General features: G+C 44.4%; 5 protein-coding genes, 1 long non-coding RNA gene and 16 other non-coding genes across 25 annotated transcripts; all 22 read left to right on the top strand.

Annotated features, from left to right (window-relative positions):
• The first annotated feature begins 29,625 nt into the window (after positions 1–29,625).
• LOC139394652 (transmembrane protein 19-like) lies at positions 29,626–70,668 on the top strand. 4 transcript variants are annotated; one of them, XR_011629840.1, is made up of 9 exons: positions 29,626–29,999; positions 30,390–30,540; positions 31,659–31,772; positions 39,698–39,835; positions 40,178–40,254; positions 40,401–40,578; positions 66,655–66,864; positions 69,142–70,161; positions 70,442–70,668. XR_011629840.1 is itself a non-coding variant. In XM_071142756.1 (8 exons), the coding sequence occupies exons 2-8, from the start codon at positions 30,411–30,413 to the stop codon at positions 69,300–69,302; spliced, it is 1,008 nt and encodes a 335-aa protein (XP_070998857.1). In that variant the 5' UTR covers positions 29,626–29,999; positions 30,390–30,410; the 3' UTR covers positions 69,303–70,668. The 4 variants fall into 4 exon arrangements, 1 of the variants encoding a protein (XP_070998857.1); XR_011629839.1 differs by having other exon boundaries at positions 69,142–69,774; positions 70,413–70,668; XR_011629838.1 differs by having other exon boundaries at positions 69,142–69,696; positions 70,234–70,668.
• On the top strand, positions 32,420–33,809 carry LOC139394656 (12-(S)-hydroxy-5,8,10,14-eicosatetraenoic acid receptor-like). The gene has a single exon (XM_071142759.1). It carries the CDS (start codon positions 32,750–32,752, stop codon positions 33,707–33,709), a length of 960 nt encoding a protein of 319 aa, XP_070998860.1. The 5' UTR covers positions 32,420–32,749; the 3' UTR covers positions 33,710–33,809.
• Positions 43,495–43,567, top strand: trnak-cuu (transfer RNA lysine (anticodon CUU)). Its single transcript has one exon. It is a non-coding gene; the product is annotated as a tRNA-Lys (tRNA).
• trnak-cuu (transfer RNA lysine (anticodon CUU)) lies at positions 44,025–44,097 on the top strand. The gene has a single exon. It is a non-coding gene; the product is annotated as a tRNA-Lys (tRNA).
• On the top strand, positions 47,319–47,391 carry trnak-cuu (transfer RNA lysine (anticodon CUU)). Its single transcript has one exon. It is a non-coding gene; the product is annotated as a tRNA-Lys (tRNA).
• Positions 49,013–49,085, top strand: trnak-cuu (transfer RNA lysine (anticodon CUU)). Its single transcript has one exon. It is a non-coding gene; the product is annotated as a tRNA-Lys (tRNA).
• Positions 49,855–49,927, top strand: trnak-cuu (transfer RNA lysine (anticodon CUU)). Its single transcript has one exon. It is a non-coding gene; the product is annotated as a tRNA-Lys (tRNA).
• trnak-cuu (transfer RNA lysine (anticodon CUU)) lies at positions 50,560–50,632 on the top strand. Its single transcript has one exon. It is a non-coding gene; the product is annotated as a tRNA-Lys (tRNA).
• On the top strand, positions 52,903–52,975 carry trnak-cuu (transfer RNA lysine (anticodon CUU)). Its single transcript has one exon. It is a non-coding gene; the product is annotated as a tRNA-Lys (tRNA).
• Positions 53,608–53,680, top strand: trnak-cuu (transfer RNA lysine (anticodon CUU)). Its single transcript has one exon. It is a non-coding gene; the product is annotated as a tRNA-Lys (tRNA).
• On the top strand, positions 58,344–58,416 carry trnak-cuu (transfer RNA lysine (anticodon CUU)). The gene has a single exon. It is a non-coding gene; the product is annotated as a tRNA-Lys (tRNA).
• trnak-cuu (transfer RNA lysine (anticodon CUU)) lies at positions 58,975–59,047 on the top strand. Its single transcript has one exon. It is a non-coding gene; the product is annotated as a tRNA-Lys (tRNA).
• Positions 61,763–61,835, top strand: trnak-cuu (transfer RNA lysine (anticodon CUU)). Its single transcript has one exon. It is a non-coding gene; the product is annotated as a tRNA-Lys (tRNA).
• Positions 63,888–63,960, top strand: trnak-cuu (transfer RNA lysine (anticodon CUU)). Its single transcript has one exon. It is a non-coding gene; the product is annotated as a tRNA-Lys (tRNA).
• trnak-cuu (transfer RNA lysine (anticodon CUU)) lies at positions 64,911–64,983 on the top strand. Its single transcript has one exon. It is a non-coding gene; the product is annotated as a tRNA-Lys (tRNA).
• On the top strand, positions 65,786–65,858 carry trnak-cuu (transfer RNA lysine (anticodon CUU)). The gene has a single exon. It is a non-coding gene; the product is annotated as a tRNA-Lys (tRNA).
• On the top strand, positions 66,412–66,484 carry trnak-cuu (transfer RNA lysine (anticodon CUU)). The gene has a single exon. It is a non-coding gene; the product is annotated as a tRNA-Lys (tRNA).
• A 380-nt stretch (positions 70,669–71,048) lies between the features above and the next one.
• On the top strand, positions 71,049–71,121 carry trnak-cuu (transfer RNA lysine (anticodon CUU)). The gene has a single exon. It is a non-coding gene; the product is annotated as a tRNA-Lys (tRNA).
• A 735-nt stretch (positions 71,122–71,856) lies between these two features.
• On the top strand, positions 71,857–75,802 carry LOC139394657 (uncharacterized). Its single transcript, XR_011629841.1, has 3 exons — positions 71,857–71,990; positions 75,336–75,413; positions 75,589–75,802. It is a non-coding gene; the product is annotated as an uncharacterized lncRNA (long non-coding RNA).
• A 1,356-nt stretch (positions 75,803–77,158) lies between these two features.
• Positions 77,159–107,880, top strand: LOC139394654 (ras-related protein Rab-21). Its single transcript, XM_071142758.1, has 7 exons — positions 77,159–77,530; positions 96,532–96,591; positions 98,689–98,796; positions 99,109–99,172; positions 103,353–103,407; positions 103,706–103,794; positions 104,599–107,880. Exons 1-7 carry the CDS (start codon positions 77,390–77,392, stop codon positions 104,739–104,741), a joined length of 660 nt encoding a protein of 219 aa, XP_070998859.1. The 5' UTR covers positions 77,159–77,389; the 3' UTR covers positions 104,742–107,880.
• Positions 107,881–111,829: 3,949 nt separating this feature from the next.
• Positions 111,830–113,075, top strand: LOC139394653 (complement C1q-like protein 2). Its single transcript, XM_071142757.1, has one exon. The coding sequence runs from the start codon at positions 112,000–112,002 to the stop codon at positions 112,636–112,638; it is 639 nt and encodes a 212-aa protein (XP_070998858.1). The 5' UTR covers positions 111,830–111,999; the 3' UTR covers positions 112,639–113,075.
• Positions 113,076–123,725: 10,650 nt separating this feature from the next.
• LOC139394658 (TBC1 domain family member 15-like) lies at positions 123,726–131,121 on the top strand (the record flags this gene model as incomplete). Its single annotated transcript, XM_071142760.1, has 5 exons — positions 123,726–123,749; positions 124,425–124,523; positions 124,618–124,689; positions 128,987–129,146; positions 130,896–131,121. Coding segments are annotated over exons 1-5 (581 nt in total), but the record flags the coding sequence as incomplete, so codon positions are not given.
• Between the last annotated feature and the right edge of the window lie 12,612 nt (positions 131,122–143,733).

Consider the following 143,733-nt stretch of genomic DNA (forward strand, 5'->3'; position numbering starts at 1 on the left):
GTCCCAGTAAACAAGGACACTTTTACTTTTCACTAACGGGATTAAGCAAATAATGCCTTCACACGCACACTTCACACTTCACACGCACACTTCACACTTCACACTTCACACTTCACACGCACACTTCACACTTCACACTTCACACGCACACTTCACACTTCACACGCACACTTCACACTTCACTCTTCACATGCACACTTCGCACTTCACACTTCACACTTCACACTTCACACTTCACACTTCACACCTCACACTTCACACTTCACACGCACACTTCACACTTCACACTTCACACTTCACACTTCACACTTCACATTGCACACCTCACACTTCACACTTCACACGCACACTTCACACTTCACACTTCACACCTCACACTTCACACTTCACACTTCACACTTCACACTTCACACCTCACACCTCACACTTCACACTTCACACTTCACACTTCACACTTCACACTTCACACCTCACACCTCACACCTCACACCTCACACCTCACACTTCACACTTCACACTTCACACGCACAACGACGATGTTCAGAGAAAGTCGGGATGCTGCCAACGCGTCCAACCGACGGCGCTGAGTGTTTGAACCGCCTGCTCGCTAGCTCTGCCGATATCCGCAGGATCATTTGAGGGCATTTCAAGAGCGCTCTTAATTGTTTAGTTTTTCACAGCTCTGAGTTTTTCCATCAGAGTAGAGCCTGGATGTGCGGAGGGAGGCAATAGGAAGCACGGCAGTCCAAGACCTATAAAAGCACTGATAGCATCACACCACTGATAGCATCACACCACTGATAGCATCACACCACTGATAGCATCACACCACTGTCACATTACATCGGTCCATGTAGCTGCTTATAATAACTTGCTGTGCTGCCTGGGTTAGCTAGACACGGACTAAATTAGCCTGGGTTAGCTAGACACGGACTAAATTAGCCTGGGTTAGCTAGACACGGACTGAATTAGCCTGCAAAGATCTGTCCGCCAAGTCCGTAGGGATCTGTTGTACTGCCACTCCTTGTTTGAGTCATAATGGTTTATTTGAGCGTACCATTCACATGAACGGTCACAGAGGAAGTGTGCTTCAGAGATGAGTTCCCTTAACAAAGTGACACGGTCCTCCCATGCAGGCAGTTATCTGCCCCCCATCTCTTTTTGTACCGCCTATCGACTAGACACGAAGAGAAAACTAGAATGGCACAAGCTAGTCAACATATCCATAGACATATTTAGTTCAGATTCAACTGATATGTTACATTAATTAAGATTATAGATTGAGCGCATTGAAATATCACACATGCACAGACACTCATGGAGAGAGAGAGAGAGAGACAGAGAGGGGGGTAGAGAGAGAGACAGAGAGAGAGGGGGTAGAGAGAGAGAGAGAGAGAGAGAGAGAGAGGGGTAGAGAGAGAGAGAGGGGGGTAGAGAGAGAGAGAGAGAGAGGGGGGTAGAGAGAGAGAGAGAGAGAGAGAGAGAGAGAGAGGTGTAGAGAGAGACAGAGAGAGAGAGAGAGAGAAAAGAGAGAAAAGAGAGAGAAGAGAGAGAGAGAGAGAGAGAGAGAGAGAGAGAGAGGTAGAGAGAGAGGTAGAGAGAGAGAGAGAGAGCTCACGAAGAACAATGTTAGAAGTCTGATTTGGAAGTGTTTCCATCTGAAGTCCAGTGGTTGTGTCCGTCTGGGAGGTCTGGCAGCTCGCCAAGCCTGACTCTCATAACACAATTTAGGCTGATCATTATTTGTGTATATTTTGAGAGAGATTACATCGCATTTGTCTCGACCGGAGGGCTTCAGGGGAGGGAGGAGGAGATGAGAGGGGGCTGACTATACGAACAGGGGAGGGGAGAGGAGGGAAGAGGAGAGGAGAGGAGAGGAGAGGAGAGGAGAGGAGAGGAGAGGAGAGGAGAGGAGAGGGCTGACTATACCAACAGGGGAGGGAGGAGAAGAGGAGGAGGGGAGAGGAGAGGAGGAGAGGGGGCTGACTATATCAACAGGCGAAGGAGGAGGAGAGGAGGAGAGGAGAGGAGGCGGATAGAGGAGAGAGGAGAGGAGGAGAGGGGGCTGACTATACCAACAGGGGAGGGAGGAGGAGAGGGGGCTGACTATACCAACAGGGGAGGTAGGAGGAGAGGAGGAGAGGAGGAGGAGAGAGGAGAGGAGGAGAGGGGACTGACAATACCAACAGGGGAGGGAGGAGGAGATGAGGAGATGAGAGGAGGAGGGGAGAGGAGAGGGGGCTGACTATACCAACAGGGGAGGGAGGAGGAGAGGAGGAGAGGAGGATATGGGGTTGACTATACCAACAGGGCATAGTTCCCGCACTTTTCCCTCTCTCCTCTCTCTCCTCTCTCCTCTCTCCTCTCTCCTCTCTGCTCGGGCAATAATCAGTCCAACTATCTTGAATCTCAGTATGCCAGTTTTACATCCTCTGCTGTGAAAGAGGAAAACATTCAAAAGCATCACTTTTTAACTACACGTGCAGGTTTTTGTTCCACCCCAGCACCACAGCTGAGCAGGGACTAATTCAATTCCCAAAGGACTCCTTGATCTATCCTTGTGATTTGATTTGATACCTAGCCGGGAGTTGTATAAGAATACATCTAAGACCATCGTCCTCTCCCTCCATGACCAACCAGCTAGTATAGAGGTAGTATATAGTAGTAAACCTAGTAAAGCAGCAGTATATAGTAGTATAGCCAGTATAGTGGCAGTATATACTGTAGCAGCAAAGTGTTCTAGCTAGTATAGTGGTACTATCTAGTAGTATAGTGGTAGTATCTAGTAGTATTGTGGTATAGCTAGTATGGTGAGAGCATATAGCGGTGGATTATTATATCAGTATAGTGGTAGTATCTAGTAGTATAGTGGTATAGCTAGTATGGTGAGAGCATATAGCGGTGGATTATTATAGCAGTATAGTGGTAGTATCTAGTAGTATTGTGGTAGTATCTAGTAGTATTGTGGTATAGCTAGTATGGTGAGAGCATATAGCAGGGGAGTATTATAGCAGTATAGTGGTAGTATATAGCAGTACAGTATTACAGCTGGTATAGCAGTAGTATATAGTGGTATAGTTAGTATAGGTGTAGTATACAGCAGTATAGTAGTATAGATAGTATAGTGGCAGTATATAGTAGAATAGTATTACAGCTAGTACAGTTGTAGTATATAATAGTATAGCTAGTATAGTGGTAGTATATAGTAGGATAGTATTACAGCTAGTACAGTGGTAGTATATAGTAGTATAGTACTATAGCTAGTATAGCAGTAGTACATAGCAGTATAGTAGTATAGCTAGTATAGTGGTAGTGCATAGTAGTATAGTAGTATAGCTAGTATAGTGGTAGTACATAGTAGAAAGTAGTATAGCTAGTATAGTGGTAGTATACAGCAGAAAGTTGTATAGCTAGTATAGTGGTAGCATATAGTAGTATAGCTAGTATAGCGGCAGTGCATAGCAGTATAGTAGTATAGGTAGTATCGTGGTAGTATATAGTAGTATAGTAGTATAGCTAGTATAGTGGTAGTATATAGTAGAATAGTAGTATAGCTAGTATAGTGGTAGTACATAGTAGAACGTAGTATAGCTAGTATAGTGGTAGTATACAGTAGAAAGTAGTATAGCTAGTATAGTGGCAGTATATAGTATTATGGCTAGTATAGCGGTAGTACATAGCAGTATAGTAGTATAGCTAGTATAGTGGTAGTATATAGTAGTATAGCAGTAGTATATAGTGGTATAGTAGTATAGCTAGTATAGTGGTAGTATACAGTAGAAAGTAGTATAGCTAGTATAGTGGTAGTACATAGCAGTATAGTAGTATAGCTAGTATAGTGGTAGTATATAGCAGTATAGTAGTATAGCTGATATACCGGTAGTATATAGTGGTAAAGTAGTATAGCTAGTATAGTGGTAGTATACAGTAGGAAGTAGTATAGCTAGTATAGTGGTAGTACATAGCAGTATAGTAGTATAGCTGGTATAGTGGTAGTATATAGTAGTATAGCTAATATAGCAGTAGTATATAGTAGTATAGTAGTATAGCTAGTATAGTGTTAGTACATAGCAGAATAGTATTACAGCTAGTACAGCGGTAGTAGTATAGTAGTATAGCTAATTTAGCAGTAGTATATAGTAGTATAGTAGTATAGCTAGTATTGTGGTAGTACATAGCAGAATAGTATTACAGCTAGTACAGTGGTAGTAGTATAGTAGTATAGCTAATATAGTAGTAGTATATAGGAGTATAGTAGTATAGCTAGTATAGTGGTAGTGTATAGTAGTATAGTAGTATAGCTAGTATAGTGGTAGTACATAGTAGAAAGTAGTATAGCTAGTATAGTGGCAGTATACAGCAGAAAGTTGTATAGCTAGTATAGTGGCAGCATATAGTAGTATAGCTAGTATAGTGGTAGTACATAGTAGAAAGTAGTATAGCTAGTATAATGGCAGTATACAGCAGAAAGTTGTATAGCTAGTATAGTGGTAGCATATAGTAGTATAGCTAGTATAGCGGCAGTACATAGCAGTATAGTAGTATAGTTAGTATAGTGGTAGTATATAGGAGTATAGTAGTATAGCTAGTATAGTGGTAGTACATAGCAGTAAAGTAGTATAGCTAGTATAGTGGTAGTATATAGTAGAAAGTAGTATAGCTAGTATAGTGGTAGTATACAGTCGTGGCCAACATTTTTGTTAATGACACAAATATGAACATATGAGTTTGCTCAGGAATGGCAGCAGGCAGGTGTGAGTGCATCTGCACGCACAGTGAGGCGAAGACTTTCGGAGGATGGCCTCGTGTCAAGAAGGGCAGTGAAGAAGCCACTTCTCTCCAGGAAAAACATCAGGGACAGACTGATATTCTGCAAAAGGTACAGGGATTGGACTGCTGAGGACTGGGGTAAAGTCATTTTCTCTGATGAATCCCCTTTCCGATTGTTTGGGGCATCCGGAAAAAAGCTTGTCCGGAGAAGACAAGGTGAGCGCTACCATCAGTCCTGTGTCATGCCAACAGTAAAGCATCCTGAGTGTCACGTTCTGACCATAGTTCTGTTATTTATTATTTGTTTTAGTATGGTCAGGGCGTGCGTTGGGGTGGGCAGTCTATATTTGTTTTTCTATGTTGGTTTTTGTGTTCGGCCTAGTATGGTTCTCAATCAGAGGCTGGTGTCGTTAGTTGTCTCTGATTGAGAATCATACTTAGGTAGCCTGGGTTTCACTGTTGGTTTGTGGGTGTTTGTTTCCGTGTGAGTGTTTGGGACACACGGTACTGTTTCGGTTTTCGTTTTCATCACATCGTTTATTGTTTTGTATTTCAGTGTTCAGTTCGTTTTTAATAAATCGTCATGAACACTTTCCCACACTGCATCTTGGTCCGATCTTTACTCCTCCTCAGACGAAGAGGAGATCTAACGTTACACTGAGACCATTCATGTGTGGGGTTACTTCTCAGCCAAGGGAGTGGGCTCACTCACAATTTTGCCTAAGAACACAGCCATGAATAAAGAATGGTACCAACACATCCTCTGAGAGCAACTTCTCCCAACCATCCAGGAACAGTTTGGTGATGAACAATGCCTTTTTCAGCATGATGGAGCACCTTGCCATAAGGCAAAAGTGATAACTAAGTGGCTCGGGGAACAAAACATAGATATTTTGGTTCCGTGGCCAGGAAACTCCCCAGACTTTAATCCCATTAAGAACTTGTGGTCAATCCTCAAGAGGTGGGTGGACAAAAAAAAACCCACAAATTCTGACAGTACAGTAGTACAGCTAGTATAGTTAGTATAGTGGTAGTATATAGGAGTACAGTAGTACAGCTAGTATAGTGGCAGTATATAGTAGCATAGTATTATAGTTAGTATAGTGCTCGTACATAGTAGTATAGTATTACAGCTAGTATGGTGGTAATGTATAGCAGTGTAGCTAGTATAGTGGTAGTACACAGTGGTATAGTAATATAGCTAGTATAGTGGTAGTATATAGTAATATAATATTATAGTATTATAGCTAGTATAGCAGTAGTATATAGTAAAATAGTATTATAGCTAGTATAGTGGTAGTATATAGTAGTATAGCTAGAATAGTGGTAGTATATAGTAGTATAGCTAGAATAGTGGTAGTATATAGTAGTATAGCTAGAATAGTGGTAGTATATAGTAGTGTGTAGCATAGTTAGTATAGTGGTAGTATATAGTAGTATAGCTAGTATAGTGGTAGTATATAGTGGTGTGTAGCATAGTTAGTATAGTGGTAGTGTATAGTAGTATAGTATTATAGTTGTAGTGGTAGTATATATAGTAGTACAGTACTATAGATAGTATAGTGGTAGTATATATAGTAGAGCAGTACTATAGATAGTATAGTGGTAGTATATAGTAGTATAGTATTATAGCTAGTATAGTGGTAGTATATATAGTAGTATAGTACTATAGATAGTATAGTGGTAGTATATATAGTAGTGCAGTACTATAGATAGTATAGTGGTAGTGTATATAGTAGTACAGTACTATAGATAGTATAGTGGTAGTATATATAGTAGTGCAGAACTATAGATAGTATAGTGGTAGTATATAGTAGTATAGTATTATAGCTAGTATAGTGGTAGTATATATAGTAGTATAGTACTATGGATAGTATAGTGGTAGTATATATAGTAGTGCAGTACTATAGATAGTATAGTGGTAGTATATATAGTAGTGCAGTACTATAGATAGTATAGTGATAGTATATAGTAGTATAGTATTATAGCTAGACAAAGAAAGCCTACGTATCTCTCAAAACATATTGTAATATTGGCACCTGTGAGTGGCGTGTCAGAACGCTGAGACAGAGTCCAGATTTCATTCCTCACATTCTTGGGGATGACCCCGAAGCAACACTTTCCACAATATTTGACAGCACACACACACACACACACACACACACACACACACACACACACACACACACACACACACACACAATAAAGATGGAGTGACAAGTCGAAAAGGTCATTGAGGGTGGAGAGCTGAGGTCCAGAGGTTTGAGGGTGGAGGCTGGAGAGCTGAGGTCCATAGGTTTGAGGGCTGAGGGCTGAGGTTCAGAGGTTTGAGGGTGGAGGGCTGAGGTCCAGAGGTTTGAGGGTGGAGGGCTGAGGTCCAGAGGTTTGAGGGTGGAGGGCTGAGGTCCAGAGGTTTGAGGGTGGAGGGCTGAGGTCCAGATGTTTGAGGGTGGAGGGCTGAGGTCCAGAGGTTTGAGGTTGGAGGGCTGAGGTCCAGAGGTTTGAGGGTGGAGGGCTGCGGTCCAGATGTTTGAGGGTAGAGGGCTGAGGTCCTGAGGTTTGAGGGTGGAGGGCTGAGGTCCAGAGGTTTCATTTTTCCTGGAGGCTGGACAAAAAGATAAATGTTGATAGGAAAACAAATCCATCAAAACTACAGTCCATCTGTTAGCTTCATCACCCATAGTCTACCTCTCGTGCAACCTTTCTGGCAAACACAGGTCATAGCCTTTCATAATACCAGACACGCTGAGTTGAAATGGCTGAAAGGTCAAGGAATGTCTGTCTTCTAAAGAGAGGGCTGCAAGTTCATCTACTGTACTGACTAGGCCCTCTGTCACACACACACACACACACAAACACACAGACACACAGACACACAAACAAGCCATCTCCTCGGCTCCATCTCTGCACAGTGGAAAATAAACACAATGCAAACAGGATGTCACTTGTCAACATAGCCCTGGTTGAATTGGCCAGAACGAATGAATGTCAAACATCATGCTCCAAAACAAGTCCTACTAAACTGGCTGATTACCATTTAGCGTTTTAAGGTGTCAATATTCAATAGCATGATTGCACTGATAGCTTCCTCTGTATGTAAAATGGATGTCTACCCCAGAATCCATCTAACCTGTTTTGTTGGAAATTCTTCCTTGTTTTCTTTGTGATGCATCCAATTAAAACATTTTGAAAACAAACGGTAACTTATTAAATATTGCAAAAAAATACTCCACTACTTTTCTCCAATAACCAACATGAGTACATGACCATGTTCTGGTTGTCTGGATCAAAGATGGTAGAGACAGCTGACAACAGACAATAAACAGACACAAGCCTACAACTCAAACCCCAACGTCTGTACCATTAACAAATATGGGGTCCCATTCGAGTTTCCCTGATCTAGGATTTGCGCTTTCACCGAAGGACAGACTCCTGATCTTCAGACAGGAAGCCTTCATCACTTTAATAGTCTTCAATATAACGTGGACAGAGCAGGACAGCATGAAAGTGAAAAAAAAAAAAAAAATGAACTACGGCCGTGAGTAGAAGCTGGGATGCTCAAGGTTCAAAAAGGGTGTACGTTACATTTGGTAATCAATGTCTATCTTTAATACTCGCTGTGGCGAAACAGTGGTGTGGTTCTCCTGTCTCAGTTGAGAAGAGTGTGTTGAGGTCAGAAGGGGTTCAAATCCCAAGAAGGATCACAGACACTACAAAACATATTCAGTCTCTGAACTGGAAGTCATGTTGGATTAAGTAGCACACGTTATGGTATTATCTTCCATACTCGCTAGCGGAAAACATTACGGGGACAGTCACTACTCTTTACAAAGATAATGGGACTTATCTTTACGGCCCCAGTGATTAGCTTTCCTTTTGTTCACATGGGTTCTCAGAGAGCTGGGCGGCAGTGTCAGAGATGGAAGAGAGCCGGGACCTCTCCGTGTGTACAATGCATAGGGTTTATCATGCTGCACATCTGGAGAGCAGATGAGAAGAGGGAAAAGGAGAGAGAGAGAGGGGGAGGGAGGGAGGGGAGAAAAGAAGAAGGAGAGAGAGAGAGAGAGAGAGAGAGAGAGAGAGAGAGAGAGAGAGAGAGAGAGAGAGTGAGAGAGGCGGGGGAGAAAAGAAGGGGAGAGAGAGAGAGAGAGAGAGAGAGAGAGAGAGAGAGAGAGAGAGAGAAAGGGGGAGAAAAGGAGAGGAGAGAAAGGAGGTAAAGAAAGAGAGTGAGAATAAGAGAGAGAGAGAGAGATGACAGTCAAAGGGGGATCCATAGTGTTTAATTTGGTTCAGCCTGTGAAGCTGAGGAGGGCACATCAAACTTGGTTGACTGTCAACATTACAAAGTAGCCTGACCGCCCAAGGAGACAGGGACATCAATATTGTGTGAGAAGTTAACCGAGTAACACTTGAGCAAATCTGTGCGGTGAGCATGTGGGTAATCAGTGTGTGTGTGTGTAAAACCAGCCTTCTATCAACAATGAATCCTCTCCAAGGTCTTGTCAGATGGAACGTGAGCACTTTTCTATACAGAGAGACAGAGCTATCTGAAGAGACAAGAAACAAACAACAGACGGATTTGATTGGATTCAACAATTATATTTTTAAAATCGGATTACACAATTTCGAAGAAGGGACTGAAAAAGGCTCTTAATTAAAAAAATGCTGTGCTATCTTTTTCATTCTCCCCACTAGAACTGAGACGTAAATGTTTCAAGTCCTTGATTGTGCTTAGAGGTTAAACCCGTTTGTTAATACAGAGAGATAAATGTTGAGACATAGAAACCATAGATATGACTGAACTTGTCACGCCTGCTCCTGCTCTCCCTCTCTGGCGCTCGAGGGCCCTTCATTACGCACACCTGTCACCATCATTACACGCATCAGCGCTCATTGGACTCACCTGGACTCTTTCACATTTTCATTGCCTTCCCTATATCTGTCTGTTTCATCCCCGTCAGCAGGGTTGTCGTTTACGTTTCTCCTGTATTCTGTTCCTGTCTGTTTCTCCTGTCCAGACGCTGTCTGTATTCTGTTCCTGTCTGTTTCTCCTGTCCAGACGCTGTCTGTATTCTGTTCCTGTCTGTTTTTCCTGTTCAGACGCTGTCTGTATTCTGTTCCTGTCTGTTTCTCCTGTCCAGACGCTGTCTGTATTCTGTTCCTGTCTGTTCCTGTCCAGACGCTGTCTGTATTCTGTTCCTGTCTGTTTCTCCTGTCCAGACGCTGTCTGTATTCTGTTCCTGTCTGTTCCTGTCCAGACGCTGTCTGTATTCTGTTCCTGTCTGTTTCTCCTGTCCAGACGCTGTCTGTATTCTGTTCCTGTCTGTTTCTCCTGTCCAGACGCTGTCTGTATTCTGTTCCTGTCCGTTTCTCCTGTCCAGACGCTGTCTGCATTCTGTTCCTGTCCGTTTCTCCTGTCCAGACGTTGTCTGTATTCTGTTCCTGTCCGTTTCTCCTGTCCAGACGCTGTCTGTATTCTGTTCCTGTCTGTTTCTCCTGTCCAGACGCTGTCTGTATTCTGTTCCTGTCCGTTTCTCCTGTCCAGACGCTGTCCGTATTCTGTTCCTGTCCAGACGCTGTCTGTATTCTGTTCCTGTCCGTTTCTCCTGTCCAGACGCTGTCTGTATTCTGTTCCTGTCTGTATTCTGTCCCTGTCCAGACGCTGTCTGTATTCTGTTCCTGTCTGTTTCTCCTGTCCAGACGCTGTCTGTATTCTGTTCCTGTCTGTTTCTCCTGTCCAGACGCTGTCTGTATTCTGTTCCTGTCTGTTTCTCCTGTCCAGACGCTGTCTGTATTCTGTTCCTGTCCGTTTCTCCTGTCCAGACGCTGTCTGTATTCTGTTCCTGTCCGTTTCTCCTGTCCAGACGCTGTCTGTATTCTGTTCCTGTCCGTTTCTCCTGTCCAGACGCTGTCTGTATTCTGTTCCTGTCCGTTTCTCCTGTCCAGACGCTGTCTGTATTCTGTTCCTGTCCGTTTCTCCTGTCCAGACACTGTCTGTATTCTGTTCCTGTCTGTGTCCTCTGTCCAGACGCTGTCTGTATTCTGTTCCTGTCCGTTTCTCCTGTCCAGACGCTGTCTGTATTCTGTTCCTGTCCGTTTCTCCTGTCCAGACGCTGTCTGTATTCTGTTCCTGTCTGTATTCTGTCCCTGTCCAGACGCTGTCTGTATTCTGTTCCTGTCCGTTTCTCCTGTCCAGACGCTGTCTGTATTCTGTTCCTGTCTGTATTCTGTCCCTGTCCAGACGCTGTCTGTATTCTGTTCCTGTCCGTTTCTCCTGTCCAGACGCTGTCTGTATTCTGTTCCTGTCTGTTTCTCCTGTCCAGACGCTGTCTGTATTCTGTCCCTGTCTGTTTCTCCTGTCCAGACGCTGTCTGTATTCTGTCCCTGTCCATGTTTATTAAATGTTCCCTCCCTGTACCTGCTTCTCGTCTCCAGCGTCGATCCTTACAGAACTAAAGAAGTACTCCACCTAGACACCTCCATGTTTCCCTGCCCTAGGACAGAGATATGACTGAAGTAAAGACATACTCCTCCTTGACACCATGTTTCACTGCCCTAGGACAGAGATATGACTGAAGTAAAGAGATGCTCCTCCTAGCCACCTCCATGCTTCACTGCCCTAAGACAGAGATATGACTGAACTAAAGAGGAACAACAGCTCCTAGCCACCTCCACGCTTCACTGCCCTAAGACAGAGATATGACTGAACTAAAGAGGAACAACAGCTCCTAGCCACCTCCACGCTTCACTGCCCTAAGACAGAGAGCTATGATAGAACTAAAGAGGAACACCAGCTCCTAGCCACCTCCACGCTTCACTGCCCTAAGACAGAGAGCTATGACAGAACTAAAGAGGAACACCAGCTCCTAGCCACCTCCACGCATCACTGCCCTAAGACAGAGAGCTATGATAGAACTAAAGAGGAACACCCGCTCCTAGCCACCTCCACGCTTCACTGCCCTAAGACAGAGATATGACTGAACTAAGGAGGAACAACAGCTCCTAGCCACCTCCACGCTTCACTGCCCTAAGACAGAGAGCTATGACAGAACTAAAGAGGAACACCAGCTCCTAGCCATCTCCACGCTTCACTGCCCTAAGACAGAGAGCTATGACAGAACTAAAGAGGAACACCAGCTCCTAGCCACCTCCATGCTTCACTGCCCTAAGACAGAGATGGTGCTAGAGCTGAGTTAGAGGTATCAGGTGTAGGGCTTAGTGTGGTGGACACAGCGGCTGCCTCCTTCAGTGTCAGTCTAAAGCAGTATCTGAGGCATCTGGGAGCAATGTTCCCCCCAACATTTTGGGTCTTGTGAGCGGAAACTTGAACATTGTGAGAATGTTCTGCATACTCCGGCGCGTTTACAGTGAACACTGAGGCTGTACGCTTACAGTTGTAGACAGTAGCCAATAGGCTATTGCGGCTATTTGAGCATAATGTTGGCCTACCAACAAAAGCAGTGGAGCAAATCCCATAAAATGCTCACATTGAAATAGCTTTTGATTTCTATGATATAGCCCACAGTAGTCTGTGTGTGGTGTTCAATGCAGGTCTACATTACATGAGACTTTAAAAAACGTTTTTACATTATGAAGAGCTTGACGGTTCATTTGTGTTGTTTTACTTGGTCTGTAACACCATGGGCCAAATAGGTGACTGTACATCATTGCATTGTGTTGTATGATGCAAGAAACTACTTTACAAAATACTATGTATTATTATTACCATACAGAGACTTAGACAATGTAGGCTACCCCTCTGCATACTGGCTTATTTGCATATTCAAGACTGTCTCAAAATTCAACACTGCCCCTTTAATTAAGACATTTTTTTTTACCTGACGGGGTTTTCAATGACAGCTTGAAATGTAACCTAACAGGTCTTGTATGAAGCGGTAACCTCCCATTGCTGAGCTATACTTATCTATAACTGCGCTAATAACTTTCTAACTGGCAAAGAATATCACCCAATGTGCACACGTGCGGCACTGCGCATTGATCTGAAAAGCGCACTCACTCGCCAGTGATTGAAAGACCGCTCGTGGGCCCGAATTCTACTCGGTTGCGCTCTGGCTCTGACTACAACAAAATCACAGACTCAGTCTTGCAAAGTTAGATTTGTTTTGATATGTTGCATTGAAAAGGAGCTGATATAATTTTGATTCGATCACAGAAAAAACGTTGATCTAGATAGTGGAAACTAATTGGCGAACTCAGTGACGTTCAATCACTTGCATTTCTACTGCGTGGTAGTCCTGGAGGGAACATTGTCTGGGAGTGTCTCCTCCCTCCTGAGACATTATCACTCAGTGTGACCTCCCCTCATCTTCTCCCTCCTCAGACTATATAACTCAGTGTGGCTTCCTCTCATCTCCTCCCTGCTCAGACGTTATCACTCATCAGCTCCTCTTGCCACAGGGCACCATCTATCAGACTGTTCAGCCATCATTTATCTTCCTTCAGAGAGCTTACACCGCCTCATTGCTCCGCTACTCACCGCTGTGTGTGTGTGTGTGTGTGTGTGTGTGTGTGTGTGTGTGTGTGTGTGTGTGTGTGTGTGTATAGAAAACAGCATCAAGCTCTGAATGATCTGTTCAGACCCCAGTCCTCTGAATGATCTGTTCAGACCCCAGTCCTCTGAATGATCTGTTCAGACCCCAGTCCTATCTCCCTACAGGTTATAGAAAACAGCATCAGGCTCTGAATGATCTGTTCAGACCCCAGTCCTCTGAATGATCTGTTCAGACCCCAGTCCTATCTCCCTACAGGTTATAGAAAACAGCATCAGGCTCTGAATGATCTGTTCAGACCCCAGTCCTCTGAATGATCTGTTCAGACCCCAGTCCTCTGAATGATCTGTTCAGACCCCAGTCCTCTGAATGATCAGTTCAGACCCCAGTCCTCTGAATGATCTGTTCAGACCCCAGTCCTCTGAATGATCTGTTCAGACCCCAGTCCTCTGAATGATCTGTTCAGACCAGTGCTACAGTGCTACCATGCTACAGTTTTTTTTTACTACAGTACTTATACTATAAACTGGAAATACTGCAGTATAATATAGTAAATACTACAGTGTAATATAGTAAATACTACAGTAAAAACTACAGTATAATACGGTATAATACAGTAAATACTACAATAAATACTATAGTATTCACTGTAGTGTTTTTACAGACTTTAGTCATTAAAGTCAGCAAAAACACTACAATGAATACTATAGTATTTATACCATAGTACTCAATAGTATGTTTTCATGTGGGTATTCAGCCCCACTCACATAAATCCCCTGTGGACGCCTCATGAAGGACCTTAGACACATTATCATTAGTCTGTTTACGCTGACAACTGTTGGAGCTGCGTTCAAGTGGCCCGTCTGATCCATCACTAGAAAAGTCAGCTCGTTTGATAAATGCTCTTTGTTTCCAAAGCTAGACGGTCTTGTCTCTACGTCTCTGCGTTTCTGCGTTATTTAAAAATCTAATTGATTCCAAGGATTCCTTCCTGGCGAACAACAGAGTTTATTTAAGGAGGTGGACGCTAACGTGATTCACTCTGTAAGTGTCATCTAACGGTCGGAATAACATTTTAACAACCCTGTTTTCCCCAAGCATTCATTCCTCCACGTTTTCCCCTCAACTGATTCAGCCTGACTTCACCTGACGAGTCAACGCCATGACTAACGCTATAATGAGCCATACATACAGCCATGACTAATGGTTTTCTTTCATCTTTCATTCCTCTAATCTAGGTAATGTTCCGTTGCCAGAGAAGGGGCTGTCTCCTCGGCAGCCATCACTGATGGAACTCTCAACGATCTCTCAACACTCCGTGAGGAGGGCGAGCGTAAAGTTAGGAACGAGAAAACAGTCATTTAATAGGATCTCTATGAGAGAAGAGAACATTCTAGAACACAATAATGCCATTCTTCTTCATTATTGCTCAACTGCTTTTAACATTAGATGATGTCTTGATTGAGCGAGAAAATAAAAAAACTATTTCCAGAAAAGTAACAAACATCCTGGTCCTGTAGCCTTGTTGTCTAATGTGCTCTGGGTTATATATCCTGTGTGTGTGTGTGTGTGTGTGTGTGCGCGTGTGTGCGTGTGTGTGTGTGTGTGTATGTGTGTACGTGTGAATGGAGTCATAGATTAGATACTAGGTTCAAGTGGTCAGAGGGCATCCGGGGTTTGAGTTGGTCACTACTCTGAGGTAATGGCTCAGTTTCGTGCCGGGGAAGTAGAAACCTGACCACAGTAACACACACAACAGAAACAGTTTTTATCCCTCCCATGAAATCAACAGTCAACGTCATCGGTGAGATTTATTCACTCAATACCTTCTTTGTTCAAATCCAAAAGTCAAATTCGGAGGTAGGAACAATTTCTCGTAAAAAAAATTGAATGACTTAATATAGGTCGATAAAATATATTTCTAGGTCGATATGTTATAATACCTTTGGGTGGTCATAAAAGAGGGGGATGGTTAGGGGGGATGACCTGAGGTTTGTCTCTCTGATTCCTCCAGTCTAGACATTCTACGGTGACTGCTGAGGATTGAAGAGCTTAGCATCAGAAACATACAGTACCTATAGAATCCAGGACGTCTGTGGAGATGAGGTGATCCCCATGTTCATAACCAGCTGTTATAGCGTAGCCACTGACTGATCACTGCACAGTGGAAACCAAGCAGGCATGATGCCTTGACGGTGTGTTCACCATGCTGTGGCAGAGGGTGTGGCTTAACGCCATGTCACATCATTAATAACTCACAGATCTGACTAAGTAAATAACATTAGGGGAGAGTGGGGTAAATTGAGCCAAAGGGGTAAATTGAGCCAAAGGGGTAAATTGAGCCAAAGGGGTAAATTGAGCCAAAGGGGTAAATTGAGCCAAAGGGGTAAATTGAGCCAAAGGGGTAAGTTGAGCCACCCTTGTTTCTAGGAAACCATGCACACAATGTATCATTTGACCAAATATTTAAGAAGAGGTCATCATTTCATGGAGTCTGGGGAAAGAAGAAACCACATTGGAAAAAGTGGCAAGTAAGATAGGTCCAGAAAACAGATTTTTCAAATAAATGTATTGTAGAGGTTTCATGATGCTGGTATCTAAAACAAAGTAGATCATTTTAGGATTGTTCTATACATCAGTTGGGGTCTCTATAAGCTTCAACATGAGGTCCTGAACCTGACATGAAAGGTCATCATTGTAGCTGTGTGGGCTAATATAGTCAAAATGTTTGCCTTGAGGTAAGTTGAGCCAATGGCCTTGAGGTAAGTTGAGCCAATGGCCTTGAGGTAAGTTGAGCCAATGGCCTTGAGGTAAGTTGAGCCAATGGCCTTGAGGTAAGTTGAGCCAATGGCCTTGAGGTAAGTTGAGCCAATGGCCTTGAGGTAAGTTGAGCCAAAGGCCTTGGGGTAAGTTGAGCCAATGGCCATGGGGTAAGTTGAGCCAATGGCCTTGAGGTAAGTTGAGCCAATGGCCTTGAGGTAAGTTGAGCCAAAGGCCTTGGGGTAAGTTGAGCCAATGGCCATGGGGTAAGTTGAGCCAATGGCCATGGGGTAAGTTGAGCCAATGGCCTTGAGGTAAGTTGAGCCAATGGCCATGGGGTAAGTTGAGCCAATGGCCTTGAGGTAAGTTGAGCCAATGGCCATGGGGTAAGTTGAGCCAATGGCCATGGGGTAAGTTGAGCCAATGGCCATGGGGTACATTGAGCCAATGGCCTTGAGGTAAGTTGAGCCAATGGTCATGGGGTAAATTGAGCCAATGGTCATGGGGTAAGTTGAGCCAATGGCCATGGGGTAAGTTGAGCCAATGGCCATGGGGTAAGTTGAGCCAATGGCCATGGGGTAAGTTGAGCCAATGGCCATGGGGTAAGTTGAGCCAATGGCCATGGGGTAAGTTGAGCCAATGGCCATGGGGTACATTGAGCCAATGGCCTTGAGGTAAGTTGAGCCAATGGTCATGGGGTAAATTGAGCCAATGGTCATGGGGTAAGTTGAGCCAATGGCCATGGGGTAAGTTGAGCCAATGGCCATGGGGTAAGTTGAGCCAATGGCCATGGGGTAAATTGAGCCAATGGTCATGGGGTAAGTTGAGCCAATGGCCATGGGGTAAGTTGAGCCAATGGCCATGGGGTAAGTTGAGCCAATGGCCATGGGGTAAATTGAGCCAATGGCCTTGAGGTAAGTTGAGCCAATGGTCATGGGGTAAATTGAGCCAATGGTCATGGGGTAAGTTGAGCCAATGGCCATGGGGTAAGTTGAGCAAATGGCCATGGGGTAAGTTGAGCCAATGGCCATGGGGTAAATTGAGCCAATGGTCATGGGGTAAGTTGAGCCAATGGCCATGGGGTAAGTTGAGCCAATGGCCATGGGGTAAGTTGAGCCAATGGCCATGGGGTAAGTTGAGCCAATGGCCATGGGGTAAGTTGAGCCAATGGCCATGGGGTAAATTGAGCCAATGGCCATGGGGTAAGTTGAGCCAATGGCCATGGGGTAAGTTGAGCCAATGGCCATGGGGTAAATTGAGCCAATGGCCATGGGGTAAGTTGAGCCAATGGTCATGGGGTAAATTGAGCCAATGGTCATGGGGTAAATTGAGCCAATGGCCATGGGGTAAATTGAGCCAATGGTCATGGGGTAAATTGAGCCAATGGCCATGGGGTAAATTGAGCCAATGGTCATGGGGTAAGTTGAGCCAATGGTCATGGGGTAAATTGAGCCAATGGTCATGGGGTAAATTGAGCCAATGGCCATAGGGTAAGTTGAGCCAATGGTCATGGGGTAAATTGAGCCAATGGCCATGGGGTAAATTGAACCAATGGCCATGGGGTAAGTTGAGCCAATGGCCATGGGTTAAATTGAGCCAATGGCCATGGGGTAAATTGAACCAATGGCCATGGGGTAAGTTGAGCCAATGGCCATGGGGTAAATTGAGCCAATGGCCATGGGGTAAATTGAACCAATGGCCATGGGGTAAGTTGAGCCAATGGCCATGGGGTAAATTGAGCCAATGGCCATGGGGTAAATTGAACCAATGGCCATGGGGTAAGTTGAGCCAATGGCCATGGGGTAAATTGAGCCAATGGCCATGGGGTAAATTGAGCCAATGGCCATGGGGTAAATTGAGCCAATGGCCGTCGTTCAAGTTGAGCAAATTGAAGGGTTTTCTTCCCAGGCGTAATGCAAGGCATTATCACCGGTTTATGAGGTAACAACAGGGCCTGTGTTAAAATCACAAAGGGTTTGTTAGGTGTTAAAAGATGCTTAAAAATACAAAAAAAAGTGATTGTGATGAATTGTGTTTGAGAAATAAAAATAGACATGATTTTAAAGTCGTAGTGGTAATATTTCATTCAGTACAGACATTTGTAGGCGGCTAAACTTACCCTGTCCTGCAGACAAGCTACGTTTTCAAAGCTGTTGTGTTTACATGAATTCAGATTATTTCCAGGGATATAGAACATCTTGGAATATATGTAGAGATCTTTGTTAAAAATAATATTATATTCCCCTTTGACAGCGTGATGCTGATTGTAAAAAAAAGAGCTCAACTTACCCCACTCTCCCCTACCTCAACAAAGGGGGGAGATTCTAAAGATAGCCCAGTGACTGAATATATCCACGATCAGTTCTTTGTCCCCGTGGTAGGTCATAAAGACAGACATTGTTGTTTCTGCTTTGAGGTTGAATGGGCATATATGATATATCCTTATCCGCTCTCCTATTGGCCTACATTCACTCATTCATTCTGCAGAAGAAAAACAAACTGTGGTAATCGCATCCTCGGGAAGGCCATTGTTAACCTGATGACCTCATCCTGTGACCTCATAGCTCAGCTCAGAGTTCTAAAGGTTCTCTGAAGTCCTTGAATCCCAGGCATCACATCCCAAATGGCACCCTGTTCCCTAAATAGTGGACTACTTTTGAACAGAGCCCTATGGGATTATGTATGGGCCATGGTCAAAAGTAGTGCACTATGTAGGGAATAGGGTGCCTTTTGGGATGTACCCTGGATTTCCTTTCCTTTCCGACAGTAATGTGGCTCATTGTTGTTACGTTTGATAAATCACCCAGAGATCAGAGGACAGCTAATTGGGAGGTTTTCTGTGCCTGAAGGGCCGATTCTCTTAGGCCAGTTTTGAAGGAACGTTCCCTAGTTCTTCCATGTTGTTATATTGCTCATCTGTGTGTGTGTGTGTGTGTGTGTGTGCGTGCGTGCGTGCGTGTGTGTGTGCTTGCATGCGTGCGTGCGTGTGTTTGTGTGTGTGAGTGTGTGTGACCTCCGAGAGAGAGCAGCGCACCACCCTGCACCTCCACCCTTTGAACCTCTGCTCTGCCCTGGGTTGGGTTGCCTCTAAGTCCGGGCTCTGCTTCCGGGCCCCAGGGTGAAACTGAGGGATAGAGGGATAGATTGGGTTAACAAGGCCAGGCAATGTTTGTGTTTCTGTGCTCTATTCACCCATTGTGATTTCTGACTGAATGGACCAGAAGACCTGGACTTAAGTGGTGTGGTTGGGTAGTCTATCTCTTTCTCCTGCAGGGGTAGAGTTACCTCACTGAAATTGGAGGCCATTCAGAGTGTGAGACAGGAAGTGGTAGTGATATGCTTGTGTCATTCCTGCACACTGACAAACCTGTTCAAATGTCCCGGTGACCTTCTACCCTTCCAGTTGTGGAGAAGAGAGCTGGGAACTGTAGCCTTCAGTCCTCCTACTGGACACAGGAAGTACTGTAGCCTTCAGTCCTCCTACTGGACACATGAAGTACTGTAGCCTTCAGTCCTCCTCCTGGACACATGAAGTACTGTAACCTTCAGTCCTCCTCCTGGACACATGAAGTACTGTAACCTTCAGTCCTCCTCCTGGACACATGAAGTACTGTAACCTTTAGTCCTCCTACTAGACACATGAAGTACTGTAGCCTTCAGTCCTCCTGTCTATAGTAGTGCACTATGTAGGGAATAGGGTGGACTCTGGTCTATAGTAGTGCACTATGTAGGGAATAGGGTGGACTCTGGTCTATAGTAGTGCACTATGTAGGGAATAGGGTGGACTCTGGTCTATAGTAGTGCACTATGTAGGGAATAGGGTGGACTCTGGTCTATAGTAGTGCACTATGTAGGGAATAGGGTGGACTCTGGTCTATAGTAGTGCACTATGTAGGGAATAGGGTGGACTCTGGTCTATAGTAGTGCACTATGTAGGGAATAGGGTGGACTCTGGTCTATAGTAGTGCACTATGTAGGGAATAGGGTGGACTCTGGTCTATAGTAGTGCACTATGTAGGGAATAGGGTGGACTCTGGTCTATAGTAGTGCACTATGTAGGGAATAGGGTGGACTCTGGTCTATAGTAGTGCACTATGTAGGGAATAGGGTGGACTCTGGTCTATAGTAGTGCACTATGTAGGGAATAGGGTGGACTCTGGTCTATAGTAGTGCACTATGTAGGGAATAGGGTGGACTCTGGTCTATAGTAGTGCACTATGTAGGGAATAGGGTGGACTCTGGTCTATAGTAGTGCACTATGTAGGGAATAGGGTGGACTCTGGTCTATAGTAGTGCACTATGTAGGGAATAGGGTGGACTCTGGTCTATAGTAGTGCACTATGTAGGGAATAGGGTGTCATTTGGGGAGCAGACAGACAGTGAACACACAACCATTGTCTTTAACTATCTGGCACAGAGACAACAGATCGCTTCGGCAAAATATAAATCAATAAAAGAAGGAGAGAGAAACCTTTAAGTTAATCAGTTCATCCTGGATTCAGACACAGAGTCTCTCTGTCTCTCTGTTTGCTGGAAGAAACGGAGGACAAGCTAAAACACGTAGCGTCTGAATGATCTTAACTATCCTCCTCCTGCAAGAACAGGAGTCACTGATCTGATCTGTCCTCCTCCTGCAAGAACAGGAGTCACTGATCTTAACTGTCCTCCTCCTGCAAGAACAGGAGTCACTGATCTTAACTGTCCTCCTCCTGCAAGAACAGGAGTCCCTGATCTGATCTGTCCTCCTCCTGTAAGAACAGGAGTCACTGATCTGATCTGTCCTCTTCCTGCAAGAACAGGAGTCACTGATCTGATCTGTCCTCCTCCTGTAAGAACAGGAGTCACTGGTCTGATCTGTCCTCCTCCTGCAAGAACAGGAGTCACTGATCTGATCTGTCCTCCTCCTGCAAGAACAGGAGTCACTGATCTGATCTGTCCTCCTCCTGCAAGAACAGGAGTCCCTGATCTGATCTGTCCTCCTCCTGCAAGAACAGGAGTCACTGATCTGATCTGTCCTCTTCCTGCAAGAACAGGAGTCACTGATCTGATATGTCCTCCTCCTGCAAGAACAGGAGTCACTGGTCTGATCTGTCCTCCTCCTGTAAGAACACGAGTCACTGATCTGATCTACCCTCCTCCTGAACGAGCAGGGGTCACTGAGCAGATACACACACACACACACACACACACACACCACTGGAGAAAAGCCTTTAGATGATCCAATCACAGTCTCACAGGAGAACTGTTGAAGAAATATGTCTGTGAGTGAACACCGTTTGAAACAGGTATTTCTCTGGAGTGTAACAGTAAGCCGTGAGGCCACGCTACAGTATATGAAGTGTCAGTAAACATCCAATACCCACCTCCCTGGACCCCCTCCCCTTACTCAAGTCTCTCAGCACAATGTCAGGTAAAGGTTTTGATAGAAAAAGGTCAAAGTGGACTGTTTCCTGTATACTGTAATTCTATATAAAGGAGGGCTGTCAGACTTAACCAGGTTCACTTTTTGTCATTTCAGTGCACAATAAAAACGTTGTTAATCGCATTGTTTGAAATTTTCATGTAGGAGTGATTGTGGGCCAGGCAGTGTCAACAGCACGGACAGACGGACGGACGGACGGACAGACGGACAGACGGACGGCCAGACAGACAGACAGACAGACAGACAGACAGACAGGGAAACATTGTGGTCTGTACACCACAAGAGCTTCTGCCACATTTGGTTTCTGAAAAGTAGTGTTAGAAATGCCAGCCTTGCTGGTGAAGAGCTGACAGACAGACGAGCCACGTGTCAGACCACAGGGAGACCAGTCTTTTTCTCTCTCTCTCCCTCTCTCTCTCTCTCTCTCTCTCTCCCTCTCTCTCTCTCTCTCTCTCCCTCTCTCTCCCCCCTCCCTCTCTCTCCCCCTATCTTCTAACTCCCTCTCTTTCTTTTTTATTGTTGTTTATTTTGTTGAATTTTTCCCCTTTTTCTCCCCAATTTCGTGGTATCCAATTGTTTTTAGTAGCTACTATCTTCTCATCGCTACAACTCCCGTACGGGCTCGGGAGAGACGAAGGTTGAAAGTCATGCGTCCTCCGATACACAACCCAACCAAGCCGCACTGCTTCTTAACACAGCGTGCATCCAACCCGGAAGCCAGCCGCACCATTGTGTCGGAGGAAACACCGTGCACCTGGCAACCTTGGCTAGCGTGCACTGCGCCCGGCCCGCCACAGGAGTCGCTGGTGCGCGATGAGACAAGGTTATCCCTACTCTCTCTCCCTGTCTTCTACCTACCTCCCTCTCTGTCTGACTCTCCTTCTCTCTACCCCCCTCTCTCTCTTTACCCCCCGCTCTCTCTCTCTCTACACCCCCCGCTCTCTCTCTCTCTACACCCCTCCCCCCCTCTCTCTCGCTCTACCCCCCCCTCTCTGTCTCTTTCTCTCTCTCTACACCCCCCCTCTCTCTCTCTCTACCCCCCCTCTCTCTCTCTCTCTCTACCCCCCCCCCCCTCTCTCTCTCTCTCTACACCCCCCCCCTCTCTCTCTCTACACCCCCATCTCTCTCTCTCTCTCTCTCTCCCTCTCTCTACACCCCCCCCTTCTCTCTCTCTACCCCCCCCCCCTCTCTCTCTCTACACCCCCCCCCCCTCTCTCTTTCTCTCTACCTTCCCCCCTGTCTCTCTCTCTCTCTCTCTCTACACCCCCCATCTCTCTGAGACACGACCACATGATACAGCATCCAAGCTGGCAGCACTGCCAGGCCATCATCTCTCACATTGGGCACAGGGGGAAACAGAAAACTGGAGAGTTGGAGTTTCCATGCTTCCAATGTCTTTCCATGACTAACGTTCCAAATGGCACCCTATTCCCTATATAGAGCCCTATGAACCATGGTCGAAAGTAGTGCACTAAATAGTGAGTAGGGTGCAATTTGGGACAAAAGCCCATGTTTTCGTTAAATTACTACAGTATCAGTCAACTGACCACTGTGAGGACGATCAGCTGTCCGTCCTGTCTCCCTGTAGCGCTGTCTTCGGCGTCTCACAGTACGGACATTGCAATTCATTGCCCTGGCCACATCTTCAGTCCTCATGCCTCCTTGCAGCATGCCTAAGGCACGTTCAGGCAGATGAGCAGGGACCCTGGGCATCTTTCTTTTGGTGTTTTTCAGAGTCAGTGGAAAGGCCTAAGTTTTCATAACTGTGATTTTGCCTACCGCCCGAAAGCTGTTGGTTTCTTAACGACCGTTCCACAGGTGCATGTTCATTCATTGTTTATGGTTCATTGAACAAGCAGGGAAACATTGTTTAAACCCTTTACAATAAAGATATGTGAAGTTATTTGGATTTTTACAAATTATCTTTAAAAGACAGGGTCCTGATTAAGGGACGTTTCTATTTTGCTGAGTTTATGTGGCTCTTCTGAGTGGTTCTGTTCTCTTCTGGGTATTGGAAACACACCAATACCCATTGGGTTGATTGGTTGACTGGTTTATTCTGTTAATGTTCCAAGAACTGCCATAGGCTAAGCACAGGACCAAATATTTATTGACCATGGAATCCAAAAGATCCATCTCATGGTTGGTAAATTATGTCCTAGTTTTTCTGTGTATTTCATCTCTCTCTTCTTCTCTCCGTCTATCTTTGAAGTATGCATGCACACACAAACACACACACACACACACACACACACACACACACACACACCAACACACACACATACACCACACATGCACACACCAACACACACACACACACACACACACACACACACACACACACACACACACACACACACACACACACACACACACACACACACACACACACACATGCACACACCAACACACACACATACACCACACATACACACACCAACACACACACATACACCACACATACACACACCAACACACACACACACACACACATGCACACACCAACACACACACATACACCACACATACACACACCAACACACACACACACACATGCACACACCAACACACACACATACACCACACATACACACACCAACACACACACATACACTACACATACACACACACACATACACTACACATACACTACACATACACACACCAACACACACACATACACTACACATACACACACATAAACAAGCACTGCCGCCCCACCGTCCACACACAACTACTGGGAAGCAACAACAAAAAACTTGCTCCCCAAGAGAAGTGCATTATGGGCATGATGATCTGGGACAGTAAAGGGAATTACAGGCCATTCTTTCCCCAAGCAGGCTGAACATCATGACATCACCTAGTTCTGGGAACAGAGGTCTATGTATCCACCCATAGAGATGCAACTGTGTTCTATGTTATACAATCTAACTAGTGTTCTGTGTTCATTATGAATGACATGTCTTCATCCCTCCGTCCCCCACTATACCATGAGACAGACATGTCTTCATACCCCACTATACCATGAGACAGACATGTCTTCATACCCCACCATACCATGAGACAGACATGTCTTCATCACCTCATACCCCACTATACCGTGAGACAGACATGTCTTCATCTCTGGAAAAGAGAAACAGTTGAGTTTGATATCATTCAACCTCTCCAGGGTATGTGGGACGCTAGCGTCCCATCTGGCCAACATCCAGTCAGAATGGAGTCCTAAGTCAATGGATACTGTAATGGCATTGAATAGAAAACTACAAAACCTACAACAACAAAAAAGACTTCCTGAATGGATTTTTCTCCGGTTTGCGCCTGCCAAATCAGTTCTGTTATACTCACAGACGCTATTTTAACAGTTTTGGGAACTTTAGAGTGTTTTCTATCTAAAATCTACCAGTTATATGCATATCATATCTTCTGGGCCCGAGTAGCAGGCGGTTTAATTTGGGCATGCTTTTCATCCAAAATTCTGATTGCTGCCCCCCTACCCTAGAGAGAATAAAAGCTTACAAACAGGGTTGTCAAAGTTTTTTAAATCATTTGTTAAGATATATTTTTTTATACATTAAACATCAATTATCTAAAACGTGTAAACTCAAAAAAAATATCAGAATCAGATATGTTGTAGCTTAGTCACTATTTTACATCATCTGAGGTTTTTGTGTTGGGCCCACCATCAGTTGAGACACAACATGCTCTTTGAATACAGGGTGGGTGTCATGTTTTGGCTGATAAATGTACTAAAATAGGAATCAAATTGAAATGTCAACTTTCAAATGGTACCACAAAGATGGTTGGAGGTCCCCACATAAGAGAATGGTACCACAAAGATGGTTGGAGGTCCACACATCAGAGAATGGTACCACAAAGATGGTTGGAGGTCCACACATCAGAGAATGGTACCACAAAGATGGTTGGAAGTCCACACATCAGAGAATGGTACCACAAAGATGGTTGGAGGTCCACACATCCGAGAATGGTACCACAAAGATGGTTGGAGATCCCCACATAAGACAATGGTACCACAAAGATGGTTGGAGGTCCACACATCAGAGAATGGTACCACAAAGATGGTTGGAGGTCCACACATCAGAGAATGTTGACTCGGTGTCCACATCACTAAGGAATTATCATGGTCCACACACACCAACACAGTCGTGAAGAAGGAACGACAATATCTCTTATATCTCTTCTCTCAGCTACCTCACAGCAAGCGGTACCGATGCACCAAGCCTGGAACCAACAGGACCCTGAACAGCTTCTACCCCCCAAGCCATAAGGCTGATAAATAGCTAATTAAATAGTTAACCAAATAGCTACCTGGATGATCTGCATTGACCTCTTTTCACAGACACTGCTGTAACCATTTATTATCTTATTAAATGATTATTTTTTATTTTATGTATTTATTACATTGTGTATTTATTCCTTGTGTTATAATGTTTCTATTATTTTTCCTCTGCATTGTTGAGAAAGGGCCTGTTAGTAAGCTCATCTGTCTACACCTGTTGTTTACGAAGCATGTGACCAATGACATTTGAGTTGACTTGGCAATGGACAAATGTATTCAAATGTATTGACCCTCCTGCAGTCCCTTCGCTGTGGATCAGGCATGTTCCCTCCTCTGCTTCCTGAAGTCAACAATCAACTATTTTGTTTTGCTGACATTGAGGGAGAGGTTGTTGTCCGGACACCACAATGCCAGTTCACTTACCTCCTCCGACGCTGACTCGTCGTTGTTGGTTCAGGCCTACATCAGGCCTACAACCGCGGTGTCGGCAGAAAACTTAATGATGGAATTGGTGTGGTGCAAAGCCACACAGTCGTGGGTGAACAGGGAGTACAGCAGAGGACTGAGGACACACCCCTGGGGTGTGGAGGATGACTTGTTGCCAATCCTCACAGCCTGTGGTCTGCCCGTCAGGAAGTCCAGGATCCAGTTGCAGAGGGTAGTGTCCTGTCCCAGGGCTCTGAGCTTGGTGCCGAGCTTGGAGGAACAACAGTGTTGAGCGCTGAACTGTAGTCAATGAACAGCATTCTCACATAGGTGTTCCATCACAACACGTTATTTGGTTATTATACAACGGTTGGGTCTAAATCCTGAATGCTGATTGGTTAAAACCGCATTCCAGACGGTGTCTATTCCTCAAGTTACCACCGGCTAAATCTAGGATGTTAAAATGCCTATTTAATCTGTTCCATCTGACTGCTCGATCCACTGTCTCATCGGCCCAGCCAGGCCATTTATAAACTTGATCTCCACAGTAAAAAGCATCTACACATTATTTCACATGTCTGTTAGACTAACATGTCGTTTTTAACAGCGTCGATTTGAATAAATCTCTCTGACATTTGTAACAAAAAGAAAATCTATATTCAAATTCGATCTCCACCAGTCCCATTGTAATGAACGTGTCGGGGACGAGAGACAGGCAGCGTTTCTCAGCCAGTCAAAATCATGAATCAGTTGGCATCATTTTGATGGATGTATGCTAAAAAAAAATGTACATTGAAAAAAGGTCAAACAAAACGAAGTGCCGCTAGTTTGCAGACTTTCCTCGACGAACTACCACCCCGGTGTCAATATATCCTCCAAACACCAGCTTCTCGGGCATTATCACCTAAATGCCAACTGCTTGAGAGTGCTTAGTCATTATGAGTATAATGTGTGTTAGACCGAATACATGGGTTAAAATCTGGTTTGAGTGGATTCATGGATCATGGATTGATGTGATTTAAAGTGGGGTGAGGTCCCCCTCTACTGGCCGGATATTGTAACTACAGGTCTACTCCTGAAATAGTCCTCTACTGTCTGGGCCCTGCCTGTGGTTTTGTTGGGTGTTTTGTAACTCTGATAGGCCTATTCATTAATCATTATCGGTCCAGCCTTGGGGTTTATCGAGGGTTTTTGAAACTTTGATAGACCTATTACTTAATTAGTATGTCCAGCCTGGGGCTTTATCAGGGGGATTTGCAAACCTGATAGGCCTAATTCCTTAATTCATGCTTCTGAATGTTGCATGAATTTCCCCCACATATGTCCCATAGATCAGACGTGGTTATTACTCTGACGTAGATACGATCTAAACGACCCTGGGTTTATAAGCGCGGAAATCGATCCCGCTGCACGGGCATGCTTTTGCGGCACAGTCGATAGCGCGCCGGACCTCGGGCTCGATGGTCGAGGGTTCGAGACCTGCTCCCTGCCTGTTTCATTACAGTATATAAGTATAACGTATGTCTTTCAGTTCGTCTTTCTAGAAGGCATTGAAAATAATAATTGGAACGAATAAATCTTTTTAACTACATACTTCTGAGATAATGTGCGTGTGGTTGAACTGTTGGAACCAACACACCACTGTGAAGCCGTGTTTCCTGGTATTACAGGAAAACAGCTATTAAGTTTCCTGGTATTATAGGGCTCAATCAAAGAGTCCTCAGTCAGTGGCTGGGGCTTCTTGATATCACGTCATACTACAAATTATTTGACATGCTTTTTGATTCAGGGTGAATCCAAGTCCGCTTTAAAAAGTCACTATGACTGTTTGATGTCAGAAGGTAGTGATAGAGGATTTTCGACCGGCAGACAATTTCGTTATATTTGGGTAGGTAACAAGGGCTTTTAATCATAATGCTTTATAGTGTACTTTGATGGTAAACTATTGGTGGTGAGTTTGTTTGTAAAGAGTGTTATGTTTAGCTAATATTTTAACAGAAAACCACTCTGCTCCTCAGAACTTGATCGTTTTATGAAATTGCAGTGATAGCCAATGCCTGCTAATGACTACTCTTATATTGACACACAGGTGAATTAATTGTACATAAGTATATTAAACATGTAAATTAGCTAGTAGCTTAGCTAATACCACTTCCTCGGATTCGATCCACATCTGGCGCGAACTCGGGACCTCAGCCTTGTTCCATTAAAAGACGGTCATGTTACCTTGGGACAGCTAGCTAATGAGGCGATGCAGTGACACCTCGGCTAAGGAGTAAGTTTCACACATCTCCATGTGCTACGCTAGCCACTATAATAAAACACGCCAAGGCTTACACTCTTTATAAAATGTCAGGGGCCTCATTTATCAATATTGATAGAAACTATTCTAAAATACTACGTATGAACGGAATGTAGAATGTTCCTACGCATAGAAAAATGTGATTTGTTACACTTTTTCTATTTAAAATAAATAAACAAATCACACTTTTTCTATGCGTAGGAACATTCTACATTCCGTTCATAAATAGTATTTTAGAATAGTTTCTAGCAATATTGATAAATGAGGCCTCCTATATATATATATAATATATTAATAAATTATTAATTATGTATTAATTAACCTTTATTTAACTAGGCAAGTCAGTTAAGAATAAATTATTTGGGGAACGATATCTGATAAACCAATCTGTACTTTCTGTAAAAAGTACCACCGGTCTCTAAAAACGCGCTCTGCGAAATGCAGTGTGTGCCAGATAATGTAACAGCCCATGATCAGCCATCTCTCATGTGATTTCCATTATCTCAGTCTTTTATAGTATTTCTACAATGGTTTAACTTTAACACTTGCCTCTAATTTAACAAATGACTGTACATTATATGGATTAGTATCAAAACAAATGCACTGATGTGGTCAAATTATATATAGCCTGTCAATATGTGTTGCATGAATTCACAATTGAAATACAATTCAATCGAAAAATGATTTAATTATTACTCGGAACAGTTTCACACATTTTCAACATATATTTTCCACACGCTTGACAAACAGTTCCCTTATTCCAACACTTGACACTGTGCCTACGCATGTTTATGGCTGTGCGTAAATTTACTCAGTCACGCTCAAGCAAACGTTCATATTGATTAATCTCACAATTTGCGTGGAATTTATCCCACGCGTGGTTTATGCACAGATTTGGTTGATACACGAGGCCCCTGAAATTCATGATGTTTAAATGTATGTAAGTAATACATGGATATCCTAATAGTGAAAAAAAATCACATAAACGCTGAATAATATATTTGCTTTTGTATTTATTACTCAAACGTATTGATGGATTTGTGTTTGGTGAAATATTTATTTTTGTGAAATATGAAGTTTTAATCTGACAGATTAGCGGAAGTACGCATGTATTTCTTTAAATCCACATCCGGTTCTCAGTCAACAATGAAAGTGAACTGCTGGGGAAATCATACGGGAATGTGGTATTTCATTATGTATTACGTTTTCTTAGGGAGTTGAGAAAATTGGTTAGGATTTCGACTTTCCCTGTCTTTGGTCCACACTCCAGTCCAGTTGGTGGCGGTAATGCACCTTAAAGTTGGTTTCCAACCGCCATATAAACTCCACAGAAGATGAACAACGAGTCCTGTGTTTTGAAATCTGACTCCGCTACAGGACTGTGACAGCTGTGAATCGGTTCATCTCGCTAAGTTATCTTATAGGGAGGGACAAGTTACATTAGCTAGTTGTATTGGCACTTCCCCACAATGGAAGAAGCAGGATACAAAGCCATGGCTTCGGCTACTTCAGGTGCAACCTTTACCCTATTTTCTTTAGCCCACTTTCCGACTTATTAGCTTGCTAGCTAGCTGCTAGTTCCACACCAGTAGACAGCTAACGTTAGCTAGCTAGTTGACTAGCGACTTATGACGCTGTCCGGTCAGTCTTACGTTTTTAGGAGTAATGGCCTGGTCCTACCTAGCCTGGGCAGCTGTTAGTGGGTTTATGATAGAGATCCATAAAGCCCACCAGCCGCTGCCCAGACTAGCCTGGTCCGAGGTCTGCCTGGTGTGTCAATGTGCCCACAGGAGTTGGCAAGACAGTACAGACAGACCTTGGACCAGGCTACTAACTGTCCCCTGTAAGCCATCTGTCATATAACTAAACAAGTGCTCAAGGTAACGTCGATGACTTCCACAGGTTCTATTCACTTCTTCCACAATGATTTTTGAGGATGAGATACAAATGAAAGAATACCTCAAGATGATGACTGATATGATCGTGTTGTGTGCCACCCTGGCCATCTCCCTCTTCTTCTGGATCATTTCCATCACAGCCAGCACATATTTTGGTAAGAGACACTTGCGTGCGTGGACATGCTCACACACACACACCTTGTCAGTTATGTCCAGTGTTTTCCCTACCGTTGTGGGTTATAAAAAGCTTGTTAACCCTTTAAAATAATAATAAATGTTCTGCATAAATGTAATCAGATCTTCATCTACGTCCTACTCCTATTAATAGATCAAGTTCATCTGATTTAAACGAATAACACAAAAACAACTGTACTTTTGAATTTCTTTATTGAGAAAATAAATAAATACATTTATTTGTGGGGAAAAAAGTATGTGAATCTCTAGATGAATGAGCTCAAAGTGGATTAAAGTAGTCAAAAGTTTAGTATTTGGTCCCATATAGAAGATGTTTCAGAACACTTCTAAATTAATCTTGATAGTGCCATGATTAAGAAAAAAATACGAATTAATCATGAATACGGATGAGTGAGAGGTGTAGAGGCTGCAAAACATGCTCACATGCTCTCACCGTTACCCATAAGAGGGGAGAACATGTTTTGTTGCAGAAATAGAGACAATGCTAAAGGGTGCAAACTTTCTCTCAACACTCTATAAGCAAGATAGGCCCCCCTTCCTAGCTCTGTTGCTCCCCCCCTTCCTAGCTCTGTTGCTCCCCCCCTTCCTAGCTCTGTTGCCCCCCCCCTTCCTAGCTCTGTTCCCCCCCCCCTTCCTAGCTCTGTTTCCCCCCCCTTCCTAGCTCTGTTGCCCCCCCCCTTCCTAGCTCTGTTGCCCCCCCCCCTTCCTAGCTCTGTTGCCCCCCCCCCTTCCTAGCTCTGTTGCCCCCCCCTTCCTAGCTCTGTTGCCCCCCCCTTCCTAGCTCTGTTGCTCCCCCCTTCCTAGCTCTGTTGCCCCCCCCTTCCTAGCTCTGTTGCCCCCCCTTCCTAGCTCTGTTGCTCCCCCCTTCCTAGCTCTGTTGCTCCCCCCCCTCGCCGCCGCCGCCTAGTTCTGTTGCCCCCCCGCCTAAAAAAAGAGAGGTTTATATTCACCTCATTCCAGAATATAGACAAGGAGAGATGGTTTCAGTAGTAGATGTTTGTTAAAGAGGATGAAGCACGACTTGATGAAACACTGATTATTAGCTAGAGCTATAACCTAATTCAATGCGTCATTCCAGGCACTCTCCAGCCGGTGTCTCCATGGCGATGGTTGTTCTCCATCCTGGTTCCTCTGACTCTCACCACACGGGCCCTGAAGAAGAGGAGTCTGGACCACAGCGGAGCCCTGGGAGGTAAACAAACAATAGAACATAAATCAATGAATCAAAATAAAACCTTCCTGATCATGAGGTATGCTATGACTTTCAGCGGAAGAATTGCCTGTGTCTTCACCTTGTAGTTCTGTGTGTTTTAATCAATCAAAACGTGTTATGACAGCCTCACCTACATGTTAATTCCCACGGATGTGTTGTGCAACCAGAGGCACGCCCCTGCACTTACTTAGGCCTACTTCATGTAGGAATTCAGCAGGGAGAATATGTAGCAAATGAAAAATATAACTTTTATAAACAGATATTTAACTTAACCAGACAAGTCAGTTAAGAAAAACATCTTATTTACAATGACGGCCTAGAAACAGTGGGTTAACTGCCTTGTTCAGGGGAACAGTGGGTTAACTGCCTTGTTCAGGGGAACAGTGGGTTAACTGCCTTGTTCAGGGGAACAGTGGGTTAACTGCCTTGTTCAGGGGAACAGTGGGTTAACTGCCTTGTTCAGGGGAACAGTGGGTTAACTGCCTTGTTCAGGGACAGAACAACAGATTTTTACCTTGTCAGCTCGGGGATTCGATCCAGCAACCTTTCGGTTACTGGCCCAACGCTCTAACCACTAGGCTCCCTGCCGCCCCAATATGACAAATATGGGGGAAAAAATAGTTGTTGTGTGTTGATGCAATGTCTTCCACTATATTCTCAATCCCTCGTGGGACCAAATGCTTATCTATTGGTCCTGTGGTGACTCGCCTACTCAGGAATGGAAGGTGCTCAACCAACAAGTCTGAACGGTTTACAACGGCTGCCTGGGGGGGGAATTACTTCCAGACTGAAGTACAGTCCTTCAGTGTAACCAGGTCTGCACACGGAATAGGAGCTTCCCTTAAACAGACTCACTTGGCGTTGAGGACTCTGGAGGACTGCTTTTCCTTCTTAAGGATTCGGACAGGATCAGGCTTTGACTGTAAAAAGGGGGACAGGTTTTGCCAGTTCATATTATGGAAGAGGATCTTCTGAATGATAACTGCACAGCAGACAATCTGCCCTTGTATACATTCTACGCCTCTGTGATGATTGTGGAGTTCACCCTGGCTCTGCCTCTTAACCTCTCCGTGCTTTACCTCTTCATCTTCAAGCTGGAGTTCTGGAAACTGAACTCCAACAACCTTTTCCTGTTCAATCTGGTGTTGGCTGACCTTCTTCTGCTGGGCTGTTTGCCAGTGAACGCCTACAATTTTCTTCGCGGAGAGCGGCAGAGTGTGGACGGAAAGATCTGCAAAGCCATGCTCTTTATGCTGTTTCTGAACCGAGGCGCCAGTATCGGCTTCCTGGCTGTGATTTCACTCGATCGCTACTTCAACGTGGTTCATCCTGGGAACAAGGACTTTGTCCTGAAAAAGTCCCCTCATATATCTGTCGTCATCTGGCTAGTACTGCTCCCTTTGACTATCCCCACCATGCTGAAGTCCGGCTGCTGTGGCAGTCATGGGGACGTCACTGACACTCTGAGAGAGGTTGTGTTTTTCACCCAGATTCTCATCCCTTTCTTTGTGTTGGTCTACTGCACGGTCCGCATTGTCAACAGACTCAACAAGAAGACAGTAGGTGACAGGACCAAGCTGCGTCGAGCAGTGTTTCTGGTCACCTCTGTCATACTGCTCTTTTCTTTCTGTTTCCTGCCTTGTACCATCGCTAGAATTGTTCTGTTGATTGTCAGAGCCATGGATTTAGAGAACGCTGAGAATATAGCTGTTCAGGTCTACGATGGTTTCATAGTTTTTTCCCACATGGACTGTCTAGTGGACCCAATTGTGTACTGTTTAAGCAGCACTAAGTTCAAACACCTCTACCTGACAACGTATTGCCCCTGTCTACTGAGAAACAACGCAGAAACGGTTGAAAGAACAAACCCGACACGAACCAACTTAAATCTAAAACGCAACAACAACACACTGTAGCTAGTAGGTAATGATACTTCTGGGTGTGGTCGTGGTTGTGGGTGTGGTCGTGGGCGTGGCCACAGTTTTTAAAGAGTTTCTTGCAGTTATACACTTTCATGGGGCTGAGAATGTTTTTTTTTTTTTTTTTAAAGATAATTTCCTGCAATTCTACACATTTTACCATGGCTTATGTCGTATAACTAAAACTTTGTTAAAACAAGTCTATGAGGCCCCATGCCAGGACATTTTTTAAAAACATTTTAGATTCTCTCTGACTGTGTAGTTTTTTTATTTTGGTGATGGTTAGTTCTCAAAGATGATCTTATTTAGAAAGATATCGCTCCATTTATCTTTTCTACATACTTTCTATCTGGTTTTAGTCGTTTTAAGTTCACACTGAAAACGTTTTCACCATGTTGATCTGTTTTGATGTGGCGGCCCGCCGCTGCTAAATGAATATAGGGGAAGCACTGGCATGTCCAGCTTTTGTTTGCCAAATCAGACTGTGATTCAATACTGGTTTCTGTTATGATCAGTCATCGGTTTCGTTCACCTGTGATATCGTCATGTTAAACAGATCATCATGATGCTGTTACTAATTGTCTGTGTCAAATAAATATTCTCCTCAAATGATGCTCCCATAAAAATGATTGTTATTACTACTACTACTACTACTACTACTACTACTACTACTACTACTACTACTACTACTACTACTACCACTACTACTACTACCACTACTACCACTACTACCACTACTACCACTACGACAACAACAGCTGATAGGAGCTACCCCCTCCTCCCTTGGCGAGGTAAGACCACATTATATACTACTACTACCAAGACAACAACAGCTGATAGGAGCTACCCCCTCCTCCCTTGGAGAGGTAAGATCACACTACTACTAGTACTACAACAGCTGATAGGAGCTACCCCCTCCTGCCTTGGAGAGGTAAGACCACATTACAGTTGAAGTCAGAAGTTTACATACACTTAGGTTGGAGTCATTAAAACTAGTTTTTCAACCACTCCACACATTTCTTGTTAACATACTATAGTTTTGGCAAGTTGGTTAGGACATCTACTTTGTGTATGACACAAGTAATTTTTCCAGCAATTGTTTACAGACAGATTATTTCACTTATAATTCACTGTATCACAATTCCAGTGGGTCAGAAGTTTACATACACTAAGTTGACTGTGCCTTTAAACAGCTTGGAAAATTCCAGAAAATGATGTCATGGCTTTAGAAGCTTCTGATAGGCTAATTGACGTCATTTGAGTCAATTGGAGGTATACATGTGGATGTATTTCAAGGTCTACCTTCAAGCTCAGTGCCTCTTTGCTTGACATCATGGGAACATCAAAAGAAATCAGCCAAGACTCCAGAAAACAAAATGTAGACATCCACAAGTCTGGTTCATCCTTGGGAGCAATTTCCAAACGCCTGAAGGTACCACGTTCATCTGTACAAACAACAGTACACAAGTATAAACACCATGGGACCACGCAGCCGTCATACCGTTTAGGAAGGAGACACATTCTGTCTCCTAGAGATGAGCGTACTTTGTTGCGAAAAGTGCAAATCAATCCCTGAACAACAGCAAAGGACCTTGTGAAGCTGCTGGAGGAAACGGGTACAAATGTATCTATATCCACAGTATATCCACAGTAAAACAAGTCCTATATCAACATAACATGAAAGGATGCTCAGCAAGGAAGAAGACACTGCTCCAAAACCGCCATAAAAAAGCCAGACTACGGTTTGCAACTCCACATGGGGACAAAGATCATACTTTTTGGAGAAATGTCTTCTGGTCTGATGAAACGAAAATACAACTGTTTGGCCATAATGACTATTGTTATGTTATGAGGGAAAATGGGGATGCTTGCAAACCGAAGAACACCATCCCAACTGTGAAGCACGAGGGTGGCAGCATCATGTTGTGGGGGTGCTTTGTTGCAGGAGGGACTGGTGCACCTCACAAAATAGATGGCATCTTGAGGGAGGAAAATCATGTGGATATATTGAAGCAAAATCTCAAGATATCAGTCAGGAAGTTAAAGCTTGGTTGCAAATGGGTCTTCCAAATAGACAATGACCCCAAGCAAACTTCAAAATTATTGTCAGGATTAAATGTCAGGAATTGTGAAAAACTGAGTTTAAATGTATTTGGCTAAGGTGTATGTAAACTTCTGACTTCAACTGTATTTACTACTAGCACTACAACTACTACTAGTACTACCACTACTACTAGTACTACTACTAATACTATAACTACTACTAGTACCACCACTACCACTACTAGTACTACCACTACCACTACTACTACAACTACTACTAGTACTACAACTACTACTAGTACTACCACTACTACTACAACTACTACTAGTACTACCACTACCACTACTACTACAACTACTACTAGTACTACCACTAATACTATAACTACAACAGCTGATAGGAGCTACCCCCTCCTCCATTGGAGAGGTACGACCACATTATATACTACTACTACTACTACTACTACTACTACTACTACTACTACTACTACTCTTGATGAGTTCAATTAATGAATACTTTTTATATGGTGTGAGAGTATTTGTATTAAATTCAAATTATACATACTGTACATCTCATTTTATGATATCTATATGTACTGTCTGATAATATACAGTATCTATATATCTACTGTATAATACTATTCAGTATCTACAGTGCATTCAGAAAGTATTCAGACCCCTTGATTTTTCCACATTTTTGTTACTTTACAGCCTTATTCTAAAATTGGTTATATAGTTTTTTTCCTCAATCTACAAACACAATACCCCATAATGACATCACAATACCCCATAATGACATCACAATACCACAGAACCTTTACTGAGTACTAAAGCTTTGGCAGCAATAACAGCCTGAAGATTTCTTGGGTATGATGCTCCAAGCTTGTTACAGCTTTGGCAGCGATAACAGCTTAAAGACTTCTTGGGTATGCTGCTCCAAGCTTGGCACGCCTGTATTTGAGGAGTTTCTCCCATTCTTCTTCTCTGCAAGTGTGCCTTGAATTCTAAATAAATCCCCAACAGTGTCACCAGCAACGCACCATCACACCAACACCTCCATGCATCACGTGGGAACGACACATGCAGAGATCATCTGTTCACCTCCTCCATGCATCACGTGGGAACCACACATGCAGAGATCATCTGTTCACCTCCTACTCCATGCATCACGTGGGAACGACACATGCAGAGATCATCTGTTCACCTCCTCCATGCATCACGTGCGAACCACACATGCAGAGATCATCTGTTCACCTCCTCCTCCATGCATCACGTGGGAACCACACATGCAGAGATCATCCGTTCACCTACTCTGCGTCTCATAAAGACACGGCGGTTGGAACCAAAAATCTCAAATTTGGACTCTTCAGACCAAAGGACCAATTTCCACCGGTCTAATGTCCATTGCTCGTGTTTCTTGGCCCAAGCAAGTCTCTTCTTATTATTGGTGTCCTTTAGTATTGGTTTCTTTGCAGCAATTCGACCATGAAGGCCTGATTCACACTGTTGATGTGTTTTTTACTTAAACTCTGAAGCATTTATTTGGGATGCAATTTCTGAGGCTGGTAACTCTAATGAACTTATCCTCTGCAGCAGAGGTAACTCTGGGTCTTCCTTTCCTGTGGCGGTCCTCATGAGAGCCAGTTTCATCATAGCGCTTGATGGTTTTTCGACTGCGCTTGAAAAAAAACTTTCAAAGTTCTTGACATTTTCCAGATTGACTGACCTTCATGTCTTAAAGTAATGATGGACTGTCATTTGATTGGCTCAAAGGCATTAACAAGAAAATGAATTCCAAACATTCACTTTTTTAACAAGGTACACCTGTTAATTGAAATGGATTCCAGGTGACTACCTCATGAAGCTGGTTGAGAGAATGCCAAGAGTGTGCAAAGCTGTCATCAAAGCAAAGTGTGGCTACTTTGAAGAATCTCAAATATAAAATATATTTTGATTTAACACTTTTTTTGGTTACTACATGATTCCATATGTATTATTTCGTAGTCTTTCGACTGGTACTGCATAATACTGTTTTGTACATGCTTTGTTTGTTGATGAAACAAACAGGAGATTGAACAATGTCCTATGTTTCCACATTTAATTAGTTATTTTGAATATGAAATGCCAACCAAATAAAGATTGCCATTTCAAAAGCAAAGACTGATTTGATAAAGTGAATGATTTTGCTGCAATGGAAACAAAGAAACATCAAGCAGAAACTGAGCATAAATGTTTTAAAACATCCTTAAAAAATATCATTAAAGTTTTATCTTTGTATGTGTGTATATATATATATATATTTGATCCATCAAATCTCAAACTCACCCAACAAATTATTAGGGGAAAAAACTATTAAAGAGGTACTTTGGGATTTTGGTAATGAGGCTCTTTGATGCACTTCCCCAGAGTCAGATGACCTCCTACCATTTTTATGTCTCCGTGTCCAGTATGAGGGAAGTTACATGTAGTTTCATGAGCCAAAGCTAACTAGCATCACCCATATACTTCAAAGCAATGTGCTATCTACATCTTAACTTCCTTTATACTGGACATAATGTTATCCGAGAGTTCATCGGACTCTGGGGAAGTACATAAAGGGCTTCATTGCCAAAATCCCAAGTATCAGTTTAACCTTAGGAGTCTCTGTTGGGTGTTTCAATGCTATTATTAATTCTAAGATGCATTCCACACAGTTCCAGCAGCCCCAGGCGTATGCGTGTGAGAAGAGGGGTTGCTCCTGAAGTCAGTCGCACGTTAGCCAGGCCATCAACAGTCCTCGTGATCTGGATCTGAGAGGAATTAATTAGTCACCATTCTTTTAATCAGGGTCTGTGCTGAATCACATTATTCAACTGACTAAAGCAGTTTATTCATGTACTAATTGGTACATTCCACAGCAGAATAGCCCATAAATATTTTTGGTATAACGGATTGTTCTGGCAATTCTCACATAGAAACTGTGAGGAATGTTCTTTTGACATTTTGTTTCCCAAACTATTTTTAAGAAAATCATGAGGGAGGTGTTAATTTTAGGCTCTTTTTAAACCTATCCATGCCTCCTGTAAGACCCTATGACCCTTGAACCGTACATGATACAGACAACATCTTGGAGTCAATATACTCCGGGTCCTCTCAAATATGGAATACATCTAGATTCAGAAATAAATGTTATCACATTTACTTTACCCAACATAACAAAAATATGAATATTAATTCAACAATATACTCCTCAAAGTGGGTTCTCTGGTACTTTTGAAGATATAAACCATTTTATACATAGAAAATGTGCATTCTAGGTAATTGACCAATGACATGATTGCACATTCAGCAAATCACCAGCAGGGGGAGTTTAAAGAAAACAACCGTTTTCCCTCCATTCACTGTGTTGGTGTTCATAAACTGTATCATAACTTAAATCAGCAAAGAGCCCACTCTGGTAATGTGATGTATTTGTAGAGTATATTGTCCCAAACAATGTCTTTTAAAATGAACTAAATCAAAAAAAGTTACTTTTCAGATATTCATATGAATATTTAATGTTGAATAATAAATGAATGCAAAAAAAATAATAAAAAATAAAAAATCGAGACATAGCCATATGGCACACTATAAGGAGTATATTGACAACAAGATGTCTGTATCGTGTACAGTTCACAGATCATAGGGTCTTACAGGAGGCATATATACAGTAGGTCTAAAAAGGGCATAAAATGGCCACTTTCATCATGATTTTCTCAAACATACCGAGAGAGTAGAGGTTCTGTAGTGCCTTTCTGATAAGGTAGTTAGACCTAGTTTGTAACCTGGTCCCAGATCTGTTAGAGCCGCCCCCCCGTGGTCATAACAACGGCCCAAAGAGTTGGCTATGAACAAGTACAAACAGATCTGGGATCAGTGTTTGCGTTGTATTGTTTTCATGCTTTTGTTCCCTGTCCCCTACAGCCCTGCTGGTCGGCTTCATCCTCACCATGGCCAACATGAGTTTCTTCTCTGCCCTGCTGGCTTTCTTCATCACTTCCTCCAAGCTGACACGCTGGAAAGAAGACGTCAAGAAGAAACTAGACTCTGACTATAAAGAAGGTAACGAGTTACAGCGGCTAGGCCAGCGGCTAGGCCAGGAGCTAGGCCAAATGACTCTCTAGAGATAGTCAGGCCACACCCGTCAGGCCACACCCGTCAGGCCACACTCCAGTAAGCAACAGCCTGCTACTGGATTGCATAGTCTACCTCAGTCAGTAATATCTGGTTTAAAAAAATCAAAAATTAAACACCTGCTTATGTCATTTGTCCTTAAAGGGACAGTTCACCTGTTTTGAAGTGTATCTCATTCAACAAGGAAACCCACCCCCAGGGAAGTCAAAAGGAAGTGAAACATTTTGGAGGTGAACTATCATTTTAATGTGTGTCCCCTTTGCCCTCCAGGTGGTCAGAGGAACTGGGTGCAGGTGTTCTGTAACGGTGGTGTCCCCACAGAGCTGGCGCTGCTATATATGATCGAGGTCAATCGGTCAATCAATCAATCAATCAATCAGTCAATGAATTATATATTTGAATACATATAACAACTGCCTCAGCCAAGTGAGCCGACCACACATCTATCACTCATCTGAGGTTATTTCCTTTGTGTGGTCCTGGTTCTAATCAGGTGGGTCCAGGGGAGATGCCGGTGGACTTTGGGAAGCAGTACTCAGCCTCCTGGATGTGTCTGTCTCTGCTGGGGGCCTTGGCCTGCTCTACGGGGGACACCTGGGCTTCAGAGGTGGGGCCCGTCCTCAGTCAGACCAAACCCCGCCTCATCACCTCCTGGAGAGAGGTCCCTACAGGTACACACACACACACACCTGGGCATCAGAGGTGAGGCCCTCCCTCAGTCAGACCAAACCCAGGCTCATCACCTACGTAAAGGGGGGTGTGTGTGTGTGTGTGTGTGTGTGTGTGTGTGTGTGTGTGTGTGTGTGTGTGTGTGTGTGTGTGTGTGTGTGTGTGTGTGTGTGTGTGTGTGTGTGTGTGTGTGTGTGTGTGTGTGTGTGTGTGTGTGTGTGTGTGTGTGTGTGAACTACCGTTCAAAAGTTTGGGGTCACTTAGAAATGTCCTTGTTTTTTGATTTTTTTGTTGTTCCATTTAATATAACATCAAACTGATCAGAAATACAGTGTAGACATTGTTAATGTTGTAAATGACTATAGTAGCTGGAATATCTACATAGGCATTCAGAGGCCCCATATCAGCAACCATCACTCCTGTGTTCTAATGGCACGTTGTGTTAGCTAATCCAAGTTTATCATTTTAAAAGGCTAATTGATAATTAAAACTATTTTGCAATTATGTTAGCACAGCTGAAAACTGTTGTGCTGATTTTAAAGAAGCAATTACAACTGGCCTTCTTTGAACTAGTTGAGTATCTGGAGCATCAGCATTTGTGGATTTGATTACAGACTCAAAATGGCCAGAAACAAAGACCTTTCTTCTGAAACTCTTCAGTCTATTCTTGTTCTGAGAAATGAAGGCTATTCCATGAGAGAAATTGCCAAGAAACTGAAGATCTCGTACAACGCTGTGTACTACTCCCTTCACAGAACAGCGCAAACTGTCTCTAACCAGAATAGAAAGAGGAGTTGGAGGCCCCGGTGTACAACTGAGCAGGAGGACAAATACATTAGTGTATAGTTTGAGAAACAGACGCCTCACAAGTCCTCAACTGGCAGCTCCATTAAATAGTACCCGCAAAACACCAGTCTCAACGTCAACAGTGAAGAGGTGACTCCAGGATGCTGGCCTTCTAGGCAGAGTTGCAAAGAAAAAGCCATATCTCAGAATGGCCAAAGAAATAAAAGATTAAGATTGTGTTCTTTTGCCAATCTTAATCTTTTATTTATTTGGCCAGTCTGAGATATGCCTATGTAGATATTCAATTTAAAAAACCAGCCGTTCCCAGCTACTATAATCATTTACAACATTAACAATGTCTACACTGTATTTCTGATCAATTTTATGTTATTTTAATGGACAATTGTTTTTGCTTTTCTTTCAAAAACAAGGACCTTTTCTAAGTGACCCCAAACTTTTGAAAGGTAGTGTATTTATGTCATGTATGTCAGTATGAATGCCAGTCAAAAATGTGGACACCTACTCATTCCAAGATTTTCTTTATTTTCACTTATTCTACAATGTAGAAAACAGTAAAGACAAACTATGAAACATGGAATCATGTAGTGTTAAACAAATTAAAATATATTTGAGGTTCTTCAAAGTAGCCACACTTTGCTTTGATGACAGCTTTGCACACGCTTGGTATTCTCTCAACCAGCTTCATGAGGTAGTCACCTGGAATGCATTTCAATTAACAGGTGTGCCTTGTTAATTTGTGGAATTTCTTTCCTTCTTAATACGTTTGAGCCAATCGGTTGTGTTGTGAAAAGGAAGATAGCCCTAGTATACAGAAGATAGCCCTAGTATACAGAAGATAGCCCTATTTGGTATAAGACTTAAGTCCATATTATGGCAGGAACAGCTCAAACAAGCAAAGAGGAACGACAGTCCATCATTACTTTAAGACAGGAAGGTCAGTCAATCTGGAAAATATCATCAACTTTGAAAGTTTCTTCCTGTGCGGTCACAAAAACCACCAAGCGCTGAACGATGAAACTGGCTCTCATGAGGACCACCACAGGAAAGGAAGACCCAGAGGTACCTCTGCAGCAGAGGATAAGTTCATTAGAGTTAACTGCACTTCAGATTGCAGCCCAAATAAACGCTTCATGGAGTTCAAATAACAGACACATCTCAGCATCAACTGTTCAGAGGAGACTGTGAATCAGGCCTTCGTGGTCGAATTGCTGCAAAGAAACCACTACTAAAGGACACCAATAATAAGAAGAGGCTTGCATGGGCCAAGAAATACGATCAATGGACATTAGACCGATGGAAATGTGTTCTTTGGTCTGAAGGGTCTAAATTTGAGATGTTTGGTTCCAACTTCTGTGTCTTTGTGAGACGCAGAGGAGGTGAACGGATGATCTCTGCATCTGTGGTTCCCCACGTGAAGCATGGAGGAGGCGATGTGATGGTGCTTTGCTGGTGACACTGTCAATGATTATTTCGAATTCAAGGCACACTTAACCAGCATGGCAACCACAGCATTCTGCAGCGATACGCCATCCCATCTGGTTTGCGCTTAGTGGGACTAACATTTTGTTTTTCAACAGGACAATGACCCAAAACACCTCCAGGCTGTGTAAGAGCTATTTGACCAAAGAGAGTGATGGAGTGCTGCATCAGATGACCTGGCCTCCACAATCATTTGACCTCAAGCCAAATGAGATGGTTTGGGATGAGTTGGACCGCAGAGTGGAAAAGAAAGAGTGGAAAAGCAGCCAACAAGCGCTCAGCATATGTGGGAACTCCTTCAAGACTGTTGGAAAATCATTCCTCATGCAGCTGGTTGAGAGAATGCCAAGAGTGTGCAAAGCTATCAAGGCAAATGGTAGCTGCTTTGAAGAATATACAATATATACTATATATATACTACATGATTCCATATGTGTTATTTGATCATTTGTCTTAACTATTGTTTTACAATGTAGAACATTAAGAAAACCCCTGGAATGAGTATGTGTCAACTTTAGACTGTTATTGATATAGAGAGAGAGAGAGTTCAGACCCTGTTAGGTCTGTCAGTGGGCAGGGTTGGGTCACGCCCTGTGAGGTCTGTATGTGGGTGGTGTTATATAGTGAGGCAAGCCCGGCTAGCTCAGTCGGTAGAGCATGAGACTCTTAATCTCAGGGTCGTGGGTTCGAGCCCCACGTTGGGCGCTAAGCTTTTGATTCGAAAGCCTTTCTTCTGATAAATGCGAGCAAATCAGATGTGTTATTTACCAACCTGGTCTGACAGTTATTACATGTTGGGCTGGTGTGTTATTTACCAACCTGGTCTGACAGTTATTACATGTTGGTGTGTTATTTACCAACCTGGTCTGACAGTTATTACATGTTGGTGTGTTATTTACCAACCTGGTCTGACAGTTATTACATGTTGGTGTGTTATTTACCAACCTGGTCTGACAGTTATTACATGTTGGTGTGTTATTTACCAACCTGGTCTGACAGTTATTACATGTTGGTGTGTTATTTACCAACCTGGTCTGACAGTTATTACATGTTGGTGTGTTATTTACCAACCTGGTCTGACAGTTATTACATGTTGGTGTGTTATTTACCAACCTGGTCTGACAGTTGTGTTATTTTAGGATGTTGTGGTTTGTATCTCCAAGCCCGGCTAGCTCAGTCGGTAGAGCATGAGACTCTTAATCTCAGGGTCGTGGGTTCGAGCCCCACGTTGGGCGCTGACCTTTTGATTTGGATACCATTGATCCTCAGAGGCTTGGGGCTCGTTTCCTGGACACAGATTATAGTCCTCCACTGAAAAGCACGACCTCTGAACAATATCAAATGGACATGTTTTTAGACTAGGACTTCATGGGTGTCTGGGAAACCAGCCTTAGAGGTATAGTGGTTAATACACATGCAACATAGATGACCAGTATTGGTTGACTGTGTTGCTTCATCACCCTAGGGATAAGTACTAGGGTGATGAAATAGAGGACTGCTGAAATCCAAGAGGCAGGGTTGGTTCACACCCTGAGATCTGTCACTGAGATCTGTCACTGAGCAGGGTTGGTACAGACCCTGTGAGGTCTGTCACTGAGCAGGGTTGGTTCAGACCCTGTGAGGTCTGTCAATGGGCAGGGTTGGTTCAGACCCTGTGAGGTCTGTCAGTGGGCATGGTTGGTTCAGACCCTGTGAGGTCTGTCACTGAGCAGGGTTGGTTCAGACCCTGTGAGGTCTGTCAAGGTGCAGGGTTTGTTCAGACCCAACGAGGTCTGTCAAGGTGCAGGGTTTGTTCAGACCCAACGAGGTCTGTCAATGGGCAGGGTTGGTTCAGACCCTGTGAGGTCTGTCAGTGGGCATGGTTGGTTCAGACCCTGTGAGGTCTGTCACTGAGCAGGGTTGGTTCAGATCCTGTGAGGTCTGTCAATGGGCAGGGTTGGTTCAGACCCTGTGAGGTCTGTCAATGGGCAGGGTTAGTTCAGACCCTGTGAGGTCTGTCACTGAGCAGGATTGGTTCAGACCCTGTGAGGTCTGTCAATGGGCAGGGTTAGTTCAGACCCTGTGAGGTCTGTCAATGGGCAGGGTTAGTTCAGACCCTGTGAGGTCTGTCAATGGGCAGGGTTGGTACTGTCACTAGACTAGTTATTTACCAACCTGGTCTGACAGTTATTACATGTTGGTGTGTTATTTACCAACCTGGTCTGACAGTTATTACATGTTGGTGTGTTATTTACCAACCTGGTCTGACAGTTATTACATGTTGGTGTGTTATTTACCAACCTGGTCTGACAGTTATTACATGTTGGTGTGTTATTTACCAACCTGGTCTGACAGTTATTACATGTTGGTGTGTTATTTACCAACCTGGTCTGACAGTTATTACATGTTGGTGTGTTATTTACCAACCTGGTCTGACAGTTATTACATGTTGGTGTGTTACTTACCAACCTGGTCTGATAGTTATTACATGTTGGGCTGGTGTGTTATTTACCAACCTGGTCTGACAGTTATTACATGTTTGTGTGTTATTTACCAACCTGGTCTGACAGTTATTACATGTTGGTGTGTTATTTACCAACCTGGTCTGACAGTTATTACATGTTGGTGTGTTATTTACCAATGTTGGTGTGTTATTTTTATTACATGTTGGTGTGTTATTTACCAACCTGGTCTAACAGTTATTACATGTTGGTGTGTTATTTACCAACCTGGTCTGAGTTATTACATGTTGGTGTGTTATTTACCAACCTGGTCTGACAGTTATTACATGTTGGTGTGTTATTTACCAACCTGGTCTGTCAGTTATTACATGTTGGTGTGTTATTTACCAACCTGGTCTGACAGTTATTACATGTTGGTGTGTTATTTACCAACCTGGTCTGACAGTTATTACATGTTGGTGTGTTATTTACCAACCTGGTCTGACAGTTATTACATGTTGGTGTGTTATTTACCAACCTGGTCTGACAGTTATTACATGTTGGTGTGTTATTTACCAACCTGGTCTGACAGTTATTACATGTTGGGCTGGTGTGTTATTTACCAACCTGGTCTGACAGTTATTACATGTTGGTGTGTTATTTACCAACCTGGTCTTACAGTTATTACATGTTGGTGTGTTATTTACCAACCTGGTCTGACAGTTATTACATGTTGGTGTGTTACTTACCAACCTGGTCTGATAGTTATTACATGTTGGGCTGGTGTGTTATTTACCAACCTGGTCTGACAGTTATTACATGTTGGGCTGGTGTGTTATTTACCAACCTGGTCTGACAGTTATTACATGTTGGTGTGTTATTTACCAACCTGGTCTGACAGTTATTACATGTTGGTGTGTTATTTACCAACCTGGTCTGACAGTTATTACATGTTGGGCTGGTGTGTTATTTACCAACCTGGTCTGACAGTTATTACATGTTGGTGTGTTATTTACCAACCTGGTCTGACAGTTATTACATGTTGGTGTGTTATTTACCAACCTGGTCTGACAGTTATTACATGTTGGTGTGTTATTTACCAACCTGGTCTGACAGTTATTACATGTTGGTGTGTTATTTACCAACCTGGTCTGACAGTTATTACATGTTGGTGTGTTATTTACCAACCTGGTCTGACAGTTATTACATGTTGGTGTGTTATTTACCAATGTTGGTGTGTTATTTTTATTACATGTTGGTGTGTTATTTACCAACCTGGTCTAACAGTTATTACATGTTGGTGTGTTATTTACCAACCTGGTCTAACAGTTATTACATGTTGGTGTGTTATTTACCAACCTGGTCTGACAGTTATTACATGTTGGTGTGTTATTTACCAACCTGGTCTGACAGTTATTACATGTTGGTGTGTTATTTACCAACCCGGTCTGACAGTTATTACATGTTGGTGTGTTATTTACCAACCTGGTCTGTCAGTTATTACATGTTGGTGTGTTATTTACCAACCTGGTCTGTCAGTTATTACATGTTGGTGTGTTATTTACCAACCTGGTCTGATAGTTATTACATGTTGGTGTGTTATTTACCAACCTGGTCTGACAGTTATTACATGTTGGTGTGTTATTTACCAACCTGGTCTGACAGTTATTACATGTTGGTGTGTTATTTACCAACCTGGTCTGACAGTTATTACATGTTGGTGTGTTATTTACCAACCTGGTTTGAGTTATTACATGTTGGTGTGTTATTTACCAACCTGGTCTGACAGTTATTACATGTTGGTGTGTTATTTACCAACCTGGTCTGACAGTTATTACATGTTGGTGTGTTATTTACCAACCTGGTCTGACAGTTATTACATGTTGGTGTGTTATTTACCAACCTGGTCTGACAGTTATTACATGTTGGTGTGTTATTTACCAACCTGGTCTGATAGTTATTACATGTTGGTGTGTTATTTACCAACCTGGTCTGACAGTTGTGTTATTTTGGGATGTTGTGGGTTGTATCTCCAAGCCTGGCTAGCTCAGTCGGTAGAGCATGAGACTCTTAATCTCAGGGTCGTGGGTTCGAGCCCCACGTTGGGCGCTGAACTTTTGATTTGGATACCATTGATCCTCAGAGGCTTGGGGCTCGTTTCCTGGACACAGATTATAGTCCTCCACTGGAAAGCACTACATCTGAACAATATCAAATGGACATGTTTTCTAGACTAGGACTTCATGGGTGTCTGGGAAATCAGCCTTAGAGGTATAGTGGTTAATACACATGTAACATAGATGACCAGTATTGGTTGACTGTGTTGCTTCATCACCCTAGGGATAAGTACTAGGGTGATGAAATAGAGGACTGCTGAAATCCAAGAGGCAAGGTTGGTTCACACCCTGAGATCTGTCAATGGGCAGGGTTGGTTCATACCCTGTGAGATCTGTCAGTGAGCAGGGTTGGTTCATACCCTGAGATCTGTCAGTGAGCAAGGTTGGTTCACACGCTGAGATCTGTCAGTGAGCAAGGTTGGTTCACGCCTTGTGAGGTCTGTCAGTGGGCAGGGTTGGTTCAGACCCTGTGAGGTCTGTCAGTGGGCATGGTTGGTTCAGACCCTGTGAGGTCTGTCAGTTATTACATGTGAGGTCTGACAGTTATTACATGTTGGTGTGTTATTTACCAACCTGGTTTGACAGTTATTACATGTTGGTGTGTTATTTACCAACCTGGTCTGACAGTTATTACATGTTGGTGTGTTATTTACCAACCTGGTCTGACAGTTATTACATGTTGGGCTGGTGTGTTATTTACCAACCTGGTCTGACAGTTATTACATGTTGGGCTGGTGTGTTATTTACCAACCTGGTCTGACAGTTATTACATGTTGGTGTGTTATTTACCAACCTGGTCTGACAGTTATTACATGTTGGTGTGTTATTTACCAACCTGGTCTGACAGTTATTACATGTTGGGCTGGTGTGTTATTTACCAACCTGGTCTGACAGTTATTACATGTTGGTGTGTTATTTACCAACCTGGTCTGACAGTTATTACATGTTGGTGTGTTATTTACCAACCTGGTCTGACAGTTATTACATGTTGGTGTGTTATTTACCAACCTGGTCTGACAGTTATTACATGTTGGGCTGGTGTGTTATTTACCAACCTGGTCTGACAGTTATTACATGTTGGTGTGTTATTTACCAACCTGGTCTGACAGTTATTACATGTTTGTGTGTTATTTACCAACCTGGTCTGACAGTTATTACATGTTGGTGTGTTATTTACCAACCTGGTCTAACAGTTGTTACATGTTGGGCTGGTGTGTTATTTACCAACCTGGTCTGATAGTTATTACATGTTGGTGTGTTATTTACCAACCTGGTCTGACAGTTATTACATGTTGGTGTGTTATTTACCAACCTGGTCTGACAGTTATTACATGTTGGTGTGTTATTTACCAACCTGGTCTGACAGTTATTACATGTTGGTGTGTTATTTACCAACCTGGTCTGACAGTTATTACATGTTGGTGTGTTATTTACCAACCTGGTTTGACAGTTATTACATGTTGGTGTGTTATTTACCAACCTGGTCTGACAGTTATTACATGTTGGTGTGTTATTTACCAACCTGGTCTGACAGTTATTACGTGTTGGTGTGTTACTTACCAACCTGGTCTGACAGTTGTGTTATTTTGGGATGTTGTGGGTTGTATCTCCAAGCCCGGCTAGCTCAGTCGGTAGAGCATGAGACTCTTAATCTCAGGGTCGTGGGTTCGAGCCCCACGTTGGGCGCTAACCTTTAGATTTGAAAGCCTTTCTTCTGATAAATGCGAGCAAATCAGATTTTATTTGTGTGTGTGTGTGATATGATACACAAGACCAGTCAAATGTTGACTCACCTACTCATTCAAGGGTTTATTTTTAATACATTTACAACGATTTCTCCATACCTGTTTTCGCGTTGTCATTATGGGGTATTATGTGTCTCTAGACTAGTCATTTCCCAACCTGGTCTGACAGTTATTACATGTTGGTGTGTTATTTACCAACCTGGTCTGGCAGTTATTACATGTTGGTGTGTTATTTACCAACCTGGTCTGACAGTTATTACATGTTGGTGTGTTATTTACCAACCTGGTCTGACAGTTATTACATGTTGGTGTGTTATTTACCAACCTGGTCTGACAGTTATTACATGTTGGTGTGTTATTTACCAACCTGGTCTGACAGTTATTACATGTTGGTGTGTTATTTACCAACCTGGTCTAACAGTTATTACATGTTGTTGTGTTATTTACCAACCTGGTCTGACAGTTATTACATGTTGGTGTGTTATTTACCAACCTGGTCTAACAGTTATTACATGCTGGTGTGTTATTTACCAACCTGGTCTGACAGTTATTACATGTTGGTGTGTTATTTACCAACCTGGTCTGACAGTTATTACATGTTGGTGTGTTATTTACCAACCTGGTCTGACAGTTATTATCTGTTGGTGTGTTATTTACCAACCTGGTCTGACAGTTGTGTTATTTTGGGATGTTGTGTGTTGTATCTCCAAGCCTGGCTAGCTCAGTCGGTAGAGCATGAGACTCTTAATCTCAGGGTCGTGGGTTCGAGCCCCACGTTGGGCGCTGACCTTTTGATTTGGATACCATTGATCCTCAGAGGCTTGGGGCTCGTTTCCTGGACACAGATTATAGTCCTCCACTGAAAAGCACTACCTATGAACAATATCAAATGGACATGTTTTTTAGACTAGGACTTCATGGGTGTCTGGGAAACCAGCCTTAGAGGTATAGTGGTTAATACACATGTAACATAGATGACCAGTATTGGTTGACTGTGTTGCTTCATCACCCTACGGATAAATACATGGGTGATGAAATAGAGGACTGTTGAAATCCAAGAGGCAAGGTTGGTTCGCACCCTGAGATCTGTCAGTGAGCAAGGTTGGTTCACGCCCTGTGAGGTCTGTCAGTGGGCAGGGTTGGTTCAGACCCTGTGAGGTCTGTCAATGGGCAGGGTTGGTTCAGACCCTTCGAGGTCTGTCAATGGGCAGGGTTGGTTCAGACCCTGTGAAGTCTGTGAGTGGGCATGGTTGGTTCAGACCCTGTGAGGTCTGTGAGTGGGCATGGTTGGTTCAGACCCTGTGAGGTCTGTCACTGAGCAGGGTTGGTTCAGACCCTGTGAGGTCTGGCCAGTGGGCAGGGTTGGGTCACGCCCTGTGAGGTCTGTATGTGGGTGGTGTTAAATAGTGATGCAAGCCCGGCTAGCTCAGTCGGTAGAGCATGAGACTCTTAATCTCAGGGTCGTGGGTTCGAGCCCCACGTTGGGCGCTAACCTTTAGATTTGAAAGCCTTTCTTCTGATAAATGCGAGCAAATCAGATTTTATTTGTGTTTGTGTGATATGATACACAGTACCAGTCAAACGTTGACTCACCTACTCATTCAAGGGTTTATATGTAATACATTTACAACAATTTCTACATACCTGTTTTCGCGTTGTCATTATGGGGTATTATGTGTAGATTGCTGAGGATATTTTATCTAATCCATTTGAGAATAACGCTGTAAGGTAACACATTTGGGGGAAAACCAAGGGGTCTGAATACTTTTAGAAGGAACTTGGATATAAGCAATGAGTAATGACTAAACTAATGTTTATAATGGTGTTTTTATGCTTTGTAATGGCTTTGTCCTATCACAAATGGAGGATCAGGGTATAGGACAGGATCAAAGGTCATGTCATGCTGCCATGAAGCTTGTTAACAGGAAGTATAAGTATTTCTGCATATTCAGGCTACGTCTGGTAGGCTCTGTCTCTCAACCTGGTCTGACAGTTATTACATGTTGGTGTGTTATTTACCAACCTGGTCTGACAGTTATTACATGTTGGTGTGTTATTTACCCACCTGGTCTGACAGTTATTACATGTTGGTGTGTTATTTACCAACCTGGTCTGAGTTATTACATGTTGGGCTGGTGTGTTATTTACCAACCTGGTCTAACAGTTATTACATGTTGGTGTGTTATTTACCAACCTGGTCTGACAGTTATTACATGTTGGTCTGTTATTTACCAACCTGGTCTGACAGTTATTACATGTTGGTGTGTTATTTACCAACCTGGTCTGACAGTTATTACATGTTGGTGTGTTATTTACCAACCTGGTCTAACAGTTATTACATGTTGGTGTGTTATTTACCAATCTGGTCTGACAGTTATTACATGTTGGTGTGTTGTTTACCAACCTGGTCTGACAGTTATTACATGTTGGGCTGGGGTTATTTACCAACCTGGTCTGACAGTTATTACATGTTGGGCTGGGGTTATTTACCAACCTGGTCTGACAGTTATTACATGTTGGGCTGGTGTGTTATTTACTAACCTGGTCTAACAGTTATTAAATGTTGGTGTGTTATTTACCAACCTGGTCTGAGTTATTACATGTTGGTGTGTTATTTACCAATCTGGTCTGACAGTTATTACATGTTGGTGGGTTATTTACCAACCTGGTCTGACAGTTATTACATGTTGGGCTGGTGTGTTATTTACCAACCTGGTCTGACAGTTATTACATGTTGGTGTGTTATTTACCAACCTGGTCTGAGTTATTACATGTTGGTGTGTTATTTACCAACCTGGTCTGACAGTTGTTACATGTTGGTGTGTTATTTACCAACCTGGTCTGACAGTTATTACATGTTGGGCTGGTGTGTTATTTATCAACCTGGTCTGACAGTTATTACATGTTGGGCTGGTGTGTTATTTACCAACCTAGTTTGACAGTTATTACATGTTGGTGTGTTATTTACCAACCTGGTCTGACAGTTATTACATGTTGGGCTGGTGTGTTATTTACCAACCTAGTTTGACAGTTATTACATGTTGGTGTGTTATTTACCAACCTGGTCTGACAGTTGTTACATGTTGGTGTGTTATTTACCAACCTGGTCTGACAGTTATTACATGTTGGTGTGTTATTTACCAACCTGGTCTGACAGTTATTACATGTTGGTGTGTTATTTACCAACCTGGTCTGTCAGTTATTACATGTTGGTGTGTTATTTACCAACCTGGTCTGACAGTTGTGCTATTTTGGGATGTTGTGTTATTTACCAACCTGGTCTGACAGTTATTACATGTTGGTGTGTTATTTACCAACCTGGTCTGAGTTATTACATGTTGGTGTGTTATTTACCAACCTGGTCTGACAGTTGTTACATGTTGGTGTGTTATTTACCAACCTGGTCTGACAGTTATTACATGTTGGGCTGGTGTGTTATTTATCAACCTGGTCTGACAGTTATTACATGTTGGGCTGGTGTGTTATTTACCAACCTAGTTTGACAGTTATTACATGTTGGTGTGTTATTTACCAACCTGGTCTGACAGTTATTACATGTTGGGCTGGTGTGTTATTTACCAACCTAGTTTGACAGTTATTACATGTTGGTGTGTTATTTACCAACCTGGTCTGACAGTTATTACATGTTGGTGTGTTATTTACCAACCTGGTCTGACAGTTATTATCTGTTGGTGTGTTATTTACCAACCTGGTCTGACAGTTGTGTTATTTTGGGATGTTGTGTGTTGTATCTCCAAGCCTGGCTAGCTCAGTCGGTAGAGCATGAGACTCTTAATCTCAGGGTCGTGGGTTCGAGCCCCACGTTGGGCGCTGACCTTTTGATTTGGATACCATTGATCCTCAGAGGCTTGGGGCTCGTTTCCTGGACACAGATTATAGTCCTCCACTGAAAAGCACTACCTATGAACAATATCAAATGGACATGTTTTTTAGACTAGGACTTCATGGGTGTCTGGGAAACCAGCCTTAGAGGTATAGTGGTTAATACACATGTAACATAGATGACCAGTATTGGTTGACTGTGTTGCTTCATCACCCTACGGATAAATACATGGGTGATGAAATAGAGGACTGTTGAAATCCAAGAGGCAAGGTTGGTTCGCACCCTGAGATCTGTCAGTGAGCAAGGTTGGTTCACGCCCTGTGAGGTCTGTCAGTGGGCAGGGTTGGTTCAGACCCTGTGAGGTCTGTCAATGGGCAGGGTTGGTTCAGACCCTTCGAGGTCTGTCAATGGGCAGGGTTGGTTCAGACCCTGTGAAGTCTGTGAGTGGGCATGGTTGGTTCAGACCCTGTGAGGTCTGTGAGTGGGCATGGTTGGTTCAGACCCTGTGAGGTCTGTCACTGAGCAGGGTTGGTTCAGACCCTGTGAGGTCTGGCCAGTGGGCAGGGTTGGGTCACGCCCTGTGAGGTCTGTATGTGGGTGGTGTTAAATAGTGATGCAAGCCCGGCTAGCTCAGTCGGTAGAGCATGAGACTCTTAATCTCAGGGTCGTGGGTTCGAGCCCCACGTTGGGCGCTAACCTTTAGATTTGAAAGCCTTTCTTCTGATAAATGCGAGCAAATCAGATTTTATTTGTGTTTGTGTGATATGATACACAGTACCAGTCAAACGTTGACTCACCTACTCATTCAAGGGTTTATATGTAATACATTTACAACAATTTCTACATACCTGTTTTCGCGTTGTCATTATGGGGTATTATGTGTAGATTGCTGAGGATATTTTATCTAATCCATTTGAGAATAACGCTGTAAGGTAACACATTTGGGGGAAAACCAAGGGGTCTGAATACTTTTAGAAGGAACTTGGATATAAGCAATGAGTAATGACTAAACTAATGTTTATAATGGTGTTTTTATGCTTTGTAATGGCTTTGTCCTATCACAAATGGAGGATCAGGGTATAGGACAGGATCAAAGGTCATGTCATGCTGCCATGAAGCTTGTTAACAGGAAGTATAAGTATTTCTGCATATTCAGGCTACGTCTGGTAGGCTCTGTCTCTCAACCTGGTCTGACAGTTATTACATGTTGGTGTGTTATTTACCAACCTGGTCTGACAGTTATTACATGTTGGTGTGTTATTTACCCACCTGGTCTGACAGTTATTACATGTTGGTGTGTTATTTACCAACCTGGTCTGAGTTATTACATGTTGGGCTGGTGTGTTATTTACCAACCTGGTCTAACAGTTATTACATGTTGGTGTGTTATTTACCAACCTGGTCTGACAGTTATTACATGTTGGTCTGTTATTTACCAACCTGGTCTGACAGTTATTACATGTTGGTGTGTTATTTACCAACCTGGTCTGACAGTTATTACATGTTGGTGTGTTATTTACCAACCTGGTCTAACAGTTATTACATGTTGGTGTGTTATTTACCAATCTGGTCTGACAGTTATTACATGTTGGTGTGTTGTTTACCAACCTGGTCTGACAGTTATTACATGTTGGGCTGGGGTTATTTACCAACCTGGTCTGACAGTTATTACATGTTGGGCTGGGGTTATTTACCAACCTGGTCTGACAGTTATTACATGTTGGGCTGGTGTGTTATTTACCAACCTGGTCTAACAGTTATTAAATGTTGGTGTGTTATTTACCAACCTGGTCTGAGTTATTACATGTTGGTGTGTTATTTACCAATCTGGTCTGACAGTTATTACATGTTGGTGGGTTATTTACCAACCTGGTCTGACAGTTATTACATGTTGGGCTGGTGTGTTATTTACCAACCTGGTCTGACAGTTATTACATGTTGGTGTGTTATTTACCAACCTGGTCTGAGTTATTACATGTTGGTGTGTTATTTACCAACCTGGTCTGACAGTTGTTACATGTTGGTGTGTTATTTACCAACCTGGTCTGACAGTTATTACATGTTGGGCTGGTGTGTTATTTATCAACCTGGTCTGACAGTTATTACATGTTGGGCTGGTGTGTTATTTACCAACCTAGTTTGACAGTTATTACATGTTGGTGTGTTATTTACCAACCTGGTCTGACAGTTATTACATGTTGGGCTGGTGTGTTATTTACCAACCTAGTTTGACAGTTATTACATGTTGGTGTGTTATTTACCAACCTGGTCTGACAGTTGTTACATGTTGGTGTGTTATTTACCAACCTGGTCTGACAGTTATTACATGTTGGTGTGTTATTTACCAACCTGGTCTGACAGTTATTACATGTTGGTGTGTTATTTACCAACCTGGTCTGTCAGTTATTACATGTTGGTGTGTTATTTACCAACCTGGTCTGACAGTTGTGCTATTTTGGGATGTTGTGTTATTTACCAACCTGGTCTGACAGTTATTACATGTTGGTGTGTTATTTACCAACCTGGTCTGAGTTATTACATGTTGGTGTGTTATTTACCAACCTGGTCTGACAGTTGTTACATGTTGGTGTGTTATTTACCAACCTGGTCTGACAGTTATTACATGTTGGGCTGGTGTGTTATTTATCAACCTGGTCTGACAGTTATTACATGTTGGGCTGGTGTGTTATTTACCAACCTAGTTTGACAGTTATTACATGTTGGTGTGTTATTTACCAACCTGGTCTGACAGTTATTACATGTTGGGCTGGTGTGTTATTTACCAACCTAGTTTGACAGTTATTACATGTTGGTGTGTTATTTACCAACCTGGTCTGACAGTTATTACATGTTGGTGTGTTATTTACCAACCTGGTCTGACAGTTATTACATGTTGGTGTGTTATTTACCAACCTGGTCTGACAGTTGTTACATGTTGGTGTGTTATTTACCAACCTGGTCTGACAGTTATTACATGTTGGTGTGTTATTTACCAACCTGGTCTGACAGTTATTACATGTTGGTGTGTTATTTACCAACCTGGTCTGACAGTTATTACATGTTGGTGTGTTATTTACCCACCTGGTCTGATAGTTATTACATGTTGGTGTGTTATTTACCAACCTGGTCTGAGTTATTACATGTTGGTGTGTTATTTACCAACCTGGTCTGACAGTTATTACATGTTGGTGTGTTATTTACCAACCTGGTCTGATAGTTATTACATGTTCGTGTGTTATTTACCAACCTGGTCTGATAGTTATTACATGTTGGTGTGTTTTTTACCAACCTGGTCTGACAGTTATTACATGTTGGTGTGTTATTTACCAACCTGGTCTGACAGTTATTACATGTTGGTGTGTTATTTACCAACCTGGTCTGATAGTTATTACATGTTGGTGTGTTTTTTACCAACCTGGTCTGACAGTTATTACATGTTGGTGTGTTATTTACCAATCTGGTCTGACAGTTATTACATGTTGGTGTGTTGTTTACCAACCTGGTCTGACAGTTATTACATGTTGGGCTGGGGTTATTTACCAACCTGGTCTGACAGTTATTACATGTTGGGCTGGGGTTATTTACCAACCTGGTCTGACAGTTATTACATGTTGGGCTGGTGTGTTATTTACCAACCTGGTCTAACAGTTATTAAATGTTGGTGTGTTATTTACCAACCTGGTCTGAGTTATTACATGTTGGTGTGTTATTTACCAATCTGGTCTGACAGTTATTACATGTTGGTGGGTTATTTACCAACCTGGTCTGACAGTTATTACATGTTGGGCTGGTGTGTTATTTACCAACCTGGTCTGACAGTTATTACATGTTGGTGTGTTATTTACCAACCTGGTCTGAGTTATTACATGTTGGTGTGTTATTTACCAACCTGGTCTGACAGTTGTTACATGTTGGTGTGTTATTTACCAACCTGGTCTGACAGTTATTACATGTTGGGCTGGTGTGTTATTTATCAACCTGGTCTGACAGTTATTACATGTTGGGCTGGTGTGTTATTTACCAACCTAGTTTGACAGTTATTACATGTTGGTGTGTTATTTACCAACCTGGTCTGACAGTTATTACATGTTGGGCTGGTGTGTTATTTACCAACCTAGTTTGACAGTTATTACATGTTGGTGTGTTATTTACCAACCTGGTCTGACAGTTGTTACATGTTGGTGTGTTATTTACCAACCTGGTCTGACAGTTATTACATGTTGGTGTGTTATTTACCAACCTGGTCTGACAGTTATTACATGTTGGTGTGTTATTTACCAACCTGGTCTGTCAGTTATTACATGTTGGTGTGTTATTTACCAACCTGGTCTGACAGTTGTGCTATTTTGGGATGTTGTGTTATTTACCAACCTGGTCTGACAGTTATTACATGTTGGTGTGTTATTTACCAACCTGGTCTGAGTTATTACATGTTGGTGTGTTATTTACCAACCTGGTCTGACAGTTGTTACATGTTGGTGTGTTATTTACCAACCTGGTCTGACAGTTATTACATGTTGGGCTGGTGTGTTATTTATCAACCTGGTCTGACAGTTATTACATGTTGGGCTGGTGTGTTATTTACCAACCTAGTTTGACAGTTATTACATGTTGGTGTGTTATTTACCAACCTGGTCTGACAGTTATTACATGTTGGGCTGGTGTGTTATTTACCAACCTAGTTTGACAGTTATTACATGTTGGTGTGTTATTTACCAACCTGGTCTGACAGTTATTACATGTTGGTGTGTTATTTACCAACCTGGTCTGACAGTTATTACATGTTGGTGTGTTATTTACCAACCTGGTCTGACAGTTGTTACATGTTGGTGTGTTATTTACCAACCTGGTCTGACAGTTATTACATGTTGGTGTGTTATTTACCAACCTGGTCTGACAGTTATTACATGTTGGTGTGTTATTTACCAACCTGGTCTGACAGTTATTACATGTTGGTGTGTTATTTACCCACCTGGTCTGATAGTTATTACATGTTGGTGTGTTATTTACCAACCTGGTCTGAGTTATTACATGTTGGTGTGTTATTTACCAACCTGGTCTGACAGTTATTACATGTTGGTGTGTTATTTACCAACCTGGTCTGATAGTTATTACATGTTCGTGTGTTATTTACCAACCTGGTCTGATAGTTATTACATGTTGGTGTGTTTTTTACCAACCTGGTCTGACAGTTATTACATGTTGGTGTGTTATTTACCAACCTGGTCTGACAGTTATTACATGTTGGTGTGTTATTTACCAACCTGGTCTGTCAGTTATTACATGTTGGTGTGTTATTTACCAACCTGGTCTGACAGTTGTGCTATTTTGGGATGTTGTGGGTTGTATCTCCAAGCCCGGCTAGCTCAGTCGGTAGAGCATGAGACTCTTAATCTCAGGGTCGTGGGTTCGAGCCCCACGTTGGGCGCTGACCTTTTGATTTGGATACCATTGATCCTCAGAGGCTTGGGGCTCGTTTCCTGGACACCGATTATAGTCCTCCACTGAAAAGCACTACCTATGAACAATATCAAATGGACATGTTTTTTAGACTAGGACTTCATGGGTGTCTGGGAAACCAGCCTTAGAGGTATAGTGGTTAATACACATGCAACATAGATGACCAGTATGTGTTGACTGTGTTGCTTCATCACCCTACGGATAAATACATGGGTGATGAAATAGAGGACTGTTGAAATCCAAGAGGCAAGGTTGGTTCGCACCCTGAGATCTGTCAGTGAGCAAGGTTGGTTCACGCCCTGTGAGGTCTGTCAGTGGGCAGGGTTGGTTCAGACCCTGTGAGGTCTGTCAATGGGCAGGGTTGGTTCAGACCCTTCGAGGTCTGTCAATGGGCAGGGTTGGTTCAGACCCTGTGAGGTCTGTCACTGAGCAGGGTTGGTTCAGACCCTGTGAGGTCTGGCCAGTGGGCAGGGTTGGGTCACGCCCTGTGAGGTCTGTATGTGGGTGGTGTTAAATAGTGATGCAAGCCCGGCTAGCTCAGTCGGTAGAGCATGAGACTCTTAATCTCAGGGTCGTGGGTTCGAGCCCCACGTTGGGCGCTAACCTTTAGATTTGAAAGCCTTTCTTCTGATAAATGCGAGCAAATCAGATTTTATTTGTGTTTGTGTGATATGATACACAGTACCAGTCAAACGTTGACTCACCTACTCATTCAAGGATTTATATGTAATACATTTACAACAATTTCTACATACCTGTTTTCGCGTTGTCATTATGGGGTATTATGTGTAGATTGCTGAGGATATTTTATTACATGTTGGTGTGTTATTTACCAACCTGGTCTGACAGTTATTACATGTTGGTGTGTTGTTTACCAACCTGGTCTGACAGTTATTACATGTTGGGCTGGGGTTATTTACCAACCTGGTCTGACAGTTATTACATGTTGGGCTGGGGTTATTTACCAACCTGGTCTGACAGTTATTACATGTTGGGCTGGTGTGTTATTTACCAACCTGGTCTAACAGTTATTAAATGTTGGTGTGTTATTTACCAACCTGGTCTGAGTTATTACATGTTGGTGTGTTATTTACCAATCTGGTCTGACAGTTATTACATGTTGGTGGGTTATTTACCAACCTGGTCTGACAGTTATTACATGTTGGGCTGGTGTGTTATTTACCAACCTGGTCTGACAGTTATTACATGTTGGTGTGTTATTTACCAACCTGGTCTGAGTTATTACATGTTGGTGTGTTATTTACCAACCTGGTCTGACAGTTGTTACATGTTGGTGTGTTATTTACCAACCTGGTCTGACAGTTATTACATGTTGGGCTGGTGTGTTATTTATCAACCTGGTCTGACAGTTATTACATGTTGGGCTGGTGTGTTATTTACCAACCTAGTTTGACAGTTATTACATGTTGGTGTGTTATTTACCAACCTGGTCTGACAGTTATTACATGTTGGGCTGGTGTGTTATTTACCAACCTAGTTTGACAGTTATTACATGTTGGTGTGTTATTTACCAACCTGGTCTGACAGTTGTTACATGTTGGTGTGTTATTTACCAACCTGGTCTGACAGTTATTACATGTTGGTGTGTTATTTACCAACCTGGTCTGTCAGTTATTACATGTTGGTGTGTTATTTACCAACCTGGTCTGACAGTTGTGCTATTTTGGGATGTTGTGTTATTTACCAACCTGGTCTGACAGTTATTACATGTTGGTGTGTTATTTACCAACCTGGTCTGAGTTATTACATGTTGGTGTGTTATTTACCAACCTGGTCTGACAGTTGTTACATGTTGGTGTGTTATTTACCAACCTGGTCTGACAGTTATTACATGTTGGGCTGGTGTGTTATTTATCAACCTGGTCTGACAGTTATTACATGTTGGGCTGGTTTGTTATTTACCAACCTAGTTTGACAGTTATTACATGTTGGTGTGTTATTTACCAACCTGGTCTGACAGTTATTACATGTTGGGCTGGTGTGTTATTTACCAACCTAGTTTGACAGTTATTACATGTTGGTGTGTTATTTACCAACCTGGTCTGACAGTTATTACATGTTGGTGTGTTATTTACCAACCTGGTCTGACAGTTATTACATGTTGGTGTGTTATTTACCAACCTGGTCTGACAGTTGTTACATGTTGGTGTGTTATTTACCAACCTGGTCTGACAGTTATTACATGTTGGTGTGTTATTTACCAACCTGGTCTGTCAGTTATTACATGTTGGTGTGTTATTTACCCACCTGGTCTGATAGTTATTACATGTTGGTGTGTTATTTACCAACCTGGTCTGAGTTATTACATGTTGGTGTGTTATTTACCAACCTGGTCTGACAGTTATTACATGTTGGTGTGTTATTTACCAACCTGGTCTGATAGTTATTACATGTTCGTGTGTTATTTACCAACCTGGTCTGATAGTTATTACATGTTGGTGTGTTATTTACCAACCTGGTCTGACAGTTATTACATGTTGGTGTGTTATTTACCAACCTGGTCTGTCAGTTATTACATGTTGGTGTGTTATTTACCAACCTGGTCTGACAGTTGTGCTATTTTGGGATGTTGTGGGTTGTATCTCCAAGCCCGGTTAGCTCAGTCGGTAGAGCATGAGACTCTTAATCTCAGGGTCGTGGGTTCGAGCCCCACGTTGGGCGCTGACCTTTTGATTTGGATACCATTGATCCTCAGAGGCTTGGGGCTCGTTTCCTGGACACCGATTATAGTCCTCCACTGAAAAGCACTACCTATGAACAATATCAAATGGACATGTTTTTTAGACTAGGACTTCATGGGTGTCTGGGAAACCAGCCTTAGAGGTATAGTGGTTAATACACATGCAACATAGATGACCAGTATGTGTTGACTGTGTTGCTTCATCACCCTACGGATAAATACATGGGTGATGAAATAGAGGACTGTTGAAATCCAAGAGGCAAGGTTGGTTCGCACCCTGAGATCTGTCAGTGAGCAAGGTTGGTTCACGCCCTGTGAGGTCTGTCAGTGGGCAGGGTTGGTTCAGACCCTGTGAGGTCTGTCAATGGGCAGGGTTGGTTCAGACCCTTCGAGGTCTGTCAATGGGCAGGGTTGGTTCAGACCCTGTGAAGTCTGTGAGTGGGCATGGTTGGTTCAGACCCTGTGAGGTCTGTGAGTGGGCATGGTTGGTTCAGACCCTGTGAGGTCTGTCACTGAGCAGGGTTGGTTCAGACCCTGTGAGGTCTGGCCAGTGGGCAGGGTTGGGTCACGCCCTGTGAGGTCTGTATGTGGGTGGTGTTAAATAGTGATGCAAGCCCGGCTAGCTCAGTCGGTAGAGCATGAGACTCTTAATCTCAGGGTCGTGGGTTCGAGCCCCACGTTGGGCGCTAACCTTTAGATTTGAAAGCCTTTCTTCTGATAAATGCGAGCAAATCAGATTTTATTTGTGTTTGTGTGATATGATACACAGTACCAGTCAAACGTTGACTCACCTACTCATTCAAGGGTTTATATGTAATACATTTACAACAATTTCTACATACCTGTTTTCGCGTTGTCATTATGGGGTATTATGTGTAGATTGCTGAGGATATTTTATTACATGTTGGTGTGTTATTTACCAACCTGGTCTGACAGTTATTACATGTTGGTGTGTTATTTACCAACCTGGTCTGACAGTTATTACATGTTGGTGTGTTGTTTACCAACCTGGTCTGACAGTTATTACATGTTGGGCTGGGGTTATTTACCAACCTGGTCTGACAGTTATTACATGTTGGGCTGGGGTTATTTACCAACCTGGTCTGACAGTTATTACATGTTGGGCTGGTGTGTTATTTACCAACCTGGTCTAACAGTTATTAAATGTTGGTGTGTTATTTACCAACCTGGTCTGAGTTATTACATGTTGGTGTGTTATTTACCAATCTGGTCTGACAGTTATTACATGTTGGTGGGTTATTTACCAACCTGGTCTGACAGTTATTACATGTTGGGCTGGTGTGTTATTTACCAACCTGGTCTGACAGTTATTACATGTTGGTGTGTTATTTACCAACCTGGTCTGAGTTATTACATGTTGGTGTGTTATTTACCAACCTGGTCTGACAGTTGTTACATGTTGGTGTGTTATTTACCAACCTGGTCTGACAGTTATTACATGTTGGGCTGGTGTGTTATTTATCAACCTGGTCTGACAGTTATTACATGTTGGGCTGGTGTGTTATTTACCAACCTAGTTTGACAGTTATTACATGTTGGTGTGTTATTTACCAACCTGGTCTGACAGTTATTACATGTTGGGCTGGTGTGTTATTTACCAACCTAGTTTGACAGTTATTACATGTTGGTGTGTTATTTACCAACCTGGTCTGACAGTTGTTACATGTTGGTGTGTTATTTACCAACCTGGTCTGACAGTTATTACATGTTGGTGTGTTATTTACCAACCTGGTCTGTCAGTTATTACATGTTGGTGTGTTATTTACCAACCTGGTCTGACAGTTGTGCTATTTTGGGATGATGTGTTATTTACCAACCTGGTCTGACAGTTATTACATGTTGGTGTGTTATTTACCAACCTGGTCTGAGTTATTACATGTTGGTGTGTTATTTACCAACCTGGTCTGACAGTTGTTACATGTTGGTGTGTTATTTACCAACCTGGTCTGACAGATATTACATGTTGGGCTGGTGTGTTATTTATCAACCTGGTCTGACAGTTATTACATGTTGGGCTGGTGTGTTATTTACCAACCTAGTTTGACAGTTATTACATGTTGGTGTGTTATTTACCAACCTGGTCTGACAGTTATTACATGTTGGGCTGGTGTGTTATTTACCAACCTAGTTTGACAGTTATTACATGTTGGTGTGTTATTTACCAACCTGGTCTGACAGTTATTACATGTTGGTGTGTTATTTACCAACCTGGTCTGACAGTTATTACATGTTGGTGTGTTATTTACCAACCTGGTCTGACAGTTGTTACATGTTGGTGTGTTATTTACCAACCTGGTCTGACAGTTATTACATGTTGGTGTGTTATTTACCAACCTGGTCTGTCAGTTATTACATGTTGGTGTGTTATTTACCCACCTGGTCTGATAGTTATTACATGTTGGTGTGTTATTTACCAACCTGGTCTGAGTTATTACATGTTGGTGTGTTATTTACCAACCTGGTCTGACAGTTATTACATGTTGGTGTGTTATTTACCAACCTGGTCTGATAGTTATTACATGTTTGTGTGTTATTTACCAACCTGGTCTGATAGTTATTACATGTTGGTGTGTTATTTACCAACCTGGTCTGACAGTTATTACATGTTGGTGTGTTATTTACCAACCTGGTCTGTCAGTTATTACATGTTGGTGTGTTATTTACCAACCTGGTCTGACAGTTGTGCTATTTTGGGATGTTGTGGGTTGTATCTCCAAGCCCGGCTAGCTCAGTCGGTAGAGCATGAGACTCTTAATCTCAGGGTCGTGGGTTCGAGCCCCACGTTGGGCGCTGACCTTTTGATTTGGATACCATTGATCCTCAGAGGCTTGGGGCTCGTTTCCTGGACACCGATTATAGTCCTCCACTGAAAAGCACTACCTATGAACAATATCAAATGGACATGTTTTTTAGACTAGGACTTCATGGGTGTCTGGGAAACCAGCCTTAGAGGTATAGTGGTTAATACACATGCAACATAGATGACCAGTATGTGTTGACTGTGTTGCTTCATCACCCTACGGATAAATACATGGGTGATGAAATAGAGGACTGTTGAAATCCAAGAGGCAAGGTTGGTTCGCACCCTGAGATCTGTCAGTGAGCAAGGTTGGTTCACGCCCTGTGAGGTCTGTCAGTGGGCAGGGTTGGTTCAGACCCTGTGAGGTCTGTCAATGGGCAGGGTTGGTTCAGACCCTTCGAGGTCTGTCAATGGGCAGGGTTGGTTCAGACCCTGTGAAGTCTGTGAGTGGGCATGGTTGGTTCAGACCCTGTGAGGTCTGTGAGTGGGCATGGTTGGTTCAGACCCTGTGAGGTCTGTCACTGAGCAGGGTTGGTTCAGACCCTGTGAGGTCTGGCCAGTGGGCAGGGTTGGGTCACGCCCTGTGAGGTCTGTATGTGGGTGGTGTTAAATAGTGATGCAAGCCCGGCTAATACACATGTAACATAGATGACCAGTATTGGTTGACTGTGTTGTTTCATCACCCTACGGATAAATACATGGGTGATGAAATAGAGGACTGCTGAAATCCAAGAGGCAGTGTTCGTTCACACCCTGAGATGTCTGTCAATGTGCAGGGTTTGTTCAGACCCTGAGATCTGTCAGTGAGCAGGGTTGGTTCAGACCCTGAGATCTGTCAGTGAGCAGGGTTGGTTCATACCCTGAGAGGTCTGTCAATGGGCAGGGTTGGGTCACACACCCTGTGAAGTCTGTATGTGGGTGGTGTTATATAGTGAGGCAAGCCCGGCTAGCTCAGTCGGTAGAGCATGAGACTCTTAATCTCAGGGTCGTGGGTTCGAGCCCCACGTTGGGCGCTAACCTTTAGATTTGAAAGCCTTTCTTCTGATAAATGCGAGCAAATCAGATTTGATTTGTGTTTGTGTGATATGATACACAGTACCAGTCAAACGTTGACTCACCTACTCATTCAAGGTTTTTTTTAAAATAAATTTGCAACAATTTCTACATACCTGTTTTCGCGTTGTCATTATGGGGTATTATGTGTAGATTGCTGAAGATGTTTTATCTAATCCATTTGAGAATAACGCTGTAAGGTAACACATTTGGGGGAAAACCAAGGGGTCTGAATACTTTTTGAAGGCACTTGGATATTCAGTGAGGGGAAAAAAGTATTTGATCCCCTGCTGATTTTGTACGTTTGCCCTCTGACAAAGAAATGATCCGTCTATAATTTTAAATGGTAGGTTTATTTGAACAGAGAGACAGAATAACAACAAAAAAATCCAGAAAAACGCATGTCAAAAATTTTATAAATTGAATTGCATTTTAATGAGGGAAATAAGTATTTGACCCCTCTGCAAAACAGGACTTAGTACTTGGTGGCAAAACCCTTGTTGGCAATCAGAGGTCAGACGTTTCTTGTAGTTGGCCACCAGGTTTGCACACATCTCAGGAGGGATTTTGTCCCACTCCTCTTTGCAGATCTTCTCCAAGTCCAAGTCCAAGGTTTCGAGGCTGACGTTTGGCAACTCAAACCTGCAGCTCCCTCCACAGATTTTCTATGGGATTAAGGTCTGGTGACTGGCTAGGCCAATGGGCAGCGTTGGTTCACGCCCTGTGAGATCTGAATGTGGGTGGTGTTAAATAGTGATACAGGCCCGGCTAGCTCAGTCGGTAGAGCATGAGACTCTTAATCTCAGGGTCGTGGGTTCGAGCCCCACGTTGGGCGCTAAGCTTTTGATTCGAAAGCCTTTCTTCTGATAAATGCGAGCAAATCAAATGTTATTTCTCACATGCTCCGATTACAACAGATAGACCTTACATTGAAATGCTTCCTGACAAGGTTCCAACAATGCAGGTCAACAAATAGAGTTAAGAAAATATTAACTAAATAAAACGAAAGTAAAACAGGAAATGAAATGTAACCTTAAAGAACAGTAACGAGGCTATATACAGGGCCACCGGTTCGTCAGACACCAGAGGCTTGGTTGCAAAGAAAGTTACTGACTGTTCAGTCAACAACTTTTCACATTGAGTTAGAGAATAAAAGACTGTGGGTGAAATGCAGAAGGGGACATGGTTGGAGTCAGACATTTATTTACATTACATTTCAATGAACTATCTATTGACAGTGCGTCTCCACTAACAACTAATCACAGTGTTGTGTAAAAAGAGCCTAACAGTAACTGACTGTGGCAGGTGATGTGAATGCTTGAAGGGGGGGCGGGGTTCCTGACTCATGTTGACATTCCTATGTGCTGGGGAATTCCAGCTACCCTCAGGCCCGGCTAGCTCAGTCGGTAGAGCATGAGACTCTTAATCTCAGGGTCGTGGGTTCGAGCCCCACGTTGGGCGGTTGTGTTTTGCGGTGAGTGCTAGACTATGAGACAGACTTTGACGCAGTTTCAAAGTAGATCCATTAATCACTTCCTGTAAATAGTGTAGTCTTGCTGCATCCTGTTCCTAACAATGCTCCTCCCCATGAGACTAGTGAAACTATATGGTGTTAACTGTTCTTTTCACAGGGACCAATGGAGGAGTGACCCCAGTGGGTCTACTGGCTAGCTTCCTGGGGGGCCTGGCAGTGGGCGTGGCTTACTATATCTCTCAGATCCTATTGGTCCGTGACCTGCACCTGGCTGATCCCCAGTGGCCAATCATAATCTATGGAGCCATGGCTGGCCTAATGGGGTCCATGTTGGACTCTGTCCTGGGAGCACACTGGCAGTACTCAGGTGGGTCTGTCAACGATGAGTTATTAATGTGTTATTATCAGGGATTAGTTATGTTATTATCAGGGATTAGATAATCACGTTATCATCAGGGATTAGTTATGTTATTATCAGGGATTAGATATGTTATTATCAGGGATTAGATAATCACGTTATCATCAGGGATTAGTTATTCACGTTATTATCAGGGATTAGATAATTACGTTATCATCAGGGATTAGTTATGTTATTATCAGGGATTAGATAATCACGTTATCATCAGGGATTAGTTATGTTATTATCAGGGATTAGATATGTTATTATCAGGGATTAGATAATCACGTTATCATCAGGGATTAGTTATTCACGTTATTATCAGGGATTAGATAATTACGTTATCATCAGGGATTAGTTATGTTATTATCAGGGATTAGATAATCACGTTATCATCAGGGATTAGTTATTCACGTTATTATCAGGGATTAGATAATTACGTTATCATCAGGGATTAGTTATGTTATTATCAGGGATTAGATAATTACGTTATCATCAGGGATTAGTTATGTTATTATCAGGGATTAGATAATCACGTTATCATCAGGGATTAGATAATCACGTTATCATCAGGGATTAGATAATCACGTTATCATCAGGGATTAGATAATCACGTTATCATCAGGGATTAGTTATTCACATTATCATCAGGGATTAGTTATTCACGTTATTATCAAGGATTAGATAATCACGTTATCATCAGGGATTAGATATTCACGTTATCATCAGGGATTAGATATTCACGTTATCATCAGGGACTAGATATTCATGTTATCATCAGGGATTAGATATTCATGTTATTATCAGGGAAAAGTATAAATAACTAACTACAGATATAGAATATATACAGTGCATTCAGACCCCTTGTCTTTTTTCACATTTTGTTATGTTACAGCCTTATTCTAAAAATTTTTTTTTAAAAGTCAATCTACACACGATGCCCCATAATGACAAAGCAAAAACTGTTTTGTAGAAATTTGAGCAAATACATACAAATATATATATATATATATATATATATATATATATATATAATTTACATAAATATTCAGACCCTTTACTCAGTACTTTGTTGAAGCACCTTTGGCAGCGATTACAGCCTAGATTCTTCTGGGGTATGACGCTACAAGCTTGGCACACCTGTATTTGGGGAGTTTCTCCCATTATTCTCTGCAGATCCTCTCAAGTTGGATGGGGAGCGTCACCGCACAGCTATTTTTTAAGTCTCCAGAGATGTTCGATCAGGTTCAAGTCCAGGCTCTGGCTGGGCCACTAAAGGACATTCAGAGACTTTTCCCGAAGCCATGTTGTCTTGGCTATGTGCTTAGGGTCATTGTCCTGTTGGAAGGTGAAATTTGGTCCCAGTCTGAGGTCCTGAGTGCTCTGGAGCAGGTTTTCATCAAGGATCTCTCTGTACTTTGCTCTGTTCATCTTTCCCTCGATCCGGACTAGTCTCCCAGTCCCTGTCGCTGAAAAACATCTCCACATCATGATGCTGCCACCACCATGCTTCATTGTCGGGATGGTGCCACCACCATGCTTCACCGTAAGGATGGTAACAGGTTTCCTCCAGATGTGACGCTTGGCATTCAGGCCAAAGAGTTCAATCTTGGTTTCATCAGACCAGAGAATCTGGTTTCTCATGGTTCCCTTCCCCAGATCTGTGCCTTGACACAATCCTGTCTCTGAGCTCTACAGACATTTACCATGACCGTGTGGCTTGGTTTTTGCTCTGACATGCATTGTCAACTGTGGAACCTTTTATATAGACAGGTGTGTTCCTTTTCAAATCATGTCCAATCAATTGAATTTACCAGATGTGGACTCCAAGTTGTAGAAACATGTCAAGGATGATTAATGGAAACAGGATTCATCTGAGCTCAATTTCGAGTCTCATAGCAAATTAGGTATCTGTTTATTTTTTTATACATTTGCAAAAATGTCTAAAAACCTGTTTTCACTTTGTCGTTATGGGGTGTGTAGATATATATTTTTATTCTTCTTCATTTAATACATTTTAGAATATGGCTGAAACAAAATGTGGAAAAAAGTCAAGGGGTCTGAATAATTTCTGAATGCACTGAATATGTTATTCATTTATTTGGATAAAAATGATTTATAGATGTTTGATATCCAAGTCTTAACAGGTGCTTGAAGTGTCTTTCTTGAATTTAAAACATTGCAGTCATTTAAAAAATAAAATGTCTTCTCCACTCTCACGGCTGTATGATGTCCTTTCTTCTTCAGGTTATGATGTAAACCTCGGAAAGGTTGTCAACTATGCGTCTGTGACAACTAAGAGGATATGTGGGAAGCCTATCCTGGACAACAATGGCGTTAACCTCTTCTCTTCCATCATTGTAGCTCTGGTACTTCCTGGTGTTGCGTGGAGCTTCTGGCCTCACTAGGGAAGGAACTCTTGTGCGCTTCCCTGATTTTGTATTTTGTAAAAAAAAAAAGAATGTTTTTGCTTGTTGTCTTGAAGTCTAGTGTTTTATACTTTACCTAGTATGGTGTAGCTTGCTGTCGAAGGAAATAGAGTTACCATGCTACAACTAACCTTTACAACTCTGTGTTTGTCTTTATGGTAATACATTTGTTGATCTTAGTTTAATCATCGAGATTTCAGTTGTTTCCTAAAATGCATTAAGTGCATGGACTATAGGAGAGTCATTTCTTGTTGGTTTGATTGATTGAATCTTTTGCTAAACTTGTTGTAATACTCTTGAATAGGCCTACACCCTACACTAGAGAAGGGATGGGGTGAGAGAAGCCTACACCCTACACTAGAGAAGGGATGGGGTGAGAGAAGCCTACACCCTACACTAGAGAAGGGATGGGGTGAGAGAAGCCTACACCCTACACTAGAGAAGGGATGGGGTGAGAGAAGCCTACACCCTACACTAGAGAAGGGATGGGGTAGGGGTGAGAGAAGCCTACACCCTACACTAGAGAAGGGGTGGGGTAGGGGTGAGAGAAGCCTACACCCTACACTAGAGAAGGGATGGGGTAGGGGTGAGAGAAGCCTACATCCTACACTAGAGAAGGGGTGGGGTAGGGGTGAGAGAAGCCTACACCCTACACTAGAGAAGGGATGGGGTGAGAGAAGCCTACACCCTACACTAGAGAAGGGATGGGGTAGGGGTGAGAGAAGCCTACACCCTACACTAGAGAAGGGATGGGGTGAGAGAAGCCTACACCCTACACTAGAGAAGGGATGGTGTAGGGGTGAGAGAAGCCTACACCCTACACTAGAGAAGGGATGGGGTAGGGGTGAGAGAAGCCTACACCCTACACTAGAGAAGGGGTGAGAGAAGCCTACACCCTACACTAGAGAAGGGATGGGGTGAGAGAAGCCTACACCCTACACTAGAGAAGGGATGGGGTGAGAGAAGCCTACACCCTACACTAGAGAAGGGATGGGGTAGGGGTGAGAGAAGCCTACACCCTACACTAGAGAAGGGGTGGGGTAGGGGTGAGAGAAGCCTACACCCTACACTAGAGAAGGGATGGGGTAGGGGTGAGAGAAGCCTACACCCTACACTAGAGAAGGGGTGAGAGAAGCCTACACCCTACACTAGAGAAGGGATGGGGTAGGGGTGAGTGTTATGGCGCCAGCCCCCCAAACATAACACTGTCCTATAATATAACCGGATGAACTCCTTTATGATTGTGCTTTGTAATGGTTGTTTTGATCAAGTGTCTGGCAATCCTGTGGTAAGTGATTCATTGATGCTGTAAAGCAATTAGCATTGGAATAAATACTGGAATAAATACTGGGTGGATATTTTGCCTTATTGCATCATATGAATGTTGAGAGGGCAACATTATCAGTGATGATTTACCCTTTCTATAACCATGACCATGAGTACATATTACACCAGCAGCTTATCAGTGTCTGTATTCACAAAACCTTTTAGAGTAACAGTGCTGATCTATGATCAGTTTTACGTTTAGATTTACATTGAATAAGATGACATGGACAGGAAGGAACCTGTTTCGAGATCAGCACTCCTACTCAGAAGCTGTGTGAATGCAGTGGTGAACACGCTGTGTAATTACATCAGTCTTGGAGCGAGCTCTTGAGACGGCAGGAAGGGGGCAGGGTTCGCGCTTCATAGTTTGTAAAGGGGGAGTTTCCTGATGTTACGCAAGCCCGGCTAGCTCAGTCGGTAGAGCATGAGACTCTTAATCTCAGGGTCGTGGGTTCGAGCCCCACGTTGGGCGCATATCTTTTGAGAGATCGCTTTAAAAACCTTCTCAATAAATAATATACGAAGTTCTTAGTTTGAGCAAAACATTTGATATTCTCTGTACACTTGAAGTCTGGTGCTGTGGGTTTAATATATAGAAAACGTGCCTGTTCCTCCTGCACATAAAATGTAATGAATGTAAATTAATTTAAATAAATGCCCAAAACATTCTTGTGAACTCAATGCATGTTTGCGTTAAAGCAGAAAAGGGCTTTTAATGTGTTTTACAATAATTAAAAGTATTCGACTTGGAGTTTATTTTCCCCCCCAAAATCACAACGTACTCTGAGAAAATAAATTATGAGGTATGTCAAAAAATATTTTCTGAGAGGGTGGGGTTTGTTATGCTTGTTCCGTGGCAACTACCAATGAGAGGAGCGTATTTGAAATACGTCACGGAGCACCACTTTCGAAATGTCCTATTTGACACGACCTCAGCTGATCGTTACTAAACTAACTGGATCTCAAGCCTTGTCTACTTTTTCCTACTTGTTACACGACTGTGGCTAATAAGATTTTTTTTTAAAGAAGGTGGGTTCTTAACTGCTACAATGAAAATCTACTTGGTTTAATCAATTACATAATTTCAACGATTAACAGTTCGTATTAGTAACAATGTTACATGCAGCAACGCCACAGCGTACGTTATTGTATGCAAGTTACAACAATGTTTACCTAATTAGTTATGGATACAATGTATAAAAACACTAAACTGTCGCTAATGTCATGAAGGCTTTCTGCAGAGAAAATGAGCTCTGGAAAAGCACTACAGTCAGTGTCTCCTCACAACAATCAACCGCCGCCGACACCAAGCCTGGCGAAAAGAAAGAAGATTCAAGAGAAGTAAGTTATGAAAGATATGGAATGATTGTTAGATTAATGCATGTTAAACCAACAGTTGTTTTTATACAGTATTACAATAGTGGCTTGTCGCCTTCCTTCCCGCCTGAGAGCCCCTCAGTGGAGGTGTCATAATACCCATAAAACCTAGCGGTCAAGCAGGGAAATGGTTCCAATCATTTTTCCCATAAGGGATTTGTCTTGGACATTACCTCTAGCTTGAAACCTTTGCAAACAGGTACATTTCAAGAAATTTAGCCAATTTTATAAATTACTACATTTAGTCAACATTAGATGGTTAATCCAGAGATTCTTACCTTTGCCTCGATTCGGCAGTCTCGTCCAGAACATGGCATTTGTAGTTCTTTATGATAGCCACATTAGCAGCTAACTAGCATTTAATTTGTTGGAAGCAAATGTATTGATGAAAGTCACCTTGTCCCGAGAGACTTGTTATCAAAACGTCAAGCCAGGGTAAAGCCTACATGAAACACAGCCCTTATTGTAAGTGTTTCTAAAATCCCCTACGAGGAGAAATTAATGGTGGAAAACCATTTGGAACCATTTCCCTGTTTGACCGCTAGGTAATTATGACTCATACTGACATGAGCATCTCCTCCATTATATACAGATTTGCCTCTCCTCAACTCAATTTAGAGAGGAAGAGAGGCCCCACTCAGTAGAAAATCATCAGGTGGTGTTTTTTTCCCCACCCACCAAGCAAGGAGTTTGTATGGAGTGTTGAATTTGTTCAACCAAAAAATAAATCCAACATTTCAAAGAAAGGATAGGCGGGAGCTAGACAGTCCGCCGTGCCGCTTTGTGGACAACAACTCCCGTTTAGAGCGGTGAGACGTGCATCTTGCCAGTATATTCATTATCTTTGATTCAATTCACCCACTGAGGTATAATAAGCTCTCACCTTTGCAAATAGTTCCGGTTACCATGTGAGAGATGACCTATAACCCACGGGAGAGTGCCCCTAGTCAGGGTCATGGCTAGAAGGGACTCCGCTTTACTCAAATTAATAGAAAAGTATATAAAGGAGGAATGTTGGTGTGCTGCCTGTAAAATAGTTGTATGTTATATATTTAATTTTTTAAGGGGGTAGATCAGCTTTATTTAGTATTGCAGATTGTAGCTTCCATCAATGTAATTGTCTGCATCATTTCCAATCCCCCATATATTTTTTGTAAATATAAATACACATGCATATATATATATATATATATATATACACACCTACACACACCTACACACACACACATACACACACACACACACACCAGTCTAAAGTTTGGACTCATTCCAGGGTTCTTCTTTATTTTTCTATCTTCTACATTGTAGAAAAACTATGAAATAACACGCATGGTATCATGTAGTAACCAAGAAAAGAGTTAAACAAATCAAAATATATCTGAGATTCTTCAAAGTAGCCATCCTTTGCCTTGTTCTTTCCAGTTTCCACTTTCCTCTTCCATTTTTTGCGGTAATGCTGCAATTAGTTGGTTGTAATTGTGGGTAGAGCAGACATTTTCCACGCGTTAGCTGCATGTGTGACAACTCCACCCGTCCTATTTATTATATCATTTATAAAGATATATTTTTATTTTTATAAACAATTATTATCATTTTTTTTAAATCAATTACTATATTTGAGTTTAACCACTTTGTTGTACTATTTGAGTATAACGTTTGTATGACTGTGAGCAGTGTAATGCTTTAATATGGAATAATTTCTGCCCTCCAACGAGATGGGATACCACCACAAAGTGAAGCTGGCACTAAGATCGCTCTCAACCAACTGAGGCCATAAGCAAAGAAGAAAATGCTCACCCAGAAGCGGCACCCCTAGTGGTCGGGGACTTTAATGCAGGCTAACTTAAATCAGTTTTTTCAAATTCTTACCAGCATGTCACATGTGCAACCAGGGGGGGAAAAAATCCTAGCCCACCTTTACTCCACACACAGAGATGCATACAAAGCTCTCCACCACCCTCAATTTGGCAAGTCTGACCATAATGATATCCTCCTGATTCCTGCTTACAAGCAAAAACTAAAGCTAGAAGTACCAGTGACTCGCTCAACACAGAAGTGGTCAGATGACGTGGATGCTACGCTACAGGACTGTTTTGAATCCTACTACACCGGCTCTGATGCCCGTCGAATGTGGCAGGGCTTAAACTATTACGGACTACCAAAGGGAAACCCAGACGCAAGCTACCCAGTGACGCGAGCCTACCAGACGAGCTAAATGCCTTTTATGCTCGCTTCGAGGCAAGAAACACTGAAGCATGCACGAGAGCATCAGCTGTTCTGGATGACTGTGTGATAACGCTCTTGGTAGCTGATGTGAGCAGGTGTGTCCCGTTTCGCTGACAACCCTCCCGACTCCGCCCACCGACATCCTATTAAGGAAAACCTGAGCAGAGAGAATTCGGCAGATCGAGTGATCTGGATTTCTAAACCATTAATATTAATGTTGGATCTGATTTTTAACAACTAACATTTCGATGGCAATAATAAATAGATATGCTGATAGTGGACAACCTTGTTTTACTCCTCTAGACAGTTTAAACCTTTCTGAGATGTAGCCATTATTTACTATTTTACACCATGGGTTACTATACATAACCTTAACCCATTTTAGAAACGATTCTCAAAAATGGAAATATTCCAGGCATTTATATATAAACTTCAGTCCTACTTTTATTAAAGGCCTTTTCAAAGTCGGCTATGAAAACCAGGCCTGGTTTCACAGATTTTTCATAGCGTTCTATTGTTTCCAGTACTTGTGTTATATTATCTCCAATGTATCGTCCATGTAAAAAAAACCTGTCTGATTAGGATGAATAATATCTGGTAACACCTTTTTTAATTAATTCTATGCGCTAAAGCATTTTGCTTGAATTTTTGCATCACAACACTGAAGTGTAACTGAACTCCAATTATTTTTTTTAATAGACTGGATCCTTTAGATTTACCACATGGCTCCTGTTTCAGTAATAATGAAATCAGACCTTGTTGAGTATCTGATAATCTACCGTGTGTGTGTGTGTGTGTGTGTGTGTGTGTGTGTGTGTGTGTGTATAGGAGTGGTTAAAACGTGCTAATAATGGTCCTCTGAGTATATCAAAAGGTTTGGTATACCTCCACTGGTATGCCATCCAGCCCTGGAGTTTTCCCGGACTTAAAGGCTTTAATTGCATCAAGAAGTACCTCCTCTGTAATTTGGCATTCACTTGTTGGCTGATTGCTTGATATATTCTCTTGCTCTCTTCTCTCACTCGCTCTCTTTCTTGCTCTACTCTCTTCTCTCTCTCTCTACTGCCTTGTGTGGCAATGTAGGTCTGCAATAAGGAGTCCAACAGACAATGTGATGTCCCCATGTACAAGACAGCTCATGAAGAAAGCTATCAAGGACATGTAAGTATAATTAAAATGTCTCTGTCAGACAAATGTTATTTGTTTTGTTTTTGTCATTTGACTTGACATTTGGAGTATGTGGATTTGACTAAATTAAGTTTATCCCCGTTCTGTATCTGGAGTAGGCTGTGTCGTCTAAATGCCATTTTTAAAATGTGTTTATTCTTGATTCCAGACCGTCATCTCCCAGACCCAGACGGGAAGCGAAAGAGAACACTGCAAATAAATGAATGACCTTTTTATGTACAGTGTGATGTCTTTACGGTATTCCTCTCTCTGCTAAGATGGTCAGATCAATCAATCATTGACACTTTCCTGACATTATACCGTCTTTTTAAGATGTTCTTACTAACCAAGCTGCTCACACTTTATTGATCCATTATGCAATATGGGGGGGAGGGGGTTATATTCTTCATCAATATGGGGGGAGGGGGGGGGGGGTGTATATTCTTCATCTAAATTGCACTGTTCGGGTTTATTGTTATTCTTGTGAATGTATAATGCTATTTGCACTTTAGAGGACATATGCTGTTCATTGTACACTGCTTTAAGTGGTGGGGGTGTTATCTCAAACAAGTGTTCTGTATGTGTGCCCTTTGCACAGGTAGCCTTCCATGGTTTAAGAAAATAAAACAAAAAGTAGACTACTTTATATTCTGTTTGTACATTGGCTTTATGTTGCTCAGTTTTAAATATGTAACTAGCAAAAAAAGGACTTAGCTCACTGCTTTCAATAAACATATTTGATATGGAAGAGATCACCTGTGTCTCTGAGTCATCAGGCATGTATGAAAATTCCTGTCTTACGTTTTGTTTGTTTCCATTGAAAGTGATATTCAAGAGGTTTGTTGTGACCGTAACTAGTGTTGGATAAGGCTGTAGTGAAGTTCTTTGTTTGGTTTGATATGTCCTAGAGATCATTTCAATACCAATTTGACCAGAAGTCCCACCAGCGCGTTGCGACTCACGCGCCACCCTGAAGAAGGCCGGTGAGCCGCTCGTCGTTCGTGCGCTCACATTTTTTTTGCTATGCGATAGCTGCTAAAATAAAGGCTTTAACTTTTCCACAACAGTGCCTTGGATTTTTTTGAAGTATGATCGTTATCTAGTTAAGATTAGGGTAGACATTCAGAAAATTACCCCTTCAGTCTCTAGTAGAAACAGAAATAGGTCAAGTTTGAACAAAACAAGCGTACTTCTTTCTGAAACGAAGATTCAAGGAAATCACTTAGTCTTCGCTCACTGTGTGTATGTTCAGCATGGGGGATTTCCACATCGTGTTCTGGGAGCCTTCCAAGAATTATGATCTTTTGATGTGAACATAAGCAGATTTGTCAGAAATGCATAAATAAAATAGCACTGCCGTATGGCTCAGAGGAGAAATAGATTCCTCATGATTTTTGTGTGACAAATTATTCTCACTCGGGAGGGTCTTGCAGTGATAATGATCCTGGGTAAACCAACCAACCACAATAATGATAACCTATCATAATACGGTCAAAACAATATTCTGTTTTTAGGAGTTATACTGACTTCTGGGCTTCTTGCTTTTCGTCTTTCAAACTGTCTTATTTTGTTTGTTTTTTATAAAATGTCCCAGTTTTTGTATTCTTTACTCTAACATATATTATGATTGATGATCCATTGGGAAAATAGACTGAGCTTCTCTGTTCAGCTCCAGCACTTTCGATTGTTGCGGTCCAGTTGATCATATGATCCCAGAGCATGACGCAGAAAGCGACGCCATTAGGGGGGGGGTTGAGAGGGGAGAGCAGAGCGAACCAGCCAGCTGAGTGAGGGTGGGGGAAATCAGTTTGGTCTACAAAGAGCTGGGCGAGTGAAAATTGGTTCCTATTCTGATTCGCCAGGAGGATTCGTGTCCTCGACTTAGTGATTTCGATTTGACACATCTCATGTGATTAGAGGGACATACATTCGACTGGGCTACTTATATTCCTAATCGTATTTATTTCACCATGGCGGCTGGCGGCGGAGCGGGTAACAAAACCTACTCTTTCAAGGTGGTTTTGTTGGGAGAGGGTTGTGTCGGCAAGACCTCGCTCGTGTTGCGGTATTGTGAAAATAAATTCAACGACAAACACATCACCACACTTCAGGTACGTTGATTACGTGGCTAGCGGGATGTGTGATTCACTCTTGTCCGGACGACAAAGGGTTAAATGTGCTGTATGTAGAAAACAGAAAAAGGTGAGCTAGCTAACGTTAGCCTAGCTGCTAGTGATAGCCTGTCACTAACTCACAGCAACAGCCATTCATCTGTGTCGCAGCTAGCTGGCTAGTTTAGGGCAGTCCACCCACAACAAGTCACTGCAACCTGTTCAACATGGTTATTTAGGGTGTTTACCAAGATGGCTAGCTAGCTAGCAAGCAATTCTGATAACGATTAGCTAGCCAACTAAATTAACAAACGCCTGCTAGCTACTGTAGCTAGCTAGTTTTCCTAGTAGCCAACTGTCACAGCTGTAAAAATAAGCGAGCTAAAAGCTTTATCTCAACTATACATTGGTGCTATCCAACATGAAACAAGTGTTCTTCAACGTGAATGTGGTAGACGTGAATTTGCCCCAATGAACAGGAAGTAGCCCACTCAGAGTAACCAAATCAACAACAACCAGCCAGGTTTAACTTCCTGTCCAGTGGTCAGAAAGCTTCACTAGTTGCCCCAAACGTGCCCTGCAGGACAGTTGACTGAACTGAACAAGGATTGAACTACTATGACATAGCATTTATGCAGAGTAGAGAAAGGTCACGTTTACTCCACACCTAAAATCGCATTGAGATGGACAACACAGACTAGATCTGTCAGTAAGCTCATGGCTTCTCATAGCAGTAGGTTGCACAATATGTGGTTTTGCAATGCCGGACGTGACAAGGTTTCTAGGTGTTTGTAGTAGGCCTTTACAGTGCTGTTGCTAAACTTATCCTCTTCTATGAATCAATACGATTGTGCTGCCACATAATCACACATTACTAGGGTATCAAATTCAATCCTATACGATCACAGTTGCTGTCAAGCAGTCTAACTAGTGTACTAAGCAATTTGTTTGTACTTTGCATTACTGCAAACAGTTAAACCTGTTGCTGGCTCTCTGGAAACTGTAGTAACTGTAGCGAAGTTGGCTTTACCGATAGGTTAGTTATGAACTTAGAATGGCCTGTGTTTATTGCTCTCCTGAAAGAGGCAGCATAACTCCTTGTCATTTCCTACCAGGACATCACAAGAGGGTGTTTATTACTCAAGGCAATGATGAGAGGAGCTGAATGGGAAGGTGGTTCACTGCTGCACTGCCAGTGGGCCTCGAGTCTTGGAGACTAGAGAAGTGGTCTTCTCGGGTCCTGAAAATGATCTCTCAAACTGAATTGGATCTGTGAAATTCCCACCCGAGAAAGACAGGACCCAGTCATTTTTTTTCTTCTTCAAAATCAATATTGGATCTGAGATGGGCCAGGGTCTGTCAGATCCAAAAGATTAAAAATGTAGTTTTTATTTACACAAAAGCAAGCGAAATATACTGAAAAATATAAAACGCAACAACTTCAAAGATTTGAACGAGTTAAAGTTAATATAAGTAATTGATTAGGTCGTTATCTATGGATTTCACATGACTGGGAACGAAATAATGCAACATATTTGGTGGACGTTCCTGCATGCAAGTAGCACATAACCTCAACTTGAGACATCTGTGGCATTGTTGTGTGACATAACTACATATATTTTAGTGGCCTTTTATTGTCCACAGCACTAGGTGAACTTGTGTAATGGTCGTGTTTAATCAGCTTCTTGATATGCCACACCTGTTCGGTGGATGGGTTATTTTGGCAAAGAAATGCTCACTATCAGGGATGGAAACACATTTTGAGGATCGTTTTGTGTGTGTGGACATTTTCAGGGACATTTTATTTCAACACTTTACATATTTGAGTTGTGTAGTTTTGACTTGTCTTTCAGTGAATGTTAATGTTGCACATGTGTTTTAAAGATGTATTTAAAATAATTGATTTGTTGTTTTAGTATTTTCATAAGTGACATCCAGAATTTAAAATGTTGAGAAGGGATAGGGTGTGTGGCTGAGATGCATTGGCGTGTCTCTCTACAGAATGCGTTCTGTCTCGTGCTAATTCGTGCACATTCATTATTTAATTGTTTGCGTTTACGCTTTTCTAATGTTTATTTGCTTTAATATATTTTGCTTGAGGACACATGAAGTACCTGGCCTGTGTGTAGATGTAGGCCTGTAGGTCTACAAGTTTCCATTTGGTCATGTCTGATAGTATTTCTCATTAACTCACCATCACTTGAGCTGCGCAGCTTCTGAGTCAATGCATCCATTGCAAATAGTTCCTTACTTTATTCAAAACATCTTTTCAACACTCCTTGATAGGCCTGACCATCGTGCCTCGGTGTGAATTAGCATCATATTTCTGAAACCCATATCTCCACTAGAAACTGGTCATAAGATGGGCTACCTTAACACTTATACCTTGCACAAATACACCTGTCTGTCCTGAGCGCATCATTGGCATGGGAGACGGTGAGGGCCCAAGCGGCCCAGTTGAAACAAGTTCCCTGTAGGGAGAGCTGCTCAAGCCAGACCGAGACAGGCGGAGGATAGAGATTCATATATTGAAAGAACCTGAACCAACTGCCATGCGCAGCCAAAGTGATTTTAATCTGGATATTTTCTTCAAATATAATTTCAGATTTAGTCGGCATTTCACATATTTTCACACAGATCAGTTCCTTCTCGGGGTAGTAGGTTTCTGGTATATTTGTGAAGCCCTCTAGACTAGAGTTTGCTCTCTACTGCACTGCCAGTGAGCCTTGAGTCTTAGAGCTCAGACACTCGGGTAGGATTGTCAAATGTTTCCTGAAGACAGTACTTGGCAGCTCTGACTGTCGACACTCAATCTCTTTTGTGTTCACACAGCAAAGACCTTGGAAGTCGTCAGCCACTCAGCCTTGTTAAAATACTCCAAACCGGAAGGTAGCAGTAGTGTTGTTTGGCATTGCATATCCGTGCGTATTGCTTGTGGTCTAGATTCCAAGTTGTCTGCGCTGATGTTGCCATTTTTTTGTAGAAAGCCCTTGTTTATACTAGCCAGATGGCCACAGCTAGATAACTACCTAGCAAGATGACAATTAAACATTTGAATTCACTCTCCATAGAATACTCCATAGCATATTCGCTAGCTGGCACAACATTGCTAGCATGCTATGGACAATGCACTAACTCGGCAGCTGTTTCATGGAAACTAGCTAGTCCATTGTGATTTAATTATGTCAACTAGCTACAGTGGTTAGCTGGCTTGGAGGAAGTATTTAGTGTTGTGTGCACTTAGGCTGTGTGATGGTAGCTAGTTATGTAGAATATTTTATTTATTTATTTCACCTTTATTTAAGCAGGGAGGCAAGTTTGTGAACACGTTCTCATTTACAATTGCGACCTGGCCAAGATGATGCAAAGCAGTTCGACACATACAACGACACAGAGTTACACATGGAGTAAAAACAAACATACAGCCAATAATATAGTAGAAAAATAAGTCTGTATACAATGTGAGATGAGGGAGGTGAGGGCAAAGAAAGGCCATGGTGACGAAGTAAATACAATATAGCAAGTAAAACACTGGAATGGTAGATTTGCAGTGGAATAATGTGCAAAGTAGAGAGAGAAATAATGGGGAGCAAAATAAATAAATACAGTAGGGGGAGAGGTAGTTGTTTGGGCTAAATTATAGATGTACAGGTGCAGTAATCTGTGAGCTGCTCTGACAGCTGGTGCTAGAAGTGTGATTGGTGTGATATGAAGTGTGATTGGCTCATCTGTGGATGTACGGAGAAAATGGTCTCTTTAAGTTAACTTTTAAATTTTACATGCTCTCTGATTGGCTCAACGTCAACTTGTTGGCCACTGACGAGCATTGCGATAGGTTGGTCGGCACGCCGTAGCTACCGTTTTTGTTCTAGCAGGAGAAGGAACAGCCTCCCACTGTGATGAGTACCTATCGGCAGTTCCCGTGTATCTAACAGTTGTTTCAAGGCCTATTGCAATAGGCCTAGTTGTCAGGTGACCATTTTCTCCTGTCAGTAGTACTGTTATTGTTTTGTTTACATTAGTAGGCCTATATTAGTATTGTGTGATGCCTAAGTAAACAGATGTTCAGTGCCAGCTCATACACTGGATAGTAGTTAGTGAATAATTACTAGGGCCTACGTTGACAGCAGTAGGGTAGGCTACAGTCAGTCTCCTCATGACGATGGTGCTCTTAATCTCACGCCCACTAAGCAAGGTAATTGTGGTTAAAAGGGCAGCTGTGATGCCAACAGGCTGGTGTCACACCCGTATTACTAATACCAATATAATCTCTCCGGGAGCTTGCCCTTGCTTGTGGACTCTCTCACAGGTGACTCTGTCGTCGGTGCAAAGGGAATATTAGGCTTTCTTTGCTGTCAACCCTTTGGGGTCAAAGTAAAAAGGTGTTAAACCTGTCATGAATGGCCAACTTGAAACTGCTATTTCCCAGCAAACATTGTTTTGAATATTTGGAAAAACCCCCCTTTGAAACTACACGCTCAGGCAGAAACCAGTTGTGAAACTGCTTGTGTGTGAACTAACTACAATTTCCACCGTGGTTCTACTTTATTTTCTGTTCAACGTGTAGTCATTGCACCGTTTCCTGAGATACAATAGGCAGCAAGAGACTGTTATTCATTTATTAGACATTTTGCAGGATAAAATCTTTTCCGATGCATATTCTCATTTTCAAGAGTCCACATTCTCATTTACAGGGGGCATAGTTAGAGGGCAGAGGAGGGGGGGGATGAATGAGCCAATTTGAAGTTGGGGATGATTAGGGGCCCATGATGGTATGAAGGCCAGATTTTAGCTAGGACACCGGGGGTCAACACCCCTAATCTTACGATAAGTGCCATGGGATCTTTAGTGACCACATAGTCAGGACACCCGTTTAACATCCCATCTGAAAGACAACGCCCTTCACAGGGCAATGTCCCCAATCACTGCCCTGGGGCATTGGGATGTCTTCTTTTTTTTTTTTTTACACCAGAGGGAATAGTGTCTCCTACTAGGCCTCCAACACCACTTCCAGCAGCATCTGGTCTCCCATCCAGGACCAACCCTGCTTAGCTCCCAGAGGTGGGATGCAGGGTGGTATGCTGCTGGCTTTTTATACACAAAAAAACCCCTCAAACAATACTTAGAAACAATAATAATATGGCAACTACTGTCTAATTACAAACAACTTAAATGAACAGAAAACAAGGCACTAGTAAACATGCCGTTCCCCCACGAATGATGTGCTTCCCTCCCCTTAGGCCAGTTGAGACTGCTTGTGACCAACACGTTCCAGGGAATTACTATAGCTCCCGCCTAGGGCCAATCAGTGTCATTTACTGAATGCCGGATCTCTATGTCAAGACTCGTCATTACACCCAAGGTTTTGTCAAAATCGTGCCAGTGCTGTCTGAGATTGCCTGTGACTAATGTGCTAACGGACGGAGACGGATCCACAGTTCCCTCCCCGATTTCCATTGTGGGGGGCAATGATATGTTGTACAACTAGGTAGCCTAGTGGTTAGAGCGTTGGACTTGTAACTGAAAGGTTGGAAGATCGAATCCCCAAGCTGACATGGTAAAAAATATGTTGTTCTGCCCCTGAACAAGGCAGTTGGCTGTGTGCTTACGGTCATTCTCTTGTTAGAAGGTGTTAGAAGGTGTCAATCCTGACTAGTCTCCCACTTCCTGCCACTGAAAAACATCCCCACAGCATGATGCTGCCACCACCATACTACACCATAGGGATGGTGCCAGGTTTCCACCAGATGTGACGCTTGGCATTCAGGCCAAAGAGTTCAATCTTGGTTTCATCAGACCAGAGAATCTGGTTTCTCATGGTCTAAGAGTATTTAAGTGCCTTTTGGCAAACTCCAAGCGGGCTGTCATGTGCCTTTTACTGAGGAGTGGCTTCCGTCTGACCACTCTACCATAAAGGCCTGATTGGTGGATTGCTACAGAGATGGGTGTCCTTCTGGAAGGTTCTCCCATCTCCACAGAGGACCTCTAAAGCTCTGTAGAGTAACCATCGGGTTATTGGTCACCTCCCTGACCAAAGCCCTGTTCCCCCGATTGCTCAGTTGGCCCGGGCCGCCAGATCTAGGAAGAGCCTTGGTGGTTCCAAACTTCTACCATTTTCAGAATGATGGAGGCCACTGTGTTCTTCGGGACCTTCAATGCAGCAGACATTTTTTGGTACCCTTACCCACATCTGTGCCTCAAAACAATTCTGTCTTGGAGCTCTATCGACAATTCCTTCCACCTCATGGCCTGGTCAACTGTGGGAACTTTTTATAGACAGTTGTGTACCTTTTCCAAATCATGTCCAATCAATTGACTTAACCACAGTTGGGACTCCTAAGTTGTAGAACCATGTCAAGGATGATTAATGGAAACAGGATGCAACTGAGCTCAATTTTGAGTCTCATAGCAAAGGGTCTGAATACTTATGTAAATAAGACATACATTTGCAAAAAAAATCCAAAAACCTTTTTTCTCTTTGTCATTATGGGGTATTTTTTTGTAGATTATTGAGGATATCTTCTTTTGAATCCATATTAGAATAAAGCTGTGACGTAACTAAATTTGGGAAAAGGTTGATGGGTCTGAATACTGTCCGAAGGCTCTGTACGTGGCTAATTCAGCAGCCCATATGATAGGGCAGAACTTGTAGACTAGAACAGCAGCACAGATCAAAGGAGGATCTAGTGATCAAACCTGGGTTAGTAAGTCGCCTGTCTTTGGTCGAGCGAGAGCGGTTCTCCTTGCTCCCTCCCACAATCAAAGGTGAGGTTTCTTTTCTTCGCGAAAGCAACAGGAATATAACACATTACTTTCCACACAAAGTCATATTTTAAAGTAATGCATTACATTTAGTTAAATGTAACAAGTTAATATAACCTTTTTCAAGTAACTTATCCCAACACTGATTATGACTGTCATAAACTGTTGCTTACAATCTATTTACCTAGTTTAGTAGGCCACTTCAGTGTCCAAATACTATAGGTAGTCTGAACAGGCCCAGTAAACACACAGGTCTAGTGTTTCATATTTTATTAATGATCATATGTCCCCATGCTGACGTACCCTAGGCTAGACCAAATGTCAACATCCCTTGATGCCGTGGAAACATCAGCCCGAAATGACAACACAAGAAGATTTGCCTGTACAGCCCCTAGCAGATGTTACGCCATGTTTGCTCTTCCCTCTGAAATGAGCCATGAAATGAGCCACTCAGAGACCACTACAGGCTATTACAGACTAGACGATGAGTGAACTTTGGCACAAGCCCATAATTCTACTGTCATGTAAGCTAGTTGTAGTGAAGTAGTCATGCCAACCTTGAGCTATGCTGAACCCTGTCTTCAGGCCACCCTAGGCCTCTCAGACCCTTTTCACACACTGAGCCATGCTGTTCTGAACCCTGTCTTCAGGCCACCCTAGGCCTCTCAGACCCTTTCACAATACTGAGCCAAGCTGTTCTTGTCTTCAGGCCACCCTAGGCCTCTCAGAACCTTTTCACACTACTGAGCCAAGCTGTTCTTGTCTTCAGGCCACTCTAGACCTCTCAGACCCTTTTCACACTACTGAGCCATGCTGTTCTAAACCCTGTCTTCAGGCCACCCTAGGCCTCTCAGACCCTTTCCACACTACTGAGCCGAGCTGTTCTGAACCCTGTCTTCAGGCCACCCTAGGCCTCTCAGACCCTTTCCACACTACTGAGCCGAGCTGTTCTGTTCTGGCCTGGTTATGCATCCACCATAGTCACTGGAACTGTTCTGGAAAGGACGATGTGAAAAGAAATGATCTGAGCCAGCACAGTCCGGTTAGGGTCGGCTTTATGGTGTGTGCCAGTTTATTACAGGCATCTCAAACCACTACTTGCAGTATAGGCTACAATTTCATGTTCATTCCATTTATTTAGTATTTTGCTCTTTGGCTACTGTCTTGTCATTCTTGCCTCTATTTCATGACGTGTAGCCTAACAGGTATGCGACGATGTGCCAAATCGTAATTTGTAGGGTAAGCATTAGAATAAGCCGCTTCAGTATTTGCAGCCACAGGTGACAATATTTCTCTAGGAGCTGATCCATTGTCAGTATTGTGGAATAATTAGAATGCTCAGGCAAAATTTGAATGGAGAAAGCTGATCCGAGAGCAGCAGTATCTTTTTTGTCTTTCCATCCTATCATTATTGACAAACGCCTCAACGACGTGACCGTTCCCTCTGCGTGCTGTTTAGGGAAACACGTTACAACTTCGGCCGTTGTAGGAAAGATGATCCATAAAACACTCAGAAGCCTAAATTCCATCGCTGTCTGGAAACTGGGCCCAGGTTGTTAGCTTAGCCTACACGCGCTCAGGTTGTTAGCTTAGCCTAGACGTGCTCAGGTTGTTAGCTTAGCCTACACTCGCTCAGGTTGTTAGCTTAGTCTAGATGCGCTCAGGTTGTTAGTTTAGTCTAGACGCGCTCAGGTTGTTAGCTTAGTCTAGACGCGCTCAGGTTGTTAGTTTAGTCTAGACGCGCTCAGGTTGTTAGCTTAGTCTAGACGCGCTCAGGTTGTTAGTTTAGTCTAGACGCGCTCAGGTTGTTAGCTTAGTCTAGACGCGCTCAGGTTGTTAGCTTAGCCTAGGTGCGCTCAGGTTGTTAGCCTGGCCTAGATGCGCTCCGCTTGTTAGCCTGGCCTAGACGCGCTCCGCTTGTTAGCCTGGCCTAGACGCGCTCCTCCGCTTGTTAGCCTGGCCTAGACGCGCTCCTCCGCTTGTTAGCCTGGCCTAGACGCGCTCCTCCGCTTGTTAGCCTGGCCTAGTCGCGCTCCGCTTGTTAGCCTGGCCTAGACGCGCTCCTCCGCTTGTTAGCCTGGCCTAGACGCGCTCCGCTTGTTAGCCTGGCCTAGGCGCGCTCCGCTTGTTAGCCTGGCCTAGACGCGCTCCCGTTGTCCAGAGGTCAGCAAGGGTCAGGTTTAGAGAAAGTGTCTTGAACTGACTTGGCCTACCACCACAGCCGTTTAACCTCCACAGTAATGGCTGCTGTGAAGTGTAGATAAAATATAGCCTTTTATTTTCTTCTTGCATGTAAACAGTGAGGCCTCGATATCACGCGTGTTTACGTATGGTTAACCTAATCAACCGTCCGTTTTTAGAAGGCACCAAAGGTTTCGTCTCCTAACTCTGAATTGTAATCAATAGCTCTTCACAGGCTTTGTGCTGTCAGCGTTCTGAACTCTTTAACAAACCCTCCCACACAGGCTCCTGGTTTCTACATGTCAGAAAAGGAAAGGAAAGTGGCTGTGTTCTAGCACAGCCACCTCAGAGCCAAGTTGCTTTTGTTTCTAGTGAAAGCGCTGCCTTGGCTGTAACCTGACCCTCCCACAAGTAGAGAGGGAGGAAGGAAGGAGTACGAACTAGGGTCGTATTCATTAGGACACACAAATGTGAGTGTTTTCTTATTGGACTCCAGGTAGTAGTCCGTCCCCTCGTTTCCGTTCTGTTTCTTCCGTTTGTTGCCTAATGAACACAACCCAGGCCTATTGTTTTGGGTAACTGGGTCTTTTAGGTTCACACACTCCTCAGCTGAACAGTAAAGGAGGAACTGGGGGGGGGGGGAGAGAATAACTTGCAGTTCTTTAGCTGGAGAGGATTCAGGTTTAGTTAATCATGACCAACTCTCATTTAAATACTCGTCCAAACTGTCAGCTCGATTAGGCAATGTTTGGACATAGTCCCATGATGACTAAGAAGTATCCCAAATGGCACCCTATTTGCTATTTAGTGCACTACTTTAGACCAGGGCCCTATGGTCAAAGGTAGTGCACTATATAGGGAATAGGGTGCCATTTGGAACGAAACTCTAATCCAGCTTTGTTTCATCACACTCTAATATGAATATAAGTTTTAGAATATTAATCTTTTAAACTACATAACCAAGGTAATATAATTCAATCATGGTTGGTGAGTTGTGTGAATAACAGTCTGTGTTCCTCTGGTCCAGTAGACTGACTACATGCTGGTGTTGTGTGAATAACAGTCTGTTCCTCTGGTCCAGTAGACTGACTACATGCTGGTGTTGTGAATAACAGTCTGTGTTCCTCTGGTCCAGTAGACGACATGCTGGTGTTGTGTGTTCCTCTGGTCCAGTAGACGACATGCTGGTGTTGTGTGAATAACAGTCTGTGTTCCTCTGCTCCAGTAGACGACATGCTGGACTGGAGCTTCTGCAGTGTTAAAAAACCCAAACACGCATAACAATTATCCTATTGTTGTGGGTCCCTGGGAAGTCATTGAAATGACCAGTTAACAGCCTCCCGGGTGGCGCAGTGGTTAAGGGAGCTGTACTACAGCGCCAGCTGTACCACCAGAGACTCTGGGTTCGGGCCCAGGCTCTGTCGTAACCGGCCGCGACCGGGAGGTCCGTGGGGCGACGCACAATTGGCTTGCGTCGCCCGGGTTAGGGAGGGTTTGGCCGGTAGGGATATCCTTGTCTCATCGCGCACCAGCGACTCCTGTGGGGGGCCGGGCGCAGTGCGCGCTAACCAAGTGTACGGTGTTTCCCCCGACACATTGGTTCGGCTGGGTTGGATGTGCGCTGTGTTAAGAAGCAGTACGGCTGGTTGGGTTGTGTATCGGAGGACGCATGACTTTCAACCTTCGTCTCTCCCGAGCCCGTACGGGAGTTGTAGCGATGAGACAAGATAGTAGCTACTAACAATTGGATACCATGAAATTGGGGAGAAAAACGGGGTAAAATAAATAAAAAAAAATGGTCAGTTAATGATTCTATAATGATCTCATGGGTGTTAATTTTGAGGGAATATTCTTATTAGGTCACTATTATATAATACACATTTTTATTAGTATAATTTTTTCCCCCCATTTGCAATACAGCTGAATTGAGAAATATTGTTCCTTTTCAAGAGATTCAATCATTCACATGCAAATGAGGCCAGGGCAGCCGTGCCCTGAGCTGTCCTGGGGGGGGGCAGCCGTGCCCTGGGCTGTCCTGGGGGGGGGGCAGCCGTGCCCTGGGCTGTCCTGGGGGGGGGCAGCCGTGCCCTGGGCTGTCCTGGGGGGGGGCAGCCGTGCCCTGGGCTGTCCTGGGGGGGGGGCAGCCGTGCCCTGGGCTGTCCTGGGGGGGGGGCAGCCGTGCCCTGGGCTGTCCTGGGGGGGGGGCAGCCGTGCCCTGGGCTGTCCTGGGGGGGGGGGCAGCCGTGCCCTGGGCTGTCCTGGGGGGGGGGCAGCCGTGCCCTGGGCTGTCCTGGGGGGGGGGGGGGGGGCAGCCGTGTCCTGGGGGGGAGGCAGCCGTGCCCTGGGCTGTCCTGGGGGGGGGGCAGCCGTGCCCTGGGCTGTCCTGGGGGGGGGGGGGGGCAGCCGTGCCCTGGGCTGTCCTGGGGGGGGGGGGGCAGCCGTGCCCTGGGCTGTCCTGGGGGGGAGGCAGCCGTGCCCTGGGATGTCCTGGGGGGGCGAGGCAGCCGTGCCCAGGACAGCCCGGGGGGGGGAGTCAGCCGTGCCCTGGGCTGTCCCGGGGGGGAGGCCACAACCACGTGACGCATGGCAGATCAGGCATGGTCAGTGGAAAGGCCTTCGCAGCCAGCCAGAGATTTGTAACGATGTAAGTCTAGGTGAAAGGATCATCATCTAGCCCAGCTCACGTGAGAGGGGTCCGCTTCTGTGCTGCTAATAGCCTAATCTGCATGTTTCACATCCCCCCATGTTAAGCGTTATGGATCAGGACTGGAGGTGGATGCTGTAAGCCTATTTTAGTATATTTTTCCATGCAGGTTGGAGTTAACCTTGTTCCTGGATCTGTTTTGTGCTCTCTTGCCAACTCTTATGGTTGAAATGAACACAGGGTTGGCCTGGCAAGACAGCACAAACAGATCCAGGATCAGGCTGACCAGGACCAGTAAATCTGAATAGTGGGTTATTTTGGCTGGCAATTAGAGGTTCTGGGGCCCTGCTATCTGGGCCCAGCCCCGGGTCCTCTGCTGTACTATCTGGGCCCAGCCCCTGGTCCTCTGCTGTACTGTACTATCTGGGCCCAGCCCCTGGTCCTCTGCTGTACTGTACTATCTGGGCCCAGCCCCTGGTCCTCTGCTGTACTGTACTATCTGGGCCCAGTCCCTGGTCCTCTGCTGTACTGTACTATCTGGGCTCAGCCCCTGATCCTCTGCTGTACTGTACTATCTGGGCCCAGCCCCTGATCCTCTGCTGTACTGTACTATCTGGGCCCAGCCCCTGATCCTCTGTTGTACTGTACTATCTGGGCCCAGCCCCTGATCCTCTGCTGTACTATCTGGGCCCAGTCCCTGGTCCTCTGCTGTACTATCTGGGCCCAGCCCCTGGTCCTCTCTTGTACTATCTGGTTCCAGCTCCAAGCAGAGGGACCTAGCCTAATTATAGTGTCATGTTTATTGGACAACCTGTTGATATGACAACTTAACAGAACCATACCGAGACAAAGTGTTGATGACCATTTACATGGAAAGAAATAGCCTAAATAATGTCAGATTGACAGGCCCTCATGATGTAATGGCAGGTTGACAGGCCCTCATGATGTAATGGCAGGTTGACAGGCCCTCATGATGTAATGGCAGGTTGACAGGCCCTCATGATGTAATGGCAGGTTGACAGGCCCTCATGATGTAATGTCAGGTTGACAGGCCCTCATGATGTAATGGGAGGTTTTAATGTCAGGTTGACAGGCCCTCATGATGTAATGTCAGGTTGACAGGCTCTCATGATGTAATGGCAGGTATTAATGTCAGGTTGACAGGCTCTCATGATGTAATGGCAGGTATTAATGTCAGGTTGACAGGCTCTCATGATGTAATGGCAGGTATTAATGTCAGGTTGACAGGCCCTCATGATGTAATAGGAGGTATTAATGTCAGGTTGACAGGCCCTCATGATGTAATGGGAGGTATTAATGTCAGGTTGACAGGCCCTCATGATGTAATGGGAGGTATTAATGTCAGGTTGACAGGCCCTCATGATGTAATGGGAGGTATTAATGTCAGGTTGACAGGCCCTCATGATGTAATGGGAGGTATTAATGTCAGGTTGACAGGCCCTCATGATGTAATGGGAGGTATTAATTTCAGGTTGACAGGCCCTCATGATGTAATGGGAGGTATTAATGTCAGGTTGACAGGCCCTCATGATGTAATGGGAGGTATTAATGTCAGGTTGACAGGCCCTCATGATGTAATGTCAGGTTGACAGGCCCTCATGATGTAATGGGAGGTTGACAGGCCCTCATGATGTAATGTCAGGTTGACAGGCCCTCATGATGTAATGGGAGGTATTAATGTCAGGTTGACAGGCCCTCATGATGTAATGGGAGGTTTTAATGTCAGGTTGACAGGCCCTCGTGATGTAATGGGAGGTATTAATGTCAGGTTGACAGGCCCTCATGATGTAATGGGAGGTTTTAATGTCAGGTTAACAGGCCCTCATGATGTAATGGGAGGTATTAATGTCAGGTTGACAGGCCCTCATGATGTAATGGGAGGTTTTAATGTCAGGTTGACAGACCCTCATGATGTAATGGGAGGTATTAATGTCAGGTTGACAGGCCCTCATGATGTAATGTCAGGTTGACAGGCCCTCATGATGTAATGGGAGGTTTTAATGTCAGGTTGACAGGCCCTCATGATGTAATGTCAGGTTGACAGGCTCTCATGATGTAATGGGAGGTATTAATGTCAGGTTGACAGGGAGTAATGTAATGGGAGGTTTTAGGTGTCTGTTTACAGGCCTTTTACTTGGTGACTTCAAGGTGGTCGGTCAATAATGACCTCTGTAGAGAATGACTGCTAAGTGTGTTTTTATTGATCAGATGTAATAGTAGCATATGAGAGAGAGAGGCTGTGCCTCGGTACTGTACAGTCTATAGGTCTAATGGGCTGGGAAATGAAGATCAATCCGACTGGAAATGAAGCTTTCATGTCCTGCTTTTCCATACGCGTCTATGTCTTCCACTCCATCGCGTGTTACATGAGCCATAATATCCATCTTATGAGGAAGAGATGTGGTAAGGAAACAGTTCAAGGGGATTGGATCAGATTGTTGTAGGAGGTTAAACATCGCTGTAGGAGGTTAAAGATCGCTGTGGGAGGTTAAAGATCGCTGTGGGAGGTTAAAGATCGCTGTGGGAGGTTAAAGATCGCTGTGGGAGGTTAAAGATCGCTGTGGGAGGTTAAAGATCGCTGTGGGAGGTTAAAGATTGCTGTGGGAGGTTAAACATCGCTGTGGGAAGCTTGGACGTTGAGCTGAGCTGACCCTGGGGATTGGATCAGATTGTTGTAGGAGGTTAAACATCGCTGTAGGAGGTTAAACATCGCTGTAGGAGGTTAAACATCGCTGTAGGAGGCTAAACATCGCTGTAGGAGGTTAAACATCGCTGTAGGAACCTTGGACGTTGACCTGAGCTGACCCTGTAGACTCCAGCTGCTGCGTGTACAGTAAAATAAGCAGACATGAGAGTTGGAGGCCCACAGCCTGGCCATCTGCCAACAGATCCACAGGCCCACAGCCTGGCCATCTGCCAACAGATCCACAGGCCCACAGCCTGGCCATCTGCCAACAGATCCACAGACTCATGAATGTGTTAAACCATCAATTTGGCAGCGAGTTGAGCTCTGGTTCTGCTCCCTTGGAGAACAACTGTTTCTTTGGGTTGCTGTAGTCATTATATCTGCTGTCTGAAAGGTCTCTGACTCACTTCCTCACCTCCCCCCTCTCCTTGCCCAGTTTGGGTTGCTGTAGTCATTATACCTGCTGTCTGAAAGGTCTCTGACTCACTTCCTCACCTCCCCCCTCTCCTTGCCCAGTTTGGGTTGCTGTAGTCATTATACCTGCTGTCTGAAAGGTCTCTGACTCACTTCCTCACCTCCCCCCTCTCCTTGTCTAGTTTGGGTTGCTGTAGTCATTATACCTGCTGTCTGAAAGGTCTCTGACTCACTTCCTCACCTCCCCCCTCTCCTTGCCTAGTTTGCTATAGGAGACCAATGCAAATTAAAGTCTGCCTGGAAGTTATTTATTTTCTATCTAGTTGTTAATAATATAACTAGGCAAGTCAGTTAAGAACAAATTCTTATTTACGATGACTACCTACACCAGCTGTGTCTCAACAAAGTACTGAGTAAAGGGTCTGAATACTTATGGAAATGTGATATATCTATTTTTTTTATATATATATATTTTTTTAAAAAAATATAAATTAGCAAATAAAAAACTGTTTTTGCTTTGTCATTATGGGGTATTGTGTGTAGATTGATGAGGGGGGGGGGGGGAAACTATTTGATCAATTTTAGAATAAGTCTGTAACCCAACAGTATGGAAAAAGTCAAGCGGTCTGAATGCTTTCTGAATGCGCTGTATGTGATAGGACTACCATTTGTAAAACACAACAAGAAGAGCCGTGCTTACTGGGGTGTAACCATGTCGGCCTAACCGATGTGAAACGGCTAGCTAGTTAGCGGTGGTGCGCGTTAATAGCATTTCAATCGGTGACGTCACTCGCTCTGAGACCAGGAAGTAGTTGTTCCCCTTGCTCTGCAAGGGCCGCGGCTTTTGTGGAGCGATGGGTAACGATGCTTCGTTGTCTATGTGTGCAGAGGGTCCCTGGTTCGAGCCCAGGTAGGGGCGAGGAGTGGGACAGAACATATACTGTGACATCGGCCCTCAATGGAATGTTATGAATGCCCATTCGTGTGTGAATGCTCATCCGTGTGTGAGGCCCAGCCGTGTGTAAAAACAGGTCGTTGCATTGGCTTTATTAGTCCTGATTCCTGTGACTAATCAATCTGGCTTTTTAAACTCTGAATATCAGCTACCTGACTTTATCAGGAGGAGATATATCCTGAGTCTGTTTGTAATGTTGTTTACACAGCGAGAAATGCAGAAGTATTTTCTTTACAAAACTTGAAACCACTGATTTCTAAAAGTTTCAGTCTCGTTACTTTGTGGTCCATTTTATCTCCAGCCTGAAGGCTCCAGAAAATGCCACATACTCTTTCTACCGTATCCTATATCTGCTACATGATTGATGTTAGATTTGTTTGTTTTTTTGTCGTGGTGTTGGTGGAAAGCTGCAGCGACCGATCTCTCCAACAGCATGCTGGGAATGGACAAGATAAATATTTTATGCCCCTGCCTTTGACAAAGTGGGCACTTCTTATCACCGGGCGACATCAGCGCTCACCTAAAAAAGCCAATATGCCACTGGTTGAGAGAAATTGTCGTTGTTTTTGGGCAGAAATATGTGAGGTTTTATGTGTTGTTGGGGGATGCGTCTTGGTCAGTTGAGCTCAGAAAATGTCGCCCTTGTCAACCTTGCCTGATGAGCCGTCCGACCCTCGTCTCACCTCATCCCTATCTCTCTCTCTCTCTCTGTCAGAGCTCTTTGTGTCTCTCCCTCAGACCCCAATTCTCCTCAGGGCACTTTATTTATTCCTCTGTTAGTCTCCACCTCTTCAGAGCAGATAAAGGCTTTTTATTGGTCAGTCAGTCATCAATGGGCTGGTCCTGGCTGAGAGACCGAGGCTCCAGGCAGACAGCCAGGCCATTAGCTCTGCCCAGAGCCGACTATAGATCCTGGTCAGCTCTAGAAGCTAATGAGAGGATGCTGGGTAAAAACACCCTCCTGCTGGAGGAAGGCTGTCTGATTGTGATGTGGTATGTTGTCTGAGTTCACACCTTTTTTTTTTTTTTTACTTTCATTGTTAGTTTCTGTCTTGGAGGAGAACGAGATGCTTTGGAGGGAACGGGTTTAGTTGTGGGGCAGGGAGTCGGTCTTTATGCCCTCCTCCACCAAGGCACATTTTTGAACGTGTCTCTAGCCTAACTGGGCATCTTGGATGCCTGGGTGAAGCGTGTGGAAATGGCCTGGTCTGTGTTGTCTCGTCTTACACCTGCAGAAAGAAGAACCATAGCGACAGGTCAACATTTGAGAGGTGTTGCGTCATGTATGAACTGAACACTGATGGTCAATAATTGGCCCTGGCTGTCATACCTCACACAGTAGGCTTCGTCTTCAGACTACTTTCCCTGACATTCATTAGTTAGTTCTGTATCTGTATCCAAATTAAAAACTACATCTAAATGCTCCCCAATCTATTTTTAATTCCATTTTTTTTTTACCCCTTTTTCTCCCCAATTTCGGGGTATCCAATTTAACCAGGGCCCGTGCCAATTGGTAGTTAGTCTTGTCCCATCGCTGCAACTCCCATACGGACTCGGGAGAGGCGAAGGTCAAGAGCCGCGGGGCTTCCGAAACACGACCCCGCCAAGCCACACTTCTTCTTGACACAATGTTCGCTTAACCCCGAAGCCAGCCGCACCAATGTGTCGGAGGAAACTCCGTACAGCTGACAACCGTGCATCTCGCTCAGCCCGCCACGAGGAGCGTGATGGGACGAGGACATCCCATGTGACCAAACCCTCCCCTAATCCGGATGACGCTGGGCCAATTGTGCGTCGCCTCATGGGTCTCCCGGGTCGCGGTCGGCTGCGACACAGCCTGGAATCGAACCGGTACTATCTGGTTACCGTGGATACAGGGGACTGAGTGGAATTCTAGAACCCTGCTGAGCAACACCTGATTGTGATCATGTGCTTGTGGACTGAGAGCGGTGATGCAATGTGTCCTCAGATAGCCTAGGAAATCTGGCTGGGCCTTAATGACATTAGCAGATGTTGTTGTATCTTCATGCTGTTTTGAGCTATTTTAAAACTCATTATCTGTTTCTCGCTGTTTCTCTCACTCTCTCCAACTGTCAGTTCTTGTAAAAATCTAAAGCTCCCGAGGCAGGCAGATGCTGAGATGTCAGTCTGAGAAAGAAATTAGGATCTCCTTTCTGGTAATCTTTCCTCTGACGGTCGGGTGAATTCTAAAGTTACTGCCTAGCCTTTCCTGAGTAGAACACCCGTTCAACTGTCTTCCTATTCTGCCTTTATTTCTCATCAGAGCTCTTTTCATTATGGAATCTCTTTATGTCTTAATGAGGAAGAGAATGGAGAGATGATGATGATGTTACCGCAACAGAGATGCTTAGAAACCAGATCATTACTGTGGATGAGAACAGAATGACTTAACTTACTAAAGTTGTCAAAGTATATGGTGTAGTTCTTACATTACATGAAGAAGGAACGTGTTCCCCACCTGAACGGTGTTTCCAGGTAGATAACTGGGCTAAAAGGGGATGGTTTTCCAGGTAGATAACTGGGCTAAAAGGGATGTTTTTCCAGGTAGATAACTGGGCTAAAAGGGGATGTTTTTCCAGGTAGATAACTGGGCTAAAAGGGATGTTTTTCCAGGTAGATAACTGGGCTAAAAGGGATGTTTTTCCAGGTAGATAACTGGGCTAAAAGGGATGTTTTTCCAGGTAGATAACTGGGCTAAAAGGGATGTTTTTCCAGGTAGATAACTGGGCTAAAAGGGGATGTTTTTCCAGGTAGATAACTGGGCTAAAAGGGGATGTTTTTCCAGGTAGATAACTGGGCTAAAAGGGGATGGTTTTCCAAATGACACATCCACTGCCAGGTAAGACTTGGCACAGCTGATGCCTGTCCCTGTTCACCAGGGCCCGTGTCTCAGCTGACGTCTGTCCCTGTTCACCAGGGCCCGTGGCACAGCTGATGCCTGTCCCTGTTCACCAGGGCCCGTGTCTCAGCTGACGTCTGTCCCTGTTCACCAGGGCCCGTGTCTCAGCTGACGTCTGTCCCTGTTCACCAGGGCCCGTGTCTCAGCTGACGTCTGTCCCTGTTCACCAGGGCCCGTGTCTCAGCTGACGTCTGTCCCTGTTCACCAGGGCCCGTGGCACAGCTGATGTCTGTCCCTGTTCACCAGGGCCCGTGTCTCAGCTGATGTCTGTCCCTGTTCCTCCCTGAGTCGTACGTGTTTCTTCACAGCACCTTGTTGATAGGAGCTGAATCTAGTTAATACTGTGTCAGTTAAAACAGGGCCTGTTACTGTGTGTGTTTCTCCAGACACAAGACTTAATGTGTTTTGTCTCTTCCAGGCGTCCTTCCTCACCAAGAAGCTCAACATCACAGGGAAGAGGGTGAACCTGGCCATATGGGTAAGGCCTGCTCTCTCTCTCTCTCAGCGTGTCGGACACTCCTCTGGGTTTCAAATGGCATCCTGTTCTCTACATGGTGCACTGTTTTTGACCAGAGCTCATATGGGGAACAGGATGTAGATCCCTTCATCTGCTTTGACTTCCTGTTCCTCCTCGAAGAAATGATATGGTCCTGCAGTGATCTCTCTCTCTCTCTCTGTCCTATAACATATGGTCCTGCAGTGATCTCTCTCTCTCTCTGTCCTGTAACATATGGTCCTGCAGTGATCTCTCTCTGTCCTATAACATATGGTCCTGCAGTGATCTCTCCCTGTCCTATAACATATGGATGGTCCTGCAGTGATCTCTCTCTCTCTCTCTGTCCTATAACATATGGTCCTGCAGTTATCTCTCTCTCTCTCTGTCCTATAACATATGGTCCTGCAGTGATCCCCCTGTCCTATAACATATGGTCCTGCAGTGATCTCTCTCTCTCTCTCTCTCTCTGTCCTATAACATATGGTCCTGCAGTTATCTCTCTCTCTCTCTCTGTCCTATAACATATGGTCCTGCAGTGATCCCCCTGTCCTATAACATATGGTCCTGCAGTGATCTCTCTCTCTCTCTCCCTGTCCTATAACATATGGTCCTGCAGTGATCTCTCTCTCTCTCTCTGTCCTATAACATATGGTCCTGCAGTTATCTCTCTCTCTCTGTCCTATAACATATGGTCCTGCAGTGATCTCTCTCTCTCTGTCCTGTAACATATGGTCCTGCAGTGATCTCTCTCTGTCCTATAACATATGGTCCTGCAGTGATCTCTCTCTGTCCTATAACATATGGTCCTGCAGTGATCTCTCTCTGTCCTATAACATATGGTCCTGCAGTGATCTCTCTCTGTCCTGTAACATATGGTCCTGCAGTGATCTCTCTCTGTCCTGTAACATATGGTCCTGCAGTGATCTCTCTCTCTCTCTCTCTCTCCCTGTCCTATAACATATGGTCCTGCAGTGATCTCTCTCTCTCTGTCCTATAACATATGGTCCTGCAGTGATCTCCCTGTCCTATAACATATGGTCCTGCAGTGATCTCTCTGTCCTATAACATATGGTCCTGCAGTGATCTCTCTCTGTCCTATAACATATGGTCCTGCAGTGATCTCTCCCTGTCCTGTAACATATGGTCCTGCAGTGATCTCTCTCTCTCTCTCTCTCCCTGTCCTATAACATATGGTCCTGCAGTGATCTCTCTCTCCCTGTCCTATAACATATGGTCCTGCAGTGATCTCTCTCTCTCTGTCCTATAACATATGGTCCTGCAGTGATCTCTCTCTCCCTGTCCTATAACATATGGTCCTGCAGTGATCTCTCTGTCCTGTAACATATGGTCCTGCAGTGATCTCTCTCTGTCCTATAACATATGGTCCTGCAGTGATCTCTCTCTGTCCTATAACATATGGTCCTGCAGTGATCTCTCTCTGTCCTATAACATATGGTCCTGCAGTGATCTCTCTCTGTCCTATAACATATGGTCCTGCAGTGATCTCTCCCTGTCCTGTAAAATATGGTCCTGCAGTGATCTCTCTGTCCTATAACATATGGTCCTACAGTGATCTCTCTGTCCTATAACATATGGTCCTGCAGTGATCTCTCTCTGTCCTGTAACATATGGTCCTGCAGTGATCTCTCCCTGTCCTATAACATATGGTCCTGCAGTGATCTCTCTGTCCTGTAACATATGGTCCTGCAGTGATCTCTCTGTCTCTCTCTGTCCTATAACATATGGTCCTGCAGTGATCTCTCTCTGTCCTATAACATATGGTCCTGCAGTGATCTCTCTGTCCTGTAACATATGGTCCTGCCTCATTTGATGCAATAGGAACAGGAATTCGGCATCCATTCTGATTCTAGTCAGTCTGTTGCAGGCAGGGAGAGATGCATAGTTTACATTATTTGGCTGAATCAGTCTGGCTTGCGGGTGTTTCTTCCTGGTGTGTAATGTTGTTCTCGCCACCAATCTGTAGCCAGTCACTGTTCCATGTCAAACAGTCTTTTTCCAGAGGCTTGAACAGTGGACTCTCTCTCTCTCTCTCTCTCTCTCTCTCTCTCTCCACCCCAGGATACAGCAGGTCAGGAGCGGTTCCACGCGTTAGGTCCCATCTACTACAGAGACTCCAACGGAGCCATATTGGTCTATGACATCACAGATGAGGACTCATTCCAGAAGGTAGCTATGATCTCCTCAGAGAGAACAGCGGAGAGCCGTGTCCCAAAGAGCACCCTATTCCCTATACGGTGCACTACATTTGACCAGGGCCCCATAGGGAAACAGGGTGCTATTAGGAACACAACCTCTGGAGAGAAGAACATTTAAAAAATGAGTTGCATAGAAATGTCAAGGTGTATTATTATGGAAAATGGTGTCTTTTGATTTACATATTCATATTTAATTTGCATCGGTGTCTCTGTGTTCTAATGGTGAAATGTTGTTTTCTTGAACTGTAAATCGATGTCGAAATGTAATGTTTTTGCTTTGTAGGTGAAAAACTGGGTGAAAGAATTGAGGAAAATGTTGGGGAACGAGATTTGTTTATGTATAGTAGGTAAGTTATTGCAGACCATAGCTAACGTTTCACTTTTCAACACTTGTTTTATTGTTTGTCTCATTTCACCCTGTAAATGGATCGATCTTGGGTAGGGGTGGCCTAGTGGTTAGAGGCGGGGGTGGCCTAGCGGCTAGAGGCGGGGGTGGCCTAGCGGTTAGAGGCGGGGGTGGCCTAGCGGCTAGAGGCGGGGGTGGCCTAGCGGCTAGAGGCGGGGGTGGCCTAGCGGCTAGAGGCGGGGGTGGCCTAGCGGCTAGAGGCGGGGGTGGCCTAGCGGCTAGAGGCGGGGGTGGCCTAGCGGCTAGAGGCGGGGGTGGCCTAGCGGCTAGAGGCGGGGGTGGCCTAGCGGCTAGAGGCGGGGGTGGCCTAGCGGCTAGAGGCGGGGGTGGCCTAGCGGCTAGAGGCGGGGGTGGCCTAGCGGCTAGAGGCGGGGGTGGCCTAGCGGCTAGAGGCGGGGGTGGCCTAGCGGCTAGAGGCGGGGGTGGCCTAGCGGCTAGAGGCGGGGGTGGCCTAGAGGCGGGGGTGGCCTAGAGGCGGGGGTGGCCTAGAGGCGGGGGTGGCCTAGAGGCGGGGGTGGCCTAGAGGCGGGGGTGGCCTAGAGGCGGGGGTGGCCTAGCGGCTAGAGGCAGGGGGTGGCCTAGCGGCTAGAGGCAGGGGGTGGCCTAGCGGCTAGAGGCGGGGGTGGCCTAGCGGCTAGAGGCAGGGGGTGGCCTAGCGGTTAGAGGCAGGGGGTGGCCTAGCGGTTAGAGGTAGGGGGGGCCTAGCGGTTAGAGGCAGGGGGGGCCTAGCGGTTAGAGGTAGGGGGGGCCTAGCGGTTAGAGGCGGGGTGGCCTAGCGGCTAGAGGCGGGGGTGGCCTAGTAACCGAAAGGTTGCAAGTTCGAATCCCCGAGCTGACAAGGTACAAATCTGTCGTTCTGCCCCTGAACAGGCAGTTAACCCACTGTTCCTAGGCCGTCATTGAAAATAAGAATTTGTTCTTAACTGACTTGCCTAGTTAAATAAAGCTAAAAAATAATAATTTTAAAGTGGCGCGGAGAATTTAGTTTAGTTACGGGGCCCTGCAATTAAATAGAAATCCTAATAATTTCATTATAATGTTGCCAGGATGGAGGGAGTCTAGAATATACACTGCTCAAAAAAATAAAGGGAACACTTAAACAACACAATGTAACTCCAAGTCAATCACACTTCTGTGAAATCAAACTGTCCACTTAGGAAGCAACACTGATTGACAATACATTTCACATGCTGTTGTGCAAATGGAATAGACAACAGGTAGAAATTATAGGCAATTAGCAAGACACCCCCAATAAAGGAGTGGTTCTGAAGGTGGTGACCACAGACCACTTCTCAGTTCCTATGCTTCCTGGCTGATGTTTTGGTCACTTTTGAATGCTGGCGGTGCTTTCACTCTAGTGGTAGCATGAGACGGAGTCTACGACCCACACAGGTGGCTCAGGTAGTGTAGCTCATCCAGGATGGGACATCATTGCGAGCTGTGGCAAGAAGGTTTGCTGTGTCTGTCAGATTAGTGTCCAGAGCATGGAGGCGCTACCAGGAGACAGGCCAGTACATCAGGAGACGTGGAGGAAGCCGTAGGAGGGCAACAACCCAGCAGCAGGACCGCTACCTCCGCCTTTGTGCAAGGAGGAGCAGGAGGAGCACTGCCAGAGCCCTGCAAAATGACCTCCAGCAGGACACAAATGTGCATGTGTCTGCTCAAACGGTCAGAAACAGACTCCATGAGGGTGGTATGATGGCCCGACGTCCACAGCACAACACCGTGCAGGACGTTTGGCATTTGCCAGAGAACACCAAGATTGGCAAATTCGCCACTGGCGCCCTGTGCTCTTCACAGATGAAAGCAGGTTCACACTGAGCACATATGACAGATGTGACAGAGTCTGTAGACGCCGTGGAGAACGTTCTGATGCCTGCAACATCCTCCAGCATGACCGGTTTGGTGGGTCAATCATGGTGTGGGGTGGCATTTATTTGGGGGGCCGCACAGCCCTCCATGTGCTCGCCAGAGGTAGCCTGACTGCCATTCGGTACCGAGATGAGATCCTAAGACCCCTTGTGAGACCACATGCTGGTGCGGTTTGCCCTGGGTTCCTCCTAATGCAAGACATGTGGCTGGAGTGTGTCAGCAGTTCCTGCAAGAGGAAGGCATTGATGCTATGAACTGGCCCGCCCGTTCCCCAGACCTGAATCCAATTGAGCAGATCTGGGACATCTTGTTTCGCTCCATCCACCAATGCCACGTTGCACCAGACTGTCCAGGAGTTGGCGGATGCTTTAGTCCAGGTCTGGGAGGAGATCCCTCAGAATGTGTTATTTTAGTGTTCCCTTTATTTTTTTTTAGCAGTGTACTTTGTTTGTCTCTGATATTCTCTTGCCTCCAAATTTCAGTCACAGAAGACCAGCTGTCGGACAGCTAAATGTGCTTCAGACACATCCCGTTGCTCTCTCCCTCTGAAATGTCAAAGTCTACAACTTTCAACCCTGACGTTCAGTCTTCTCCGACCAGCAGCTAGGGAAACTTTCAAATGCAGGACGAGTTGCACGGAGTAGATCATTGTTGACATTGTTGTGGTGACATCCTCCTCAATATTTATGTGATATCTTAACTAGAGCCCGACACCCGTATGGGATTTGTGGTTCCGACACTGATTTTAGGGAGGCAAAAGTCACCGATTTTGATATTGGTTTTTAGATGTGGCATGAAAAACACATCTTTTCTCACAAATTGTGTTCTAAAGGTTTAACAGATACTCAAAATTATGATTTCTTAACGAAAAATTTAAAATAACGCATAATTTAAGAACCTAGAGAGGAACCAGGCTCTGATGGGTGGCCAGTCCTCTTCTGGCTGTGCCTGGTGGAGATTATAAACCTAGAGAGGAACCAGGCTCTGATGGGTGGCCAGTCCTCTTCTGGCTGTGCCTGGTGGAGATTATAAACCTAGAGAGGAACCAGGCTCTGATGGGTGGCCAGTCCTCTTCTGGCTGTGCCTGGTGGAGATTATAAACCTAGAGAGGAACCAGGCTCTGATGGGTGGCCAGTCCTCTTCTGGCTGTGCCTGGTGGAGATTATAACAGAACATGGCCAAGATGTTCAAATGTTCATAGATGACCTGCAGGGTCAGATAATAATAATCACATATTGGTCAACCGATTTTATGGGATCTCATCTTAACTAGACTAACTGCTGTGGGAAAGTTATTTTAATAGTTTGTTTTCTCACAAAAATGAGGGGGGGGGGGGGGAATGACCCTGTACTGAACAAAAATATTAACGCAACGATTTCAACGATTTTACTGAGTTACAGTTCATATAAGGAATTCGGTCAATTAAATGCATTAGTCCCTAATCTATGGATTTCACATGACTGGGCAGGGGTGCAGCCATAGGTTGACCTGGGAGGGCGTAGGCCCACCCACTTGGGTGCCGGGCCCATCCACTGAGCAATCAGAATATTTTTTTTCCCCCAAAAGGGCTTTATTACAGACAGAAATTATGGTAGAGAAATTAACATTCAATCCCCTGGCAATGGCTTTGGTGCCAATTGCACGCTCCCTCAAAACTTAACTTCTGTAGCATTGTGTTGTGTGACAACTGCAATTCTTTTTAGTGGCCCTTTATTGTCCCCAGTACAAGGTGCACCTATGTAATGATCATGGCGTTTAATCGGCTTCTTGATATGCCACACCTGTCAGGTGGATGGATTATCTTGGAAAAGGAGAAATGTTCACTAACGGGAATGTAAAATACATTTGTGCACAACATTTGAGAGAAATAAACTTTTTTGTCAGTATGGAACATTTCTGCATTATTTTATTTCAGCTGTTGAGACATGGGACCAACACTTTACATGTTGCATTTTATGTTTTTGTTCAGTGTGTGTACACACACACACACACACACACACACACACACACACACACACGTGTGTGTGTGCAATTTGGTGTAATTGTGTGTGTGGTGGTCATTGACTCGTGATCTACAATGCAGGAGTTAAACCAACGCTGTCACATGAGAGGGTTCTAACCTCCATGGTCTCTTCCTGGTTAAATAAAGTGTGCCTTCAATCTACTAGACGTACAGTTGGTGGTGCTAATGTTTTAAATATACAGTATGTGGTCTCTAAACTAATACATCCTCTTTGTTCTTCTCTTAGGTAATAAAGTAGATCTGGAGAAGGAGAGACATGTATCGGTTGAAGAGGCAGAAGGGTTCGTTTTGTCACTCTTCTCCTGTAACTGTACCGTAGAGAGACCTTGTACAGCAGGCGGTGTTCAGTCTTATCAGCTTATGGTGCTGTACTGCTGTTGCAGTACCTTTTTCATAACGGTGTCTAAACATGAAGTCCACAGCCTTCTTTTTCTACGTGAACGTTGATGTAATTGAACGGTGATTTGGTCGGAATATTGATAACTAAACACACATTTTGTCTGTGAGTGTTGACAATTGAATGGTGATTGGTTGTAACGGATCGGTCTGTGTTTCTCTGTGGATTCCTCTCCTCCACAGGTATGCAGAGTCGGTGGGGGCAAAACACTATCACACATCAGCCAAACTAAACAAGGGGATAGAAGAACTCTTCCTTGACTTGTGTAAAAGTAAGCAGCCGTTCTGTTACGGAATAGTGATGATGAATGTGATGGGACAAAAATAAAATACTTGAAACGATTATATTATAATGGACCAACTGGTAGGACTTTGATTTTTGTCGGTGGTACTTCTGAATTTTGTAGATTGGACTTAAAGCTTTTTGTTTGTAGGATGTTTGGCTTTTCTTGGTTGTAAGGACTTTCAGCTTTTGTTGGTAGGACTTTGTCTCCCCACAGTACTGACTCTCCCTCTCGTCTCCCTTTTGTTGGTAGGACTTTGTCTCCCCACAGTACTGACTCTCCCTCTCGTCTCCCTTTTGTTGGTAGGACTTTGTCTCCCCACAGTACTGACTCTCCCTCTCGTCTCCCTTTTGTTGGTAGGACTTTGTCTCCCCACAGTACTGACTCTCCCTCTCGTCTCCCTTTTGTTGGTAGGACTTTGTCTCCCCACAGTACTGACTCTCCCTCTCGTCTCCCTTTTGTTGGTAGGACTTTGTCTCCCCACAGTACTGACTCTCCCTCTCGTCTCCCTTTTGTTGGTAGGACTTTGTCTCCCCACAGTACTGACTCTCCCTCTCGTCTCCCTTTTGTTGGTAGGACTTTGTCTCCCCACAGTACTGACTCTCCCTCTCGTCTCCCTTTTGTTGGTAGGACTTTGTCTCCCCACAGTACTGACTCTCCCTCTCGTCTCCCTTTTGTTGGTAGGACTTTGTCTCCCCACAGTACTGACTCTCCCTCTCGTCTCCCTTTTGTTGGTAGGACTTTGTCTCCCCACAGTACTGACTCTCCCTCTCGTCTCCCTCTCGTTGACAGGAATGATGGAGACGGCCCAAGCAGAGGAGAGGGCGAAGGGTAACGGAGCCAGCCAGTCAACGACATCACGAAGGGGGGTACAGATCGTGGACGATGACCCTCAAGCCGCCACGGCCGCGGGGGGCTGCTGCTCATCTGCTTAACCCCCCACCCCCTAACTTACCCCTCCACGTCCCAACCCCCACATCCCAACTTACCCCATCCTCCCCCTTTCCCCCCCTTAAGCAACCAGGACTGTTGCCTCTCATCTCCCTCCTTATGACATGAAGACTGCTGTTCTCCCTCTGAGTCATCATCCACTTTACTCACTACACTTCTCCCTCTATGGAACAATGTGCTTATATACCATTCTTTACACTGTGATATTCATTCATTGGCCCCCCCTCCTGACCCATCCATATGAGACCTCTGACCCCCTCCTGACCCATCCATATGAGACCTCTGACCCCCCCCCTCCTGACACCCCCTCCTGACCCATCCATATGAGACCTCTGACACCCCCTCCTGACCCATCCATATGAGACCTCTGACACCCCCTCCTGACCCATCCATATGAGACCTCTGACCCCCTCCTGACCCATCCATATGAGACCTCTGACCCCCTCCTGACCCATCCATATGAGACTTCTGACCCCCCCTCCTGACCCATCCATATGAGACCTCTGACCCCCCCCTCCTGACACCCCCTCCTGACCCATCCATATGAGACCTCTGACACCCCCTCCTGACCCATCCATATGAGACCTCTGACCCCCTCCTGACCCATCCATATGAGACCTCTGGCCCCCTCCTGACCCATCCATATGAGACCTCTGACCCCCCCTCCTGACACCCCCTCCTGACCCATCCATATGAGACCTCTGACACCCCCTCCTGACCCATCCATATGAGACCTCTGACACCCCCTCCTGACCCATCCATATGAGACTTCTGACCCCCCCCTCCTGACCCATCCATATGAGACCTCTGACACCCCCTCCTGACCCATCCATATGAGACCTCTGACACCCCCTCCTGACTCATCCATATGATACTTCTGACCCCCCCCTCCTGACCCATCCATATGAGACCTCTGACACCCCCTCCTGACCCATCCATATGAGACCTCTGACACCCCCTCCTGACCCATCCATATGAGACCTCTGACCCCCTCCTGACCCATCCATATGAGACCTCTGACACCCCCTCCTGACTCATCCATATGAGACTTCTGACCCCCCCTCCTGACACCCCCTCCTGACCCATCCATATGAGACCTCTGACACCCCCTCCTGACACCCCCTCCTGACCCATCCATATGAGACTTCTGACCCCCCCTCCTGACACCCCCTCCTGACCCATCCATATGAGACCTCTGACCCCCTCCTGACCCATCCATATGAGACCTCTGACCCCCTCCTGACCCATCCATATGAGACCTCTGACACCCCCTCCTGACTCATCCATATGAGACTTCTGACCCCCCCTCCTGACACCCCCTCCTGACCCATCCATATGAGACCTCTGACACCCCCTCCTGACACCCCCTCCTGACCCATCCATATGAGACTTCTGACCCCCCCTCCTGACACCCCCTCCTGACCCATCCATATGAGACCTCTGACACCCCCTCCTGACACCCCCTCCTGACCCATCCATATGAGACTTCTGACCCCCCCTCCTGACACCCCCTCCTGACCCATCCATATGAGACCTCTGACCCCCTCCTGACCTATCCATATGGGACCTCTGACACCCCCTCCTGACCTATCCATATGGGACCTCTGACACCCCCTCCTGACCCATCCATATGAGACCTCTGACCCCCTCCTGACCCATCCATATGAGACCTCTGACCCCCCCCCCCCCCCCCCCCCCCCCCCGACCCATCCATATGAGACCTTTGAGTGATGAAGAGAACATGGAAGGAATGAATCTGCCTCTCCTCTGTCTTTCTACAAACTAGCAGATGGACTTCTAACACACTAGTGTGAAATACACACTCACACACTGTCCCCACCTCTCTCAAATGAACACAAACCAACAGACCGTACTAAATTATAAATCATAAACACTCATACCCCAGATTTTTTTTGACTTTTTTTTTTGCGAGGATAATGTGCATGATGGGGTGATCCGTCTCTGAAGGCTTCATTTTGTTTCACTTTAGAGAGAGAAGAAATGAAAAACCTGATCTTTCTTTATTGTTGATAAACTAAAGTACATGTTGTATGGCCCTTGGTACTGCTTCTTCTTCTGTGGTGGTGAAGTGGTGAAAGCCCTCTGATTCCATCATCTAGCTCTCTTCTTGGCCTGTGTTCATAAAGCTTCTCGGTAGGAGTCCCACCTGTGTTCTTTAAGCTTCTCGGTAGGAGTCCCACCTGTGTTCTTTAAGCTTCTCGGTAGGAGTCCCACCTGTGGTCTTTAAGCTTCTCGGTAGGAGTCCCACCTGTGTTCATAAAGCTTCTCGGTAGGAGTCCCACCTGTGTTCTTTAAGCTTCTCGGTAGGAGTCCCACCTGTGTTCTTTAAGCTTCTCGGTAGGAGTCCCACCTGTGTTCTTTAAGCTTCTCGGTAGGAGTCCCACCTGTGTTCTTTAAGCTTCTCGGTAGGAGTCCCACCTGTGGTCTTAAAGCTTCTCGGTAGGAGTCCCACCTGTGTTCATAAAGCTTCTCGGTAGGAGTCCCACCTGTGGTCTTAAAGCTTCTCGGTAGGAGTCCCACCTGTGTTCATAAAGCTTCTCGGTAGGAGTCCCACCTGTGGTCTTAAAGCTTCTCGGTAGGAGTCCCACCTGTGTTCATAAAGCTTCTCGGTAGGAGTCCCATCTGTGCACATAAAGCTTCTCTGTAGGAGTCTCACCTGTCTCTGTAACCTTGTTGATTTAAGTTCTAAAAGACTAAACTGATCCTAGATCAGCATTTCTGCTCTGAGACCCTTTATGAATACAGGCATTGTGCTTTTTCAACAACAACAACAACAGAAAAATGGCAGTTCTCTCTTCCCCCTCCTCTCTCTTGATCTTTCTCTCTGATTTAAAATGCAGGTGTTTTGCACTGACCCGTCACTACCAATGCTTTTGTTCCACTGCGTTTTCTTCCTGTTTGCCGAGTTGCTCTGTGAAAAATGTAAATGACACAAAAATATACATTGTTAAAAAAACAACCCAAAAAAAACTGTATGAACAACGTTGGATGTTTTATCTGCTTTTTACAAGCTTTGGGGAAACGATACGCAGGTGTAGAAAAGTGTACAATAGTCTTGTTTAATGATTGTAAAATGAAATAACAATTGTGGATGAAAGCACACTTTCTGGAATTGTAATTTTTTTAAACTGCTGGTGTCGTGTGTTTTGTAATAGAACAATTCTAACTATTTACAACACATAGGTGTCAAATACATTGTCATTTCTTTTTAATGAAACAAATTGAAGCTTCGCTTCACATCCTCCAACCGTTTTGAACTTAGACTCAAACATATTCAGAATACATACGGTTCGGTCGTCACGCACTGCTTCTGATTGGAGGAGGACATGTTCTTCTGCTTCTGATTGGAGGAGGACATGTTCTACTGCTTCTGATTGGAGGAGGACATGTTCTACTGCTTCTGATTGGAGGAGGACATGTTCTACTGCTTCTGATTGGAGGAGGACATGTTCTACTGCTTCTGATTGGAGGAGGACATGTTCTACTGCTTCTGATTGGAGGAGGACATGTTCTACTGCTTCTGATTGGAGGATGACATGTTCTACTGCTTCTGATTGGAGGAGGACATGTTCTACTGCTTCTGATTGGAGGAGGACATGTTCTACTGCTTCTGATTGGAGGAGGACATGTTCTACTGCTTCTGATTGGAGGAGGACATGTTCTACTGCTTCTGATTGGAGGAGGACATGTTCTGCTGCTTCTGATTGGAGGAGGACATGTTCTACTGCTTCTGATTGGAGGAGGACATGTTCTACTGCTTCTGATTGGAGGAGGACATGTTCTACTGCTTCTGATTGGAGGAGGACATGTTCTACTGCTTCTGATTGGAGGAGGACATGTTCTACTGCTTCTGATTGGAGGAGGACATGTTGTAAAAGTGTAACTTCTTGAGTCGATACCAACGGCGCCGGCTCCACCAAGAGGAGACCTACGGGGAGGGAGACTTCATTCCAGATCTCATGTTATTTAATTACACGTCTATGGTGGATTTCTGCAGGGAAACGGGGAGAGATTCATGATTGGTCTCTACTCTACAGACCTGGGTTCAAAGACTATTCAACAATGTTTGCTTGTGCCAGATAGTCAGGGTTTACACTTTTAGTTCCAAACTCAGTCACAGCTGAAGTATTGGTAATGATATGGAATAGTGTTGGTAATGATATCGTATAGTGTTTGAACCCAGATGTGCTACTCTGCCCTGGTTTATTCTGCATCAGGATGAAAAGCTTCATTTCATTTGCTGACTGGTTAAACCCAGTCACTACAGCCTCTGGTCTCCGTAAGAATTAACCGCACGGTGCTGACTGGTTAAACCCAGTCACTACAGCCTCTAATCTCCATAGGACTTAATACAGTGACCAGGTAGACCTACATACTGTATCCACACCGTGATAAAGAGAGATCCCCCTACACCAGGACTCTCCAAACCCTGTTCCTGGAGATCTACTGTCCTGTAGGTTTTCACTCCAACCCTGTTCCTGGAGATCTACTGTCCTGTAGATTTTCACTCCAACCCTGTTCCTGGAGATCTACTGTCCTGTAGGTTTTCACTCCAACCCTGTTCCTGGAGATCTACTGTCCTGTAGGTTTTCACTCCAAACCCTGTTCCTGGAGATCTACTGTCCTGTAGGTTTTCTCCAACCATAATCTAGCACACCTGATTATAATAAGTAGCTGGTTGATAAACTGAATCAGGTTAGTTACAACTGGGGTTGAAAGGAAAGCCTACAGGAGGGTAGGTCTCCGGGAACAGGGTTGGAGTGAAAACCTACAGGAGGGTAGGTCTCCGGGAACAGGGTTGGAGTGAACCTACAGGAGGGTAGGTCTACAATTGGCCCAGCGTCGTCCGGGTTTGGCCAGGGTAGGCCCGTCATTGTAAATAAGAATTTGTTCTCAACTGACTTGCCTAGTTAAATAAAGGTTAAATAAAACATGCAATAAATGTGGAAGTCTACCTAAATATCAATTTACACCACTCAGATATTACCCATGTCATTTAAACCATACGAATGGGCAATTCTGCTGACTATTGAGATACTTTTGTGTATATAGTGAATCCCCTTAAAATGAGTGGATTCGGCTATTTCAGCCCCACCTGTTGCTGACAGGTGTATAACACCGAGCACACAGCCATGTAATCTCATTGGCAGTAGAAGGGCCTTACCGAAGAGCTCAGTGACTTTCAACTTGGCACAGTCACAGGATGCCACTTTTCCAACAAGTCAGTTCGTCAAATGTATGCCCTGCTAGAGCTGCCCCCGCTCAAATGTAAGTGCTGTTATTGTGAAGTGGAAACGTCTAGGAGCAACAACGGCTCAGCCTCAAAGTGGTAGGCCACACAAGCTCACAGAACGGGACCGCTGAAGCACGTCACGCGTAAACATTGTCTGTCCTCGGTTGCAACACTCACTACCGAGTTCCAAACTGCCCCTGGAAGCAACGTCAGCACAATAACTGTTCGTCTGGAGCTTCATGAAATGGGTTTCCATGGCTGAGCAGCCACAGACAAGCATAAGATCACCATTCTCAATGCCAAGCGTTGGCTGGAGAGGTGTAGTGCTTACCGCCATTGGACTCTGGAACAGTTGAAATATGTTCTCTGGAGCGATGAATCACGCGTGGTTCACCATCTGGCAGTTCAAGGGACGAATCTGTTTGGTGGATGCCAGGAGAACGCTACCTGTCTCTATGAATAATGCCAACTGTAAGATTTGGTGGTCTGGTGTAGTTTTTCATGGTTCGGGCTAGGCCCCTTAGTTCCAGTATAGGGAAATCTATATTCTACAGCATACAATGACATTCTAGATTGTTCTGGGCTTCCAACTACGATCACCACTTCATTTTAAGAATGTGCGATGTCAGAATAATATTAGAGATTTTTTTTCAGCTTTTATTTCTTTCATCACATTCCCAGTTGGTCAGATGTTTACATGCTACCAAATACTAATTGAGTGTATTGCCATTCAATTGTTTAATTTAACTTGGGTCAAACGTTTCGGGTAGCCTTCCACACGCTTCTCACAATAAGTCTCTAAGAACGCGTTTCCTTCCTGAGCGGTATGACGGTTGCGTGGTCCCACGGTGTTTATACTTGCGTTCTCTTGTTTGTACAGATGAACGTGGTACCTTCAGGCGTTTGGAAATTGCTCCCAAGGATGAACCAGACTTGTGGAGGTCTACAATTTGTTTTTGGAGGTCTTGGCTGATTTCTTTAGATTTTCCCATGATGTCAATCAAAGAGGCACTGAGTTTGAAGGTAGGCCTTGAAATACGTCCACAGGTACACCTCCAATTGACTTAAATTATGTCAATCAGAAGCTTCTAATGTCATGACATAATTTTCTGGAATTTTCCAAGCTGTTTAAAGGCACAGTCAATTTAGTGTATGTAAACTTCTGACCCACTGGAATTGTGATACAGTGAATTATAAGTGAAATAATCTGTCTGTAAACAATTGTTGTAAAAATGACTTGTGTCATTCACAAAGTAGATGTCCTAACAGACTTGCCAAAAATATAGTTTGTTAACAAGAAAAGTGTGGAGTGGTTGAAAAACGACTTAATGACTCCAACTGTATGTGCACCACGTCATTGATCTCTCTCTCTCTCTGCTGTGTCCACTGAGTCCTGCAAACCCATTGGGTAACGCTGGGCAGGCCTCTTCCTAGCTGTCACTCAAATGCAGGAGGTTGGCGCTCATTGGCTATAACTTGAATTGCTAGGGGGCTGGCCCACGTTGGTGGAAATGTAGAGAAAATGGCTTTTAAAAACCAGTTGCTTTTAAACTAGGGATTTGATGGTTAATTGAGGTAAAGTAATTCTGCTCATAGATTAAGCAGGTATGACCTATACATGGACACATCCAGCCCAAAGAGGGAGTTTTAAAAAATAAATAAAAAAAACTTTATTTGCCAAAGTACTGTCTGTAACTGACTTTCTGCACTCTACATCGTATATCTTTTTATAAGACATAAGTTCATTTCATTCTCTTAATATAAAGAATTCTGTCAACACAGCAAGTATTTCAGAGAGTGTTAACTGTCTGCCTTTGGATAAATAAAAACTTTGAACTTAAACATCAGAACATTGCCACATCGGCACCTATCCAAGGACAGGTAAGTATTAACAATGAATGACTGAGTAAATGGTTCACTATTCATCTGTATAGAACTCTTGAGTTTAGGCGTTTTGATACCAAAGGATCCCAGAGTTGATCTGAAAGATGAGGACCTTCGTCGTTCTACTGTTTGTTGTCTGCAGCTGTCTCTCTGAGCTGCAGGTTTTTCAAAGTAGCGACATTGACAAGAAGCCAATCTTTATGGAAACCACAGGGAGGACCAGCGAGAGCCAGTTGGAGGAACAGAGAGTCCTACTCCAGGAGCTGAGAGCCATTGTGGCTCAACAGAGCACCAAACTGAATGAGATGGGAGCCACCGTGGAGGAACTGAAGAGAGCGAACGGAGAGAGACCGAAGGTGGCCTTCTCAGCCTCGCTGTCTGAATCCAAAGGACCAAATAGTGATGATGTCATCCTGGCCTACAAACATGTCTTCAACAATATTGGTGAGGCTTACAGTCCGCTGACGGGTATCTTCAGAGCACCGGTTAATGGAGTCTACTACTTCACATACACCGCCTTTACAACCTACAGCAAGGGGAGAAGAGTGTCGCTGTATAAAAATGGACTTGTAATGGTGACTGTGACCGACGATGTTTCAGACTCGGAGGACGGTGGAACCAACGGTGTCACACTGCAGTTGGATGCAGGAGACGAGGTCTACACTCGACTGATGGAAGGATTTAACATCTACGATGACAATAATCACCACAGCACCTTTACTGGCTTTCTGCTCTTCACTTAGAAAACAGTTTATTCTATCGCTGAATCCTACTGCTTTATAAGGATTTAATGACATATAGTACTATGATTTATGACTAGGACAAAAAATTTTTTTATGATATTTTGTGTGTGAACTAAGCATTGATAACAAGGTGATAAACAAACAATCGCGTGTCTTCATCATTTAACCCAACGCATCTGAATCAGAACCAACCAGTCCTGCGGGATATATTAACAAGCTCAAGTTATTTTTCTGTTATTTTTGTACGTCCTGATCGGGTGACGCGATCTTTGTGCTGCTTTGTGGCAGAATGAAAGTGTAGACCTGATTCTCTTTTCAATAACTGACTAGTGAATGATTTTTATAAATCATTTGTTTGATCAATGAGACAGAATGGGAAGTTGGAAACGGGCCTCCATGTCTAATGCATAAATAAATGTTCTTCTCCAGTTAAGAAAGACAACGACTAAGTAATGTTTCAGATAAATGATTTCTTTATTATTTTGGGAGGTAGAGTAGGGCATAAATAACTGGTAATCGTTTACACTGTTTTGGTTTCACTCTTAGAAGCCAGATGGCACGTTGAGAAACAACTGATCTAATATTAAATACATTCATCGAAACAATAAGTGAAGAACATCTATCGGTAAGTAATAATATAATGATGTCCTCTTCTTCTTCTTTTTAAATACCATAAACCAAACAAGACACACAACAAAATTACAAACAGAAAAAAAGGCAATTTACATCATTTGAAAAAGAAATCTGACTTCAACATCCATCATGTTGTAAGAAGCATAACATGTTACGGGCATGATCCTAACATGTTACAGGCATGATCCTAACATGTTACGGGCATGATCTTAACATGTTACAGACATGATCCTAACATGTTACGGGCATGATCCTAACATGTTACAGGCATGATCCTAACATGTTACAGGCATGATCCTAAAATGTTACGGGCATGATCCTAACATGTTACGGGCATGATCCTAACATGTTACGGGCATGATCCTAACATGTTACGGGCATGATCCTAACATGTTACGGGCATGATCCTAACATGTTACGGGCAGGATCCTAACATGTTACGGGCAGGATCCTAACATGATACGGGCAAGATCCTAACATGATACAGGCATGATCCTAACATGTTACAGGCATGATCCTAACATGTTACAGGCATGATCTTAACATGTTACAGGCATGATCCTAACATGTTACAGGCATGATCCTAACATGTTACAGGCATGATCCTAACATGTTACAGGCATGATCCTAACATGTTACAGGCATGATCTTAACATGTTACGGGCATGATCCTAACATGTTACAGGCATGATCTTAACATGTTACAGGCATGATCCTAACATGTTACAGGCATGATCCTAACATGTTACAGGCATGATCTTAACATGTTACGGGCATGATCCTAACATGTTACAGGCATGATCTTAACATGTTACAGGCATGATCCTAACATGTTACAGGCATGATCCTAACATGTTACAGGCATGATCCTAACATGTTACAGGCATGATCTTAACATGTTACAGGCATGATCCTAACATGTTACGGGCATGATCCTAACATGTTACGGGCATGATCCTAACATGTTACAGGCATGATCCTAACATGTTACGGGCATGATCCTAACATGTTACGGGCAGGATCCTAACATGTTACGGGCAGGATCCTAACATGATACGGGCAAGATCCTAACATGATACAGGCATGATCCTAACATGTTACAGGCATGATCCTAACATGTTACAGGCATGATCTTAACATGTTACAGGCATGATCCTAACATGTTACAGGCATGATCCTAACATGTTACAGGCATGATCCTAACATGTTACAGGCATGATCCTAACATGTTACAGGCATGATCTTAACATGTTACGGGCATGATCCTAACATGTTACAGGCATGATCTTAACATGTTACAGGCATGATCCTAACATGTTACAGGCATGATCCTAACATGTTACAGGCATGATCTTAACATGTTACGGGCATGATCCTAACATGTTACAGGCATGATCTTAACATGTTACAGGCATGATCCTAACATGTTACAGGCATGATCCTAACATGTTACAGGCATGATCTTAACATGTTACAGGCATGATCCTAACATGTTACGGGCATGATCCTAACATGTTACGGGCATGATCCTAACATGTTACAGGCATGATCCTAACATGTTACAGGCATGATCCTAACATGTTACGGGCATGATCTTAACATGTTACAGGCATGATCCTAACATGTTACAGGCATGATCCTAACATGTTTATATATATATATATATACTGAACTAAAGTAGAAATGCAACATGCAACTATTTCAACTATTTTACTGAGCTGCTGCTCATTTAAGGAAATCAGTCAATTTAAATAAATTCATTAGGCCCTGATCTATGTATTTCACATGACTAGGCAGGGGCACAGATGGGGGGCCAGGCCCAGCCAATCAGAATGAGTTTTTCCCCACAAAAGGGCTTTCTTACAGACATAAATACTCCTCAGTTTCATCAGCTGTCCAGGTGGCTGGTCTCAGATGATCCCACAGGTGAAGATGCCGAATGTGGAGGTCCTGGGCTGGGCAGAAAACACTGAGCTAGGCTGAAACATCTGCATGTTGGAGCTGCCTTACTCAAGAAAGCAATGAGACCATGGTTGTATGCGGCTTCATTACCTCAATTATCTTTTTTTTTTGCAAACTCATTGTGACACGTATTAATGACATAATAACATGCAAAGCAGGTGGGGCTATTTGTTTTATTATACAGAGATATGAGCAGAGGGCAGCCCTATATATACAGAGATATGAGCAGAGGGCAGCCCTGTATATACAGAGATATGAGCAGAAGGCAGCCCTGTATATACAGAGATATGAGCAGAGGGCAGCCCTGTATATACAGAGATATGAGCAGAGGGCAGCCCTGTATATACAGAGATATGAGCAGAGGGCAGCCCTATATATACAGAGATATGAGCAGAAGGCAGCCCTGTATATACAGAGATATGAGCAGAGGGCAGCCCTGTATATACAGAGATATGAGCAGAGGGCAGCCCTGTATATACAGAGATATGAGCAGAGGGCAGCCCTATATATACAGAGATATGAGCAGAGGGCAGCCCTGTATATACAGAGATATGAGCAGAGGGCAGCCCTGTATATACAGAGATATGAGCAGAGGGCAGCCCTATATATACAGAGATTGGAGCAGAGGGCAGCCCTATATATACAGAGATTGGAGCAGAGGGCAGCCCTATAAATATAGAGATTAGAGCAGAGGGCAGCCCTATACATACAGAGATTGGAGAGATTGGAACAGAGGGCAGCCCTATACATACAGAGATTGGAGAGATTGGAGCAGAGGGCAGCCCTATATATACAGAGATTGGAGCAGAGGGCAGCCCTATATACAGAGATTAGAGCAGAGGGCAGCCCTATATATACAGAGATTGGAGCAGAGGGCAGCCCTATAAATATAGAGATTAGAGCAGAGGGCAGCCCTATATATACAGAGATTGGAGCAGAGGGCAGCCCTATATATACAGAGATTGGAGCAGAGGGCAGCCCTATATATACAGAGATTGGAGAGATTGGAACACAGGGCAGCCCTATATATACAGAGATTGGAACACAGGGCAGCCCTGCACATACAGAGATTGGAACACAGGGCAGCCCTATATATACAAAGATTGGAACACAGGGCAGCCCTATACATACAGAGATTGGAACACAGGGCAGCCCTATATATACAGAGATCGGAGAGATTGGAACACAGGGCAGCCCTATATATACAGAGATTGGAACACAGGGCAGCCCTATACATACAGAGATTGGAACACAGGGCAGCCCTATATATACAGAGATTGGAACACAGGGCAGCCCTATACATACAGAGATTGGAACACAGGGCAGCCCTATACATACAGAGATTGGAACACAGGGCAGCCCTATACATACAGAGATTGGAACACAGGGCAGCCCTATACATACAGAGATTGGAACACAGGGCAGCCCTATATATACAAAGATTGAAACACAGGGCAGCCCTATACATACAGAAATTGGAGCTACGGCAGCGCTACTACTGCATCCGTTGAGCATTTTAGGAGTTAATTGCCTTGCTCAAAGGCACAACGGCAGGTGATTGCATCTAGGTTACTGATACTCTCAACTCTTCAGTTGCCGGCCCACTTCCGACCAGAAATGTAACGTTACTGGTCCGCTTCTCTAACCTCTATGTTACCTGCCACCCCCAAAGGAAATGATCATCCAACGTGGGGATTGAACCAAGATTAAGAGATTGTGCTCCACCTACTGAGCTAGCCAGGAAATGATTTGAACAATCTGGTTATGTGTTGGTTTTTATCCTGTTATGTGTTATAATTGTGCGTCATTGTGTTGTTGCCATTTTGTGTCATTGTGTTGTTGTCATGGTGTATCATCGTGTTGTTGTCATGGTGTTGTTGTCATGGTGAATCATTGTGTTGTTGTCAGTGTGTATCATTGTGTTGTTGTCATGGTGTATCATTGTGTTATTGTCATGGTGTTGTTGTCATGGTGAATCATTGTGTTGTTGTCAGTGTGTATCATTGTGTTGTTGTCATGGTGTATCATTGTGTTATTGTCATGGTGTTGTTGTCATGGTGAATCATTGTGTTGTTGTCAGTGTGTATCATTGTGTTGTTGTCATGGTGTATCATTGTGTTATTGTCATGGTGTTGTTGTCATGGTGAATCATTATGTTGTTGTCAGTGTGTATCATTGTGTTGTTGTCATGGTGTATCATTGTGTTATTGTCATGGTGTTGTTGTCATGGTGAATCATTGTGTTGTTGTCAGTGTGTATAGATGTGTTATTGTCATGGTGTTGTTGTCATGGTGAATCATTGTGTTGTTGTCATGGTGAATCCATGTGTTGTTGTCATGGTGTATCGTTGTGTTGTTGTTATGGTGTATCATTGTGCTGTTGTCATTTGTGTATCATTGTGTTGTTGTTCTGGTGTATCATTGTGTTGTTGTTCTGGTATCATTGTGTTGTTGTTCTGGTGTATCATTGTGTTGTTGTTCTGGTGTATCATTGTGTTGTTGTTCTGGTGTATCATTGTGTTGTTGTTTCTAGTGTATCATTGTGTTGTTGTCAGTGTGTATCATTGTGTTGTTCTGGTGTATCATTGTGTTGTTGTTCTGGTGTATCATTGTGTTGTTGTTCTGGTGTATCATTGTGTTGTTGTTCTGGTGTATCATTGTGTTGTTGTTTCTAGTGTATCATTGTGTTGTTGTCAGTGTGTATCATTGTGTTGTTCTGGTGTATCATTGTGTTGTTCTGGTGTATCATTGTGTTGTTGTTCTGGTGTATCATTGTGTTGTTCTGGTGTATCATTGTGTTGTTGTTCTGGTGTATCATTGTGTTGTTGTTCTGGTGTATCATTGTGTTGTTGTTCTGGTGTATCATTGTGTTGTTGTTCTGGTGTATCATTGTGTTGTTGTTCTGGTGTATCATTGTGTTGTTGTTCTGGTGTATCATTGTGTTGTTGTTCTGGTGTATCATTGTGTTGTTGTTCTGGTGTATCATTGTGTTGTTCTGGTGTATCATTGTGTTGTTGTTCTGGTGTATCATTGTGTTGTTGTTCTGGTGTATCATTGTGTTGTTGTCATGGTGTATCATTGTGTTGTTGTTCTGGTGTATCATTGTGTTGTTGTCAGTGTGTATCATTGTGTTGTTGTTCTGGTGTATCATTGTGTTGTTGTTCTGGTGTATCATTGTGTTGTTGTTCTGGTGTATCATTGTGTTGTTGTTCTGGTGTATCATTGTGTTGTTCTGGTGTATCATTGTGTTGTTGTTTCTAGTGTATCATTGTGTTGTTGTCAGTGTGTATCATTGTGTTGTTCTGGTGTATCATTGTGTTGTTCTGGTGTATCATTGTGTTGTTCTGGTGTATCATTGTGTTGTTCTGGTGTATCATTGTGTTGTTCTGGTGTATCATTGTGTTGTTCTGGTGTATCATTGTGTTGTTGTTCTGGTGTATCATTGTGTTGTTGTTCTGGTGTATCATTGTGTTGTTCTGGTGTATCATTGTGTTGTTGTTCTGGTGTATCATTGTGTTGTTGTTCTGGTGTATCATTGTGTTGTTGTTCTGGTGTATCATTGTGTTGTTGTTCTGGTGTATCATTGTGTTGTTGTTCTGGTGTATCATTGTGTTGTTGTTCTGGTGTACCATTGTGATCTACGTGGATTTTACATGTTTTTTTACGTCTCATCCTTACCTGCTGCAAAACCAATTGCCCTCTGGGACAAATCAAATTCCATCCATAAATCCCTTTCTATATCATCAGTCACAAAGTGCTTTTACCGTAAGCCGGCCTAGATCCCTATGCAAGCAGCAGTAGAGTGACAAGTAAACATCTCCTTAGAAGGAAGAAACCTTGAGAGAAACAAGAGTCAGGGAGAAACATTTCTCCTCGGCTCCTTCTCAAAACCCACTGGAGGAGAAGATCAGAGGGGAAAGACCTCTAGCTTTTTTCCATCGTGTTTTTGAGAAGGAGACGAGGAGAGAGAGGACGCGAGGAGTATGCATTTGAGATTCTCCCTCATACGGGAGGAGGCCCATCCTTCTCCCAGGTTGACGTTTATTGTCATTAATCTTGCCCTGGAGGCAGAACTGCTTGATTTTCATTAGATGGGCCAGCAGTCAAAATAGGCTATATTGTAAAAGTTCATGAAAACAAACATTTGCTTCTTGGTCTTCTTTTAAGTTTGGGATTAGTCATTAGGGTTAGCAGTGTGGTTAAGTTTAGGTTAAACTGTATATTTTATGACTTTGTGGCTGTGCCAGCTAGTGACCACTCTGCAGGCTGCCTCTAGGGCAAGATTCATGACAATAAATGCCAAACTGCGTCCTCCTCTTGCTGTACTGGTTAGAAGCTAATAATACACAAGACCACTAGGTGGCGACATCACACCAGGAAAACTAATGGGAACCGTGAACACAGACCAAGGTGATGACATCACACCAGGAAAACGAATGGGAACTGTGAACACAGACCAAGGTGGTGACATCACACCAGGAAAACTAATGGGAACTGTGAACACAGACCAAGGTGGTGACATCACACCAGGAAAACTAATGGGAACTGTGAACACAGACCGAGGTGGTGACATCACACCAGGAAAACGAATGGGAACCGTGAACACAGACCAAGGTGGTGACATCACACCAGGAAAACTAATGGGAACCGTGAACAGAGACCAAGGTGGTGACATCACACCAGGAAAACTAATGGGAACCGTGAACACAGACCAAGGTGGTGACATCACACCGGGGAAACTAATGGGAACCGTGAACACAGACCAAGGTGGTGACATCACACCAGGAAAACTAATGGGAACCGTGAACACAGACCAAGGTGGTGACATCACACCAGGAAAACTAATGGGAACCGTGAACACAGACCAAGGTGGTGACATCACACCAGGAAAACTAATGGGAACCGTGAACACAGACCAAGGTGGTGACATCACACCGGGGAAACTAATGGGAACCGTGAACACAGACCAAGGTGGTGACATCACACCAGGAAAACTAATGGGAACCGTGAACACAGACCAAGGTGGTGACATCACACCAGGAAAACTAATGGGAACCGTGAACACAGACCAAGGTGGTGACATCACACCAGGAAAACTACATGCCAGGTTTCCTGGAGAAGTTCACTGACACTTTTTACAGAATGACATCAATAACCTCATGAAAACAGTGACCTGTGTTTTTAAAGACGTTAGTCGGTGTGTGTGTGTGTATATATATTTGTGCTCGTGCGTGTGTAGGAGGGCACCATGGAGAGAATATTCATTTTTAGTCATACACGAAACTGCACTCACACTCTGTCTAACTGTGGGAGTCATCATCATGTTTGTGGTTGAGTGAACCAGAGACCAAGCGGTTCTTCAGAGTGTGTGTACTTGAACTTAGAGCATTATTACTGACTGCTGTAGCCTCCAGTGGGAACAGACTGAGTGGTGAGTTAGAACAGTTTATGAGAAAGTGATACACACTTCCCTTCAGACTCATCCAGGGGCCGTCCCAGATACCCCTTCTCCTTCTCTCCTGAAATATTAGCCTCATCTATCCCAGAGACACCTTCTGTCTCTCCTGAAATATTAGCCTCATCCATCCCAGAGACACCTTCTGTCTCTCCTGGAATATTAGCCTCATCCATCCCAGATACCCTTTCTGTCTCCTGAAATATTAGCCTCATCCATCCCAGAGACACCTTCTCCTTCTCTCCTGAAATATTAGCCTCATCCATCCCAGAGACTCCTTCTCCTCCTGTCTCTCCTGAAATATTAGCCTCATCCATCCCAGAGACTCCTTCTCCCTCTGTCTCTCCTAAAATATTAGCCTCATCCATCCCAGAGACTCCTTCTCCCTCTGTCTCTCCTGAAATATTAGCCTCATCCATCCCAGATACCCCTTCTGTCTCCTGAAATATTAGCCTCATCCATCCCAGAGACTCCTTCTCCCTCTGTCTCTCCTGAAATATTAGCCTCATCCATCCCAGATACCCCTTCTGTCTCCTGAAATATTAGCCTCATCCATTCCAGATACCCTTTCTGTCTCCTGAAATATTAGCCTCATCCATCCCAGAGACACCTTCTCCTTCTCTCTCTCTCTCTCTCTCTCTCTGTGTCTCTCTGTCTCTCTCTGTCTCTCTCTCTAACTCTCACACTATTTCTCCCTCTTCTCTCTCTCTTCTGTGAAGACAAAGAGGTCTTACAGGAGCAAGAAGAGGTACATGTGTGAGCTGGTCTGTAAATGGAGCAATTCCAGCTTTAATTTGCTATTAAGTGAGAACAAGATGCACTAAATTATACATTAGAAAGAGAGAGAGAGGAGAAAGAGAAAACCCACTGACACCCCTATCAGATCACAGCAAAATCACATTCTATTTGAACAGAGCAATATTCAATCATGAGGCATCAAGCTGAATAAACTGCATACATTTTAGGAATGTTATAGATGAAGGGAAAGTAGTGTAGAAACCGACCAGAAAGTAATTAATCACAACAAATTCAATCCCTTCTAGACAACTTTCTGGACAAAACGTTTCACTGCAGTAGCGAAGGTGTAAACTTGGCAGTAGAAAGCCTAAATAGCTTCACTATCAAATCTAAACATTTCAACCAGACAACCTAAGAAAATGAACAACAATGACAAATGGTTTGATGAAAAGTGCAAAATCCTAAGAAATAAATTGAGGAACATGTCTAACCAAAAACACAGAGACCCAGAAAACCTGAGTCTACGCCTTCACTATAGTGAATCACTAAAACAATACAGAAATACACTACGGAGAAAGAAGGAACAGCATGTCAGAAATCAGCTCAATGTAATTGAAGAATCCATAGACTCTAACCACTTCTGGGAAAATTGGAAAACACAAATTGTTATCTATCAAAATGGAGATGTATGGGTAAACCACTTCAAAACATATATTTATTTTATAACAAAGAACAAACAGCAAAAACACATACATGAACAATAGAAAATATTAGTCAGCTATTAAAGACTAGCAGAACCCACTGAATTCTCCAATTACATTGAATGAACTACAGGACACAATACAACCCTCCAACCCTAACAGGCCTGTGGTGTTGATGGTATAATACATTCAATTATTAATTATACAGACAACAAATTTCACTTCGCTATATTTAAACTCTTTAACATCATCCTCAGCTCTGGCATCTTCCCTAAAACTTATCACCCCAATCCACAAAAGTGGAGACAAATCCGACCCCAATAACTACCTATATGTGTCAACAGGAACCTTGGGAAAATTCTCTGCATTATCATTAACAGCAGACTCCTACATTTCCTCAGTGAAAACAATGAACTGAGCAAATGTCAAATTGGCTTTTTACCAAATTACCGTACGACAGGCCACATATTCAAATCAAATCAAATGTATTTATATAGCCCTTCGTACATCAGCTGATATCTCAAAGTGCTGTACAGAAACCCAGCCTTTAACTATTTGCACACCGTTACAACACTGTATATATACATAATATGACATTTGAAATGTCTCTAATTCCTTTTAAACTTTTGTTGTTTATTAGTGTCTATTTCACTTTTGTTTATTATCTATTTCACTTGCTTTGACAATGTAAACATGCTTCCCATGCCAATGAAGCCCTTTGAATTGAAGAGAGAGAGAGTTGATTTTATCACCTGCTCGCTTAAGGTATGCCACCAGTCTTTGACCGGTACCCCCTGTACATAGCCTCGCTAGTTATCTTATTGTTGCTCTTTAATCATTTGTTATTTTTCTATTTTCTTATTTATTTATTTTTTTACTTCAGTTAATTAATTTTAGTAAGAAATTCTTAACACTTATTTTTCATGAAACTGCATTGTTTGTTAAGGGCTTGTAAAATAAGCATTTCACTGTAAGGTCTACTTCACCTGTTGTACTCGGTACATGTGACAAATACAATTTGATTTGATGATTTTTTTATTTTTATATTTTTTTAACCTTTATTTAACTAGGCAAGTCAGTTAAGAACAAATTCTTATTTGACTGAATATGTACAGGGTTTTACAACCTTTGTCTGGAATAAAAGCCGCGAATTAAACACTAAACAACAAAGTCCAAAGGTGCCACCTCCCACTTCTACTGCTGGGTGCAATCATTAGTCCAAACAGTTCCAAAAAAAACGAGAGATTCTATTGGACAGATTAAGGTAGGTCCCGCCCCGTTTCGTTCCGTTTACGAAACGTTTTGCAACAGAATCGGGATAATGACTACACCCCTGTTAACGCCAATGTTCCCTGGCGAATGTTTGCGGAAGTGGAAGCTTGAACAAATAACAGTTCAATTAATAATCTCTGTTGTATGCGAGATACACTCAACTTTTTCAATGATCTCGTTATTTGCGTCGTTGGTTTAGAATGAATGTGTCAAAAATCAGCAACACACATTGACGAGTATGTAGTTATTTGTTCTGCCCTCCCCTCCCAAAACAACTGGAAACGCGTGAGCTGTCCTACTACGTCGTCGTCAGCTGAGACAGGCGACATGGCGACTTCAGCGAGCTTCAAGGTGCTGAGAAAACAGATTTGTGGCATTTAGTTTAAAAAAAAATTATATATATGCTTTGTTTTGTTCGCATTGTCAACGGATCATGTTGTCTGTGAGGTTTTGTAAATAGTTTAACCGAAAGCAGTTGGCTAGAAGTTGAACAAAAACATTGTCGACACTTGACAGCTAACATAACGTTAGTTAGTAGAAGTCGCCTGTCCAGTTGGCAGAGTAGTGCAGATTCAGGTGAAACAAAGTGGTTTTCGGTCATAAGAAGTTACTTGTAAAATGTTGAACCTGTCGACTTCCAGAATACCAACAGGCTCATGTTGTTAGCTTTCATAGTGACAAGTCGAGCTAACTTGTTGTAACGTTACTAACGACCACCAACACAAACATGCAAAACAGTTTACAAGTTGTCAGGAAGTTGGTTGAGCCAGCTACCTAGTTAGCCACAACATCACATTTCTGAAAAGGTAGAAAGGTGAAAGAATGTGAAATTGGTCAATGTTCAAAGAGCAAAATTATAAACAATGCAGCAAATGTACCCCATTACATTATCACATGGAAATAGCACTTGATTTGGATGAAGTTAGCTAGCTAGGTACATTAGGCCTATTTGTTTACCAAGTCTCCAACAACAACATAACATGAGTTGTATTCATCTCTGAATGCTTTTCCCTCTTTCTCTCTCAGGTTCTATATGAGCATGATGGAGTTTTTATACACACCAACTCAGAAAGGGGTGAGGAGCAGGATTCTCTGACTTCGGGATCCCTGCGTGTCCTGGACCAGGTATGTCAATATGGAACAACAGAATGAGATGTATCCTTCCCTGTTATGATGTCCACAGATCAGACTGAACATTCCTTCTCGTCATTTCTACCAGGATGGAGACATAGTGCTGGAATATAAACCCGTGGAAGATGTTGACCACTCTGCCATGCTGTGTGCTGCCAAGGTTAGACTTTATTTACATATCTTTTTGATGTAATATTCCATGTTTCAGGTCATCATAAACAAAGTGTACACATGTGCATATATTAAAATACTAACAAGATTACTCTTATCAATCTTACTGGTAGATTCATATAGAAAAACTGCTAATTGGCGTTTGGCCACAACTGTTGTCTGGTGCTGATAATACAGACAGACAGTGCAATTTGTTTAACATGGAAATAGCTGTTCTATCAGTCAGCCTACAGTAGCAGCCAATGTGTGGTGTTCAGTGTAGACCTACATTTCATGAGACCTTTGGGGGAAAAAAACACACGCAGCACGGTGTCCGCGCAGCTTAAAGGGAACATTTAGTCAGCATTATGATGACAACACTCCACATTTTTACATGTCGGCTTGGCTGTATCCATGGTGACACATCGGTTGTCTTGAGAGCTCGACGATGACTGTCAAACCACAGTCTGGCTCCAATCACCTTGGTCATGTGACAGCAGCATCGCTTCATGTTTCCTGTCTCTGTTTCTCTGCTGCACTAGAGTACAGATGTTCTAGTGAACTCTTGACTGAAATAAAAACCCTTGAGAGCGGAGATGCAACAGGAAACCGAAGCCCAGAAGTATATCCTGATTCCTGAATCTAAAATGGTTCTCATCCCGGTCGTGATGAAAACACATAGCTAGCTCATCTCTTCATGGAAACTAACTCTCCTCTCTCTACCAGCCACTCAGGACAGATGTCTGTCAGTTTGGTTCTCTGTGGTTCTCATCCCGGTCGTGATGAAAACACATAGCTAGCTCATCTCTTCATGGAAACTAACTCTCCTCTCTCTACCAGCCACTCAGGACAGATGTCTGTCAGTTTGGTTCTCTGTGGTTCTCATCCCGGGCGTGATGAAAACACATAGCTAGCTCATCTCTTCATGGAAACTAACTCTCCTCTCTCTACCAGCCACTCAGGACAGATGTCTGTCAGTTTGGTTCTCTGTGGTTCTCATCCCGGTCGTGATGAAAACACAGCTAGCTCATCTCTTCATGGAAACTAACTCTCCTCTCTCTACCAGCCACTCAGGACAGATGTCTGTCAGTTTGGTTCTCTGTGGTTCTCATCCCGGTCGTGATGAAAACACATAGCTAGCTCATCTCTTCATGGAAACTTACTCTCCTCTCTCTACCAGCCACTCAGGACAGATGTCTGTCAGTTTGGTTCTCTGTGGTTCTCATCCCGGTCGTGATGAAAACACATAGCTAGCTCATCTCTTCATGGAAACTAACTCTCCTCTCTCTACCAGCCACTCAGGACAGATGTCTGTCAGTTTGGTTCTCTGTGGTTCTCATCCCGGTCGTGATGAAAACACATAGCTAGCTCATCTCTTCATGGAAACTAACTCTCCTCTCTCTACCAGCCACTCAGGACAGATGTCTGTCAGTTTGGTTCTCTGTGGTTCTCATCCCGGTCGTGATGAAAACACATAGCTAGCTCATCTCTTCATGGAAACTAACTCTCCTCTCTCTACCAGCCACTCAGGACAGATGTCTGTCAGTTTGGTTCTCTGTGGTTCTCATCCCGGTCGTGATGAAAACACATAGCTAGCTCATCTCTTCATGGAAACTAACTCTCCTCTCTCTACCAGCCACTCAGGACAGATGTCTGTCAGTTTGGTTCTCTGTGGTTCTCATCCCGGTCGTGATGAAAACACATAGCTAGCTCATCTCTTCATGGAAACTAACTCTCCTCTCTCTACCAGCCACTCAGGACAGATGTCTGTCAGTTTGGTTCTCTGTGGTTCTCATCCCGGTCGTGATGAAAACACATAGCTAGCTCATCTCTTCATGGAAACTAACTCTCCTCTCTCTACCAGCCACTCAGGACAGATGTCTGTCAGTTTGGTTCTCTGTGGTTCTCATCCCGGTCGTGATGAAAACACATAGCTAGCTCATCTCTTCATGGAAACTAACTCTCCTCTCTCTACCAGCCACTCAGGACAGATGTCTGTCAGTTTGGTTCTCTGTGGTTCTCATCCCGGTCGTGATGAAAACACATAGCTAGCTCATCTCTTCATGGAAACTAACTCTCCTCTCTCTACCAGCCACTCAGGACAGATGTCTGTCAGTTTGGTTCTCTGTGGTTCTCATCCCGGTCGTGATGAAAACACATAGCTAGCTCATCTCTTCATGGAAACTAACTCTTCTCTCTCTACCAGCCACTCAGGACAGATGTCTGTCAGTTTGGTTCTCTGTGGTTCTCATCCCGGTCGTGATGAAAACACATAGCTAGCTCATCTCTTCATGGAAACTAACTCTCCTCTCTCTACCAGCCACTCAGGACAGATGTCTGTCAGTTTGGTTCTCTGTGGTTCTCATCCCGGTCGTGATGAAAACACATAGCTAGCTCATCTCTTCATGGAAACTAACTCTCCTCTCTCTACCAGCCACTCAGGACAGATGTCTGTCAGTTTGGTTCTCTGTGGTTCTCATCCCGGTCGTGATGAAAACACATAGCTAGCTCATCTCTTCATGGAAACTAACTCTTCTCTCTCTACCAGCCACTCAGGACAGATGTCTGTCAGTTTGGTTCTCTGTGGTTCTCATCCCGGTCGTGATGAAAACACATAGCTAGCTCATCTCTTCATGGAAACTAACTCTTCTCTCTCTACCAGCCACTCAGGACAGATGTCTGTCAGTTTGGTTCTCTGTGGTTCTCATCCCGGTCGTGATGAAAACACATAGCTAGCTCATCTCTTCATGGAAACTTACTCTCCTCTCTCTACCAGCCACTCAGGACAGATGTCTGTCAGTTTGGTTCTCTGTGGTTCTCATCCCGGTTTAATTTGAATAGTCTCTCTCATAGTATTTCCAGCCTTTTCTGTATTTATCTGTACCACTACCTACCCAGCCAGCCAGCCACCTACACAGCCAGCCACCTACACAGCCAGCCAGCCACCTACCCAGCCAGCCACCTAGCCAGCCAGCCACCTACCCAGCCAGAACTATGTACTGTATATAGATAGTACAACATTTTGGGGTCACTTAGACATTTCTGAAAAACAGCAGATTTTTAATGGAATATCTACATAGGCGTACAGAGGAGCATTATCAGCAACCATCACTCCTGTGTTCCAATGGCACATTATGTAGCTAATCCAAGTTTATACTTTCAAAAGGCTAATTGATCATTAGAAAACCCCTTTTCACAGAACAGTGCAAACGGAGGCCCCGGTGCACAACTGAGCAAAAGGGCAAGTACATTTGTGTCTAGTTTGAGAAACCGATGCCTCACATGTCCTCAACTGACAGCTTCATTAAATAGTACCTGCAAAACACCAGTCTCAACGTCAACAGTGAAGAGGCGACTCCGGGATGCTGGCCTTCTAGGCAGAGTTGCGAAAAAGAAAGCCATATCTCAGACTGGCCAATTTAAAAAGAAAAGATTGAGATGGGCAAAAGAACACAGCCACTGGACAGATGAAGATTTGGAGAAAAAAAGTGTTATGGACAGACAAATCTGAGTTTGAGGTGTCACAAAGAAGAACATTCATGAGATGCAGAAAAGATGCTGGGAGGAGTGCTTGACGCCATCTGTCAAACATGGTGGAGGCAATGTGATGGTCTGGGGGTGCTTTGGTGGTGGTAATGTGGGAGATTTGTACAGGGTAAAAGGGATCTTGAAGAAGGAAGGCTATCACTCCATGTTGCAACGCCATGCCATACCCTGTGGATGGCGCTTATTTGGAGCCAATTCCCTCCTACAACAGGACAATGACCCAAAGAACAGCTCTAAACTATGTAATAACTATTTAGGGAAGAAGCAGTCAGCTGGTATTCTGTCTATAATGGATTGGCCAGCACAGTCACTGGATCTCAACCCTATTGATCTGTTGTGGGAGCATCTTGACCGTAAGAAGTGCTCATCTAGCCAATCCAACGGGTGGGAGGTGCTTCAGGAAGCATGGGGTGAAATCTCTTCAGATTACCTCAACAAATTGACAACTAGAATGCCAAAGGTTTGCAAGGCTGTGATTGCTGCAAATGGAGGATTCTTTGACAAAAGCAGAGTTTGAAGGACACAATTATTATTTAAATTAAAAATCATTATTTATAACCTTGTCAATGTCTTGACTATATTTCCAATTCAATTTGCAACTAATTTCAGGTATGTTTTCATGGAAAACAAGGACATTTCTACATGACCCCAAACTTTTGAACAGTACTGTGGATAGTACAGCATATGGGTAGGTGTGTGTACTGTATATAGATAGTACAGTATATGGGTGGGTCTGAGTATACCTGTATTCTCTCTCCCAGGAGTCTAGCTCTGTGTTTGAATGGGGCCATCGGCACCAGGGTTCGAGCCAAGACCCAGGAGACAAGCCTACCAGGCAGGTGGAGCGCCATCTGGGCTATGAGACAGAATGGGACATGGTTCACACTGTTCAGTTCAGGAAGAAACCCAGCAACAATGAAGGTGAGTGGAAGAGAACACCCTAGAACACAGCAGAACACCTTAGAACACAGCAGAACACCCTAGAGCACTGCAGAACACCCTAGAGCACTGCAGAACACCCTAGAACACAGCAGAACACCCTAGAGCACAGCAGAACACCCTAGAGCACAGCAGAACACCCTAGAGCACAGCAGAACACCCTAGAACACAGCAGAACACCCTAGAGCACAGCAGAACACCCTAGAGCACCAGCAGAACACCCGTAGAACACCCGTAGAACACCCTAGAGCACAGCAGAACATCCTAGAGCACAGCAGAACACCCTAGAGCACAGCAGAACACCCTAGAGCACAGCAGAACACCCTAGAGCACAGCAGAACACCCTAGAGCACAGCAGAACACCCTAGAGCACCAGCAGAACACCCGTAGAACACCCGTAGAACACCCTAGAGCACAGCAGAACAGATTTGACCTTTTTATTTAGTCAGGGAAAGTCATGGAGAACATATCAATGTTTTAGCATCATCATGCTTCCTCTATAGAGAGACAAATGTCACTATTCCTTACCTGTCCAGCTGATATATTGTCATTACCTGGAGCCTACTGCAATGAGATATGTCCGGTTTCTTTGAACTGTCAAAGTCTTGTACTGGAACCGCAATGTCTAGTACGGGAACCGCAATGTCTAGTACGGGAACCGCAATGTCTAGTACTGGAACCACAATGTCTAGCACTGGAACCACAATGTCTAGCACTGGAACCACAATGTCTAGCACTGGAACCACAATGTCTAGCACTGGAACCACAATGTCTGGTACTGGAACCACAATGTCTGGTACTGGAACCACAATGTCTAGTACTGGAACCACAATGTCTAGTACTGGAACCACAATGTCTAGTACTGGAACCACAATGTCTAGTACTGGAACCACAATGTCTGGTACTGGAACCACAATGTCTGGCACTGGAACCACAATGCAACATAATTGTTGTTCTTGGCCTTGCCGTTCTGTGGTTCTTCCTGTCAAGACTTAACCTTGTTAAGCGTGCAGCGGTCTCTCTCATATATACAGTATATTTCCCTCCTCTCTGGCTGGAATTCCAAAACACCTCCCCTCTTTACGTCCAGAAGCTGCTTTAGCAGAGCGACCATGATTAAGTTGGTTGGAGGAGAGGAGACTAATTGCTTCACTTTTCCCACAGTACGATCAATCTTCTCCAGCAGGCCCTTGGGGGATTAATCAGGCCTCCTGCTACTTCCTGCTCTGCAGACATTTAAATGTCAAGCGAGTCAAATTAAAAAGCATTACACATGGATCTATACAACTATAGATGAAGTGTGGCATGAACGTTGTGCTGCTTGTCTCTCTGCATTAGGAAAACCCCTAGCGAGAATACACGCACATACTCTTAATTTGTGTGTGAGTAAATGTGTAGTGTTGTGTATCTAAACCCCCCCCCCCCCCCTCTCTCTCTCTCCATTTCTCCCCCTCTCACCCCTACCTCATTGTGTGAGTACATGTGTTGTGTATCTAAACCCCCCCTCTCTCTCCCCCTCTCTCACCCCCACCTCATTGTGTGAGGACATGTGTTGTGTATCTAAACCCCCCCCCCTCTCTCTCTCCATCTCTCCCCCTCTCTCTCACCCCTACCTCATTGTGTGAGTACGTGTGTTGTGTATCTAAACCCCCCCCCTCTCTCCACCTCCCTCACCTCATTGTGTGTTTCTGTGTATATCCTGTCTCTAAACCCCTCTCCCTCTCTCTCCAGGTGCTCCTCCTCAACCCGCTCCCATCCCAGAGAAGAGTAAGGGTTCCCGGCTGTTCTTCCGTCTCAGTGACCTGGCCTCGGTCAGGGTGAAGGAGGAGGGCTGGTCCTACCTGGTGTTCACCCTCAGAGACTGCAACATGGGGGTTGAGCTGCCTGCCCTACACTTTCACCAGGGAGGTAGTGAAGTCTTCCTGGACTGTCTCAGGAAATACCTGCTGCTGACAGAGTACGTAGACCAGACAGTACATGTACATGCTGCTGACAGAGTACGTAGACCAGACAGTACATATATATGCTGCTGACAGAGTACGTAGACCAGACAGTACATATACATGTTGAGATACATGCTGCTGACAGAGTACGTAGACCAGACAGTACATATACATGTTGAGATACATGCTGCTGACAGAGTACGTAGACCAGACAGTACATATACATGTTGAGATACATGCTGCTGACAGAGTACGTAGACCAGACAGTACTAGGCGAGGGAGCGGGGCTAGGCGAGGGAGCGGGGCTAGGCGAGGGAGTTGGGGCTAGGTGAGGGAGTTGGGGCTAGGTGAGGGAGTTGGGCTAGGTGAGGGAGTTGGGGCTAGGTGAGGGAGCGGGGCTAGGTGAGGGAGCGGGGCTAGGCGAGGGAGCGGGGCTAGGTGAGGGAGTTGGGGCTAGGCGAGGGAGCGGGGGCTAGGTGATGGAGCGGGGCTAGGCGAGGGAGCGGGGCTAGGTGAGGGAGTTGGGGCTAGGCGAGGGAGCGGGGGCTAGGTGATGGAGCGGGGCTAGGCGAGGGAGTTGGGGCTAGGTGAGGGAGCGGGGCTAGGCGAGGGAGTTGGGGCTAGGCGAGGGAGTTGGGGCTAGGCGAGGGAGCGGAGCTAGGCGAGGGAGCGGGGCTAGGCGAGGGAGCGGGGCTAGGCGAGGGAGTTGGGGCTAGGCGAGGGAGCGGGGCTAGGCGAGGGAGCTGGGGCTAGGCGAGGGAGCGGGGCTAGGCGAGGGAGCGGGGCTAGGCGAGGGAGTTGGGGCTAGGCGAGGGAGTTGGGGCTAGGCGAGGGAGTTGGGGCTAGGTGAGGGAGCGGGGCTAGGCGAGGGAGTTGGGGCTAGGTGAGGGAGCGGGGCTAGGTGAGGGAGCGGGGCTAGGCGAGGGAGCGGGGCTAGGTGAGTGAGTTGGGGCTAGGTGAGTGAGTTGGGCTAGGTGAGTGAGTTGGGCTAGGCGAGGGAGCGGGGCTAGGCGAGGGAGCGGGGCTAGGGGAGGGAGCGGGGCTAGAAAGTTGGGCTAGGTGAGGGAGTTGGGCTAGGTGAGGGAGTTGGGCTAGGCGAGGCAGTTGGGGCTAGGCGAGGGAGCGGGGGCTAGGTGAGGGAGCGGGGCTAGGCGAGGGAGTTGGGGCTAGGTGAGGGAGTTGGGGCTAGGTGAGGGAGCGGGGCTAGGCGAGGGAGTTGGGGCTAGTGAGGGAGCGGGGCTAGGCGAGGGAGTTGGGGCTAGGTGAGGGAGCGGGGCTAGGCGAGGGAGTTGGGGCTAGGTGAGGGAGCGGGGCTAGGCGAGGGAGTTGGGGCTAGGCGAGGGAGTTGGGGCTAGGCGAGGGAGTGGGGGCTAGGCGAGGGAGCGGGGCTAGGCGAGGGAGTTGGGGCTAGGCGAGGGAATGGGGGCTAGGCGAGGGAGTGGGGGCTAGGCGAGGGAGTTGGGGCTAGGCGAGGGAGTTGGGGCTAGGCGAGGGAGTTGGGGCTAGGCGAGGGAGTTGGGGCTAGGCGAGGGAGTTGGGGCTAGGCGAGGGAGTTGGGGCTAGGCGAGGGAGTTGGGGCTAGGCGAGGGAGTTGGGGCTAGGCGAGGGAGTTGGGGCTAGGCGAGGGAGTTGGGGCTAGGCGAGGGAGCGGGGCTAGGCGAGGGAGGGGGGCTAGGCGAGGGAGTGGGGGCTAGGCGAGGGAGCGGGGCTAGGCGAGGGAGTTGGGGCTAGGCGAGGGAGCGGGGGCTAGGCGAGGGAGCGGGGGCTAGGCGAGGGAGCGGGGGCTAGGCGAGGGAGCGGGGGCTAGGCGAGGGAGCGGGGGCTAGGCGAGGGAGCGGGGGCTAGGCGAGGGAGCGGGGGCTAGGCGAGGGAGCGGGGGCTAGGCGAGGGAGCTGGGGCTAGGCGAGGGAGCGGGGGCTAGGCGAGGGAGCGGGGGCTAGGCGAGGGAGCGGGGGCTAGGCGAGGGAGTTGGGGCTAGGCGAGGGAGTTGGGGCTAGGCGAGGGAGTTGGGGCTAGGCGAGGGAGATGGGGCTAGGCGAGGGAGTTGGGGCTAGGCGAGGGAGTGGGGGCTAGGCGAGGGAGTTGGGGCTAGGCGAGGGAGTTGGGGCTAGGCGAGGGAGCGGGGCTAGGCGAGGGAGGGGGGCTAGGCGAGGGAGTGGGGGCTAGGCGAGGGAGCGGGGCTAGGCGAGGGAGTTGGGGCTAGGCGAGGGAGCGGGGGCTAGGCGAGGGAGCGGGGGCTAGGCGAGGGAGCGGGGGCTAGGCGAGGGAGCGGGGGCTAGGCGAGGGAGCGGGGGCTAGGCGAGGGAGCGGGGGCTAGGCGAGGGAGCGGGGGCTAGGCGAGGGAGCGGGGGCTAGGCGAGGGAGCTGGGGCTAGGCGAGGGAGCGGGGGCTAGGCGAGGGAGCGGGGGCTAGGCGAGGGAGCGGGGGCTAGGCGAGGGAGCGGGGGCTAGGCGAGTCTAATACAACTTATTGCACTTAATTCAAATGTTCAAAAATAGTAAAAAAAAACAAAAACAACTTTAGCAATGAAACAGCCAAGGAATAGTGTTGTATGTATTGCCTCTGGTAACACTGGGTATGTGGTGATCTGTGTGTTCCTCAAAGGGCCACTATCCTATGTCAGCCAAGGCCCAAGCCCAGTCCCACGGTGAACACAATTACAGGTTAAACAGACAGTCACTAGTGGACCGAGCAGAGCAATCACGCCCTGGACAGACACACTCCAGAACACACTGCGCTCTAGAATTGAAAGTCAAGTCTTTCCCAGTGCTGGAGACGATTGCTTTCAGGAAAGTATGACCCCCCCCACCCCCCCCAGCCAGATGTAGCCTATTCTGCTGTAAAGAAAAACAGTGACCCGGTGCCCACACACCAGGTGGTCTGGTTAGTTCTGTGGCCGCATGTGAAGAGGCGTTAAGTCTGAGGGTGTGTCCCAAATGGCACCCTATTCCCTATATAGTGCTCTACTTTAGACCAGAGTCCTATGAGCCCTGGTAGAAAGTAGTGCACTATATAGGGAATAGGGTGCTGTTTTGGTACACATCCTAAAAGTGGTTTCTGTTCTGCTTCCACTCTGCCAGGTTCAGTTTAAAAACATAAATAAATGAATGCATTTTTATTTGTCACCTGCTTTGGTAAACAACAGGCAGGTTTAGACGAGCTTTGAAATGCTTACTTTAAAGCTTCCCTTTTCCAGCAATGTAGAGAGAAAGATACAACTCTTCACTGCTATCCCCCCTGTGGGTTCCTCCTATCCCCCCCTGTGGGTTCCTCATATCCCCCCTGTGGGTTCCTCCTATCCCCCCTGTGGGTTCCTCCTATCCCCCCCTGTGGGTTCCTCCTATCCCCCCCTGTGGGTTCCTCCTATCCCCCCCTGTGGGTTCCTCCTATCCCCCCCTGTGGGTTCCTCCTATCCCCCCCTGTGGGTTCCTCCTATCCCCCCTGTGGGTTCCTCTCTGCACCTTTGTTAGCAGATATAATGGCCAGAAAGAGAGGTTAAACTGTTGCGTTTGATGGTCAATTAAGTGGGTGTCAGTGTAATTCCTAAATTCACCACTAGAGGGCTTCAGGTTCTATGGAAGTCAGTCCATTCAGTTGCAGTCAAATATATTAATATCATTACACAATTCACTATTTCTTCTAACATATGTCAAAATTCACCAATCGAATGGTGTTCACATGTTTATTTGTTGGATTTACAACTGGCACAGGACCCCCAAAAAATGTGACCTAAACTGAAATTCGGGGCTCCCGAACGGTGCAGCGGTCTAAGGTACTGCATCTCAGTGCAAGAGGCGTCACTACATTCCCTGGTTCGAAATCCAGGTTGTATAACATCCGGTTGTGATTTGGGAGTCCCATAGGGCGGCGCACAATTGGCCCAGCGTCGTCCGTGTTTGGCTGGGGTAGGCCGTCATGGTAAAAAAAAGAGAACGTGTTCTTAACTGACTTGCCAAGTTAAATAAAGGTTAAATTAAAAAAAAACATTTTATGAAGATTTTTCACTTCCAACTAAAAAATGGTCTGGACCAAATTATTCAAAATTCTAATTACTTTGGTTGGAGGCAAGTAATTCTCGGCAAGTGTAATTTATCCTACTTGTTGTAAGTTGCAGGTGCCTACAGTGTAATTTATCCTACTTGTTGTAAGTTGCAGGTGCCTACAGTGTAATTTATCCTACTTGTTGTAAGTTGCAGGTGCCTACGGTGTAATTTATCCTACTTGTTGTAAGTTGCAGGTGCCTACAGTGTAATTTATCCTACTTGTTGTAAGTTGCAGGTGCCTACAGTGTAATTTATCCTACTTGTTGTAAGTTGCAGGTGCCTACGGTGTAATTTATCCTACTTGTTGTAAGTTGCAGGTGCCTACAGTGTAATTTATCCTACTTGTTGTAAGTTGCAGGTGCCTACAGTGTAATTTATCCTACTTGTTGTAAGTTGCAGGTGCCTACAGTGTAATTATCCTACTTGTAGTAAGTTGCAGGTGCCTACAGGGTAAAAATGGCCGTTCAACCAGTTTTGAAAAGCATCTGTAGTACTTCATCACCTCAAATCAAATGTAATTTGTCACATGCTTCGTAAACAACAGGTGTAGACTAACAGTGAAATGCTTCCAGACGGGCCCTTTACCAACAACGCAGAGTTAAACATACATGTAGACCGTGACACGAGGCAAAAATACACAGTGAGTAAAGATACCATGGCTATATACAGGAAGTGCCAGGTAATAACATGGCTATATACAGGAAGTACCAGGTAATAACATGGCTATATACAGGAAGTACCAGGTAATAACACGGCTATATACAGGAAGTACCAGGTAATAACATGGCTATATACAGGAAGTGCCAGGTAATAACACGGCTATATACAGGAAGTACCAGGTAATAACACGGCTATATACAGGAAGTACCAGGTAATAACACGGCTGTATACAGGAAGTACCAGGTAATAACACGGCTGTATACAGGAAGTACCAGGTAATAACACGGCTGTATACAGGAAGTACCAGGTAATAACACGGCTGTATACAAGAAGTACCAGGTAATAACACGGCTGTATACAGGAAGTACCAGGTAATAACACGGCTGTATACAGGAAGTACCAGGTAATAACACGGCTGTATACAGGAAGTACCAGGTAATAACACGGCTGTATACAGGAAGTACCAGGTAATAACACGGCTGTATACAGGAAGTACCAGGTAATAACATGGCTGTATACAGGAAGTACCAGTACTGAGTTGATGTGCAGAGGTATGAGGTAGATATGAACATTTAGATAGGGGCAAAATGACTAGGCAAAACAGGATAGATAATAGACGGTGGTAGCAGCATATGTGGTGAAAGTGTGTGTTGAGGTGTGAGCTGTGTGTGTGAGCATGTGGGTAGAGTCCAGTGTGTGTGTGTGAGTCTTGTTTAGCAGTCTTATGGTTTGGGGATAGAAGCTGTTCAGAGTCCTGTTGCTTCCAGACATTGGTACCGTTTGCCGTGTGGTAGCAGAGAGAACAGTCTACGACTTGGGTGACCTTCCTCTGACACCGCCTGGTTTTCAGGTCCTGGATGGCAGGAAGCTCCGCCCCAGTGATGTCATCACGTGAACAGAGACGCCTTCCTTCTTGGTTGTCTGTAGGCTACTAGAAGATGGAGTATTGTTGTGTTTCACTTCATCATTTCGGCATCCTGTATAATAACTCATCAACTGTGACTGTATCCAGTTAGTATTCTGATAGTATACGTACGGAGCATTCAGAAAGTATTCAGACCCTTTGACTATTTCCACATTTTGTTACGTTACAGACTTATTCTAATATAGATTCACTTTTTTTTTCTCTCTCCCTCATCAATCTACACACAATACCCCATAATGACATCACAATACCCCATAATGACATCACAATACCGCATAATGACATCACAATACCCCATAATGACATCACAATAACCCATAATGACATCACAATACCCCATAATGACAAAGCAATAACATTTTTTTTAGATGTATTTTTTCACATTTTTCAAACATGTGCGATGTTTCCTCCAGACGTGACACTTGGCATTCAGGCCAAGGAGTTCAATCTCGGTTTCCTCAGACCAGAGAATCTTGTTTGAGAGTCCTTTAGGTGCCTTTTGGCGAACTCCAAGCGGGCTGTCTTGTGCCTTTTACTGAGGAATGGATTCCGTCTGGCCTGATTGGTGGAGCGCTGCAGAGATAGTTGTCCTTCTGGAAGGTTCTCCCAACTCGATAGAGAAACTCTGGAGCTCTGTCAGAGTGGCCATCGGGTTCTTGGTCACCTCCCTGACCAAGGTCCTTCTCCCCCGATTGCTCAGTTTGGCCGGTTGGCCAGCTCTAGGAAGAGTGTTGGTGGTTAAAAAATTATTGGGAACCTTCAATGCTGCGGAAATGTTTTGGTACCCTTCCCCCAGATTTGTACCTCGACACAATCCTGTCCCGGAGCTCTACGGACAGTTCCTTCGACCTCATTGCTTGATTTGACATGCACTGTCATATGTGGGACTCTATATATACAGGTGTGTGCCTTTTTCAAATGTCCAATCAATTGAATTTATCACCGGTGGACTCCAATCAAGTTGTAGAAACATCTCAAGGGTGATCAATGGAAACAGGATTAATCCGAGCTCAATTTCGAGTCTCATAGCAAAGGGTCTGAATACCTATATAAATAAGCTATTTCAGTTTATTTATTTTTAAGACCTTTGCAAACATTTCTAAAAACCTTTGCTTTGTCATAATGGGGTTGTGTGTTTATATTAGTGAGTATTTTTGGCTTATTTAATACATTTTAGAATAAGGCTTTAATAAGGCTTTAAGGCTTTAATAAGGCTTTAATAAGGCATTTTATAAGGCTTTAATGTAACAGAATGTGGAGAGAAAAAAAATCAAGGGGTCTGAATACTTTCCAAATGCACTGTATGTCCCTTATGAGTACCGGTAAGCCTCATTTAATTCATATGATTATTATTGGCAATCTCATCAACTTGGTGTTAGTGCTGATGTTGTTTACAACGTATTATGTTTCATGAAGGCGGGACTGTATCCATCACAATATTGATGTGAACTTGTGTCTTGTTGGCCAGCGCTCAGTCTACACTGTTTGGTTCAGTAACCAGGACTGTGTTGACTCGGGAATAGAGGTTTTAACACAGACTACAGTACCTGACATCTATGAACGGACACTACAGCGGCGCTGCGAGAACAGGGCCCCCCCCCCCCCACTCAGCGGCGCTGCGAGAACAGGGCCCCCCCCCCCCCCCCACTCAGCGGCGCTGCGAGAACAGGCCCCCCCCCCCCCCCTCAGCGGCGCTGCGAGAACAGGGCCCCCCCCCCCACTCAGCGGCGCTGCGAGAACAGGGCCCCCCCCCCACTCAGCGGCGCTGCGAGAACAGGGCCCCCCCCTCCCCCCAGCGGCGCTGCGAGAACAGGGCCCCCCCCTCCCCCCAGCGGCGCTGCGAGAACAGGCCCCCCCCCCCCCCCAGCGGCGCTGCGAGAACAGGCCCCCCCCCCCCCCCAGCGGCGCTGTGGGAACAGGGCCCCCCCCTCCCCCCAGCGGCGCTGCGAGAACAGGCGCCCCCCCCCCCCAGCGGCGCTGTGAGAACAGGGCCCCCAGTTGAGCGGACCGGTGTTTGTACGGTCGGTGTTACTTAACATGAATGTCATTTACAGGAGGCTTCATTGCTCATCCAGCAGTGATTTATGTCGTTTCTGCTGCGCTGCTACAGAACCTGGGAGGAGAGATACTCACTTACTCACTCACATAGGCTCTGGTCTAATGTAGTAAACAGGGAATTAGGGCTCTGGTCTAATGTAGTAAACAGGGAATAGGGCTCTAGTCTAATGTAGTGTAGTAAACAGGGAATTAGGGTTCTGGTCTAATGTAGTAAACAGGGAATAGGGCTCTAGTCTAATGTAGTGCAGTAAACAGGGAATAGGGCTCTGGTCTAATGTAGTAAACAGGGAATAGGGCTCTAGTCTAATGTAATGCAGTAAACAGGGAATAGGGCTCTGGTCTAATGTAGTAAACAGGGAATTAGGGCTCTGGTCTAATGTAGTAAACAGGGAATTAGGGCTCTGGTCTAATGTAGTAAACAGGGAATTAGGGTTCTGGTCTAATGTAGTAAACAGGGAATAGGGCTCTAGTCTAATGTAGTGTAGTAAACAGGGAATAGGGCTCTGGTCTAATGTAGTAAACAGGGAATAGGGCTCTAGTCTAGTGTAGTAAACAGGGAATAGGGCTCTAGTCTAATGTAGTGTAGTAAACAGGGAATATGGCTCTAGTCTAGTGTAGTAAACAGGGAATAGGGCTCTAGTCTAATGTAGTGTAGTAAACAGGGAATAGGGCTCTGGTCTAATGTAGTAAACAGGGAATAGGGCTCTGGTCTAATGTAGTGCAGTAAACAGGGAATAGGGCTCTGGTCTAATGTAGTAAACAGGGAATATGGCTCTAGTCTAATGTACTGTAGTAAACAGGGAATAGGGCTCAGGTCTAATGTAGTGCAGTAAACAGGGAATAGGGCTCTAGTCTAGTGTAGTAAACAGGGAATTAGGGCTCTGGTCTAATGTAGTAAACAGGGAATAGGGCTCTGGTCTAATGTACTGTAGTAAACAGGGAATAGGGCTCTGGTCTAATGTACTGTAGTAAACAGGGAATAGGGCTCAGGTCTAATGTAGTGCAGTAAACAGGGAATAGGGCTCTAGTCTAGTGTAGTAAACAGGGAATAGGGCTCTGGTCTAATGTAGTGTAGTAAACAGGGAATAGGGCTCTGGTCTAATGTAGTGAACAGGGAATAGGGCTCTAGTCTAATGTAGTGTAGTAAACAGGGAATAGGGCTCTAATCTAATGTAGTGTAGTAAACAGGGAATAGGGTTCTAGTCTAATGTAGTAAACAGGGAATAGGGCTCTAGTCTAATGTAGTGTAGTAAACAGGGAATATGGTACCATTTGAGAGACAGCCCAGTCTCAGCCCTATATGTGTCCAACAGAATCACATAACTGTCTGTTCATCTATCAGGTGTTTTGTAACAGTTTCTCAGTGGCCTTTAGCAACGCTTTCCCCTCTCTAGTAGTAATAATACCCGCTGTCACACCGTGCCTGTGTCCCAAACACCACACTATCCCCTGTATAGAGGGTCTCTGGTAGGAGTTTAGTGCTCTATATATGGGATCGGGTGCCATTTGGGACGAAGGCTGTGGGATGTATTTGCGTGCAGGGAGCTGCTATTGCAGTTTATCCCTTCTTTTTTTCTTCTAGATGCTGCCGTGCTGTGATTGGTTATTAAAGGCTTCTCTTCCCTTCAATGGATCGGACGGTTTTAACATGTTGTGTTTCTACACCATTTCTATGCTAATGCTGTGGGGTGGTGAGTTGCAGTGTGTTCTGTGTGTGTCTGGCTACATTGTGTTGTTGTGGCCTTCTCTTACCTTCCGTCTGCTGTGTCAGGCTAACAGTCTACTGGTCTCTTAGGACCAATTGTGAAGGGGGGGGGGGGGGGGGGGTGGGGGCGCGCGAGAGAGAGAGACTGTCAATTCTAATAACCCCTCTTAGCCCTCCCCTAGTTTTCGAGTGTCCCTCGGTGTGGGAGTGTCCCTCAGACGGCGCATTTAGTCGTAGGGAGAGATAAATATCCCTATGGAATGGGACATCACTCATGCACAGCAGAAGCCGCCAAAGCACTGCTCACCTCGCAGTTCACTGAAGACGAGCCTCGTGTTTTTCACAATGCCAGTACTGACGGCAGTAATAGCATTCCTTATGATGTATTTCTCATGCAACAACACGTACTTACCATATGAGAAACAAATGGGAACCGCAAAACAATAATGAGGTGGTAATGTACGCATCCGCTGGCTGTGGTTCAATGTGGAGTAGTAATGTAGCTGTCCTCTGGCTGTGGTTCAATGTGGAGTGGTAATGTAGCCATCCTCTGGCTGTGGTTCAATGTGGAGTGGTAATGTAGCCATCCTCTGGCTGTGGTTCAATGTGGTGTAGTAATGTAGCCATCCTCTGGCTGTGGTTCAATGTGGAGTGGTAATGTAGCCATCCTCTGGCTGTGGTTCAATGTGGAGTAGTAATGTAGCCATCCTCTGGCTGTGGTTCAATGTGGAGTGGTAATGTAGCTGTCCTCTGGCTGTGGTTCAATGTGGAGTGGTAATGTAGCTGTCCTCTGACTGTGGTTCAATGTGGAGTGGTAATGTAGCTGTCCTCTGGCTGTGGTTCAATGTGGAGTGGTAATGTAGCTGTCCTCTGGCTGTGGTTCAATGTGGAGTGGTAATGTAGCTGTCCTCTGGCTGTGGTTCAATGTGGAGTGGTAATGTAGCTGTCCTCTGGCTGTGGTTCAATGTGGTAGGGTAATGTAGCTGTCCTCTGGCTGTGGTTCAATGTGGAGTAGTAATGTAGCTGTCCTCTGGCTGTGGTTCAATGTGGTAGGGTAATGTAGCTGTCCTCTGGCTGTGGTTCAATGTGGTAGGGTAATGTAGCTGTCCTCTGGCTGTGGTTCAATGTAGAGTAGTAATGTAGCTGTCCTCTGGCTGTGGTTCAATGTGGAGTAGTAATGTAGCTGTCCTCTGGCTGTGGTTCAATGTGGAGTGGTAATGTAGCTGTCCTCTGGCTGTGGTTCAATGTGGTAGGGTAATGTAGCTGTCCTCTGGCTGTGGTTCAATGTGGAGTAGTAATGTAGCTGTCCTCTGGCTGTGGTTCAATGTGGTAGGGTAATGTAGCTGTCCTCTGGCTGTGGTTCAATGTGGTAGGGTAATGTAGCTGTCCTCTGGCTGTGGTTCAATGTAGAGTAGTAATGTAGCTGTCCTCTGGCTGTGGTTCAATGTGGTAGGGTAATGTAGCTGTCCTCTGGCTGTGGTTCAATGTGGTAGGGTAATGTAGCTGTCCTCTGGCTGTGGTTCAATGTAGAGTAGTAATGTAGCTGTCCTCTGGCTGTGGTTCAATGTGGTAGGGTAATGTAGCTGTCGTCTGGCTGTGGTTCAATGTGGAGTGGTAATGTTGCCGTCCTCTGGCTGTGGTTTAATGTGGAAGTAGTAATGTAGCTGTCCGCTGGCTGTGGTTCAATGTAGAGTAGTGATGTAGCTGTCCTCTGGCTGTGGTTCAATGTGGAGTGGTAATGTAGCTGTCCTCTGGCTGTGGTTCAATGTGGTAGGGTAATGTAGCTGTCCTCTGGCTGTGGTTCAATGTAGAGTGGTAATGTAGCTGTCCTCTGGCTGTGGTTCAATGTAGAGTAGTGATGTAGCTGTCCTCTGGCTGTGGTTCAATGTGGAGTGGTAATGTAGCTGTCCTCTGGCTGTGGTTCAATGTGGAGTGGTAATGTTGCCGTCCTCTGGCTGTGGTTCAATGTAGAGTTGTACTGAAGAAGGACTTTGATTTCATAATAGCAGTTTGACAGTCGCATTTCCTTCACTCTGTAATTTTCTGCAATTTCTTGGGGATTAATGATGAACCAGTGGAAACAATTAAAACCAGTGTTCTGAACTACTATTTATACCAAACGTTTTAGGGTCCATTCAGATGGCCACACAGCTCCGTAGGCATTACAGCTCTTCATCATCAACTACACAGCTCCGTAGGCATTACAGCTCTTCATCATCAACTACACAGCTCCGTAGGCATTACAGCGCTTCATCATCAACTACACAGCTCCGTAGGCATTACAGCTCTTCATCATCAACTACACAGCTCCGTAGGCATTACAGCTCTTCATCATCAACTACACAGCTCCATAGGCATTACAGCTCTTCATCATCAACTACACAGCTCCATAGGCATTACAGCTCTTCATCATCAACTACACAGCTCCATAGGCATTACAGCTCTTCATCATCAACTACACAGCTCCATAGGCATTACAGCTCTTCATCATCAACTACACAGCTCCATAGGCATTACAGCTCTTCATCATCAACTACACAGCTCCGTAGGCATTACAGCTCTTCATCATCAACTACACAGCTCCATAGGCATTACAGCTCTTCATCATCAACTACACAGCTCCGTAGGCATTACAGCTCTTCATCATCAACTACACAGCTCCGTAGGCATTACAGCTCTTCATCATCAACTACACAGCTCCGTAGGCATTACAGCTCTTCATCATCAACTACACAGCTCCGTAGGCATTACAGCTCTTCATCATCAACTACACAATAAGCTAGAAAATAGTTAGCTACGTTACAAACATCGTCAATCTCTCTAACGTTACTACAATATTTACGTCAGCTACGCTACAAACATCTTTAATCTCCAATGTTACCACAATATTTACGTCAGCTACGTTACAAACATCTTTAATCTCCAATGTTACCACAATATTTACGTCAGCTACGTTACAAACATCGTCAATCTCTCTAACGTTACTACAATATTTACGTCAGCTACGCTACAAACATCTTTAATCTCCAATGTTACCACAATATTTACGTCAGCTACGCTACAAACATCTTTAATCTCCAGTGTTACCACAATATTTACGTCAGCTACGCTACAAACATCTTTAATCTCCAGTGTTACCACAATATTTACGTCAGCTACGCTACCAACATCTTTAATCTCCAGTGTTACCACAATATTTACGTCAGCTACGCTACAAACATCTTTAATCTCCAAT

This window comes from Oncorhynchus clarkii, unplaced genomic scaffold, assembly GCF_045791955.1.
Source record: "Oncorhynchus clarkii lewisi isolate Uvic-CL-2024 unplaced genomic scaffold, UVic_Ocla_1.0 unplaced_contig_12682_pilon_pilon, whole genome shotgun sequence".
NCBI lineage: Eukaryota > Metazoa > Chordata > Actinopteri > Salmoniformes > Salmonidae > Oncorhynchus > Oncorhynchus clarkii.

Excerpts from the sequence above, each read along its gene's own strand:
- LOC139394653 (XM_071142757.1), top strand. The coding sequence starts at position 112,000 with ATGAGGACCTTCGTCGTTCTACTGTTTGTTGTCTGCAGCTGTCTCTCT.
- LOC139394656 (XM_071142759.1), top strand. The coding sequence starts at position 32,750 with ATGGAAGAGGATCTTCTGAATGATAACTGCACAGCAGACAATCTGCCC.
- LOC139394654 (XM_071142758.1), top strand. The coding sequence starts at position 77,390 with ATGGCGGCTGGCGGCGGAGCGGGTAACAAAACCTACTCTTTCAAGGTG. Across the intron at positions 99,173-103,352 it reads GATTTGTTTATGTATAGTAG|GTAATAAAGTAGATCTGGAG; the intron begins GTAAGTTATTGC and ends TTCTTCTCTTAG. Across the intron at positions 103,408-103,705 it reads TCGGTTGAAGAGGCAGAAGG|GTATGCAGAGTCGGTGGGGG; the intron begins GTTCGTTTTGTC and ends TCTCCTCCACAG.
- LOC139394652 (XM_071142756.1), top strand. The coding sequence starts at position 30,411 with ATGATTTTTGAGGATGAGATACAAATGAAAGAATACCTCAAGATGATG. Across the intron at positions 31,773-39,697 it reads CCACAGCGGAGCCCTGGGAG|CCCTGCTGGTCGGCTTCATC; the intron begins GTAAACAAACAA and ends TGTCCCCTACAG. Across the intron at positions 39,836-40,177 it reads AGACTCTGACTATAAAGAAG|GTGGTCAGAGGAACTGGGTG; the intron begins GTAACGAGTTAC and ends TTTGCCCTCCAG.